General features: G+C 46.2%; 2 protein-coding genes across 3 annotated transcripts; one reads left to right on the top strand and one right to left on the bottom strand.

The window, feature by feature from the left end:
- Window positions 1–419: 419 nt before the first annotated feature.
- On the bottom strand, window positions 420–2,522 carry CCDC177 (coiled-coil domain containing 177). The gene has a single exon (XM_069465077.1). The coding sequence runs from the start codon at window positions 2,520–2,522 to the stop codon at window positions 420–422; it is 2,103 nt and encodes a 700-aa protein (XP_069321178.1).
- Window positions 2,523–30,637: 28,115 nt separating this feature from the next.
- On the top strand, window positions 30,638–119,999 carry SUSD6 (sushi domain containing 6). Of its 2 annotated transcripts, XM_069488327.1 has the most exons (7): window positions 30,638–30,855; window positions 71,657–71,861; window positions 86,037–86,105; window positions 109,247–109,444; window positions 110,500–110,638; window positions 113,733–114,160; window positions 115,994–119,999. In XM_069488327.1, exons 2-7 carry the CDS (start codon window positions 71,741–71,743, stop codon window positions 116,017–116,019), a joined length of 981 nt encoding a protein of 326 aa, XP_069344428.1. In that variant the 5' UTR covers window positions 30,638–30,855; window positions 71,657–71,740; the 3' UTR covers window positions 116,020–119,999. The 2 variants fall into 2 exon arrangements, with proteins under 2 accessions (XP_069344428.1, XP_069344437.1); XM_069488336.1 differs by lacking the exon at window positions 86,037–86,105.
- Window positions 120,000–143,024: the final 23,025 nt, after the last annotated feature.

The following is a 143,024-nucleotide window of genomic DNA, read 5'->3' on the forward strand; positions in this document are numbered from 1 at the left end:
CAGACACCGATATAAGAAAGGTGCTTGGGGTGACTGCTGCAGAAGGGGTGGGGGCAACCACTTCTGCGCTCTCTCCTAGGGGTCCCTCTCCCCAGTCTCGACCAGCCCCCTTCCCCCAGCTCCTCTCTATTCCAGCCCAAGAAACACATAAGGAAGTTTGGCAAGGGCCGGTGCAGGAGCCACCAAGGGTGGTTGTGGGCATAGATTGTGCTATGTCATCTCCAAACGAAGTTAAGTTTTTAAAAACAAAGGGGGCCTGCTGACAGGTCCCACATGTCCATCCTCTCTTTGCCTCGTTGGTCAGAAGCCTGGAGAGGGTACGGTGCTGCGCTCCAAGTGGGACTCCCATGGATGGTCAAAGTGGCCAAGGGAGGCCCCACAGAGCTGTGCGTGCCAATTTGGCAGGCAAAGAGCTGCAGTCATTTGCGGTCCAGGCTGGCGTGTAGTTGGGCCTCCCGCACCATGCGGTCGAAGGAGCGCGTGTTGGTCTCCTCCCGCACCTTTTCGCGCACATGGAAGGAGGCCCGGGCTGTGGAGCGGGCGCTCTCAAGCGCGCTGCGCCGTTCCCGCGACAGCTGCTCGCTGCGCTCCAGCTTGCGCCCGATGGCCTGGAGCAGCTCTCGCCGGCGGCAATCTTCGTCCCTCTCCACCTTCTCCTTGTTGGCGCGCTGGGCCCGCTCCTTCTCCAGCCGACTCTGGCCCACGCGCCGCGCCTTCTGCTGCACTGCCTCCTCGGCCACCTGCGCCGCGTGCTGCAGCCGTCGCTCCCCTGCCCGGGCCAGCGCCTCCAGGTGCGCCTGATGCTCCCGCTCTTTGCGCTCAGCTGCCTCCTTGGCCCGCCGCCCCTGCAGCTCCTCTCGCCGGGCCCGCTCCCGTAGCTCCCGGGTGCGCTGTTCCACCAGATGCTCATAGTTCTCTTGCGCGCGGCCCAAGCTGGCTTCCAGGGAGCTCCGCAGGCCCTCTCGCTCCTGCTGCTGCTGCCGGGCCCGGCCCTGAATCAGCGCCTCGTGGCGCGCCCGTTCGGCCCGGCTCAGCTCCCGCTTCTCCTTCTGCACTTGGCCCTCCTGCCGCAGCTTGGCGCGCGCCGCGCGCTGCGCGCGCTCCCTGCGAACCTGTTCGGCTCGCTCGCGCCCTTCCTGCAGGCCTTCCTCCCGCTGCTTCAGGTTCTGCTCCTGCTGCTGCTTGCGCAGCCGGTCCTCCCGGGCCGCGCGCTCTGCCTTCTCCCGCCGTAGCAGGCCCTGGCGCTCCGTCAGCTCCCGCCGCCGCTCCTCGCTGCGCTCGTACTGCCGCTGCCGCCGCCGCGCCACCTCGCGTTCCTCGCGGCCGCGGCGGCCCCGCCGCTCCTCCACCTGCGCAGCCCAGGCTCGGCGGCCCTGCTCCAGGGCGCGCTGCTTCTCGCGCTCCTCGCGCTCCCGCCGCTGCTCGGCGCGCACGCGCTGCTGCTCCCACTGGCCGTGGGCCGCGGCGCGCTGCTCCAGCAACAGGCGCTCCTCCTGGTGCCGCGCCAGCATGAGCGCCGCGATCTTCCGGTCGCGCTCCGGCACCCCGCGCAGGCCCCGCTCCGCACGCACTTGGCGCACGATGCGCTCCACGTGCTGAGCAGTCTGCGGCGAGTGGCTCAGGTCACCGAGGCTGAAGCTTCGGCCTGTGATCGGAACCAGGGCCAGGGCAGATGGGCGGCCCAGAGGGTTGAGGACGGAGGACGCCGACCCCGCCGGACAGCTGTTCCTGGCCGAAGCCCGCGGCGGCCAGCGAAGCTCCCGCAAGCTCTCCCCGCTGTAGGACGATGACGACGCGCCCGACTCGGAGCTGAGCGCACCCTCACGCCGGCGAGACAGCGAGTCCAGTGAGTGGCTTTTCCTGCCTGTCCGAGAACCCGCTGGCGGAGGTTGGGTCCGGGCCGGGGAGGGACTGGAGGATGCCTTGCGGGCCGCACGCGGTGCGGGCGAGGCCGGGAGGCTGGCGCTGCTGCAGCTGCTGCTGCTGCCGGCGCTTGGAGCCGAGACCGCGGCGGCCGCGTGGCCCAACGGTGTAAAAAGGCGCCGCTTCTCCTCACGCACGATGCGCTCGCGCTCGGCCCGGCACTGCTGCAGCTTGGAGCGCCGCTCCGCCTCGTATGCCTCGTACAGGCCAGTGGCCACCCGCATGGAGCGGCCTGGGGCCTCGCGCACCAGGTCGGCCAGGGCCCGTGGCAGCAGCTCCACCGGCTTGACGGCACAGCGGGCGCAGGCCTCTAGCGAGCGGGGACTGGTCAGCACGTAGCGGCTGCCCTCCGCCTCCGGGCAGTCAAAGTTGAAAAGATCGAGGTGCAGCAGTGGGGACTGCTCCCGCCGTCCGCCTTCTGTTGCACATGGGACTTCAGCCTTGCGGGGTACCGCCGCGGAGGCCGAGGCCAAGGCCGAGGCTGCTGCGGGCTGCTGGGCGTCCTGGGCTTCGGGGGGCACGGACGCTGCTGCCCCGTCCTCTCCCGAGCCAGCCGGCTCGGCTCCTGCCTTCTCCTCTTCAGACACCGGGTCCACCATGGCTGAGCCCCGTCCTTTGTTGGGATCCCTGCGGATGACAAGGCGGGACATCAAGGAATACATTTCAGAGCTGTTCCCCCCTCCTCACCCGTATTCACCCCCTCCCAACTTAATCCGCTTTCGGATTAGGCTCGGAAGCCTGGTGGAACGTAAATCATAAAACCGATGCGGGAAGACCCAGGCTGGGCGCCGGGCAGGGTGGGGGTGGGGCGGGCCCTCCTGCTCAGAGAGCAGCCTCAATCTCCCGAGCCCCGAATGCAGAGCAGAGGCCTGTGGCGAGGCTCCTCTGGGCGCCTGGCCCGCTAGATGCATCCCCTGCCTGCTGCAAGTTAAAATGAAAAGATCGAGGTGCAGGCAGCAGCCAGCGAGGGAGGCGCTGGAGGATTCCCGGGAGGATTAGCGTATTTGTTTGTAGCTTAGGCGGGCTGCTGGGATGCAGCTTTGCAGGAACAAAAAAGGAAGAGGCCTGTTCATCCCAAAGTGCATTTCTGAGAGGACCCCATTTGCTTAGGGGAGAAGTTTATGGTTGATTTCCCACTGCCATAGGAGACCCGGGCGCGGGGACCACGGGTTATGGAAGGACTGAGAGAAATCCCCAAAGGCCTTTCCGGAAGGGGTGATCAATTCTTGTCCCTGCTTTAGCCGGGGCTTGCTAGGGGCTCTGCCCGCCTCCTTCGCCCCTACCCCCCACCCCTCCACTGGGTGTTCGCAGGGGACTGAGAAGGCGCCTGGATCCTCCCAGATGCACCCGACATCCTCCAAGTCTGAATGTGCTAACGGTACCATCCACCCCAGTCTGATTCAGATGCCCAACCTCAGGTGCCCTCCGAGTTCCCCCACCGCATCCAGTGGGGTGGGCTTCTGGAGCGCAGCGAGCCGGGCCGCGCCAGTGCCCTCGGCTCCCCTGTCCAAGACCGGTTCGCTTACCCCACGTCCTGGGCTCCGGCCCCGCGCCAAGGCTTTTGTTCGCAGCTCGCTGCGGTCCCCCTGCGCTGCTTCAGTCTCCGCGCCGGCGGGGTCGGGTTACTGCCGGCTGCAGCCGCGAAAGGAGCTCCAGCTGCCGCCGCCGGGGTCTCTCCATGGGGTCCGCGAGCGGGGAACACACACCCCAGACGCGACTTACATGCAGGAGGGGGAGTGCAACAAAGTCCCCCTAAAATAACGCGGCTCTGCTCCCTTCCCTCACACTGATTCTGTAAAAAGGAAGCCGGGTTCCATCGCTGCAGCATCCATCTCCCCCTCTACAACCGCGAAGGTACCGCAGGTCTCAGACTGCCCTCGGCGCCTCCTGGTGGACAGTCCGGGGTGTTGGTTGGTTTGCTTAGAGGACGAAGGAGAAATGTTTAAAAATATATATAGATATATAATAATTATGTATATTATACTACACACACATATATATAGATATAGATATAAATAGATATATCACCAAGAAACCCTAGTTTTTCAGCACCCCAACTGGGTAGAAAAAAGGAATCGCTCAGCTTGTTTTTCAAGGGAACCTTGAGGAGCAAACAAACTTGATAGCAAATAATTGGGTAGAAATATGGTGCCTGATGCAAACTATAATTATTTTTTAAAGAAAAACTAAGAACACGCATACGGATTTGAGCAGGCAGAACGTGTGTGACTAGTGTTTAATGTAACATGTTATGACTCTGGTTTCAGATAATAAAAATTATAACCAGTTAGTGCCATTCAATGAGTGCTATTTTTGAGACATCTCCTCCCTACCTCTTTCCATGTTGAGTGGTAGTGGCCATAGGAGGCAGATGGGAGGAATACGGGAGCCGGGGGGCTTCGGGGGTGGGTGGGACATAACATTAGAGAGCACAGTGAGCTATATGTTAAATAACCTTGACATCATCAGGTAGGCTGTGGGAGAAAGTAAAGGGTTTTAATCAGGGAGGTGACATTATTTGCTTTATATTTTAGGAACATAACTCTGGTGACAGCAAGGGCTAAGAGGAGACAGGAAGCCCAGTTAGTTGGACACTGCAGTCAGCCCAGGCAGGAGGGACTGGGACAAGTGCAGGAACAAAAGTAGGAGGAATGGACCTGGTGGAGAGTGGGTATGGATTCTGGAAACAGAGTTAAAGAAGCAATACTCAAAGGGTGACTGCCTGAAGCAATGGCTTAAGGGGGGAGGCGCATATGCCACAAACAGAGTGGATCCAAGAGGGAGGATTAGCTGGAGTAGAGGGCCAGGGAAGGACAGGTTCCTTTTTAAACTATTTGAGTTTGAGGTGGAGCTGCTCAGCAGGTGGCCAATAAGTTGTGTCAGAGGTCTGGACTGGAGCTAGAACTAGAGTGTCATCACCATATACATGGTTTGTAAAACCAACAGTGTGAGTGAGCAAGCTCAGGGAGAGCGCGTGGAGAGATGAGAGAGGTTGGCAGGGCATTGATGGGGCTGCCAGGGGAAAAGGAGTCCACGAAGGGGACTGGTAAATACAGGCAGCAAAGTGTGGTCTGTGTAAGCCAACAGTGGGGCACTTCAGGAAAATGTGCCCCCAGTGTTAAAGGGCTGCAGAAGGATTTCACCTGGAGTCAAATACCCACTGAAACTGGCAGCTATCTGTCTTTGTTGACATTGGCAAAAATGGCTCAGTATTGTACTGAGGCAGATGCCAAAGTGTAGGAAGGTGCGGTGCAATGGGAGGTGAGAAAGTGAGAGTTACTGGTTCTTTTGACATTTGGGTGGTAGTGTTAAGAATTATAAGGCTGGGCACAGTGGCTCACGCCTATAATCCTAGCATTCTGGGAGGCCAAGGCAGGAGGACTGCTTGAGCTCAGGAGTTTGAGACCAGCCTGAGCAAGAGCAAGACCCTGTCTCTACTAAAAATAGAAAAATTAGCTGGGCATGGTAGAATGGGCCTGTAGTCCCAGCTTCTCAGGAGGCTGAGGCAGGAGGATCGCCTGAGTCCAAGAATTTGAGGTTTCAGTGAACTATGATGGCACCACTGCACTCTGTCTCAAAACAAACAAATAAACACAAAAGATTTGTGAAGGGTTTGGCATTTTACTCTACTTACATGCTGACAAGTTAACCTGCCACATAGATGGTGGCAGAAGACAGGAGACTCCAGGGTCAGAAACAAAGGACTTTGTGTTACTCATGGCCCAGCAGGCAGCATGAAGTCATGTTTCTTGTTGACTCCCCTTGCTCTGTAAGTCCCACGGGCCACGGAGAGGTAGGCCCAGGTAGATACTGCACATGCAGTGAGTTTATGTCACAGCTGGGTGACCCCAAACTCAGTAAATCCTAATCTTTTAAAGGGGGCTACGAGCAAACCTGCTCAACATTTGCCCTGAGGGAGGCATTACCTTTGTTATCCTGGACAATTAATAAATCTTTCCTCTGCCACCCTTGAAAAATAGTCCAGAACAAAAACCTTTGCAAGACATCCAGAAATGCCATCAAGAATTGCTCTTAATAGAGAAAAGGAGCAATTGGTCACTTGGCTAGTAAGAGGTGAGGCTGGTATTTGGACCTGGCTCTGTCTGATCCTAATGTGAATACCATGCACTGTATTTCTACACCAAGCTGAGCATCTGGGGAGATGTGGGTTTGGTTGGAGACAAGTTGGGTGGGCAACTCAATCTCTCCAAACCTTATTTTCCCCTTGTTTACATAGAATCCCATTAAATTGCCTCTCTCAAAGTAATTGTGTCTGTGAAAGAACTATGTGAGTGTTATCTTTGTCCTGTAGTTTTTGCATTTGTTAAACAAGGTTGTTGTCAGAACTAGAAAGACTATATGCAAAGTACCTAAACCAACGCACTGTCAATAAGCAATGATCAAATAGTTAGCATTTATTTTAATAAACCTTCTCTTGTAGACTTGGTCAGAATCAACATCCGTAGTATTTGCAAGTTCTTAAGAGGAAGCCCAACAAATGTTATACCCTTGATTAAGGAATGATTCTTCATCTGGGAAGGTCATGGGAGAAGAGGACTTGGTCAGGGGCCCTTGCAATAGGACACTGACCTAGCTAGCCACTTCAGCAGAGCTGGCCTGGCAATCAATGGGGTGCCATTGAATAGTCAGATATCTCTCCTTTCTCATCTTTAAGTGCCTTGGACATTTCAGGAGATGGATTTCACTTCAGGTTGGAAGTCCTAGCCTGCCAAAGATCAAGGGTGTTGAATCCAATTTCATTATGGTACCCAGTAAAGGAAGCAGCCCAATTTGGGAACACCACCTGCCCCTCAAGAATGGGATAGCAGACATAATGGTGAGAAGTGTGGGCTTAAGAGTCAGACAGACTGATGGTTCAAATTCCAGCTCTGCCAGGGTGTGTGATTTCAGGCAAGTTTCTTAATCCCTCTGAGCCTCAAATTCCAGTCTTTAAAAGAGGAAAGCACAATACGGACTGTTATTTTTATTTTTATTTTATTTTATTTTTTTGCCTTTTACAGACCCTTAGAGATGGTAATAATTTATTAAGTATACTGTTAGATAGTTTAATATGATAGCTCACTAATCTATACAAAACCCCCTACAATGTAGACATTATCATCTCCATTTAAATTCCTTTTGCTCAGCCCCCACCCCACCCCCAGCTCTGTGCACTTGTGTTGGTCCCCTTACTCTCAACATAATCCTGTTTGCATTACAGAGGTGTTTTCACTCTGTAGTTCTACATCAGGAGTTGTTGAACTATGTGATCTGTGGGCCAAATCCACTGGCTGGTTTTATAAATCAGGTTTTATTGGAACATAGTCATGCTTATGTTTTTACAAATTGCCTATACTGCTTTCATACAATAAAGGCAGGCTTGAGTAGTTTGGAGAGACTGGATGACTCACAAATCATAAACTATTTGCTATCAGACTCTTTTTTTTTTTTTTTTTTTTTGAGACAGAGTCTCACTCTGTTGCCCAGGCTAGAGTGAGTGCCGTGGCGTCAGCCTAGCTCACAGCAACCTCAAACTCCTGAGCTCAAGCGATCCTCCTGTCTCAGCCTCCCGAGTAGCTGGGACTACAGGCATGCACCACCATGCCCGGCTAATTTTTTCTATATATATTTTTAGCTGTCCATATAATTTCTTTCTATTTTTAGTAGAGGTGGGGTCTCGCTCTTGCTCAGGCTGGTCTCGAACTCCTGAGCTCAAACGATCCGCCCACCTCGGCCTCCCAGAGTGCTAGGATTACAGGCGTGAGCCACCGCGCCCGGCCTGCTATCAGACTCTTTACAGAAAAAGTTTTCCAGCTCTGTTCTAATGACTGATAACAGCTTATGCCAGTTATCAATTTATTGCCTGCCCCATAGCTCCAATTCACCCTGCAGTTCTGCTCTGGGATGATGTGCTCTAAGAATTTGCTACCTGACAATGAGCCCAATATTAAAGCTGGCCGGTAGAGGGAGCTAGAGCAACATCGCAGGAGGAAGGGGCTTCTCTTCCTGGTTCCCATCTGCTGTGCTGTTGGCCGTTTCTTGCCACTGCGTAGTTAGTGGTCCAGGAGTACAGGAACATCCTGTGGTACCCCGCTCCAGCTGCAAGCCCAGAGCAGTTCCTTGGTAACCTCGCAGCCCTGGCCCAGGCCTGGTGACCACCATCCTGTACCTTCCTGAGGTGGACACCAAATTGCTCTAGGCCTTATACCCATAGTAGTGCTCTGATTTCCTCTCGCCAGCCTCAGTTCACCTGCATCCTTCAAGATTGTTTCCTGTTTGCTCAAAACTGTGGAGCAGCTCTGCCCTGGGCAAACTTCCCTGCCACCCAGTGGGCTGCAACCATACCTTCTCCAAGGAGGTCCGAACCCCGGTCTTGAGGAAGGAGCTCCCCTTCCATGTTGTCCTTCCTCTAGTGCTCTCCTCAGCCTTAGGGGACCTTTACAGTTGTCTTTATACCTTTGTATTTACTCTGCTTTCCTACCTTAATACCTCTTTACACTAAACTTCTTCTGTTTAAATTACTGTGTGGTTTTGTCTTCTGATTGGACCCAGACCAATATATAGCTTAACATGTAACTATTCCCAATTCTTGAAACTAAAGCCTTAAGAAGAAATTTAGGACACACACCAGCAAGTAAAAAGTATATTTGTTAAAAATAAAGTGTTTTATTTCATACTTTGATGAAGTAATATATGTTCATCAAAGTAAGAAATTAGAAAATACAGGAAAAAAGGAAGGGAAAAAAAATCACCTGTAGAAAAATAATCACCCGAAGAGCACCACTGTTACATCCTGGTGTGTAGTTGGCAGGGACTTGTAGGCTGCGGGAATACATATTCATGTCCCTTTCTGCTCACAGCTGCTTAGGGTCGAGTACATGGTAGCCCTCCTGCTGAATGCTACTCTGCCCACTGTATGTACATTGAAACCACCTTGTCCAAATACCTTGAGCCATTAAGCCGCTTTGGTGAATCTCCAGAGTTAAGCATCTTAAGCAGGTGATGCTCATGTTTGAGAATTGTCCTGTGCGACAGACGAGACCAACCTGCACTAAACTGTGGATGTGTGTCAGCAAGGAAATCTGGAGGAAATTTTACAATTAATCCGATGGGGTTTGCTCTCACTTCTAGAAGAGCTGAGCCTCATTCCATCCACCGCCCTGTTGTATAATACTCCAGAAGTGTCCTCCTTCCTGAGTATGACTGGGCACCCCTGTCCCATGGGCATGTCCTCTGTGAAATGTTTGTGTGTCTGCTCCAGGGAGTGGGTTGGTGCTCAGGAGCTAGGCCTGTTTCCCATCTCTCTGCATCTCTTGTTGGGTCGTCTGCCTCTGGCATAAGCCACCTGCCTGCTCAAGGCCTTTAGGCCCCTTCCATTTAAAGGGATACTCTGAAGTTACAGCCACAGTTCTCCACAGGCCTCTCCCTCAACTCCCCACTGCCAATGCATGCACATGTGTACACACACACACACACACACACGCTCCTTTTTTCCTTAATGGACAATCCTAACTTCAAACATTGTGCATCATTGCCTTCCATGATGCCTTAGCCAGCCATCTCGATGTTTATATTTGGAGATTTAGAGATGAGTCATATTCCATTTCTGGAAATGGCAGCCTTTTTGTATGTGTCTCTTGGGGATCAGGCTCCTTTTATTTTATTTATCTTTGTTTTTTAGAGACAGGGTCTCACTATGTTGCTCAGGCTGACCTTGAACACCCAGGCTCAAGTGATCCTCCTGCCTCAGCCTCCTGAGTAGCTGGGACTGCAGGCATGCACCACTGCACCCGGCCATGAGGCTCCTTTTTACCCATCCAAATGTGTCAATCACACAACAATGACAAAAAGCGAATCGAAAACTTATTATCAAAAAGCACCAAGCTTGGCTGCTTAGCTAGGAAGTCTGGGAATACCGAGAAGGGTAAGACAGGGCCCTTGCGCTGTGTGCCAATTGGAGTGACAAGACCCAAACATTCAAGAAGTTGAATAATAAACGAGTTAAATCAGTTACAAGAGTCAGCAAGCAACATAAAAGAGTGATCACAAGGTAGAATGTGATTAATGCATTACTAATGAGCAATACAGTGTTGGGTAAGTCCTTCAACCTCAGTAAGTGTGATTTCCTTTCTTGATTGTATTCATGTGCTAGGGCTTCTGTAACAAAATGCCACAGACTGGGTGGCTTAAACAATGGAAATCTATTTTCTCACAGTTCTGGAGGCTGGAAGTCCAAGATGCTGACGTCACAGGCTTGGTTTCTTCTGAGGCCTCTCTCCTTGGCTTGCATGTGGATACCTCCTCGCTGAGTCCTCACATGGTCGTCCTTCTGTCTGCATTTTCTGTGTCCTAATCTCTTATAAGGACACCAGCCACATTGGATTAGGGCCCACCCTAACGACCCCACCTTTTTTTTTTTTTCTTTTTTCTTTACAAGGGCTTTTTTGTTTGTTTGTTTGTTTGTTTTGAGATAGAGTCTTGCTCTGTCACCTGGGCTAGAGTGCCGTGGTGTCAGCCTAGCTCACAGCAACCTCAAACTCCTGGGCTCAAGCGATCCTCCTGCCTCAGCCTCCCGAGTAGCTGGGACTACAGGCATGCGCCACCACGCCCGGCTAATTTTTCTATTTTTAGTAGAGACAGGGTCTCACTCTTGCTCAGGCTGGTCATGAACTCCTGATCTCAAGCAGTCGTCCCTCCTTGGCCTCCCAGAGTGTTAGGGTTCCAGGAGTGAGCCATCTCATCTGGCCACGACCCCACCTTAACTTAATTACTTCTTTAAAGGCCCTATCTTTGGTCACATTCTGAGATACTGGAGGTTAGAGCTTCAACATGTGAACCATGTGGGGACAAAATTCAGCCCATAACATTGATGAAATGGAAATAATGATTCCTGGCTATCTTTAGTCATTCAAATATTAAATGCCTCCGTGTGCTGACCACTGGGATTTCAGTGGTAGAGCACTATCGTCATGGAGTCTATAAAGGGGGATTCGATTATAAATCATCACACAAGTTCTGGGAAGGAGAGGGACTGCTGGGAGACCATCTAATCAGGCAAAAGATGGTTAGGGCCTGAACTAAGGCAGCTGAGGTGAGGACAGAGAGCACAGAAAAAATTGAAAGACGGGCTGGGTGTAGGGGCTCACACCTGTAATCCTAGCACTTTAGGAGACCAAGGTGGGAGGATCACTTGAGCCCAGGAGTTTGAGGTTGCAGTGAGCTATGATGATGCCACTGTACTCTAGCCTGGGTGACAGAGTGAGATCCTGTCTCACAAACAAAAAACCTGTTGAATGGCCATATCCATCAGGTGTCTAACCTAATGGTTAAGAGCATGAGCTTCAGAGTGCAAAAACCTGAGTTCAAACCCCAGCTTCTCCATGTCCTGGCTGTGTGATCCTGGGAGAGTTACTCAACCTTTCTGAGCTGCCTATAAAATGTGTATAGTAATATCTCCTTTAAAAGGTTGTTGTTGAGAATTAAATCAGATTAAATTATGTTCAGCACATAGCACAGTGTACCCATGTATCTGGCACATAGTAGTGCTCAATAAATGGAAGGCCATTATTATTGTCTCTCAATTTGGATGAATGATGAACAAACACAAGCTTGCTTTTGGTTGGTTTCCTGTGTTTATAGATCATGCCTCTGACTTGGATTTCAGTTCCTTTGCTCCATTTGGAAACTTTGCCCTTTATTTATTTTATCGTTTGTTTCTGGAGATCAGAGGATTTCCCTGATGCTTAGCTCTTTGACATAACTGAATAGACGGCACGAATATTGTGTTTACTGGAGGCAAATTTTGAGAAGACAACTCAATGCTCACTCCACACTCTCACTGCTCCTCTTCTGCTCATCTGGTTATAGTTCTAGTGTTAACCCTCTAACCCAGAGGTCCCCAAACTTTTTGACACCAGGGTCCGGTTTCATGGAAGACAGTTTTTCCATGGACAGGGGGTGGGTGGGTGGCAGAGCTCAGACAGTGATGTGAGTGATGGGGAGTGGCTGTAAATACAGATGAAGCTTTGCTCTCTCTGCAGGTTCCTAAGTTTCATGGAGGACAAATCTTTCATGGGTAGGGGCTGGGGGTGGGGTGAGGGTGGGGGGGGTGCGAACAGGGTAGGGGGCAGAGCTCAGGAGGTGATGCTTGGCAGGGGGAGTTGGAGACCACAGCTCTAAACCAAGTCTGAAAACACCAAACCAAATCCTTAAAACCCAGAGGAGTATGGATACCCAAAGGACAGTTTCACAAGGGGACTTGAAGAAAGTTTCTTCCTCATTCCTGCCACAGGAATTGACTTGAACCTACAATTCTCTAAGGAGGCCATGCTGTCACATGCTTCTGTGTTTCTGCATGTGCCATTTGTGGGCAATACGTGTCCCATGCTACTTTGCCTCACTAATGCCTCCTCTGACAAAATTCAGCTCAGATGTCACCTCCTCTGTGAAGCTTTCCTTGATTGGTTTTTTAGTCTGGGTCGGGCACCTCTCCACTATGCTTCCATCTCACCCTATGCATAGCATTTAAATGGAACTACAACATTTAGTTTTAAATATTTTTTTAGACCTGTAATTCTAGCCCTCTGGGAGGCCGAGGCTGGAGGCTTGCTTGAGCTCAGGAGTTCGAGACCAGCCTGAACAAGAGCGAGACCCTGCTTCTACTAAAAATAGAAAATTAGCCAAACAACTAAAAATAGAAAAAATTAGCCAGGCATGGTGGCGCGTGCCTGTAGTCCCAGCTACTTGGGAGGCTGAGGCAGGAGGGTCGCTTGAGCCCAGGAGTTTGAGGTTGCTGTGAGCTAGGCTGATGCCACGGTACTCTAGCCCGGGCCACAGAGTGAGACTCTGTCTCAAAAAAAAAAAATAAAAAAAATAATTTAAAAAAATATTTTATTACAGAGAACTTCAAACAGAAAAAAAAAAAATCTAATAACTACCCCCATGTCAATCTTACTGAATTTTAATTTTTGATTTTCTTATCCAGTTCACCCATTAGATAATGACTTTCATGAGGAGAGGACCTGCATTTTATGACATTTTATCCCCAGCTCCCGTGTCTGACACAGATACTCAATATAAGTTTGAGAAATAAATGGAAGTATACTTGGTCCTATTTCTTTGTTCATACTCTTCTTCATTTTTCTCCTTTTTTGGGAGGTTCTCCCCATCTGTGCCTTCAGTCTTTGAGAGGCAAGCAGGGGCCAGCCCTGGGCACTCCCCCAGCACTAAGGACTAGGGGTGGCTTGCCATGACACCCTCCTCCATCAAAGCTTAGTATGTTAGAAACAGCATGGGCTTGGAACCACACACATGTATTCACGTTTCAGCTCTTTCTTTTTTTTAAAAAATGAGCACTGCAAGTTAATTTAATGTCTCTGAGCCTCATTTGCATTATCTGGAAAAACAGGAATTATATTACTTTGCTGCATGGTTGTGAGAATCAAACAAGATACCCAATTGCTGGGCGCATAGTAGGTGTGCAAAAAATGCTAATTTCCTTTCCTGTGGGTTTTATGTTGATTCTAGGGAAATGACTTCATCCCGGGGGAGGAATGGCTATTATTCATCATGCAGCTGGAACAATGACCTCATGGATCTTTGGGAAACACCAGCTTCCCCTGCCCAGGCACAGGAAATGGAATGTCAGCCTCCCTGCATACTCAAGTACCCAAGTCCTGCGTATCCAACAAGGGCAGGGCAAAATGAGAAGGGGCTGCAGTGCCCCTGCACTGTGCCCTCCCAGTTCTGTTTATCCATTCTTCCATTCATTCATTCATTCGCACAACACTCCGTATACTTGAGTGCCTACTGTGTGCAGGTGCAGGACTAGGTGCTGGGACTCCGCGGTGAGCAGACAGGCTTGGCCACTGCCCTCACAGAGTTTGCAGTGGAGTTTGTGGATGAGGGTGAGAGACAGGCGAGTCTTGCAACAGCCCTAACTGCAATTGTGGTAAGGGTTATAAATAGAATGTGTAGGCTCCGGGAAGGAATGACGGGGGAGTCTAATCTGCTCTGGGAACTGGAGGGCTTCCCTGAGGAACTGATTTTGAAGCTGAGATATGAAGGATAAATGGAAGTTAGCCAGGCCAAGTGGTTGGGGAGAAGAGAACCCTTCCGTCTTTCCACTCCCTACTTACCCTCTTTCCCCATCAACTTGTGGGGTGCCCACATAGGGCACCTCAACCCAGAGTACTTGCCTTCACTCAAGGATGCATACAGATCAACTATCTTTAGAGAACAGATTCCAGATACTGAGAATCTCAGGCACGTTCTGGCTAGTATTTTGCTGACTCTATCCTGAGCACAATCTTCTGCCCTATGGGTCCATGTTTTTTCTCTCCCTACATCACTGCACTCTTTAGCCTCTCTCCATCAGAACAACCATGCAACACCCTAAGCCCGTCCTTCTTGTTTTGGCACAGCTAGAGGCCAGGGCCCCGGGCAGCCCAGGGATCAGCAGGGGCACACAGGTATTCTATTGCTGGGTAATGGGACCCAGCCCAGCCAAGGGCAAAAAATGAACTTGATGTCAGGCCTGGGCAAGGTCAGCCAACAGATGGTCTGTGAGCCTCTAAAAGAAAAGAAGGAATCACTAAAAATGGAGCCAGGCTACTTTTGTTTTCTATTCTTGACTAGCCTGGCAGATCAGGGCAACACCGGCAATAAAAGGCAAGATCCCAGACACCTTTTGTGGAAGGGAACGAGGAGCATGCACCTGGTCAGACTATAGCCATATGGTGTCATCTCCAGTGACACTGCTGTCCTGAATGCTGTGCCGTTTGAGGGCTTTATTGACAACTTGGATGTAGAGTGATCAAAGATGACATTAAGCTGGGCAGAGAGAAAATAAAAATAATTATAGCTAGCTTTTCTATGCCATGCACTTTTCACTTTGCCACACACTTTTTACTTACTTATTTATTTATTTTTAAGAGATGGGGTGTCACTCTGTCACCCAGGCTGGAGTGCAGTGGTGTGATCATAACTCACTGCAGCATCGAACTCCTGGACTCAAGGGATCCTCCCACCTCAGCACTCCTACTTGCTGGGACTACAGGCCCATGCCATCATGCCCAGGTAATTTTTTTTCTCTTTTAGAGATGGCATCTTGCTCTGTTGCCCAGGCTGATCTTGAACTTCTGTTTGTTTGTTTGTTTGTTTGTTTTTGAGACAGAGTCTCACTCTGTTGCCCGGGCTAGAGTGAGTGCTGTGGCTTCAGCCTAGCTCACAGCAACCTCAAACTCCTGGGCTTAAGCGATCCTACTGCCTCAGCCTCCCGGGTAGCTGGGACTACAGGCACGTGCCACCATGCCCGGCTAATTTTTTCTATATATATTTTAGTTGGCCTGATCTTGAACTTCTAACCTCAAGCGATCCTCCCGCCTCAGCCTCTCAAAGTGCTGGGATTACAGGTGTGAACCACCTGGCGTGGCCACTTTTTACTTTTTATTTAATTCTCATGATGATGCTAAGAAGTGGGAACTATTACAGTCCCTAATTGACAGATGAGGAAACAGAGACTTAGAGGCGTTAAGCAACATGCCCAGTGTCACATAGCTAGTAAGCAGTGAGATGGGCTTGTAAAACCATCTAAAGCTGTCACCAGCCGGGACAAACTCCACCCACCCACCCATCCATCCATCCAGCAAATATTTACTGAGCTCCTTCCAAGTGCCAGGAAGTGTTTGGGGTAAGGCACACAAGGCCCTGTGCTCAGGGAGCTTTTCTCCTAGTGAGGAGAATGAGAACAAAGAAGTAAACAAACGAAAAAGATAAATTCACAGAAGTGCTATCACAAATGAAGTGGAGCCATAGGATAGAGCCACTTTATACTGAATGGCCAGGGAAGATGTCTCTTTGGAGGTGATATCTGTGGCAAAAAAGAGGCATGTTGGGCAGGATCTGGGGAAGGCCCTTGGGCAGGAGTGGGTTTGGCGTCTTTGAGAAACAGCATCAACTTTAATGGGTTCTAAGTGAGCTTCGAGTCTATGCTAAATTTCAAGAAGTTGATTGGGATAAATGTCAGGTCTTGTGTTTGGGCTCACAATACCACCTGCCTAAGCCCAGGACACTGTGGACTTGTCTAGACTGGGCATGCGTGAGAGAAGCTGGAGTTTCAGTTGACCTGGTAAAGTTGTCATGATCCTGAGCTGCTCTGATAAAGTAGTGTCTGGGGTGGAGAAAGTGATGGGTTCTCTCCTCTCTTTGCTGGTGAGATCCCACCTGCAGATCTGTTCATGCCTTGGGTGCTCACAACAGACAAATTAGACTGTCTCACCTGGAGAACTGCCACCAGGATGGCAAGCAGGATGGCTCAGAAAAACCACCTATTCCACATAGAGAAGATTTGGGGAGCCACAAGAGCTACCTCTGGAAAATCTAAGAGAATAAAGAAGTCAGTGGGAAGGAGTTACAAGGAATCAGACTTTCTTTCTTTCTTGTTACTCTGATAAAATATGTGCGTAAAATTTCTAAAGTAGAAAAAAAGTATTAAAAAAGGAAGAGAAGTCAGCTTGTATCCCATTATCCAGATGTAATCAATGGTAACATTTGGCATAATTTCTTCCAATACTCTTTCCAGGCTTTAAGAAAATGTAGTTAAGGCTGGGCGCGGTGGCTCACGCCTGTAATCCTAGCACTCTGGGAGGCCGAGGTGGGCGGATCGTTTGAGCTCAGGAGTTCGAGACCAGCCTGAGCAAGAGCGAGACCCCATCTCTACTAAAAATAGAAAGAAATTATATGGACAGCTAAAAATATATATAGAAAAAATTAGCCGGGCATGGTGGTGCATGCCTGTAGTCCCAGCTAGTAGGGAGGCTGAGACAGGAGGATCCCTTGAGCTCAGGAGTTTGAGGTTGCTGTGAGCTAGGCTGATGCCATGGCACTCACTCTAGCCTGTGCAACAGAGTGAGACTCTGTCTCAAAAAAAAAAAAACAAAACAAAAAAAAAAAAAAGAAAAAGAAAATGTAGTTAAATCATAGTGTGCATATGCATCATTTGGTTGATGTATATGTGCATGTGTGAATGTCTAGTGGGGCAGGGAAGGGGAGTGGTGAGAGGTGGGCTCTGAAGTGCTTGGCCTGGGCTTAAATCCTGGCTCTGCCCCTTACTACCTGTGTGGCCCTGAGCAAGGGACTCCAGCTCTCATCCCTCAGTCTCATCGTCTGAAAAGTGAGGATAATATTAGTATCTACCACAGAGTTGTTTGAGTAGTAAATAAGGTAATAGTATTTATAAATACTAAGAACTGTGCCTGAACAAACCTAAGGTACACATTTGATAAATGTTAGTAAATAAATAGCAGCACTTAAGGAGGCCAAGGTGGGAGGATGGCGGTACTTGAGGCCAGGAGCTCAAGACCAGCCTGGACAACATAGTGAGACGCTGTCTCTGCAAAAAATTAAAAAAGTTAACCAGACATGGTGGTGCTCACCTGTAATCCCAGCTACTGGAGAGGCTGAGGTGGGAGGATTACTTGAGACCAGGAGTTCGAAGCTGCAGGCTGATAATGCCACTGCACTCTAGCCTGGGTGACAGAGTAAGACCTGGTCTCCAAAATAAATAAATAAATACAATAAATAAATATCATCCTTCTTTTCACATTATATCATAAGCATTTCACAGTGACATAGAGAATTTTGTGTAAACATCTTTCTATTGTCTGAATAAAACCACATTGTATATTTTTACTATAGCTTATGTAAATATTCCCCTGATATAAGACATTGTTTATTTCTAATGTTTCACTATTTATAAATGATGATTATCTCATGCCAATCATTTGGTCTACATTTCTGTTTAGTTCATTTGGATAGAGTCACAGAAGTGAAATTACTGGGTTAAAGGATGTGAACTTTTTTTTTAAACATTTTTAAAATATTTTATTTTCAGGTAGGAAGAATATACAGATGGTAAAACATTCAAACAGTCCAGTAAGAATATCCTGCAACTCCTGTCTCCTACTTTTTCCACTCAGTGGCACCAAAAGCAGTTTCTTTTTTATGCTTTGAGAGATAATTAGTACAAACAGCAGATATATGTGTGTATAACCACATTTTTTAAAAAACAAAAAGTAATATACTATAAGCACATCTTGCACTTTTCACCTAATATATCTTAGAGACATTTCCTACCGTTATATAAAGAGCTTTCTCCTTGACTGTAATACCTGCATAGTATTTCTTGTTAAGGACAGACAATAATTTAACTGTGGATTTTAAAGATGTTTCATGCATATCAATGATTCATGTAGCAGAAGTGAGCTCTGGTTTACACCTACGCCCTATAACCTCAGCTAATTAGTGGAACCAGGATTAAAATCCAGATCAGCTCAAAGCCATGTTATCTCTGAAAAGATGAAGGAAGACTAGTTTCCAGTGGTTGTCCTTGGGTTAGGGACCAGTTGCTGGAGAAAACCCTCCGCACTGCTCCCAGAGAAGATCTGATGGACATGAGCTGGCTGGCTAGTGTTTGGAAGTCGGCCAGATAACCGTAGCCCCCCCGTAGCAGGTTCTTGTAAATGTGTGAGGATCCGGCAACGCAGAGTGGAGGGAACTGTGGCTGGATGAGAGTGGGTGTGCTCTCCCTAAACACACTCACACCTAAACACATTTATATACAGTGCCAGGCAAGTTGAGGCCTCAAGATAGCAAAGAGATCATCTGAAGAACAAATGCTTTGCATGCCTGTGGCTGGCTGGGTAGGCAGGCATGGCCCCCACTGAGCCCCAGTATCTTTTCCAAGGTCTGATTCTTGCAAATCCTTCAGGTGTGGCGTGGAGAGAAGCAGCACCTTACCACAGTGACAGTGAGAGTGGAGGCCCCCACTGAGCCTTACTACAGGGACAGAGGGTGTCTCGGTCCTATCCAGGGCTAGCTTCAGGGGCACAAGACCATATTTCCATCCAGTAATGCCAGTTTCAGAGAGAGAGAAATGAGGACTGTAGATCGTGGGTGCAAGAGCCCAGGAGGGGTCCTGGCTCCCTGGAGGTTTTGCAGAAAATGACCAATCAGAGGTGATGGACTTTCACCTAATCCTGTTCCTGAATCCAGTGAAAGAGCCAGTCCTGGCCGGGCGCGGTGGCTCATGCCTGTAATCATAGCACTCTGGGAGGCCGAGGTGGGAGGATCTCTTGAGCTCAGGAGTTTGAAACCAGCCTGAGCAAGAGTGAGACCCCTGTCTCTACTGAGAAAAAAAAAAAAAATTTTTTTTAATTGGGGAAAAAAAGAGAAAAAAGAAACAACCAGCCCTATAAGGGTTGGGACGGGGTGTGGGTGGGAGTTACCAAGAGTCTTGGCTCCGAGGGGCCCTGGGGAGACCTGGATATCAGGAGGGCTGGAGTCAGAGGGCTGAGCCTGAGTCTGGCTGTCGGAGAGTGTGTGGTGGGGGTAGCCTGAGAGATGCCAGGATGGTTTCAAAAAGTGAACACATAGTGCTTCTACAAAAGCTGCCAAGGGGCCCGGGGGAGAGAGCGAGAGGGCTCTTGGGGGCTGGGACTGAGGAGAAGAGTCTGGAGGTCCCATTGCAAGGTTCTGAGGCCACAGTAAACACAGGAAACTTGGATCCCTGAGTTTGTTAAATTTTGGGGCCTAGGGGTCATTGGACTGTTAATTATGTGGTTTTCTCTGCATAATGGCTGTGACCTTTGTCAAATTACTTCTTGGTTTTGAGCGTCTGTGTCATAATTTGTTATATAAGCCTTGTCCTCTTCTGAGGCATATTGCAGAGCAATATACTTTAGAATAATCCATGAAGCCGAGAACCCAGCAGTAATGTAGAAATAGTGTCTTTGTTAATATGATCACTTAACATTTAAATGTCCCATAACTAGATGAAAAGGTGCATTCATAGACATTCCCTAACTCCAAAAGATGAAAAGATGCATTCACAGACACCCTCCTTAACTCCAGATTCCACCACATACTGCGGAAACTGACAACTATTTCTGCCTGAGGGTTAGTATCAAAGTTGAATTTTAGATGTGTAAATCACATTTGTTGACTCCTTGGGGCTGTACAGAGCCCTGAGGTGCTGGGTGGAAGGTCTTGAGCCTGAACAAGTGTGTGCAGGCCTTCCTTTCTTCTCGTCTTTGTACCTCCTTCCTCCATTCTCAGCTCTTCCCGGCAACACGGAGATCAAAGCTGCTGCCTAGGCCACACAAAGCCATTGCTGGAAAAGCCATATGAACGCCATGGCTCTTTGCTGACTAGGGCTGGGAGTGGTGCCAGGCCAGAGATTTTGGAAGAGAAGCCTTCCAAATGCTGGATTAAGCCTCTGGAGCAGATGTTGGCTGTGGATTGACAGCATTCAGAGAGCTGGGCAGGCAGCAGGCATGGGCTGGGATTTGGATAGCTCAAAAAACCATGAACAAAGAGCCACAGACTGCACCCGGTTGAGAAAATGAGGAAGGGTCAGCTGTCAGAAGTTCCCTGGGGGAGCCCACTCAGTCCCCCAGGAGACTAGAATCACAGTGAATCATTTCAAATGTGAAAGAAAGGACACAGAACAAGTGCTCATGTAAACTCCTCCCTGATACCTCACCCACAGAGTACTCGATGGATATTCCTCCTTCTTTCAGCTCTACACTCAGCCTCCCCATTTTAAAAATGGGAACAACTTAATGCCTGAAAATTGCAAAGGAGTCAGGATTTGAGAAATGGTAGAAATAATGTAGGCACCATATCCATTAACCATGTTTTTGCACACAAAGCCCAGCTGCTATTAGCCGGGCATGGTGGCCCTGTAGTCCCAGCTACTCGGGAGGCTGAGGCAGGAGGATTGCTTGAGCCCAGGAGTTTGAGGTTGCTGTGAGCTAGGTTGAAAAAAAAAGAGGAAAAAAACACATCCCACAGTGTAGAGAAAAAAGTACTGGCTTTGGAGTCAGGCAGACCTGGGTTTGAATCCTGGCTTTGACACTTACTATTTAATAGTTGGTGACTTTGACCTAGTCACTTAATGTTTCTGAGCTCCCATTTCCTATCACTACAGTAGGGCTAATCATTCCTGCCTTACAGGGTTGCTATGAATGTGAACAAGCTCCTCGTGCACACATGTAATTTGTTAGAAGCTGCAGCCCCAGAGTCATCACGGACAATGTGTGTCTGGGGCTGGGATGTTCCTTTAGCTGAGCAAATTCTCTTTGCTGTCATCGTTCACCTTAGCTCAAGATCCCGGCTTGTTCTTGGACAGTTACTTTAGACACTGCGATGACATTCCCTGCAGGCTGTTGAAAGGCTGGAGGCTTGGATTTCATTGAAGCCTTCAAAAGGTATTTGCATTTTGAGGCCAGTTTCTCTTTGTCATGTTTTTTTCATTTATTTTTGGCTGCTGGGAGAAGGGTTTTCATCCTTCTAGTTCCCCTGAAATTAATTTTTCTCTGAAAGTATTTTTTACCACCAAAGAAGATCTGGGCCTGCCCCTGGACAATATGCAAAAGAGGGTAGGGCAGGCACTTGGGAAGGGTCAAAAGAGAAGCAGGAGGCGGGAAAAAGTTGCAGGGAAGTCAGGAAAAGGAATAGATGTACTAGCAGCAAATAGAGAAAGTGCAGGGCGTTAGTGGTGATGATAGGTGGGGGGCCTTGTGGCTGGTGGGTCACTCCCTAAGTTACTGTGGGAACCAGCAGTCCTTGTGGACAGGCTTTTGGTCACAACCCAGGGACTTGTGTCCCCTCCAGGACGCAGAGCAGGCAGTCCCCCATGAAGCTGTGCAGGGAATGCCTCTGCGTAAGTTCTAAAATTGACACCACATTTGTCCTCAGAGTCTTCCGGCTCCCCGTTCTATAGGCCCCTGCTGCCTCTGGGAGGCTGATGGCTTCTCATGGTCACTGCTGTCACTAAGCCCCATCTCACGCAATGTCTATCACTACGCAGTGCAGGGCCAGTTTCCTGGGCATGCAACCTGTGTAGTTGTACCAGATCTTGTGCTCAGAAGGACCCCGCCTTGGTTTAATGCTCTGCTGTCTCCATAATAATTTTATCTCTGAACTTGCATTTTATAAATGAAACCCAATGGCTCAATGCAGCATGGATGTGAGCAGTGATTAGGTGCCTAGTGACAGCACAGACAGGGTGGGGCAGGCATCAGGAACACAGAACAAGGGGCCTGGTGGCCCTATAAGCACATTCGTGCCTCCAACAGTCTGAAGTACCGCTGGGCCCCAAGGTGGGCAGAGCCTGAGCGCAGGCTGGTGGGAGTGACGGTGACAGCAGCAACAACCATGGGAAAGAGAAGGGACTATACAAGGCAGCAGCATGTGGACCCATGACGCGAGGACTGCTTATCTGTCCCCAGCTTCATACATAATAGCTCTTAGTAGGTCTGAGGTGGTTTGTGAACACACAAAAGTTTGAGAAGCATTTAGCTATGGGATGCAAATCCCTAATGATATGTCTCAGACATGTGGGAGGGAGCCCTATTCTGCCCCTCAGTTACCCTGAGTTAGGCCAGCCCTGCAGGGACCCTGTGGACCACGCTGTTCCTGCCACTTTCCTTTCATTTCTTGCCCATCCCCGGAGGCCCTCCCAGGCATGTGATAGGCCGGCCCAGGTGCAAGGACACTGAGCATTGTCCCACAGCTCCTCAGCCCTGGTACTCACTCAAATTTTGAACTTGTACTTCTGCCAAGGGAGTATGCAAAGAAGGAGAGCAGGCTGGTGTCAGACCTGGGAACTTTAAAGCTCTGGCCTGTCTCCCACCTGGCCCCAGGCCTCCTGGTGCAGTGGGCCTGAGGACTCTGCCACATGCCTCCCTGTACGAGGGATTGGTCCTTGGGCATGCCACTGCTTTTACAGCATGGACCTTGGAACGTGCTCTTCTGCCTGAGACTCCCTTTTTGACTTTATCTGCATTTTGCTGAGTCTTCAAGGCTCACTCATCTGCCTCTCTTGGAAGCTTTTAGTCTTCCTCAGGGTTCCATAGCTACCAGGAGACAGACCCATGATATGGCTCCAACCTCCAGGGTCAGCAAAGGCCTGGTAGGAGCAAGTAAATGAAGGTCAGGTGGGGGCTGCATTAAATGCAGGGCTCCTGACCATATGGATGCAGGCCCAGTGTTTACAAAGCAGTTTGCAATGGACCGGAGCACCCTGCACAGCAAAGAACCATCCTGTGTACCGCAGACTCTTTTATGCCCCCATGGGATTTTAATGTAGGAAAAAAATCTGTTATGATGATCAGAAATGCAACTACAAGAAGAATGTGCTTTATTTTTCAGTACTTTACTGAGAGCTCACCATTTCAGAAAATGACTGCAACATTGTTCCAGGCAATTGCATCACTAACACCACACACCTACATCTGTTTGCACTTGTAATTGCAGTGGCAGTGGCTCTAGATGCAAGCAGCCTTTTCTTTCTTCTTTATATTACAGTTAGTGCATTGCATTAATTGATTGTTTTTAGTAAGCTTTTTATTGAATAATTACATACTTCAAAAAAAGTTAACAAATCATAAGGGTGCACCTCTATGAGCTTTTGCAAAATAAACACACCTGTATAAACAGCACTTAGATCAAGAAACAGAACATTCCCCACACTCTGGAAGTCCACTCATGGTGCCTTCAAGTCATAACTCCTCCTAAAGATAACTACTATCCTGACTTCTAATAAATTAATTTTGCCTACCTTTGAACTTGATATAGTGGAATAATACATTGCATACTTGCTTTGTGTCTGGCTTCTTTCAGCCAAAATTATATTTGTCAGATTCATTCATGTTGTATGAATCAGAAGTTTGTTCATTCTTGTCACGTGGACATATCGCCACCTATTTATCCATTCTACTGTATGGGGGCAGTTGCATTGTTTCCAGTTTCTGGCTATTGTGAGTAACAGTGCTATGAACATTCTTGTGCATGTCTTTTGGTGAACATATGCACGTAGTTTTTTATTTATTGCAAATATGTGTGTGGGCAGATTATGCTATCTATGATTTTCATTTCTTGGCAGTGGGGGAGGGGTGTCATAAAATACTTGTTACCCAAAGGGGGGACAGGTTCTGAGGGAATGGTTGAGACCCTGCGGTTTGAAGCAGGTGCTTCTTTCCATTGTTTATTTGTCTGTCCATAAGGATTGTCCCTGTGCTCCTAGCTGGGAAATGCCATGGCTGTGCTCTTCGGAGGGAGAGAGTTTGAGAATCTTGCCTTAGGGCTGGAGGGCAGAAGCTTGCATTCTCAGTCCCACCACTAGAGGCCAGGCATTCACAAGGGACTGGGGACCAGCGGCCCCTCCTTCCAGGCTGGCTTCCTCTCAGGTTCCTGCCCCTTCATTTTCCTTGGTAACTGGGAATCCAACTCTATTGGGAGGAGATGAAAAAAAATAAAATAAAATAAAATAAGGCCGGGCGCGGTGGCTCACGCCTGTAATCCTAGCACTCTGGGAGGCCGAGGTGGGCGGATCGTTTGAGCTCAGGAGTTCGAGACCAGCCTGAGCAAGAGCGAGACCCCATCTCTACTAAAAATAGAAAGAAATTATATGGACAGCTAAAAATATATATAGAAAAAATTAGCCGGGCATGGTGGTGCATGCCTCTAGTCCCAGCTACTCGGGAGGCTGAGGCAGTAGGATCGCTTGAGCTCAGGAGTTTGAGGTTGCTGTGAGCTAGGCTGATGCCACGGCACTCACTCTAGCCTGGGCAACAGAGTGAGACTCTGTCTCAAAAAAAAAATAAATAAATAAAATAAAATAAAATAAAATAAAAAGAAATCTTTATGGTGCATCTTAGTGGAGGCAGATGGAACCAACACACTTTTGGGGCATTAAACATTTCTCGCCTGGCTTGTGGACCCATCTTCCCTGTTAAATGGAGAGTCTCTGGGGTCTGGCTGCCTCCTGGAGGTCCTCTATGTGCTCCTTATGCTCACTCACCTGACTCGCTCTCTTGGGAGCTTAGCTAGCTCTGGGCCACTGGGGCGATTCCTATGCGTTGACTTCTGCAGACACATGTGCTGGAAGCTTTCAGGTTCCCAGTTATAAATGTTTCACATTTCAGTTGTAAATGTTTAACAATTTGTTCTGGGGGTGGGGAGCTGATTTATAGTGTTTGCTCATTTCAGTGGTGTAAATACTTCTACCATGTCTAATTTCAAGCTATCATTGTGATGTCACTGAATGTGGAGGTGGGAAGAGATGCTAAGTAGCACGCTATTATATAGTATTTCCACTACACAGATATAAGAGATGTAAATAAACTTGAAAGCAAAGAGTACAAGGTAGTCAAATAATTAGAAAGTGGTAAGTTTTGAGTATTTATTACTTTAAAATTATAATTTATTTAATTTTACATATGTAATTTAATTTTCAGTAAAGGCTGTATTTAATTACCGGCTCACAAAAATCTTGGAAATCTTACAACTGGTTCTTGGGAGAGAGTATGAGCAGGCTTCAGCACACCACTGCAGGTAACCTGCTCTGGTCTCCTTTTAGAAATCACGTTTGCTTTTTATAGTGCTAATCAGAGTTGCATTCCCTACCTAAGGAGCAGGCAGGCCTGGCCCTGCTACTTGGTAACTGTGGCTTTGGCCTTATATTTAAACTTTCTTTATCTCAGTTTCTTCATCTGCAAATGGAGATAATAGTATTAATACCTATTTATAGGTTACTGCAAGGATTAAATGAAATCATATATATACAACCATTAGCACAGTGCCTGGCAGACAGTACATACTTAACAAATTGGAGCTTTTTTGTGTGTGTGGGTGTTGATTAACATGGCTAGGGGTGAAGCTGCACCTTGGGTTCCACCACGTGCAGCTTCAAAATACTCTGAGTTGTGGCCAGAGTGTCCCATTCCTGGCCAGCCAACAGGTCCTGGAGCCCAGAGCCCTGCTGAGGCAGGGGGTCTGCCAGAGCTTCACAGCCCTGAGCCTGCCTCCCCAGGCAATCTGAAAGAGGGGCACCTCCATTCTTCCATCCACTGGCAGTTCAGAGCTAGCAGGGCCAATCATATAGCCCTCTCTTTTCACCATTAAATCACCTGAAAATGATCCATCAGGGCAGCCCTGAGGAAGAAAGTCCCGGAGGGAAAGCAGGGTCAAAGGACGGGAGCAGTGGAGGAGGGGATTGCGGGCTGGCTGACTAGAAAGGCCTCAGGCCAGGGGTTGTCTCCAGGCCCCTCCCCATTCCCTGCTGATTCCCTCCCAGTCACTGCCCAGCCCTTGGGCAAAGGGCAGGGAGGAGTGGCAGGTCATCAGCTGGCTGGCACCCGTGTGCAGGAGGGATCTGGAATTCATCCTTCTTCCACTGGGGTTACCATCTGGGGATACAGCATGCAGACACTCCCTTTCTACCTTGGCTTTTCCTTGTGTGAAAAATGGGGCCAATGCTTTTAACCAGCTTACTTGGTCTAGGTCAGGGACAGAGATGCTGGCAAGGACTATTCAGTGCTTCAGAAAAGCAGGAGGGGCTGGGTTGGCCTCTTACATATAGTTGCTGACTAGGAAACCTCAAGTGCCTATTTTCATTCTTTCTTTTTTTTTTTTTTTGTAATTTTGTAATCACAAGAACATCAAGTAAAGGTGCATATTTTCTAGGGCTGGGATCAGGATTGGGGTAAGCAGGGAGCCATAGTTGCTGCTCTGGGTAGCCTGGGTCTGAGCTCTGAGCTCTGACCTCTACAAAGACCCCTCTGACCAGTAACCAACAAGGGATTAGGCCACCAAACCTGGCTCCCACAGGTTCCTATTAATAACAAGCTCCAAGGAATGGTGCCCTGGATGATGGTGCAGGCTCACATATCCAGAAAACCACCTGAGCTCAGGATCTTCTTCCTCCAGGGTGGGAGCTGCCCCTCAACTCCTTCTGGCCTGGCCCCGTCCGCCAGCCTTCCCATCTGGGACTCTGACTTTCTGGGGTGGGTGACCTGAATACTTACACTTCCTCGGCAGTCAACCGGGTTTACTTTCATGGGGCTTTGAAAGCTGCCCAAGGAATCTTGAATTGAAACATGAAACCTGTGCTAATCCTGTATGAGATCAGACAAGCCAGTTATCTCACAATGCCTCAACTTCCTTATAGGCAAAACAGGAGATAATACTGTTTCTTCATTTTATGGGGATCTTGTGAGGATAAAATAAGCTGATATACAAAAAAGCACTTTAAAAAAGATCAAGAGATATATAAGCACAATTGGGGACATTACTTACTATTTTTATTGGGAGTAGGAGGAGTCTCATGATTTCTTTGGAAAAGTGTGACCTTTGGAACAGACAAACAGGAATGAATTCTGGTTTTGCAACATACCTACTTTGTGGTTTTGATAAGTCACAAAAATCTCTCTGAGCCTCATGTGTAAAATGGTGTCAGTGATACTTGACTTGAAGGATTGTTGCCAAAATTAGAGGTTACATGTATAAAGAAGTCCCTACCAAGTACCTGGCACACAGTAGGTGCTCTCTATATGGTAGCTATCATTACTGCTATTATATGTAATAACCATAGCAACAGAGATAACATGTGCTTATTCTGAACCTTTTCTTTCACTTTGAGAGAGTCAAACTCCTCTGTCCTGCCAGTAAGTGATAAAGGCATAGGCTCCTTGTTAGATTCCTGGGAGGAGAAGGAGTGGCATGTCTCCTGACTTTCACTACAGGAGTACCTAACTCATTCTGGCTTGCCCAGAACTGCCTTAGTCTTAGCACTGAAAGTCTCAGTGCCAGGAACTCCCTGGTCCCAGGCAAACTGGGATGGTTGGCTATTCCACTCACCACCAACTGGTACCAATCTAATCCCTAGGCCAGTTTCCCCGTGGCTAGATTAAGAGTATTAAGGTGTGTGCTAGAAATTTGGAAGGACCCAGGAATATTAGCTGAAAGAGCCATCTTAAGTCCTTTTAGACTAAGGCAGGGTCTGAATACATAAGTGAAAATTTAAAAAATTAGCTCTGGTCTTAAAATTCATTATGTTAGGTATAAGAAAAAGAAATCAATTATGAAGGCCACATATTGTATGGTTCCATTTATGAAGTGTTCAGAAGAAGCAAATCTATAGAAACTGAAAGTAGATTATTGGTTGCCTAGGGTGGGAGGAGATAGGGAAGGTTGTGGGGAGGGAGGAGATGGGGAGTGACTGCTAATGGGTACAGAGTTTCTTTTTGGGATCTTGAAGATGTTCTAAAATTGATTTTGGTGATGGCTATACAACTCTGTAAGTATACTAAAAACCATTGAATTGTACACTTTAGATGCATAATTGCACACTTTATTTTTTAGAGACGGGGTCTCACTATATTGCCCATGCTGGAGTGCCGTGGCTATTCACGGCCATGATCATTGCATACTGCAGCCTTGAACTCCTGGGCTCAAGCAATCCTCCTGTCTCAGCCTCCCAAGTCTCTGGGACTACAGGTGTGTGCCACCAAGGCTGGCTAAATTATTCTTAATCTTCATCTTGAAAAATCTTCAGTGGCATAAAAATAATATTTCCCCTAGGCCAGGAAGTACCATCCCCATTTCGCAGGCAAGAAGAGCAAGGCCCAGAAGCAGAATGTAACAGGGGCTTTTGCTCAGCTCTATAGAGGAAGCCAGTGGAACGTCAGGGAGGAGGGGAGGAGGGGAAAGGAAAGGCTGGTGAGCCAGCATTTCCAAAAGAGACTCATCCTTACCTTGGCAATACAAAGCAGGAGGAAATGAATGCTATACTGAGGCTTACGCAAAGTGCAACAGAAGGGCAGGAAGAGAAGTTTTGGGAAGTTGTGAAGGCCTTCCAGGTAGAGGAAACAGCATGGGCACAGTGGGATGGGACTGAGCTATGATAGTTGTGGCTTGTTAGAGACAAGCAGGTGGATTGGGGAGGCTGGAGTGTGGGGTGTGAGGAGGACTGGAGAGGATTTGGGCCAGATTGTGGAGAGCACTGGACACAGTCCTTGCTCACGAGTTTGATTTCTTTCTGTGGACGCTGGGGGCCTGCAGAGGAGTTTTAGGTAGTGATTCACAGATCTGCATAGGGTCTCAGAAGCGATTTTTCAAAGTGAGAGGTGGCAAGTCTTACATGAAGTTACTAAGCCTGCTAGTGGCCAGCTGGGGCTCCGCTGCCTGGAGCTCAGTTGCCTTGGCGGAAGATCTGACCTGCACCATCCGTGCTTGCTTTCTTCCCTTTTCTCTCTTTTTTTCTCCTTCTTTCCATTTATCTTCTCCAATTCTTCCTCCACTCTTTTCCCTTGCTCCACTCCTTCCCCCTTGTCCCCTTCCTGAGCCTTGGGTCTGCCTGGGGTGTTCACACAGGTTTTGCTGAGCTCTGCTGCAGACCCAGGCAGTTCTGATGTTTGCTTTTCTTGCTTTTCAGTGTAGCCCCAATAGAGGGAGGGAAATGGGCAGAAAGCTTCTCCTCCATCTTCTCCAGTGAGTCTGGGCCCAAGAAGGCAGGGCAGAAGGCAGGGCAAGGATAGGCTTATTGAAAAGGTAGCAACAAGCCACAGCTGCTGTGGAGCCCAGAGGGGAGGAGTTCTCTTGGGGAAGAGGGTGTGTGCATGGGGGAGGGGCACTCTGGCCTGTTTAGAGCTACTTGGAGGACATACCCTGTTAATTCACAGCACTGTTCCTGAAAGCTTGCCTACTAGAACTAGGCCTGATGAGAGGCCCTGAGGGGGCGCATACAAAGAGCATCTAGAAGAGGCTTGCCTGACCCAAGCTGCAGCCAAGATAGAAGTCTGTGGGTCAAACAAAACGTGGATTCTGCCAGATTCTCAAGTAGGAGGGCCTCAATATTAATTAAGCACCTCTGAGACAGGCACAAAGGCCCTGGGGCACAAAGATAAAAAGCCACAGTCCATGCTGGCTTTCTCCCCTTTCCTTTCTTTATCCCTCCTTTTCTCCATTTGCCACCTGCCTTGGAAGCCTTGGAAACACAAACCGAGGACCTATCTGCTAGGGCCACAGTGAGAGGTCACCAGTAAGTGATGTAGCCATACAGTGCAGACTGCTCACATAGTGTATGCTGGCACACAGCCTCAGGAGGCAAAGCTCAGGAAGGGGAAACAAAGGAGGGTGGGAGGTTTCTAGCTCTGCCGGTCCTTGCCTTGAACACCATTTTTCTCAACATTGAGATCCGTCCTGGACTTAGAGAATGCTTAAGGATCACTTCGGAATGCTTATTAAAACATTATAGATTCCCTGTCTGACCCTAGCTTTAGTGAATCAGAATGGCCGTAAGTGGGGAGCCCCAAATATGCATTTCACACCCACCCGCTCCCTGGGGCAATTTTAAGGTTAGCAGGCTGCAAACCATAGTTTGAGGAGTACTGCTTAATAGGGAGATAATAACCCGCTTCCGAGATAGGTCAGGCGAGCGATTCAAGATCTAACGAGGCAACATGCGTCAAAGAGCCTGTAAACGAGAGCAATTCGATTCTTTGCAAATAATAGTAATCGAATAATCCAAATAATCATAGTAGTAAAGGAACTGGAGAGCGCACCGGAAACTCGGCGCACTGCGAGCGAGCCGGTGCCACCACCCCGTCCACTCCAGCGCAGTCGGCGCGACTGTCCCTTTAAGGCCGCCCCCGACTGCGCTCTCGCCTCCCGCGGGCGAACTGCCCGGCCAGCGGCGCGTGCGTACGGAGCTTCCCGGAGGGGCGGTCGCGGCGGCGCGACGCCGGCGCTTGTTGCGTGCGCGCCTGGCTCCGCCCCTTCCCCGCCCCTTCCCCTCCGCGGGGCCTCCCCCGCCCGCGCCGTACAGCTGGGCCAGTGACGCGGGCGCCGCCGCCGCCGCCGCCGCCGCCGCAGCAGCGTTCCATTCTCCGAAGCCGGCGACCGCCTCGCCGCCTCCCTCTGTCCCTCCCGCTTCCTCCTCCTGCAGCGCCGGCAGCGCGAGCCAGACAAGGGCACAAGGGGCCTCGCCTAGACCCGAAAGGGCTGCGGGCGCGCGCAGGCGGCGGAGCGGATCCGGCGGCGTGGAAGCTGCGAGCGCCCCCCTCCCGGAGGTCTCCGCCTGCTCCCCGGGTGAGTTGTCACGGCGGCCGGGGGACAATCGGGCCGGCATTGTGTCAGTTGCGCGTCCGGCGGCTGTCAGGGGCGCGGGGCGAATGTGCACCACCGGGGAGGGACGCTGGCCGGAACCTGGGCCGGCTCCGGCTGCTCCTCGCGCTTCTCTGCGCCGGCCCGCTGTCACCCGGCCTCGAGCGGCGCAGCCGGGAGCCCCGCGCTGGCGTGGCCCTGCCCCGCAGAACTGCTGGGCGGCGGTGTGGGCTGTGCCCCGGCCGGGGAGGACCGGACGGCTGGTTTGTGTCCGGGAACTTGGTGACCCGCAGTCCGGGGCGCGCTGTCCTACGTCACTGCCAAGGCTGCGGGGAGAGCCAGACACTTTGCGGGGTCGGTGCAGAGGAGGTAGGCAGAGGCCCTCTTTTTTCTGGTTATTCTCTCCAGCCGAGTAAAGCTGCAGGTCTTGCGCTGGGGCAGGGCTGGCTTAGCAGCGGTGGATTTCCTGAGGAAATCTTGGAGCCCTCGTGTGTGCGTGCTTGTGTGTGCACGGGAGCTTTCTGGAGCCCCCTCGCCTGCTCTGCTCTTTAATCTCAACAACTTTTCTTGTTAACTGGGCTGAAACTCACCGAAATCGCTTCTTTTTAAAAAAGTGTAATAGACTTTCTTTTTTACGTCTTGTTTTTAGAGCCTCCAAATATTAGTGTGGGTTTGACTCTTCCTGCAGCTGAAGTGGAATAAGTTACCTGTAGCGAGTTTGGGGCGGGAGTCGGGGGGGGGGCGGCGGGGGAGGGGAAGATGGTTATGAAGACAGCAAGACCCAGGAGAAAAAAGGCGTCAAAATTAAATCTTTGTCTGGTTGGGGGGAAGTTCGGGTCTGGACAAAGAGGCCTAATGCTGTTGATCCCACAGAATTTTTACTCGGTGGCAGGCGACATGCTGGGCTTTGTTACTCTTGCTAACAGGGGTTGTGTGTACTCTGTACGGAGGTGCAGTAAGATTACCCAGTTCAGTTAGACCGTAGGTATTTACTCCCTTTCCAGATCTACACAGGATTGTGTCTTTCCACCCTTCACAGTGGCTAATTCATTTCTTGCTGTTTTCATTCCTCTGGTGTAAAAAATGCGTATGAATGATGCATGCACACACCTTTTCTGTTTTGGGAATTCCACACCCAAATTGTCACCATCTAGTGGAGGCTAGTAGAGACATGTGCATGGCACTGAATTCTGAGTTTTCTGAGCTTTGCCTTTTTAGCTAAATGCCTATTCAACCAGAAATGAAAATGTTCAGAGTTTGCGGGCTATGTATGCACCTCAGTAAAGCAGGTATTTAATAAAGCAACAACAATAGCAATAATATGGAAGAGTTCTTGAGGACTTATTGTGTGCCAAGCTTTGTGCTAAGAGCTTTCTTCTTCTTCTTTTTTTTTTTTTTTTTGTTTGGGAGAGAGGATCTCACTCTGTCACCCCTGGTAGAGTACAGTGGCATCATCCTAGCTCACTTCAACCTCAAACTCCTGGGTTCAAGTGATCCTCCTCTCTCAGCCTCTGGAGTAGCTGGGACTACAGGTGTGCACCACCATGCCCAGCTAATTTTTTCGATTGTAGAGATGGGGTCTCGCTCTTGCTCAGGCTTGTCTCAAACTCCTGACCTCAAGCAATCCTCCCGCCTTGGCCTCCCAAAGTGCTAAGTTACAGGCGTGAGCCACTGGGCCTGGCTGCTTTCTTGATTTCATTTAATAACAGCCTTTTGAGGTAGACATTGTTACTGTCTTCATTTTTCTAGTTGAGACCAAAGCCAGACAAGTTGAATAACTTGCCCATGTCACAAAAGTAGTTCATGGTGGAGCCCATATTCTGAACTACTAGATTATATTGCTAGTTTCTAGTTTGTTTACCTTTCGGTAAAATTGAAACTGGAGTCTTCCTTTTTTTTTTTTTTTGAAACCAGAGTCTCATTATGTCACCCAGGCTAGAGTGCTGTGGCATCAGCCCAGCTTACAGCAACCTCAAACTCCTGGGCTGAAGCCATCCTCCTGCCTCAGCCTCCTGAGTAGCTGGAACTGCAGGCAAGTGCCACCACTCTTGGGTAATTTTTTCTACTTTAGGAGAGATGGGGTCTTGCTCTTGCTCAGGCTGGTCTCAGACTCCTGACCTCAAGCAATCCTCCTGCCTCTGCCTCCCAGAGTATTAGGATTACAGGTGTGGGCCTGGCTGAAAGTGGAGTCTTTCTAGAACCTTCTCAAAGCACTACTTCTTCAGGCTGTTTCTTAGACCATGAGCATTCCTAACTCTTTCTCCCAGGTTCACACTTATGGTATGTTTGTATAACATTTGTTTATTTCATTCAGTATTCACAAGTATTTAAGTGATTTGAATGTATACCAGGCACTGTGCTAGATATTGGGGACACTGCAATGAATAGGACAGAATCCAGCCATGCTTTCATGGAGCTCACAGTCTTTAAGACAGTTTATTTTGTTATTTTTTTTTAGCTTCCATTTTTTAGCTTTCCAGTTTATTAGCTTCCATTAATGGTCATTTGCTGCTTAAGGACCTTTTGCCCCATAAATTAAACAGAGAGCAGTATTATTTTGAGGCCAGATAGATAGGACTTCCTGTCTACAGTAATTTTTTTGGATACTTCGGTAGAAATGGCAGATGAAACAAATCTTCACCTACAACGAGACAAAGACAGGTCCCAGGGTGCTCAGTGGGAGTGAACTCACTGTCAAATGGCAGAGTTTAACTTCTTGGCTGAGGCCTGCCTTCTCAAAGCCTAGACTTTGGTTAGATAGAAGAGAGAGAAAGGTGGAATGAGGTGTTACAGATGCAGGCTGGCAGATGAAGAGACCTTAGCACTTTGGTTTCCTGGCCATTCTCTGGGGTGTGGTGATTGAACTTGTGCTCTTATGTAATGATGCACCTTCTGGTAGGGGAGTTCCTCCTTTGCTGTTGCTGGGGTAGCAATTCTTACAGCAACGCTCCCCCTACACACACATACACACACACCTCCACACCCACACCCACACGCACATGCACACGCACATGCACGAATGCACGCACACATGCACACACCCCCCAAAGGCAATAATTTACCTGGATTCTTAAAAGTAAGAACTTTCAAGATTGTTGCTACTGAGCATTGTTTCACTCCCTCTATGGTTGTCCATCTCCCATAAAAACTTGCCGTTTGCTTCACATCTTGTGCTCTTTTTCGATATCCCTTAGCTCTTCAGACAACCAGGTTACTACTGTTATCCTCCCTCCTAACAGCATCTTTAAAAAAAATAGTGAGGTGCATAATCTTCCTGATTTCAGTACCAAACAAATGAACTGGAGAGAATGATGCAGAACCACTTGCCGCAAAGAGGGAAAGCCAGAGAGCACATGTGCTTGTCTTTCCCTTCAAGTTCCCCATTGACCAAGGGACAATTCACAAGTGGTGGTGACAGGGCCCACCTGGAGGCCTGACTGTCAGCAGATCCGCTGGACCCAGGTTGTGTAATTGCCGTACAGGAAGCATTTTATTGAGCGCCTGAATTGACATGCGATCTCCTAGGAGAAGTTGACAAGCAGGATTCAGTTTCCCTCTTTTATCTGCCTGGATTCTGGGGAAGTCTTGTTTAGGGGGCATTCCATCAAGCAGTAGGAGAAAGATGAGAAGTAGCAGATAGAGGAAGGAGCGAGCCCTGTGTCTTGTCTTTTTTCTTTTTTTAACTTTGAGAGCAAACATTGCTTTTATTTATTTTTTTTTATTTTTTTCGGTTTTTTCTAGGAATTACCACCCAACATTGCTTTGTTTTAGACTTGAGTGTTGAGGATTAGGACATTTAGGTTAAGAGTGGTAAGCACTGGGGCAAATGCATATGTGATGATAGAGACCCTTTGCCCTGGTCTTCAAGATGGTTTCAATCTAGGGGTCACCCACCTATTCCACTGTAGTGAAATTTCATTTAGTGGAATGATTTTTAAAAATTAATGTTCTTAGGTTATGTTGCCACATTGCAGGGACCTTGGAAACTAGAGCAGTGAGAAATACTCCCTGTAAAGGGGGAAGGCAATTTCCACGTTGATGAGAGTGAAGGCTGCAGCTGAGGGTGGGGCTGGAGGCTTTGTGAGGGGTGTTTGAAGCTGTGGATCTCAGACCTTAGCAGCAGTCAGGTGAGCCTGGGGTGACTGCCCTTGAGCATCAAGATTGTTCACCCTGACCCTGGCTCAGATTCAAGGCAACAGCTGTTCTTCCCTTGGATGTTCCCCAGATAAAAACTTGCCTTTTGCTTTAGATCTTGTGCTCTTTTTCCATATCCTTAGTTTTTCAGACAACTAGGTTACTACTGGTATCATAGTTAACACTCATGGTAAGTTCTTGAGTGTCTGTGTAAAAATCTTTCATCTGAAAAAGTAGAAGTGCTGGGGCAAGAGGCACCTCTACAAGGCTTAGGTTTCAAGCGGCAGAGCCTGTGAGATAACCTGTGTTCTTTCTGCTGCTTGTGCTCACGTTGTCTGTGATGGTGTCCTCTTTCTTTCTCTTTTAGTTTTTTGGCCTAGAAACCAGCAGGGTTCCTCCATTTGTTCTCTCATCCTCTGGTTCTTACCTGAGTGTGGAAGTCTCCACTCTGCTGGTAGACCTCGCAGTGGTGCTGAGCTGGGTCACTTCGGCCGTGAAAGGCCAGCTGTGCTGTCGGGGCTGGGGGACAGTTGTGTCTCTGTGAAGGTACTGGGTACAGCGTCAGCAGGAAGTGCAGCAACTGCAGTGAGAACTAAAATGGGTTTCACCGACTCTGGTGTTGCCTGTGATGTATTCTCCCTCACTGGCTCTTCCATCTCAAAAAAGGAAAATAGCCACCCTTGAAACATCTGAAGGCCGCATGCCAAGAATTCATGCAGTACTCCTGAAACAGGATATTACTGAAGCATTTTTCTCAAGCAGAAACAGATGTAGTTCCCTGTTACTGTTGCCAGTGTTAGTAGAGCCTTAAAATTACCTGATAGCAGTGTGCCCTTAAATGTACTCTCCCCTCCCACACACATACACAAGTGTTTTATTTTATTTTTTGGCAGATCCTTGTTGCTTGATTTGGGGGGGAAGTTAGTCTGGGATTCCTGATGACAGTAATAGGTTCTCAGTGGGCTAGCAGACGGCAGAGGTGGTGACTGACAATTTTTTATTACTGAGAAGAGGATCTTGTATGATGAAAAATTAAATTATTCAGGATTCTTTTCTCCTGTATTTGGAGATTGGAAACAAAACCTCAGAGAAGAGACAAGAATAGGGAATCTTTCCCAGCCTCTCCTTTCTTACCGCCCTTTCTTGAGGAGAGGGAATGTCTAATCTTTCCACATCCGATCTATTGCCAGCAGTGACTTGCCTTCACCCACAGAAATTTAAGATTAGTGTGTGGAATTGCCCTTTATGTAGGCTGTCCTTGCAGAAATTTTCTTTAGCTAGACTAGGCTTCGACTTCTGACAAAGCCAGTAAAATGAAACTGGCTTCTGGGAATGGGATAGGAGCCTGTTTATCCAATTTTTCCTTCTTTGGTTCTCAATTGATCTCAAACTGAGTGGGCAGAAGTTTGAAAAAGGTAACTTGAAAAAGAGAACAAGGTGGTTTTACTTATTTTCATTTTAAATTTTAGTAGTCTATGCAAACTATTTTCAAGAAGACTGAGTTTTTTTATTGTCCATACACTGGGACAAGATTACAGAAAGCTTGGAAAATAGAGGGGAAAAAAAATCATCATGATTCTACCACTCTAACACAACCTTACTTTCTGTATATTCTGTTTTGTTTTTATATTTAATTGATAATCCTATATATTCAATTTTATTTATTTTTACATAGTATTATATCATGAACACTTTCCTATGATGACACATGCCCTTTATGATTATTTTTAATGGCTCTATAATATTCCATCTAATAGATGAGTTGTGATTTAAATATCTTACCTTATATATCTAGATTATTTCTATATTCTTCTATATTCAGGGAGTTTTTTTGGGGGGATGGCATTTTATTTTGTCATATTATAAGTATATTTTAAAGAAACAGGTTTGTTGAGATCTAATTTACATATCATAAAATTCACCCACTTAAAGTATAGTTCAATGATTTTTAGTGTTTTTACCGAGTTGTACAAACAGCACTGTAATCTAATTTTAGAACATTTTCATCACCCCACAAAGAAACACAAACATGTGGTATAGGGAATATGCTCTTTGTCCAACAAGCTAGACAAAACCCACACCCAGCTAATTTTTTCTATTTTTAGTAGAGACGGGGTCTCGCTCCTACTCAGGCTGGTCTTGAACTCCTGACCTCAAGTGATCCTCCTGCCTTAGCCTCCCAGAGTGTTAGGATTATAGGTGTGAGCCACTGAGCCCAGCCATATTTTTACTTTGAAGGTAACATTCTACTTGGTTATGCAGTTTGTTTGAGGAAGAGCAGTGTTATAGCAAAATCTCTTGGTCCTACTGTGTGGTATTGCAGATATTGCCCTAAATCAAGAAAAGATGCTAACAACAACAAAAAAGAATCCTGTGTTTAAGTTTAAACTCTGCAGTAGCATTGCTTCCAAATCTTTGGTGCAGAACTTTAAACATTGGTGAGAGGTGGGTTTTTTTTTTTTTTTTTTTTTGAGATAGAGTCTTGCTCTGTTACCCGGGCTAGAGTGAGTGCCATGGCGTCAGCCTAGCTCACAGCAACCTCAAACTCCTGGGCTTCAGCGATCCTCCTGCCTGAGCCTCCCGAGTAGCTGGGACTACAGGCATGCGCCACCATGCCCAGCTTTTCTATTTATATTTTAGTTGGCCAGATAATTTCTTTCTATTTTTAGTAGAGACGGGGCGGGGGGGGGGGGTGTCTCGCTCTTGCTCAGGCTGGTCTCTTGCTCAGGCTGGTCTTGAACTCCTGACCTTGAGCGATCCACCCGCTTCGGCCTCCCAGAGTGCTAGGATTACAGGTGGTGAGAGTTGACAGTTGCAATAGTGCCTAAATTCAGTGCACGTGTACTGCTGCTTTAAAAAAATAAAGAGGATTTTCAACGTGAAAGAATCAGTTTGAAATTGCATCGTTGTGTTTTATAGAGAGAGCTTTACCATGAGCCCTACAGAGCCTTCCTTATCAAATATAAATTATAGTTCTCAGAAGGTTTTCCTTTTCTTGTTAAAAAATTCCATCCCAGGGCTGGGCGTGGTGGCTCACGCCTGTAATCCTAGCACTCTGGGAGGCTAGGCGGATGGATAGTTCGAGGTCAGGAGTTCGAGACCAGCCTGAGCAAGAGCGAGACCCTGTCTCTACTAAAAATAGAAAGAAATTATCTGGCCAACTAAAATATATATAGGAAAAAATTAGCCGGGCGTGGTGGAGCATGCCTGTAGTCCCAGCTACCCGGGAGGCTAAGGCAGTAGGATCGCTTAAGCCCAGGAGTTTAAGGTTGTTGTGAGCTAGGCTGACGCCACGGCACTCACTCTAGCCCGGGCAGAGTGAGACTCTGTCTCAAAAAAAAAAAAAAATTCCATCACAGGATTCTGTGCACCTGCTCAGGGGCTTCTGCTAGGCTGGGAAGTGGAATGCATTCTGGATAGAGAGCCAGCCAGCAAGGTAGGGAGGAGGGAGAGGGGCTGTGAGTATGTAGGTCTGAGAAAGAGTGCTCTTTAGAGCAGCTCCCACTGGGCTTTTACAGGTGGACCTAGGGATACACTTGAGGTTAAAAATACAGATCATGCCAAACACAAAAAGAGCAGATGGTGCTGCCCGGAGTGTCATTTCCTCTACAGGATCTGTCCCTGGGTGATTTTACATTATGCCAACCAAATTAATGAAATAATGCAACAGAATGTCTCGTTTTGCACTTGCCCTAATGCAAACTGCAGGTTGAGTATTCCTAATCTGAAAATCCGAATTGCAAAATGCTCCAGAATCTGAAACTTTTTGAGAACCCACATGATGCTGCAAGTAGAAAATTCCACATTTGACCTCATGTGATGGGTTACGGTTATTTCATGTACAAAACCATTATAAATATTTTATAAAATTACCTTCAGGCTATGTGTTTAGATTTGGTGTCATCCCCAAAATACCTTGTTAGGTATATGTAAATATTCCAAAATCCTAAAAATTACAAAATCTGAAACACTTCTTGTCCCAAGCATTTTGGATAAGGGATACTCAACTTGTACTAGTATTCGTGATCAATAGCTGTTCTTGCTTTCCCTGCTCCTAGATACCTATTAAAAGGTCTTGAAAGTGGGTAGGTGCCAGCCACCTAATTGCTTAACAGTGTCAAGATGGTTCTACCCCAGAGAAACATGTGATATAGGGCATATACCCCTTGTCCAACAAGATAGACAAAAACCAGCAACTTGAATTATCTTCTCTGGGTTCCTGTATCTGGAGCCAAGCCCCAGGATCAGTCTTTCCAGAAAGTTCCTTCCTCTGTGTGTGTGTGTTTGTGTGTGTGAATGCAGCCATAACTTCCTTGCCACAATTCACTGCCAATTTTGGGATTTGGGGTAGGCCCTTTGTGTTAATGTACATTCTATTCCCAAGTCCTAGAGTTTCAAAAGGCTGAGTGAGGTGAGACAAGCTCTTATCTGCAGATTCAAATTCTTGATTGTAGCTATCTATATGCTACCAAAACTCCTTGCTCAATGAGCCAAGTATGTGAAGAGAGACTATGTAGGCTCATGAAATGTTAGGGTTGGGAGAGGTGGGACTTTATTCTACCTTCTCATTTTATAGGAAGGAGAAATGGGAAATGGATGCTCAGAGCTGACTTTACTCAGTGGTGAAGGAGCCAGCAGAGAAGCCAGGGCTCCCGATTCCTAGTGCTTTTTCTACCTCCGTGTGATCACCTCCTTGTTTCTTCGCTTCCTCTGGGCCTGTCCCAGGAATGGGAATTGGGAGTCCATCAGGGTGTGTGGTTCATTTTGTTTGGAGCAAACACAAGTCCCTTTTGTGATTGTGATTTTGAGTCTAATAGTGAAATTACAAAGGGGAATGAGTCTTCAAGTCCAGTTCTTTTAAAATGGATATAGTTGTGCTTAGGCTGGGCCTGCTTAACTGTTTTATTTCTATGCTGTGTGCTTTTGCCATTCAAAAGCACCACTTGACCCCAGGCCAGTGGGATGTGTTCTCTGTCATATTTCCCCTTGGGCCTCCCTTGCCCAGGTGGAACAGTGGCAGGTGCTGTTGGCATCCTAGATAGAGTAGAATTGTCTAAAGATTGGGAACGTGCTGTCTGGGAGAGCTGATCCTGCCCTGTCCGCACCCCATCTCCCAGCCCATGAGCAGACCAAAACCTTCACAGTTGTGGTTCTGACTTCCTCAGACTTATTTTATGTGGAATCAGCCGCCCACCCAAATGCAGGGTGAACACACATCTCTAACTGTGTGTGTCTAACCAGCCAGGAAGGAAACAGGTCATATATGCTGGCTTTCCCCATCCCTGAACGCCAGTGAGCAGAGTTTTGTTTTCACTGGGTGCTGCTGTTTCAGTTGGCATGTTCAAGGCATTGCTAGAGAATTACCGAATGGTGTGTTGGCTGGTCCACACCTTTATCAATCCTTGATTTCCCATCCGCCTCCAGGTAGAAACTCTGAGTTGGGAAGGCCATCTGCCTCCTTGTTTCAGTCTTGTGGGGATTTTGCGTGTCACACAGCAGGACAGCAAGAAAAACAGGCTCTGCATTTCATAAGAGTTCATTGATCCATCTTTTTTCCCCCTTTACATGCACCCTCAAGTCGTAATAATTTGTGAGCTGATAATCTGGTTGGGCTATGATGTCAGGCTGGTGGGAGGCTGGGAGATGGTTGCTGCAGAAACCAAAAGGAAGTAAATCTAGTGGTTTGGCAAGTAACCAGTGAAATGCCTGTTCTAGGTGCTAGGTGTACAGTGTTAAACAAAGAACAAAATAGACACAGTATTGCCCACACGCAGTTTGTGATTTTGGGGGAATACACATGAGTTATTTAATTTGAGAGCAGTATTGGAGGAATCTGTTGTGTACAGTAGATGTATATAGCTTGACTGCTTTGGCTTCATCAGTGACTTCTGTGCTTCAAACCAATAGTCATCCTGGAAGGGAGAACTTGAAAAGAATCCTTTGAGAGTTCCCTCTGGCTTCCCTAGCAAGAAAGTAAATTGTCTCTCTCTGCAGTGAACTAGGTCTGGGAGTTTGGTGTGAAGATTCCTGTTTTCTGTCTTTACTTAACCAATTAGTTTTTAATCTGGGAATGTTTTCAGACCCTGAAATATCATTTTTTTAATTAAGAGAGAAAAGAAGGTATAGGTTCAACTGTGAGAAACTGGGAGAAGGGGAATGGACAGGATCAGTGGGTTGAATTCCTTCAGGAATCTTTTTTTCCTCTCCTATCTCTCCCCTAAGCCTCAATTTTAGATAGAAATGTTGATTTGCAAGCTTTCTCTTCCTGATATATCTGTGGCTTTGTAACTTGCTGTGCTGACATTGGAAGTTCCCTGAGGTCAGTGACTGTCTCATCACTTCTTTGTACCCGCTCCTGGATTAATGGGTTGATTAATAAGTGATTGACTAGGTGTAGAGGATTAAAACAACAAGTGTAGGAGGGCAAGGCAGCTTTGAGGCCGGGAGCCTTGATGACAAGGAATGAAAGTGGTATTGTTGATGACATTCTCAAAATGGAGACATTTGGAGGGAGGTCTGGTTTGAGTGAAAAACAAATATAAACAAGGTGATAAAAAGCTGTTAGCATTCACCAAATTCACCCTGACTGATGGCAGGTCAAGAAGACAGCTCAGAAACCATGGCAGTGGGAGGTGAAGGAGAGAAGGGCTATTGGTGGTGTCCAAAATGTCCTAGCAAGGCCAACCAAAAACAAACTACAGGACCCCTTATGATGGGTGAAGACCTTTATTTCTAGAATTCTGTTTTCTTTTAAAAGCCTCAGGAGGCATCATTCACTCCCTAAAACCAACTTACACATTTGTCTCTGCAGTTCGGAGAAATATATTTAGTATCTAATGTGAATTGGGTTGCAGGCAAAGAAATAGTTAATATAGAATGACTTGTTTCTCTTTGTTCTCCAGAATTGAGCTCTTTTGGGGCAGTTCTATTGCTTCTAGAATTATATAATTGTGTGGGTCATCTCATTTGAAGGTCTGTGCATGCTTTTCTAAAAGCATTTCTTTGAAAGAAAGGCTGTTCTGTACAAATGCTGACATGCTTTTCTTCAGATATGTGTGAGCAACAGTAGAATGAACGGATTTCAGAGCCTTTGGTGTTAGAATAACTTTCTGTGAATAGTGAAGATGTTAGTAGGGTAATGTTAAGGCAACAAGGTGGGGTATTTTTCAAATAACGCATCTGAATTTATTCATTAATTGAACAAGTATTGGATGTTCTTTCCCATATAGTAATTATCTCCCCGCAGGAATTCTTTGCAGCACATAGTTTAACAATTATGCATTTTTTGTTTTGCTCTCCAGTGTTTTGGTTGGTCTTTTCTCCTCACAGATTTTAATTCCCTTGAGGATGTTTTAAGTTTCCTCTGTGTTTACTATGCAGGCTGGATATCCATATTAACAGCAATAAAGATTTTCTCACTCTACAAAGTGCTTTTATATACAACTTCTCATATAATATTGTAAGGAAGACTTTAGGTCCATTTTACACATGAGAGAGAGAAAGCCTTTGGCAAGCCGTGTGTGTTTTGCATTGACTGTGCTTGTATAGTAGGGGTGCTGAGTCAGCTGGGGCTCAAATGAGTTCATGCTGAGAAATGGGAAACCTTCTGGGATTGCAGACTTGATAAATTTTAGCTTAACAGCAATATAATAGCAATAGCCCCTTTTCTGTTCCCCCACCCCCATTTCAGGACAGGAACCTTCAAGGTGTTTTATGAACCTTCAGTATGTTTTTATGTACTGATGGGACTAAAAGGTGAATGAGTTACATACAGTTATGCGCCACATAATGACATTTCAGTCAATGATGAACTGCATATATGACGGTGGTCCCATAAGATTTTAATGGAACCAAAAAATTCCTGTCGCCTAGTGATGACGTCATGGCCATGGTAACTGCATAGCACAATACATAACTTACGTGTTTGTGGTGATGCTGGTGTAAACAAACCTGCGCTACCAGTCATATAAAAGTCTAGCATATACAATTATGTATAGTACATAGTACTTAATAATATAATAAAGGACCATGTTACTGGTTTATGTATTTACTATATTTTTTATTGTTAGAGTGTACTCCTACTTATAAAAAAAAGTTAACTGTAAAATGGCCTCAGGCAGGTCCTTCAGAAGGTGTTCCAGAAGAAGACATTGTTACCATAGGAGATGACAGCTCCATGTGTGGTTTTGCCCCTGAAGACCTACCAGTGGGACAAGATATGGAGGTGGAAGACAGGGATATTGATCATCCTGACCCTATTTAGGCCTAGGCTAATACGTGTGCTTGTGTCTTAGTGCTTAACAAAAACATTTAAAAAGTAAAGGAAATAAAAATAAAATAAAAATAGAAAAAAGCTTATAGATTAAGGATATAAAGAAAAAATATTTTTATAGCTGTACAATGTAGGTTTTAAGCTAAGTGTTATTACAAAAGAGTCACAAAATTTAAAAAATCAAAACATTTATAATGTAAAAATGTTACAGTAACTAATTTATTATTGAAGAAAAATTTTTAAATAAATTTAGTGTAGCCTAAGTGTACAGTGTTTATAAAGTCTTCAGTAGTGTACATTAATGTCCTAGGCCTTCACATTCACTCACCACTTGCTCACTAACTCACCCAGAAGCAACTTCCTATACTGCAGGCTCTATTCACAGTGGGTGCCCTATGCAGGTGTACCATTTTTTATCTTTAATACTGTATTTTTATTGTACTTTTTGTATGTTTAGGTATACAAGTACTTACCATTGTGTTACAGGTGTCTACAGTATTCAGTACAGTAACATACAGTATCATGTTGTACAGGTTTGTAGCCTAGGTTATGCCATATAGCCAAGGTGTGCAGTAGGCTGTGCCATCTAGGTTTGTCTAAGTACACTCTGTGATGTTCACATGACATTGCCTAATGACACATTTCTCAGAAAGTATCCCCGTCGTTAAGTGAAGCATGACTTAATTTGAAAGGGCAGCCCTTGTCTCAAAACCAAGGAAAAAAAGCATTCCCATGCAGTACAAGGGGTTTTGATTTTTATTTTTTGGAGGAGAGGGAAGGCCAAAACCATGGTATCTAGAAATCCATGAAGTTGACAGGTTATTAGAGGGTCCAAGTGAGAGTAAGCCGGAGCAGAAATTCTGAATTGCTTGGGTGCTAAGGACTCTGTGAGGGGGATTTTGAGCAACTCTGCAAGCTCACCTTGTATCAGGCATTGCTGGAATTTTTGTTCTAACTGTCCTGCAGGAGTGTTCTGACTCTAGGCAGCAGTGGCAGATCCAGGGTCCCCCTAATATGCCCCCCACACTGCTGCCAAAGGGGACTGCCTTCACCTCAGAACTTTTGAGGGCTCCCAAAGGAGCTTCCTTTTGCTGCTGACATGCGGAGCCCAGCATGTTCTGTAGGTGAGGCTCCTCTTCCCCATAGTCCTGCCCATGTTTTCGGCTGAAGATGAGCCTGTGTGGGCAGTGAGGAGGTAGAGATGAAGGTCTTGCCTTCTCCACAATAGCTTAGATTTCGAGGAATTCGGTTCTGATGCTCTTGGGGCAGGGGTGTGCTTGGACAGCCCTGTCTGTTTTTCTCCCATTTGGTTGAGAGAGTGGAGGAGTAAGACTGGCTTTGGGCCAGGCAGTTTCCCCTTTTCTGTGATGAATGAAAATAGACTTTTTTTTTTTTTTTTTTTTTTAGACAATTGTTTTAAGAAGTGGGTTTTTAATGGGAGGCAGTGTAAGGTCTAGGGCTTTGGAATCAGTGACTCTTCTGTCTCAGCTCTGCCACTTATCAGCTATATGACCTTGAGCAAATTTAATCTGTTTGATCCTCAGTTTTATAATTTGTAAAGTGGAAATGATGTTGACACTACCTGTCTCTAGAAGGGATAGCTACCAAAATATTAATGATTACCTGGTATGGGGAATTCTGGGTGATGAAAGGTAAAGGGAACTATAACTTCTTAATCATGCTTTTTGTGTTATTTGAATTTTTCACTGTTGGCATCTATAATTTGAATAATGTATTAAAGTTACATTTAAAAATACCCCCTTATAGAATTGTTGTGAAAATCAAATGAGATATTTAAAACAGTAGGTACAAAGCCAGGAGATGACACGCACCTGTAATCCCAGTTACTTGGGAGGCCGAGGCAGGAGGATCAAGACCAGCCTGGACAACATAGCAAGACCCTGTCTCCAAAACAAACAATAGGTATAGTGGCTGACAACTAAAAGATATTTAAATGGCAGTTTGTGGAAGAAGTATGAAATAATAGCTGACCCTTGTTTTTGTAGTGTTAGATTTTCCACTAGCTGGGTTCTGTGGCTTATGCCTGTAATCCCAGTTACTTGGGAGGCCGAGGCAGAAGGATCGCTTGAGCCTAGGAGTTCTAGACCAGCCTGGGCAACATAGAAAGACTCTATCTTTTAATTAAAAAAAAAAGAAGAAGAAGAAAGCCTTCATGGTTGTGTTAGGGTGTTTGGATTCAGGGTGCTTTCTTTCTTTCTTTCTTTCTTTCTTTCTTTATTTATTTTTTTGGTTGAGACAGAGTCTCACTTTGTTGCCCAGGCTAGAGTGAGTGCCGTGGCGTCAGCCCAGCTCACAGCAACCTCAGACTCCTCGGCTTAAGCGATCCTACTGCCTCAGCCTCCCGAGTAGCTGGGACTACAGGCATGCGCCACTATGCCCGGCTAATTTTTTCTATATAGATTTTTAGTTGTCCATATAATGTCGTTCTATTTTTAGTAGAGACGGGGTCTCGCTCAGGCTGGTCTCGAACTCCTGACCTCGAGCAATCCACCCGCCTCGGCCTCCCAGAGTGCTAGGATTACAGGCGTGAGCCACCGCGCCCGGCCGGTATTTATTTATTTTTTGAGGCAGAGTCTCGCTCTGTTGCCCGGACTAGAGTACTGTGGCGTCAGCCTAGCTCACAGAAACTTCAAACTCTTGAGTAGCTGGGACTACAGGGACCCACCACCACTCCTGGCTAATTCTTTCTAATTTTAGTAGAGACAGAGTCTCACTCAGGCTGGTCTGGAACTCCTGAGCTTAATGATCCTCCCACCTCGGCCTCCCAGAGTGCTAGGATTACAGGCATGAGCCACTGCAGTACGTTATTTTTTTAAAAAAGGATTTTCATCTGACTGTGTGGCTCTGGGTACGTCTCTTAACTTTGTTATGCTGCAGATCCTTCAACTGAAGATGGGGGTTAACAGTAGTATCTACTCCATGTGGGGGGTTTTGAGGATTAAATGAGATGAGACATGTCAAGTGGCTAACCTGGTATCTGGCACTTAGTAAGTGCTCAGTAATATTAGTTATTATCAGCTGTTATCCTCACAACTATGCTTGAAGAGAGATGGGACTGGCACCCACTTTAATGTGACGGAGAGCGAGGCACAGAGTAGGTAGGAGATGACTTGTCTTAGGGGCAGGTGTTAGGTTAGCAGCAGAAATGGGACTGACGCCGGCATGGTCTCCTTCATGGTTCACTGCTTGCCCTGTCAGAGTGGGTGGCAGCAAACCGCGGAGGAGGCCTCACGGGTACGTGAACAGGAAGCATTGGCTGGGCTGCAGATGTGAAACCAGCAGAGCACCGCCTGTCTGGACAGAGGGTTGGTTTGTTTGGTGGGGTGGAGTGAATGGGAGAAGCCAGCTTAGGACCACATCCTTTCCCCACTCTCCAGGGTAGATGGACCACATGCAGAGTGACCAAGGGGAGGGGCTTGTTTCCTCTCCCAACTCTTTCACATCCTTCTGGTCTTGGTAAGTGGCACACTCCCTACCACTCCTACGCTTGTTGTGAGCTTAGTTTACCAAACTCTGTCAGGTCCGGAAAATTCAGGTCTGGCCTTCTCTGTGACCCTGTCTCTGCTAGTGGAGTCCACACCCACAGCCACATCGCCCGAGTCTGCTTATTGCCTTCCGCTTTCATCCTGGAAGGCCTGCACCAGGACGGGCTCAGTTTCTCTAGGGCAGCTGTCCCTAGCCTTTTTGGCACCAGGGACCGTTTTCATGGAAGACAAGTTTTCCATGGATGGGGGGGTGGTTTGGGGATGATTCAAGTGCATTACGTTTATTGTGTACTTTATTTCTATTATCATTACACTGTAATATAATATATAATGAAATAATTATACAACTCACCATAGGTTTGGTGGCCCCCTTGCTCTAGGGGAAAACCTCTCTCTCCACACCACTTTGGTGTTGCCCATAAGGTTCTACCTGCTCCCAAAACTATCTGCCTGTTTGTGGGACTGAATGGTTGAGTTGAAGCCAGTCTTGGTGGGAAATAGGTTTTGAGCTTTGCTGTGGGTTTCTGTTCTGTATATTCACAATTTGAGAGGAAAAAACTCTGAGTGATTTCTGCCAAGTACTGTTTCCAGAGAGCAAGAGATTCTCCACCCCAATCTCAGTCCTGGGGCCAGAGTTGATTAAGCCCCCAGCTTTCCACCTTGGCTTTTTACAATATACTTCTCACCATTGCCCTTTCTGTTCTCTCCTTATCAGACATTCCCACATTTGCCCTGTTCCCTTCCGGCTTCACAGGGGTCATGAAATACTTACCAGCTGGTGAAAAATACAGACAATGCAATGTGAAATGTTTTACCAATCTGAGTTTGCATAGTGGACTGGAAGAAGGAGTGTGCATATTTGTATAGACTCTTGCAACATTTTATAGGTTTTGTGTAGTTTACATGTCTTCCAAATATATATACCCTTTTCCAAGTTTGCATTTAGTGGTGGCTGGCAAATTCTGTAGTTCATTTTTCTTTGGAATATCTCCTTGCTGTGAGTATTGGGTTCACACTTTACAATCCCCCATCAAGATCTGAAAATTATGAGGCAGCCTACCTTTGAGGCACCTACTTTTTCTTAGTACCAACTGAGTCACTGCACCTCTTAGGAGGAGTCTGCTTTGATTCCTGTTGGCTTGGCAACAAGAAGATCCTAGGAGGCTACAGACCTCGGGGTCATTAACTAATTGCAAAATAAGAATCTTCAGTGGAGGAACCCCCCTCCCACTTCCTTGGTGAAAGCCCCTCTAAAACACAAGTTATTCAGGACCTTTATCATGTTTCTCTAGTATTTATCTGGATTTTGAAGATAGTCTTGCTTAAATTAATTCTGGTTTTAAGAGTGATGAATGAAAGTTTTAGAGGAAGTACTTAGAAGCAAGCTCTGGGTTCATTTCAGGCCTAATCACGAATTTGCAGGAGCAGCTTCAGGACACCAGGGAGAGAGCCATGGCACTCTGCCTTGGAGCTGTCATCTAGCATGCCACCTTTTGGGGACCATACAGTAGGTAGTCCCTGGCCTGTGTAACGTTGTGCCTGGGCCTTATTGGAAATGAACCAGATGGTATTTCTAGTGAATCTGGCAGATGTTCTTGCTGTCAGAGTTAATTAAAAATTTTTTATGTGTAAATGTGGATTTATGAGATTCTTCCTTTTGGGTTTTAGTCTCATGTGAAGCTGCTCCTACCTTAGAGAGCCTTTATTTGTTCCTTGCTTCTGCCTGACGTGACTCTTAACTCCATGTCGTCCCCCGCCCTCCGATTACTTTTTCTCATCAAATGGGTCATTTGTGGTGGGGAGGTACGAAAGTGACCAGTCCTCTCTAGTGTAATTTGAAGGTTGCCATGTGCCTGCTACAGAGATATCATTGGTGATCAAAGTGTTCATCATTTGAGTCATTCTTTTGGGTTAAGACATTTGTATTTAGCAGGTACGATGTCTAGAAAGAGTGACTATATCAGAGTAGCCCAGAAAATAAGAAAAATATTTTGGGGAGTGGAACAAGGCAGGAAGTATTGAGTGCCAGGCACTGTGCTAGGTGCTTTACCTAGGTGGGCTTATCTTGACTGTATAGATCAGGAAATCAAGCTCTCAAATGTTAAGTACTGTAATTTACTGTGTTGGAGCTGGAGCCAAAGTTGGAGTGATCCCGAAGCCTGTGATCTTTTCATGGCAGGTAAAGTGCATGTGGACTAGAAGGTTGGGCCAGGGGTTGAGGTGGTGAGGGAGCAGAGGACAAGTGCCTGGAGAGTGGAGGGTAGGGCCAGGTGCGAGCTGCAGTGAGGGACACAAGGGAGTGGATGGTCCTGGGGAGGAGTGTGGAAACGAGAGGACGGTGAGCAAAAAACCAAGCCGCAGTGGAAAAAGAGAGATTGGGGTGTCTCTTGGAGGGGGCATAATGTTGGATGCTGGTGACTCTTCCCTGAGGGGCCAGAGGGGCCTGGAAGACCAGATTGCCTTTGTATTTAGGTAGGTGGCAGTTGGGCCCCCACAGGAAGCCTTTTAATCCCCGGTATTTATAGACTGGCCTGTACTCTACTGAAAGGCAACTCCTATTTCAGTTAGCAAAGGCCGCATTATCTGTCTTTGAAACACCGGCTTTATGGATCCCCATTTGGCCTAGCGGGCGGGGCCGGGCAATGCCCCGTTACATTATCCTGATTCCCTGCTGCCACAGAGGTTTTTCAGGGACAGCTCTGCCATTTCCCTCTGAGTGACCTCTGGCTGACCCCTCTGCTGCAGATGCTCCTTTTCCTCTTGGGGATGAGTTGGAGCCGGGACTGGGAAAGGCAGCCCTCTTGTCTCCGTTCCAGTTGGCCAGGGGTGCCCAGCAGTGATGATTCTGGTTCGTTCCCCAGCTTCTCACCATGAGGCTGTTGCTCCATTTGCAGCATGACCAACCCTATAGTTAGTCAAATTTAACGAGGATTTAGTGAGCACCTGCTAGTGTGTGTTTGTTGGGGGTGGTATATGAAGATGATGGTGGCAGGTCTCCCACCTACTGAGGGAGACTGATGAGTAAACAGCTCCTGTGGTCACACCAGTTCCTTTTCCCTATAGCAGGAAGTGTCCATCACCTTTGAGTCTTGACTAACATAAATGGTGGTTGTGGGGATTGAATGTAGTAATAATGAATTGAGACTGTTTCAAGAAGTATAAAGCGCAAAACTTTATTCATATTACAAGGTAGGCTGATAATAAAAGCTAATAGGTATTAAATGTTTTCTGTGTTCCAGGTACTGTTCTAAGTGCTTTATATGTGTTAGCTTATTTAATCTTCACAGCAGCTTTGAAGGAGGTTGCTTATATTGTACCCATTTTACAGTTAAAAGAGGATTAAAAAAACTTGCCTAGGATGGCACCGCTGGTCAGTGGCTGAACTCTTGGCCACACACTGTGTGGCTTCTGTAAAGATCTTGTGGAAGTCAGGGAGCAGAGGTGGTCTCACCCCAAGGGCAGGCAGCAGCCAGGACTTGCCCTCAGAGACCAGAAGGGAGCAGAGAAGGGTCAGACTGGTGCCCAAGAAAGCACCAGAATTTCTGCACAACTTAATTAAATTACTGAAACCGTTTCCGAGCTAAGAGCCATCTTTCTTGGTTAGTAATACAATTGAAATAGATAATTTAAGCCAAGGAGGAAAGACAAAATTGGTGAGCTCACATATGCGGATGGATGCTTATTGACTCTGACTAAAACAGAGAGGCAAAACCTTAAAGTGACATCTTTATTCAATGTACAAACAAGTGCAAAGACCCAAGTAACATGCTTCGTGTTTGGACTCTTAAAGTGCACACATTTAAAAATAATAACTTCCTCTCTCAGCCCTTTTCCATTAAAATTTTTAAAAAATTTTTATTAAGAATATATGAATTTGAGCATTAATATTAAGTACATCCATCTTTGGCAGTTATTTTCCAGAGAAACCAAGCTCATTTCTGGAGGCAGTTATGGCCTGGTTGTTTCAGACGTAGAAGACTGGGGACAGGGATGCATGCAGATCATGGAGAAGGCAATCTCAGGTGCATGTCTGTAAAGGGAGCTCTTCGAGTTAATGTCTCTGAATTCCTGTTTCGCTGCACTCCATGCTGTCAACAGCTTTCTTAACATGAGGCACCTGTGGCCTTTGACTGAAAGTGATCGTCTGTCTCATTAGCAGTTCGGAGGAATTAACCATCATCTACTGACCTGTGTTCCCAAATCTTGCAGTGGCTTCAGAAGTCTCCTAGAATGCCCCAAGGCAGTGTCTCTCAGAGTATGCGCCAGAATCACAGGACCCATCCTAGACCTTCAAAATCAGCCCCCTCTTATCACATGTTAAACTAGGTTTCCTCTGTTCACATTCTGAAGTAGAGCAGGGAAATAAGGTCCCACCTCACCTCAAGAGGGTGTACAGCTGCAAGCAGCAGTGGGAACAATCTTCAGAGCTTTTCTTTTTCTTTTTATAATGATGACTCCTGGTCCATAATACATACAGGATAATTTTCACATTTAAAATGAATTACATTATATAACATGGAATACATGTGAACCTCTACCAAGGTTGCATGCTTTAGGATCAGACTGCTTAGTTTGAAATCTTGTCCTCATCACTTTCTATCTGTGTGACCTTGGGCAGGTTATTTAACCTCTCTGTGCCTTGGTTTCCTTGCCTAAACATGGAGATAATAATAGTACCTACGTTTTAAGATTGTTGTGAGGATCAAATCAGATATTAGATATAAAATGCTTACTTAGATCTTTGTGCTGTGAATAAGCACACAAATGCCAGTTAATAATACTGATACTATTATTGTTATCCCAAGATTTCATGTTACTGGGGTGGGGTTAGGACCATTCTGTGGGGCACAGTGTGACTGTTCTAGGGTAGCCAGAATCTGTCATAGGTGGGCTGGGTGTGGTGTCTCACGCCTGTAATCCTAGCACTCTGGGAGGTAGAGGCAGGAGGATCCCTTGAAGTCAGGAGTTCAAGAATAGCCTGAGCAAGAGTGAGACCCTGTCTCTACTAAAAATAGAAAAAATTAGCCAGTCAACTAAAAACAGAAAAAAAATTAGCGGGGTGTGGTGGGACACTTAGTAGTCCCAGCTACTCGGGAGGCTGAGGCAGGAGGATCGCTGAGCTCAGGAGTTTGAGGTTTTTGTGAGCTAGGCTGATGCTACCACACTGTAGCCGGGGCAACAGAGCGAGACTCTGTCTCAAAAAAAAAAAAAAAAAAAAATCTGTCACAGGTGGAAGGAAAATCCTTGTCTAGAAAATGGCAGAGAATCTACCAAGTTTTTTTAACCAACAACAATTTGTTCTTCATTTGGTCTGGGCACTTTTTTTCCTTATGCTTGTTTAATGGATAGGAGAGAGGGCTAAATTGCATTTTTTCTTTGTAAAGATGTATCACTCAAATTTGTTTCCCCCAGTAACTTACTCGTTTTAAAAAAGCTTTAAGAGAGTACAAGTTATACTTGTTTCTAGAAGAAAGATTAGGAAATAACAGGTTAATTGCAACCCTTACAGAGAGCACCACTGTTTGCCCTGCTCTTTTGCTACTTCTGTCTCTAGCGGTCAGGGATACCTGTGGCTGGCAGGGTGTTGGACTTCAGAGGGAGGGGCTGCATTTCCGGAGGCCAGGCTGGTTCTCCTGGGACTCTCAGGGTTGAGATTTCTCTGTCTCCTTCCTCCTCCCTCACTAAATGCAGCTGGGGAGGCTCTGCCTAGAAGAGGAAAACTCATTGTGTAAGGAGAACACTTCTCTCATGGCTTTTAAAACGTAATGCTTCCTTCCCCTTTTCTCTTCTTCCCAGAATAAGAGCTGCCAGTAAAACTTTAGTGCAGGACTATTGAGCTGTGTTTAACATGTTGTGATGGGCTAAAGACATTGTCAGCTCCTCCTTTCCTTATTTTCTCATCGATCCCTCTTGCCCCACCCCTTGCAAAGGGGAATTACAGGAAATCACAACTGGCATAAAAAAAAAAAAAAAGCCTCAGGCAGATGGGAAGGATGGAATGTGTAAGCCCCATTCCCAGAAACAAGCAGGATGGCTGAACTGACTGACCTTAGCATTTGGTGTGCACTGAGCCAAAGCATCGCCTGAAGATAATGGCACCATCTGGGAATCAAAACCTGAGTCTTCTTGCTGTCCTCCAAGACTCCCCCTCCTCTCCTGACTCCTCCAGTCTAGTCCTAGTGACCAGCCCCTGCCAGTTCTTTCTCCTGCAGGTAGGTTCCTGCCTCCACCACCCGGGGCAAGACCTTGTCATCCTGCCTGGCCTTCCAGCCTGCCTTAGTCTCTTTTGCCAGGTTCATCTCCCTTGAACACGGTTCTTATCTCCAGTGAGACTATGTAAGAGAGCAAAGCTTTGTGTGCATGGGAGGCAAGACTGCCACCCCTTCCCACGGTGGGGTGCTCCTTGAGGGCCAAGGATTCTCCTCACATATAGGAGGCCATCAGTGAGTGCTTGTTGAATTGGATTAGGTCAGGTTTCCTGCTCAAGAACATTTGTTGACTCCCCACTACCTGCTGATCAAGGCTGAATTTCTCTACCTGTTTTTCATCGCTGTGCTAACTGGCCTTAAGGGCAGTTTGAATACTGACCTTACAAAGGTCATACATTCATTAAGTATGCATACTTAATGCTTTGTGGAATAACCAGAGTCTGCCCTGTGGCAGATACTAGGGACACCAGTGAGAACTGTCCCTTGCCCTGAAGGATTTCAGAATGGAATTTATTTTCTGTTCTTCTCTGATCCTTGCCGCCCCCCCCGCCCCCCGCTTGCTTACTTCAGCATTCCTGCCCCAGAAGGAATGTTCCCTCTTTCCCTTTTAAATATTCTCTTTCTGTCTCCATACTTATTCAGCCCGCAAGGCTTTCAGGGCAGATCTCCCTTCTTTTCTTTTTAAGGCCGCCTTTGATTATCTTGGTTCAGATCCATTTCTCTCTTTTTTTCTATTTTTTTTTCATTATTTTGTCCATAACTCACAAATAGCTGCTGCTTATTCTTCTTTCTTTTCTAATTACTCATACTTCACTATTTAGCATTTTATTGCACCCATGGAGAGTACCAAAATCCATATGCCTGCCTCATTGTGTGCCTTGATTTTTTGCTGTCTGGGTGTGCAGCCTCCCCACCTCCATTGAAAGCATCTGATGGATTGGAGACCGTGCCTCCGTGCATTTTGTTAAGCTGCCTATAGACTGTCCAGGGAAGGATGATACACAGGGTGGATGAAGGTGGACCATTGGAGGTAATAGGTGATCTGACCGTGCTTTGGGAGTATGGTTCCCAACAGGATTCTGGGTCACCTTGTACAGAACAGGGTCTGGAGGCTAGAGACCATCCTTTAGGACTCTGGGAACCAAGACCTGAGAGGAAAGGGAAAGAGCAGGAAGGGTCAGACTTGTCCCTCAAGAGTTCATTCCATCTTGAGAGTCTCTTGAAACCCAGGGTCATGTGGAAAATGTGCTCATCCTAGAAGCTGACAGGGTTCTTGGGGAATGGTGGTGAGGCCAGATGCTGCTGTTTGATCCAGGTTCTCTGGTGAATCACCCCAGAAGGAGGGTGTGAAAGGTGCCTGGCCACAGGGAGTGGACACTTAGGGGCAACAGTGAGCAGACTTGTGAGACTGAGGATTTATTTGTATAGATGCCTCTGGGAAGTTTGGGGATTTGAATGTATTCTGCAAATACATTTTCTTTTTGTGCCTTGTCACTGATGTGGCTTATAGGCTTACCTTACATTTTTTTCTTTGAATAATAGAATCTTGCATGAAATTAAAAGCAGTGTCCTCCACTTCTGGCTTTGGTAGAGCTTTTTTTTTTTTTTTTTTTTTTTTTTAATTTTCTACCCACTCCCCTTTGGTAGAGCTTTAAGCATCATGTTAACTTTCCTCCCATCTCCCTTTCATTTCTCAGATCCACCTAGGATTGTAAAACAGGTTGGTAACATTTGTGGCCTGGGACCAATTTCAGCCAGCTCAATTCCCTGTTACCCAGTTTAAATGTAAGGGGCACATCTAAATTTACTGGAATTCTAGGTAGGAAGTGTAGGTTGGAAAGGGAAAAAGCATGTAATTGTCGCTTACATGAAAATAAAACCAGCTTGAATTTTCTTCTCACAAACTTTCTTTAAAACACCTTTTAAGACCTTTTATTTTTGGCATATGGATTTTGGGGTGGCAGCCCTTCTACTGTTATGATGGAGGGATTTAATAAGCCAGTGGGTAATTTCCCAGAACCCTGAACCTTTGAAAAATGCTGTTGCTTTTGGAAAGTAATAAATGTAGAAGCCAGGCCACCTGTCTCAGATTTATACCCTCTTCCCATTCTATTCTCAACTAGTAAATAACATGGCCTCAGTTTGCCTAAAAAGATAGTGGCTTAAATTTGTTTAGATGTGTGTGGCAGTTTGGTAATAAAGTATAGTCCTTTGATGCTTGATGGTGATGATGGTGATGATGGTGGAGGACACTCAGTAGCAGGTGCACTGATTGCGTTGTGAGCCAGTTCTTTCTAAGGCTCCCAGGAAGAAAATTGCTAACTCACTTTATATGTGAAGGCCTTAGTGTCACGTAGAAGAGGAAGCAGCATGTGGAGAAATCATCTGCCCAAAGGTCACACTTTAGAGAGGAACTTCTGATGAGGTTGTGTGTTTTCTGTTTGGAAGAGGGTGTGTTGCTTCTTTTGAGAAGGCCTTTTACAATAGTACAATGGTTCCTCTGGAACTCAAGGCTGGATTCTTTTTCCACCCTCTTCTATATTTACAGCTGCTTTTTCCCCTAGGGGAGCATTCATCTGTTTTAAAAAGCAGAAAGAGAAAACAAGAAGTTCTCTCAAACAGTGAGGTTTGGAAATCAGAACTACATTTATTTGCCTTTCAGGAGGGCAAGTTCTAAAGGGTTGTTGTTTGGGTGGAAGAGAAGGAAGTCTGTCGTCCCCTCTGTCCTCTCCATAAATGCATAGCACACACATACAAACCCTTACCTCCACCCGGAGGTTTCTTGTGGCAGATGTGAAAGAGTTGGGACACAGGGTTCCCATTATAACCCCTTTGTTGTACTAGACCAAACATGGCTGTTCAGTCCCTGAGTAAGTCAGTTTTTCTGGCAGGCCACTTTCCTGCCCTGAATATCCATGTCTAGGGCCCTGGACTGGCATTGGCCCTCAAGGCCAGGGCCAGCCTTTGGCTATTGCACTTGAGCATACAGTCAGAGGCAGAATCTGAGGACATTTTGGACAGGAACGATTTCTGATCATTAGAATGTTTTTATCACACCCATACTTAAGGGTCTTGGAGCTGGGGGTCACCAGGCTTTAACTATGGTGCCCCGTAGCCTCTTTCTGCACAGTTTTTACCAGCAAGCTGGGTGTTGACATGCATCTTTGTTTTGTTATAAGAAGAGGAGGAATTCTGCCTTGGCAGTTAAATAACTGTGCCCTCTATTTAGATTCTATAGAGGGTTACGCTCAAAGCTAATGAGTGCTTTCTTCCACTCTGCACACACTCTGATGCGGAGTGGGCGGCAGGCTGAAGGCTGGAGGACCGTGATAGAGCAAGTGCTGTTGGAGGCAGAGATGGAGGTGACAGTGAGGGCAGCTGGGCCCTGGTGCTCCAGTGGTTTGTCCCCCTGGCTGGCGGCCCACCTCCTAAGGCTAAGCCAAGAGGAGGCCTTGAGCTTTCCTGAAATGACTGCGTCTCACTGCTCAGTTAGTGTGACCAGCCGGAGGAGGGGGTGGGCTTCCTGGGGAAGAGGGTGGGAGAGTCTTAATTAAGCCTGCCTGGTGTGGCAGTACCTCATACTCGCCTCCTGTTTCTGTATTGGCTGATAATTTCCTTCAGCTCTCAGAACAACCCTTCATTTTTGCCAACACACACACACACACACACACACACACACACACGCACACAGCGTATCTCCAGTACTGCTGGATGTGCCCTCTGCCGCCTGGGCCACTCTTGCTTTCTGTTGAGCTGCTCTGCCACGTTGGAGTTCCTGGGACTAATGATGCTGGACTTCCTAATCTGGCAGAGGCCTGGACGAGAGCCATGGCTTGGGTGCTCTGAACAGACTAGCCCAGTGGAGTACAGTACTGGGGCTGGCACTCTGTCCAGAAGGGCTCAGTCAGTGGTCAGATTGTGACTGGGAGATATTTGAGGGAACTTTGTTTGAGAACTTTGAGAGTTAGGAGACCTGGGTTCTGGTTCAGCCATTCACAAGCCCTGTGTTCCTGGATAGGTCATGATCCTTTGATAGGCCTCCATTTCCCCCTCTTAAAATGGGTAGATTGGACTTTACAAGCTGATCCCAAAGTTCCTTTAGGCAGTAATGTTTTAGAATTCCTTGACAAACCCAGGCGTCTGTTCCTGGTGTCGGTGACCATAGTTAACAAAGGCTGAGACAGAACAGCATACACTTTCTGGTTCCCTTTTGCCTCCAAGCTTTTGCCTGTGTGTTTCTCCTTGGAATGCCCCGCCTTCCCTGTTCCCACCTCTTTCTGCTTGCACCCTTGCTAAAGCCAGGTGTCAGCTAGACTGCACCCCCACACTGGTGTGCCCCTCCTCTGTGCTGCCCTAGCACCCTGTGCTTAGTACTTACCCACTATATTACTGTCTGTTTCCTTGTTCTTCCTGACCTTATCATGAGCTTCCTGAGGGCAGAGACTGTATCCCTAGTTGCTGGCACAGTGCCTGGAATGTGGTATATATACAGTCTATGTTGAACGAATAAATGATCCCTCCTAGGCCTACATGCCCTAGTACACTCCGGGAGCTGTTCTGGGACCCCCCCTCCCCCAATGCTCACTACCCCGAAGGCTCTCTCTTTCCAAGCTGTGTGAAGATGCTGGGAACCTAGCATAATGCTGAGCTATATCTAAGGTGTGTCTCATTGTGGCAAAAGGTGCCATTGCCACCCTTACCCCCAGGGCACTCTTGCTAGGTATTGCTTCTACCATGAATGGGGCTTGATTTTGCCCTGTCCCTCCCCATCTCCTGCCCTGGTGTCTTCTGCCAGCTGCCTGGGGCTGGGCCATCTGCTGCTTGTGACAGCGGGTGGGGGGAAAGGGGTGAGCGGGTGGGGGAAAGGGGTGAACGACCTGTGCAGGGGAGGGAGTGTGGGGTGAGCGGCAACCTAATCTCTTTCACTGTACTGACTGCATGGCAGAGTCGGCCCCCCTTCTCCCACATCCTGTCTTCTGTCCCAGTGCTCTGTTATGCAGATCTTGGTTTTGTTCCAGCTGCTGCCCCCCACCACTCTGCTAGGAGAACCCTTGCTGCATTTTTGTTTCCTCTGTGTGTGTGCTTTGCCGTTTGCCCCTGCCCCCAAGAATCTTTATGTAACGTAAGACAGCAGCAGCAAAAAAAGAAAAGAATCTTTAGAAATGAAACTTTGGACCTTGTTGTTTTCTGTTCAGATGCAAATGCGGAGTCTGTTCACACCAGAGTTTGGTACCTCCGGGTTTACTACCCGGTTTTCCATATCTCCTCCTAGGGAATCTTTGAACAGCAGGGGTGGGCTGAATCACTCACTGGAAAGAGCTTTAATTTAGCTTGTGTTTCAAGCCTTACCTCTTTCTCGCCTTGTGTGGACATAGGAAAGAAGAAGGTAACTTCCCTCCATCACTCTTGGTGACTCTGGGCTTGGAGGTTCTGAACTGTTTGTGTGTGTGTCTGTCTGTCTTTTAAAACTTCATTAAAAAGATTGGCCTGGGGAAGGCAGGGGGAGGCTGGTCAGGACTTTCATATTCAAACCTGAGGGCCTGGGCAGGCCTCTTAGCCGTGTCTACAGAGCTTTTTCCCAGGCCCCTCTTACTTGATCTGCTGGCTTCTCTGAGCTGTCTTGGGTCCAGCTGGGTTTCCACAATGTAAGAACCATTGTCCTTGAGAAGGTGAGTGTGCATACTCCTTGCCCTTTCTCTTTGGTTCACTGTAAATAGATAAGACCAAACCTAGCATTTAAAATAGAATTATGGAGCCGGAAGAATGTCTTTTCCAACCTTCTATTTTACCAAGGAGGAAATGGGCCCAGAAAAGTTCTGTGACACGTCCAGAATCAGAGCCAGCCCCAGAGCTGGGGTAAAAGCCAGATGCCTTTGTTCCCGAGCTCCTCTCTGAGGGACTGTGAACCTGAGTTGGGGAGAGCATGAGAGGATCTCAGTGTTGGTTTGGAGACATGTGGGCCGACAAAAGGCTTTCCAGTGGTGTAGGGGAATTTTGTACCACTTGTACAACTAAGGTAGATCTACTGACATCTAGACCTCAACATTTATTCACTCAGCTCAGGATTCTCAACTGCAGCACTACTGACATTTTGGGCCAAATGATTCTTTGTTGTGGGGGGTTGTCCTGTGCATGGCAGGATGTTGTTTGTGGAAAAACTCAAACTGTGTTTTTTCCTCTGCTGTCACACCACAACAATCATCAACACAGAAGAAGACTTCTGTGACCAAATGTGGGGGTTTCTCCCCCACAAACAAGAATTCACTTCTGCAGCAGACACCAGCTGTGTGTCTTCCAATCCAGTTCTGACATTTTCTGCCCGAAGGAGATAGTGTCAGTTCCCACAGGTTCCTAAGAACCTGGGATCAGTCTGACCCTGAGACTGACCCTCCTTGCTACCAGCGGTGAGTCTAGCCCTCCGGAACTTCTGACCCGCTGGCTTCAAGTTGGGGTTCCCACGACCCCCTCTTTGGGCAATTTCCTACAGCGGCTCACAGAACTTAGGGAAACATTTACATACGTTTACTAGTTTGTTATAAGGGATATCACAAAGGATACAGATGAAGAGATGCATAGGGTGAGTATGGAGGAATGGGTGTAGAGCTTCCATGCCCTCCCTGGGTGTGCCACCCTCTAGGAACATCCGTGTGTTCAGCTATCCAGATGCCCTCCAAACCTAGTCCTTTTGGGTTTCATGGAGGCCTAAGCATGACTGATTAAACCATTGATGATCAACTTGATCTTCCACCCCCTCTTTCCTCCCCTGAGGTTGAGGGATGGGGCTGAAAGTCTCAACCCTCTAATCTTGCCTTGGTTTTTCCATTGACCAGCCCCATCCTGAAGTTATTAGTCAACATTAGCATATAAAAAAGACAGCACTTTGGAGATTCTAAGGATTTTAGGAGTATGCCAGAAAACAGGATGAAGACTAAAAACATATATTTAGAAATATATATTTATATTTTATTATATGTATTCTATTACATAATATGTATTCTGTTATATATTATGCATAATATATTATATAATATATTATATAATAATATATTATATATAATATATTCTATTGTATATAAATATATATCTCAGGTGTTTATCAACATCCCTGGCCCTACCCATGAGATACTGGTAGCTTCCCACCCCCAAGTTGTGACAACCAAAAATGTCTCCAGACATTGCCAAATCTTGCTCCCAGTTGAGAATTACTGGTTCAGGCAGAGTATTTTGGGGAGGAGAGACCCTCTTGGGCACCTCTTGCATTTTGAATGTGCGCAGGTCTCAGGGTTATAAAGGAAGCATAAAACAGATGGGGCCTCAGCTTTCTGGGGAGCTTACAGTTTAGTGGGGAGACCAGACCAACATGCATGGACTAATGAATTGCCACATTAGTGAGCCCTCCAAGATGTATAGAGCCCCAAGCCGGACTCTGAATGGGGTGCCAGCCCAGGGTGTACTTAATGAGGAAGAGATTTTGCTGCCCTGGGCTGGATTGCATAGCTAAGAACTGAGTAACTCTGACTTTTTGAGTTCTTATCATCTGCTCAAAGAGTAGTCTTCCATTCTGAAAAAAAAAAAAAAAAAAACCAAAAAAAAAACCATTTTATTGAATTTGCTGATTTTTCTAGTGTTTGTAGAGATGGGGTCTCACTATGTTGCTCAGGCTGATCTCAAACTCCTGGCCTCAAAGCGAACCTCCCACTTCAGCCTCCCAAAGTGCTAGGATTATAGGTGAGAGCCATCACGCCAGGCCAGGAAGATTCTTTTTAAACTGAAATACATTGTGGAAAAATTAGTCATTGTTAGAAATGGATAGATTGGCCACTGTGCTATCTTTTAGGGTGCTCTAAGGAGCTACTGGGAAAATTGCCTATACAGTTAAAGGTGAGGTCAGTGAAGTCAAGTTGTGCTGGCGGTGGAGGGAGGCGGCTGTTGTTCTCAGTGCTCGTGGGAGCACAGGCAGTGTGTTGTGGGTGAACGTGCCACAGTGCTAAGGGTTTAATGCAAGAAATAGGCAAGACTTAGCTATTGGGGATAGCAATATATGCCCCATTTCACTCACTGGAGGATTTACTAATTGTATCCTTGTGTTTCTGACGTAAAGGCTGAGGATATATGTGCTTTGCCAAATTTATCTCCCTTTTCTTGCTGTCCAGGCCCCTAAAAAAAAAAAGAAAGAAAAGAAAAGAAAAAAGGAGAGAGTGACTTACAGAATCAGGATTTGGAGCCAGAGAAGCTCTTCAAGTAGAGATCATTTAGCCCAATCCTGTGTTTTCAGGTAATGATGACAATAATAATGATAAATAGTGATGACTATAACAGTAACTACCATTTTTAACGACTTACTAAGTGCCAGACACTATGCTAAGTGCCTTATACACATTTCCCCATATAATACTTAAAATAACCCTATGAGATAGGTATTATTAGTGCCATTTTACAGGTAAGGGAACTGAGGTCCAGAAAATCTGGATAACTGCATGGGAATTAAGAGTGTGCTGCAGTAGCTGTTGTGTGGAGAGATGAAGCAGCTTGCTTGCTCAAGGTCACGTTTTCCAGTTAAAGATGAACACAAGAAGAATCCAAGTCTCTTGCCCTTGATTGAGCTCAGTTGAGCACATATTTTTTGTTTTGACCTGAGGATTCATTCTCTGTGGTCATTTTTGTTTCATTTCTTGCTCTCTCCTTTTAATTTTAGTGAAATTGTATGAAATAGAGGGAAGGGTGGTTTAGGGCTGGGGTTTTGGGTGAGTTTTTAAAGTTTATTTTTAAATAGGCAGCCTTCCCAGACTGACTGGGAATGTAGCAGAAGGCCTGAGAACCAGGAAGTGACACAGACCTGTTTATACCATCCCACTTGGGGGCCTTTGGAAAGTGCTCCACAGAGATGGTAAAAAGTAAACATAACTGCACCAGCCAGTTCTTTGGGGTTAGCTATTTTTGACCTAGAGGAGGTGTTTCCTGCACAGCTTTAAGTACTCTGAATACCAAAATTTAGCTCCTAAACAGCCCCTTGAATGAAGGTGTACAGACAAAATATTTGTTTGCTATTACCAGACGCCAGCATTCAGTGGTTCTAGGCAGACAAAATCATGAGATTTTCAGTCGCCTCCCCACCACCCGGCCGTTGTCTTTTTGGTGAATTGTTCTCCCATTGCTTTATCTTTCTTTGTAAGCAGCACTATGCATGCAAAACACTGTCCTCCTGGCTCACGAAATGGGTGCATGAGTTCAAGGTTCAGTTCAAAGGTTTCTCTTTTACTTCTCCCCTACTCCTATCAGAAGTCTTTATTCCTGTCTCCTCTGTGTTCTCATAGCATTTTTTTTAAAAGAACCTTCTTTTGGGCCCTAGTAACAATTTGACAGTGTTATGTGGATAAACATATAATTCCTCTCACGTAGATTGTGAATTCCTTGAGAGTAAGAACTGTGCCCCATTTCATCTCTGTGATCACCCAGGCCTTGCACAGAAGACAGCCAGTAAATATTTGCTGAATTGCAGTATAGTCACTGGAAACACAGAGCCCTAAGAAGTCAGATTTAGCAAATCAGCTTCCCGGACTCTATTTGCCAAGTGGGTATTGAAGCCTGTTCCACTTAGCTCTGATGGGAACCAAGCAAAGGGATGTGATGACACATGAGATACGTCTCTGGGGTCTAGAACCAATTACAGCCACTTCTGCCAATCATCTACCTGGCCAAAACTTCAGGATTATATATACCCTTTCCCCTCTCCTGATTTATATCTGCTGCTCCTTTGCAGAAGACACAAATTATGTCTTTTAAGTTTATCTTTTTTTCCCTTTCACTTAACAGTATTTGTTGAGCAGTTTGGGGCACAGAGATAATTGGTGGTCTGTGCCTGTGGTACATGCAGCCTGCAAAAGTTAAGTAATTGTGAATGGGCTTCAGGGAGGGGTATGATTGGCTATCTCTTTTGGGATCCAGGCAGTGATGCTAGAGGCTTAGAGGAGGCTCTGTGCCTGTGGGCTGAAGTCTGGAGAAGTTTTCCCAGAGCTAAGGGAACTAAGTTTGGAAAACAAAGAGCATGGAGCCCTTTTCAGTAGAGAAGCAGGGGGAGGAAGGACTTCTAGTCTCCTTGGATTCCGTTTTTCTGTAAAGTGGGGCAAATACCACCTATTTAATGAGGTAATAAGTTTGTATGTGTGTGTTCCCTAGGTCCCCCAGACACTAATATTATTTTAGTATATTCACAAACATAGTTGTGAACAAACATGTTCACAAACATAATTTGGGGAGGGGGGTAGTGCTAACTAGGTACCTTAAAAAATATTTTTAGAATTTGATGGGCAAGTACCTGGGAGGTTCACTTGTTTAACGTGTTGGCTGTTCTTTTGTCTAGACTAACATTGTATTTTGCGCCTAGTTTCAGGATATGTTTCCAACCAGCTGAAATGGTGCCCTCTGAGAGTCTAGTGGGGCTCAGTCACAGCCTGTCACGGCAGGAAGGGGCCTTACCCAGCACGAATTTGAGCGCGCACTGTTTCAGGCACTGTCCTAGTCTCTCAGGTTTGTCTTATTTCCACCTCACAGCAACCCAATGAGGTGGGTACCAGTTCATCCAGCTTATAGACAGAAACTGAAAATAACTTCCCCTAGAGTAGCAGTCCCCAACGTTTTTGGCACCAGGGACCAGTTTCATGGAAGACAATTTTTCCATGGACCCTGGGGAGGGGAGGATTGTGCAGTCAAACCTCTCTGCTAATGATATAGTCTGTACTTGCAGCTGCTCCCCAGCACTAGCATCACCACCTCAGCTCCACCTCAGATCATCAGGCATTAGGTTCTCATAAGGAGCACGCAACCTGGATCCCTCACATGTGCAGTTTACGTCAGGGTTCAAGCTCCTATGAGAATCTAATGGCCCTCACTGATCTGACAGGGGGTGGAGCTCAGGCAGTGATGCGCGCGATGGGGAGCAGCTGCTCCCTTGCCCACCACTCACCTCCTGCTGTGCAGCCCGGTTCCTAACAGGCCACAGACTGGTACACGTCCTTGGCCCAGGGGTTGGGGACCACAGCCCTGGAGTACCAATTAATAATATCTGCCAGAATCTTTTCACAATCCCAGGCTCCCAAAGAGATATTTAGTTGAAGTGTTTCTCATTTGACCAATGAGGAAACAGAGGCATGGGAAGTGAGTGTTTGCTCAAGGTCAGCCCATGCCCGTCAATCATTGGTGAAGCTGGGACTAGAAAAGTGGTTTTCTGCCTTCAGTTCCGGAATTTATGGCAGGTAGAGTTCCCGCTCACAGGGGCTCTACCTCCTCTCCCATTTTTCTATCCTGTCTTTTGTTCTCCTCTCTGCCCTTCTTTTTTGTGTCTTTTTCTCTCTTTCTCCCTGGGCCCCTGTAGCAGCTCTGCAGTGATCCTGTGTGGAGGCTGGGTTTTTTTTGTTAGATGTTTGTTATTTTTGGAAAGCACTTTAGGAACACTGTGTATAATGGGATGGCCCATACAAATGTGCTGATGGATTGATTAAGCTCTAAATGGGGAAGTGGACTGTTCTGGGTTTGCTGCAGTGCAGGGGGAGGTAGTCTGGGCATCAGTCTCGGAAGATGTAGGGGAAAGGGCCACTCAGGCAGAACAATGAGGATAGATTTACCATTTCTTCCAGTCAGAGCTTTTGTTGACTTAGATTTTTAGAGGAAGTACTTTTGGGCCCTCCTATTCCCTAGAAGACATTCCAGATTTCTTGGAACTGAAGGGGCCTTTGGGGATCATCCAGGTTCAGCCTGGAGCACCATGAAGACTGGCTGACTTGCCTGAGGCCAATCCACTATCTAGTGGTGGAGCTGGGAGCTAAGGCAGGACAGGTCCCGGCTACAGTCATCCTGCTGTTAGGTTCCAGAAGAGAAGCGCTGGAGACTGTTGATGAGAATCTTCAGGATAGGGTAGTGCGTATGCTAGTGTTCCTGATGTCTGAAGCTTTGGGAACAATGTGAGCGGGGGGATGTGATACCCCGAGCGTGTGGTGAGCAATTCTAGGGGAGCAAGACGAGGGCACAAGGCATATCAAAGCAATTCAGAAGGTCCTCTGAGGCTCTACAGTGGCTTAGCTGGCCTAAGAGGAAAGCTGAGGGTAATTCATGTGATTTGGAGGGGGTGAAATTTTAACCAAAGTTTGATGTTTGTGCCTTTTGGACTAGGAGCTGGAGATTAAAAGAAAATGGGTATGGCAACATTCTGGTCAGCAAGGATCTTGAAGTCCAATAGAAGAATTTGTGGCTATTGAAGTGCCCGAGTGTTAGTGGCTCGAAGGAGAGGGCAGGATAGAGAGGTCAGGACTGGAAGGATCCGTGGAGCCACAGGGGGGAAAAGCAGAAGGCATCTCTAAGTAACTTAATTTTATCTTTTGGGGGGCAGAGGGAGTAGGAGGCATTAAGATCTGATACATGTTTAGATATCTTTTGATGCTGTAGCCTGGCCATTTCTGGGTGAGTGGGAGTCCGGAGGGGAGGCACTGAAGGGAAGAGAGGTAAGGGAGGGCCTGGGTAACTTTGGCCTTGTTAGTCACGTCTCTTCCATACTCCTCTGGGGAACTTTGGACTTCAAAGTGTTGGAACTTCTTATCATTATACCCTGAAATGTAATTAGCTGGTTAAATTCTGTTCACACTTCTGGAACTGTTCTTTGTCCTCCCCCATCATGTGGCAGCATGGGGTTGGCCAATATGGTTGATCAAAGAAATAAACTCTCTTGTTCTAGATTCTCACCACTGCTGCCACCATGCCTTTCTTGATTAGTCTGAGGCAAGAAAAGGATTTATGTTGGTTTTATCTTCTCAGTTCCCTTTCCTAACTAATGGAGCCATGGTTTAGGAAATAATTTGCCCTAAAAATTACATGTAAACTGAGTTTGACTTCACCTACCCAGCACCTGAGAGCCAAGCCTACAAAGGAGAGCTCAGTAGAGTGTGGGATGATCTTACACCTCCAGCAGGACTGTGGCATTCTCAGCAGGGGTCGTGGGCTGGGGAGGGTCCTGACCTAGAGGCTGCCTAGGGAACAGGGTGCCCTGGCTGCTTCATGGCTGGCCCCACCTGCTGCTGCTGCCTTCCCAAGCCAGGAGCAATTTTTGAAAGAGACTCCAGGGTACCTTTAATCTTAGCAGGCTCTTGGGTTAACCGGGAAGCATCTAGGGCAACAAGCAAGTGAACCACGTGAACCCTGGGCTCAGGCTGCAGGTTCTTCTTAAGACCAGAAGCCTGTCTTGCTTGTCATCTTTTCCCAGATAGCCCTCTGCTGTCTCTGGCTTTTGGCGAAGACTGTGAATAGAAGCCCTGGGTCTTTCTAGTTTACTGAGCATTTCTTAGTATTTTGTCCCTTTTGAGCCTTACCGTATCCTAGTGAGATAGTCAAAGCAAGCAATAGCCCAATTTTACAAATGAGGAAACAGAGGCAGAGATGAGGTAAGTGGCTTCCCTCAGGTCAGAGCTGTGGCTTGAGGGCAGTGTTCTTCCTCATTGGAGGAACTTACGGACAGGAAATGAGTGTCATGACATCACATTCAGCAGGGTATAGTCACCCAGTTTTTGTTGTTCTGGGTTCACAGAGGTGGGAGAGGCAAGCCCCTGCCCCATGAGGCTGACAGTCTAGCTCACGGGGCCTCCTGCTACCACAAGCTGTTGGGGCAACAGCACTCGTTCCCAAGAAAGAAAATCAGGAGGGTGAATGCAGGTTTTCCATGACTCCTCCCCCTGTGTTTTGGAGGGGAAAGCTGGCCACCAGAGGAACAGATGGGTTACAAGAAGAGAAGAGTGGAAGCAGTGAAGAATTCTGTGGCTGGGAGAGAACTTAGAACCTTAGAACCTTTTTTGGATGTGGTAACGGAAGCCAGATAACTAGCTGGCTGGCGGCAGAGGCTGGGCTGGGTCTGCGGCAGGCCCTCTCTTTGTCTCACCTCTAAGTTTAGATGCCATATTCCTTGTGAGGTTGGGTAAGCGCTAGCTTTGAACATGAGGCTTGGTTCCAGGTTCCTCTTCAGTGATAATTGCTTTGAATTAGAAGTGGTCACTAACATGTTAATACTAAGGAATACTGAAGTGAAAGTTTTTGCGTCAGTATTTCTCTAGGGATAATGAATACCTAGTCGTAATTTGTTCTGAAACATTTTGCTTTTCATTTGGTATGCTAAGGTTACAATCCAAGGACAGAGTTTGTTTTATGTTCAAAATATATCATTTCTTAAAATTACTAGATTTATGGTGTGACCCTTTCTCCGCAGTAGCTGGGTTCTCCTGCTCTGGATGATGCTCTGGTTTTTTTTTGTTTTTGTGTTTTGTCTTTTTTTTTTTTTTTTTTTTGAGACAGAGTCTTGCTCTCTCACCGCAGGTGGAGTGCAGTGGCGTCATTGTAGCTCACTGTATCCTCAAACTCCTGGGCTCAACTGATCCTCCTGCTTCAGCTTTCCAAGTGGCTGGGACTGCAGGTGCATGCCACCATACCTGGCTAATTTTTCTGTTTGTAGAGACGGGGTCTCTTGCTCAGGTTGGTCTCGAGCTCCTGATTGACCTTAAGCAGTCTTCCTGCCTCAGCGTCCCAGAGTTGTTAGAATTACAAGTGTGAACCACCTCACCTGGCCTTTTTCTATTTTTGGTAGAGATGGGGTCTCCCTCTGGCTCAGGCTTGTCTCGATCTCCTGACCTCAAGTGATCTTCCCACCTTGGCCTCCCAGAGTACTAGGATTCCAGGTGTGTAAGCTGTAGCACCAGACCTTTTCTGGGGTCTTGAGGGTTAATTTTCCTCTGTATTATTATTAAAGCAACAACCCCTGGCCTAGCCTTACATGTAAACACTCCATTAACTACCCTCCATTTCTCTTTTTTCTTTGCAAAGCCCCCATTTCCATCACCCTCTCTGTACTTGATCAGGTCTTAGGCTACATGGTAGAATTGGTCTCTTGACCTTGACTCAGATAGCTGCTTAAGCAGTAAGGGAGGAGCCAGCTGTTTCTGTTAAAAAAAAAAAAAAAAATCAGGAGCTCATACATGTACATCATCTTCTACCCAGTTCCGTACTGGTTCCTCCCTACAGTATTCATGTGTTTGGCAAACATTTGCTGCCTGCCTGTCATATGCCAGGCCCCGTGCTTGCTGTTGAAGATTCCAAGTTGAGTAATTCACAGTCCCTGCCTTCAAGGAACTCTCAGCCTAGTGAGGTGGGACAGATAAACAAATAGATGTAATAACCTGTTAAAGGTACAGTCATAGCTGGGTAAGAAGGGGTCATTTCTGCTGGGGGTGGGTGTGGTATGAAGTGTCAGGAAAGAATTCCTTCAGGAGGTGACCCTTGTGCCGTGCCCTTGAAGTGACTATTGCTGGCAGCAGGAACAGTCAGGTTCTTGAGGTTTGTTTGACTGTCAGTTTGTTGAGGGAGGAGACCAGCAATCTATAGGAAGGCCTTGTTACGTTAACTTTATATTTTGTCTGAATAGGTAATGTGTGTACAAAGCACAGCACTAAAGGAGATTAAAAGCGAATATGTGCAGTGAGAAATGTTTTTCTCCTTCCCTAACTGTTAACCACTCGGTTCTTCTCCCTGAAGGCAATTGTTAGTTACCAATTTCTTGTGTATCATTCCAGAGGGGTTTTCAGTGCATATAGGTATATATGTGTGTGTATCCTTTAAAAATACATGCATATGTGCAAATGATTTTCTTCGTGAACTAATTTTAGAAGTCATTCTGTATTAGCACAGATTGAACTACCCTGTTCTTTTTAAACCACTGGTATTCTTTTGGGTGTACTATAACTTATTTCACTAGTCCCCCTTTGATGAACTTTAGGTTGCTCCAATCTTTTGCCGTTACAAACCATGCAGTGAATATCCTTCATCTATGTCATTGGAGATGTGATTTCAGCGGACAGATTCTAGAAGTTGAATTGATAGGTCAGAGAATATATGCATTTTGGGAACAGATATCATCAAGTTGCCTTCCAATGAGCTCTACTTTGATGACAAAATACTGAATGTACTTTATCACTTGGCCCCACAGTACTTCTGCTCCCCCCCGAATCCTCTAAGATCCCTGCCACAGCGATCTTCCTGAATGAATTTGGTCGTGTAACAGCCCTGTTTAGAACCCTTGCAAGCACCACATGGTTTTCAGGGTAAAGTTGAAACCCCTTGGCTTAGCCCCTGCCTCCAGCTTCCTCCAGGAGTACTGTGCTCCCGTGGTACTCTGATCCACTTGTATTTGGTACCTCCTCTTTTTCCTTATTTTTTTCCCCCCCCACTAGACACATCCTTTAGGATTCAGCTTAACATCACCTTCTCTGGGTAGTCTTTCCTGACTACCTCCACTCATGCACAGAACACCTGACCACTACATGTGGCCTCATCCATTCACTACTTAAATATTTGTTGTGCTCGTGCTGTGATGTGGCACACACAGGTATCATTCTTGCCAATCCACTGGTATTGCCTTGAGGGGATGATGACTGCCTGGTAGGGTTACCTGATGTGGCTACATATAAAACGGCAGCACCAAAGGGCCCATCGCCAACTCTGTCACTAACCAGCTGGGGGCCCTGGTCATATCCTTTAGCTTCTTTGGACCTTGGTTTGCCATCTGTCAAATGAGACTAGAGCTCAATGAACTCTAAGGTACCTGCAGCTGGGGTCTTATTAATGATTGAACAGCAACAGCAGCCAGTGTTTACTGAGGACTTACAAAGTGTCAGGCACTTTGTCTATTCTAATCCTTACATCTTTGCCCTGCAGAGACAGTATGGTTACTATCCTCATTGTACAGATGAGGAAACTGAGGCTGAGAGTTATTGTGACTTGGCCACAAGGCCATAATAGAGGAAACAGATTTGAATCTAGGCATTCTGACTTTACTGTTCTTAGCCACATAAACGTATACACATTACACACACACACACACACACGCGCACACAACAGAGTTTTCTTTTCTTTTTTTTTTTTTTTTTTGAGACAGAGTCTTGCTTTGTTGCCCGGGCTAGAGTGAGTGCCATGGCGTCAGCCTAGCTCACAGCAACCTCAAACTCCTGGGCTTAAGCGATCCTACTGCCTCAGCCTCCCGAGTAGCTGGGACTACAGGCATGCGCCACTATGCCCGGCTAATTTTTTCTATATAGATTTTTAGTTGTCCATATAATGTCGTTCTATTTTTAGTAGAGACGGGGTCTCGCTCAGGCTGGTCTCGAACTCCTGACCTCGAGCGATCCACCCGCCTCGGCCTCCCAGAGTGCTAGGATTACAGGCGTGAGCCACCACGCCCGGCCACAACAGAGTTTTGTGTACTATTTTCAGACACTCACAAGTTCTGCCCCAGACCTCTTCATGAAGCACCCGTGTTCCACAGCTTTAAAGGCTCGAATTGGAGTCTGGGTAAAGCTGGGAGCAGAAGACTGCTACGGTCCCAGTTATTAGAGGGAAGTGGGTGAGGACAAGTGGCTAGCTCTGTTCATGAGCCCCTGGCTAATGCTGATTGAAGACTCTCATAGCTGCTCTTCTTTCCAACTGAGACATTCATGTTGCTGTTTTCAGTTACCCTATTTAGGAGGGGAACATAGGCCTGAGTCAATCTTCAGACATGGATTAAAATCAGATCTGGTTGGTATCCCTGGCAGAGTCTCAGGGGCATCCTTTATTAGGGTTGTAGATGGCAGATTCCCTTATCTGTGCACATAAAGCCTTATTAATGGGGAAGGTATGTGTGTGGAATTAAAAAAAAAAGTATTATTTAGAATACCTGTTATAAACTGGAATAAATGAGTAACTGACAAATGAAATAAAATAATTGAACTAAAATATAATAGGCCCACATCATGCTGTATCGTCAACCCAGCTGCCTCCCTAAAGGCATGTAGAAAATAATCCTAAAAGTGCTGACCCCAGATTTTTTTTTTTAAGATGCTGGTTCCTACTCTTCTGAAGTCTATCTGAACCAGAGTGGGTGGTAGGGCTAATTAGCAATTACAGCCCGTCCTCCACCCCCCGTCATTGTCAGGGTCAGCCAACAGAATGTGGTCACAGGTGTGTCGGGTGAGCCTTGATTAATTGGTCCATTTTTGAGATTCAAGGCTGTCGAGTCAGATCCTCAGGGGCTCATCCAGCCTCTGGCGGTTTAGCAAGCGGGCTGAGCCCTCAGCTCCCACTGCTGCATTCCTTCTCTAGGCGGTGTATTTCCCCCTTTAAGACACGTGTTCTCCCTCTCTCTCTGTCTCTCTCTCTCTCTTTTTTTCCTTTTGGTTAGTTGAACTTGTTCTGAGCCCAAGTGGCAAAGGCAAAGCCTGACTCAGGCGTAGCAGCTCTGTGTCAACAGCCACCTTTGCTCCTCTGTGCCGGAGCCTGCTGGGCAGTTTCTGAAAGCTCTGCTGTGCCTGACGGATGTCCAGGTGAAACGTGCCCACGTGAAAGAGAGCCCGTCTCCTGGCCCTGTTGAAAAATCTGGCTCCGGGATGCTGATGGCAACTTGCTGCAGGCCCTGGCATTTCCCCAGGGAGGAGTTGAAAAGCCACTTCTGTGCTTGTCTCTCCTGGCAGCAGGGATTCAGTTGCTAGAATTCTTTCAACTTCGAATGTGATTATGGCTTTCTTACCAAAGTGACTGCTTTTAACTAACTTATGGCTAAAGTTTTCACTTTATTCATGTCTTTGTTTTCTGTTTGTTTGTTATAGGTGAATCTATCTCTGGCTGACTTCAAGATTCTTACTTCTGGATTTTTAATTTTTTCTCTTAAAAAAAACTTGGACGGATAAAAGATGTGCCATGGCAGGATAGCACCAAAGAGCACCTCAGTGTTTGGCGTGGCCTCCGTGAGACATGGAGCATTCCTTCCACTGGTGATTCTTAGCACCCTGCTTGGAGATGGACTTGCCTCCGGTAAGTCCTGACCTGCCTTCTGTGTGTGGGAGGGAGAAGACTTAATACCATGGTTTCTCTGGAAGGCTAGGATAGGGGACTCTCCTTCTGGCAGGGAGAGCAGAGCATGGAGGGCTTTTGTGCTGTGGTATCTAGAGGAGAGAGCCAGTCCTTCCAGGGCCTGATAAGCCAGCTGGAGGAGGGCTGTGTGGGAACCTGCTGGTGACAACCTGTCACCCCCTCTCTCCTACAGTAGTCATCATCAGACAGGACAGAGGTGCAGGGTTCAGAGCACGATATACAGGTAAGGGTGCAGGCTTGGGAATCAGACTACTGCATTCTGCTTGCTACAGCCCATGCCTCCTACTTGCTTGCTCTGTGACCCTGAGCAAGTCCCTTTACTGCTGTAAGCCTCAGTTTCCTCAGCTGCAGAATGGGTTACTGATGGTATTTACCTCATTAGGTAGTTGTGAAGATTGAGATAACATAGTAAGCCCTTAATGACTGTTAGCTCTTTTTTATTTGTTTCTTGTCTTTCTGTGCTTTTCCTCAGAATGAGTGCACAGTTGAGGTCTTGTAATTTAGCGACGGTAAGACCTGGTTTACTGACACTGTAAACATTGCGATCTTGGACAAGCCACTTAGCCATTCTCAAGCTCAGTTTCTCCCTCTGTCAAATGAAGGGGTTGACCTAGATAATCTTTAAGGTCACTTCTAGCTCCTTCAGTTTATGCTTTCATGATTCTGAGTGCTTTCTGATTGAACATGGCGAGCTGGTGGGGCACTGGCAGGGGCTAGAAATGCAGCACTGAGCCTTTTGGGGTTTGTACAGTCCTTTTTGTCTTCAACAATGCTCCAAAGACCCTTCCAGGTTCTCTTTGTGTGGTCCTCTTTAGGAAGGACGTGTTGGGTGTGTATAGCAGGTCTCGGGGTGGTTTGCCAGAACCTGCTTCTGGGTGTGTGAGCCCCAGTATCATCATTGAGCTCAGCCGTAATGGTGTTCCTACCAGACTTCTTTAGAAACGCATGTGACAGTTTCCTTGGACAGCGCTCCCTGGAGAGAGATCTCAGAACTAGATTCTGGGAGGGGACCTTCTTGGGAGGTGTTGGGGGAGTGGTGTACTGTGGCTGTAGAGTTCCCATAGCTCAGTGCTATCGCTTCCGTTCCCTTTCTGTCAACTCCCATCACCTACTTACCCAGCACATACAGATAATAGTGTAATCTCACTTTTCTTTTGAATTGTTGGGAGAAACAATTACTGTTTTTTTGTTCCATCATAGCTTTCCCTACCACCCACACACAGATTTCCTTTTCTTTTGCCTCTCCTTCCTCCCCCTCTGACACTTAACCCAAACCTTTCTTTAGCCATGAGGAGCCCCTGGCACAACCCAGGGGGCCATGATGTTTGGGACCCCATGGTGTGGCCATCATGGTTATATTGAAAAGAAGGAAAAGAAGACCAGTCTATGGAACTGGAGACCATTATCCTTAGTGAAGTATCTCAGCAATGGAAAAACAAACACCACATGTACTCTCTAATAATTGGGAGCTAATTGACGGGCATACACAGGGGCACAAGGAGATGTAAAGGTCATTGGAAATCAAGAAGGGGGGGGAAGGAGGGAAGGCGTAACAACCCACCTGTCAGGTACAGTGAACACTATTCGGGTGATAGGCTACACCAGTGTGAAGCAGGGCTTACTTTCGTCGGCCACTCCAAAACTGAGGAAGCCTCTAGAAGTGGTAGTTACAGAACCACAGAGCACAGAGACTCTATCTTATTCATCACTGTGTCTCTAGAGCAGAATTTGGTAAACTGTGGCCAATGGGGTTGGGCCTACCTGCTGTCTGCTTTTGTGTGGCCTTCGAGTTAGTCATCTATATTTTTAAATCATTGAAAAAACTCAGAAGAAGATGATTTCATGACATGAAAAAATTTATATGAAATTCAAATTTCAGTGTCCATAAATAATTTTGTTGGAACACAGCCATGCTCATTTATGTATATATTATCTGCGATTGCTTTTGTGCTACAGTGGCAGAGCTGAGTAGTTGTGACACAGACCATGTGGCCTGCAAAGCCTAAAATACTTGTCCCTTTATAGAAGGGATTCTTCTCCCCGCCCTACCCTCACCTCCCAGCCCAGAACAAATGGTGCTCAATAATTATGAGCATGAATGGAATGAATGTCAGAGCAGGAAGGAAGGAAGGACTGTTCAGAGCCAGGTTGGACTTGAGATTGTGCACTTGCTGCCCAGGGCCTTACAGCTAATGATAGAGCTGGGAGCTGGCCTGGTACCTGGCATAGTCCTGCAACCTGCCTCTTCCAAGGCTCCTCTGGGGAAGTTACCCTGGCATGTTGCAGAGTGGTATTAGTGGCAGAAAATCTGCCTTCAGCCTCTGAAGTCTTTAGCCTCTTTAGCTTCATTAAGCCATCCTACTTACCCTCACCCTGCCTTTTGTTGGCTCCACCCTCCTCTCATTCCCCACCCCATTTTCCTACTACCCACACCTTCCCAACTTTCCATCCAAGGCCTGAAATCAATTATCAGGTTCCAGACTGTCTGGATAAAGGGATTATTATTCTCCAATGTGGAAGAATGTGTCTGTTTGTAGTGTGGGCTCAGACCAAGATGAGAAAGTTGGCTCTGTTGTTTTCTTTTCCCTCCCCCATCTGCAAAGACCCCTCCCTTCCTTGCCACCCCAACCCCCAAGTCTTTCCTGCTCCCCATAAAGCATGTGTCCTGACAGGGAATAGGATGCAGGCAGGGGAAGGGGTTTCACCATTGCTTAGATCCAGTGCGTCAAGTTGCTGCCAATGTTTTTCCCTCTCTCTGGGATAGCTTCTGGGGGAGGGAGGTGCCCTTTCCTTGGCCTGAAACCCAGAGCACACCTGTATGGTCGTGCCTGCCATGAGCAGTGTGCCAAGCAAGCTTGCCAAGAAACCAAGACTCTCAGATACCCCAAAGCCAAGGAAAGGCAGTTCGGTTCAGGAAAAGCCCTTCTTTCCCTTCCTGCCTTTCTTACCTGTTCTTGTAGCTGCTCCTGAACACCCATTCCAGAGACATTTTAAAATGGGATACTTGTAAAATACACAGCCTTGTTATCCAGTGAGCTGTAGTAGACCCTGGATATGCACGTGTGTGCATGCACATTCATGATTCTGGAGAGAATCCCACTGGACATGGGTTAATGGGCATCCTCCAGGGCCAGTTTGTTCACATAGTCTCTGGTCATAAATACCACAGTTGTTCTCTGGTCTTGATCATAATCTCAGGTTTAGTAGAAAAGAATCACATATGAAGGGCCACTTGAATTCTACGGTAGAATTATGTCACATTTGGGGTTAAATTTCCATACTGGTTTCTCTGTTTGCAGCTCAGGATTTGCAGTTTTCAACAGAGAAGGTGTTAGAGAGGCATTAGGTCTGGCTTTCCCTTGGTCATTCCTTTAAATGGGGAGAATTATTGAAAGGTTTCCTTTTTAGGAGTGGCAAAAGGAATCGTATCTTATTCTTCACACCCAGTCACACCATGCAATGGGAAGACCAGAATTAAAAATAAAATCTGTGCACATGCTACCCAATTTGCCTTTCTTGGACCGGAGAGACATTAAGATCCCAGCCATGTAGCAGCTTCTCTCGGGTCTCACAACTCTACCTGTGATCTTAAGAAACTTGCTGTGTGACCTTAGGCGAATCACGTGACCTCTTTGTGTCTTCTATAAAACAGAAACAGTGATCCTTAAGAATATTGGGTTGGCGTTGTTGTGTAGACTAATACGAATGATTAGAGAGCATGTGGCATTTAAATGTGTGATGTAAGCCCCAAATAATAACAACAACAGAGTTGGTATGTGACCTACTGTTGAGTCATGCTGCACAGTAGACTTTATGCAGATGACATTCTGTGCTGTCATTAAAACACAGAACTGAAGGTGCAAAAGTCCCTGGTTGAGGATAAGAGATTTTGGAGCAGGTGTCAAATTTGACCAGTGAGGAGAGATTGATTATTTCAGGAATGCCGTTTGCCTTCCAGAAAGCTCATGTTTACATAGTTTGATGATCTCAACCTAACTGGCTTGCTGACTCATAAAAAGCTTTTGGTTTGAATTCTTTTCCTTTCAAGAGAAAACTCCATATTTTACTTGTTTCAGACTTTTCCTCCCACAAAATGTTGCCATGGCTTGTTAGGCCATGTTAAACTAATCACACGATCACCTAGAGCAGTTTTAAAAGAGCAGGGAAATCAGCCATCTGCATTTCTACATGACAGAGTGGGAATGCCAGGCACTTAGTTTTCATTGAAGCTGAAAAATGTTGAGAACCAGTTTCTCTGGGAGATGACATGGCTTTGGCCCTTAGCATTGCTGTGGCAGAGAGATGTTGGCAGGTGGCCTGGCTCACATCATCTCCGAAGGGACCCGAGTCAGAGATAATGTCCACTGAGCTGAGAGGAAAGGACAAATAGGAAACGATATGCATAGAGCATCATTTCTGTGCCAGGCTCTGTGTTATGCCATATTAAAGCTCTCAGAACACCTGTATGCTAGGGGGCTATGTAACCATTTTATGAAAGAGAAACTGAAGCCGAGAGAGAGGTTAGATAACTTGCTCAGAGACAGATGACCGTAAGTGGTGAAGCTGACTGGGAGTTGTGCCCAATGTGTCTGACTCTGTTGCCCATGGTCTTTGCTGGGAACCACACTACCTGTGCCCGAGTGGCAGGCTTCTCTGGGACCCATTTCTTGTGTTTCCTGATGGAAGCGCTCAGATCAGCCTTCAGAGGCTTACTGTGACAGAAGAAGGAAGACACTGTGTCCTCTCCCCATGCATGAAAAGGATACGGGAGTCATCTTTGGGTTACCACGTTTCCCTCTGTGGTTGTTTCTGTTCTCATCTACAGTGGCCCTTGGTTGTTTGGTTCCAGTTTGGGCACAAGGTTTGCCAAGGTGGTTCTATTCTTAGAAAGGAACAATAGGGACCATAACAAATTGTTTGCTAAATGAGGGTGTAGTTCCCAAAACATCCGCAGAGCATCTTCCTGTCAGCTGCTGATGAAAGTGATGTAATCTCTCCATGCTGTAATTACCTATGACTATAAAAAGACTTGGGGATTGTGGTGGGAGGCTGGATGGGTCATTATAGGGCTTGTTGAACCCTGGTGTCAAGAAAAGACATTGAGAAATCTTCCTCTGCAGACTAATTATTGTGCCATGTTTAGAACAATATAGGCACGTGATACCTACCACCCTTGTATTTTAACTTTCTGACAAAAGAAACCAGGAGTCCAGCAAGCCAAACACCTAACTGGGTCTTGATTGGGTTAAAGCCCTCATTAAACATAAATTCTGTCTGCTGAGCAATGGTGCCCCACTACCCTGGCCTAATTTGCCAGCTTAGAGATGATTATTCTTACCTGCTTGACTCTTTCTGCAAAAGGAGGTTCCAGGGTGCTAATAAAAAAAAAATTAGCGTTAGCACCTGGAGTCTTTAATGATTTTAGGTAGGTTTCCAGATGAATTCCTCCACCATCTCTTACCCACTGAGAGATCCCTTTCCTCTGCATCACTTGGGAGGGTGAGCCTGCAGAGAGAGTGAGCAGCCCTCCAGGTCCAGGTGGCCTGTGCGGGTGGTATGTGGCTGGCTGCCTGGGCTGTGACCAGATCAGGAGTAACCGTGGCCTGTGTCAGGTTTAGGTTTGAGGCCCAGAGAGATACTAGCACTATCAGAGAAGACCTTTCTGTGGTGTAGAGTGAATGAGAGGTGCCCTGGCTGTTGACTTCTTCCCAGCCCTATTCATCGACCTCGCCTTAACCCAGTTTAACTCATGAAAATCTGAATTCATTGGAAGACAAGGGGGAGATTATAACTTTTTCAAAAAAAGGATTGTCCCTAGAATTTCTCGCATGGCAGTCTCTGATCAGGTGGAATGGGATTCAGTTCTTACACACCTTAAAGTAACAGCCACAGAGATCACGAGTGTAGCTTGGTATTGTATCTAGCTGCTTTTATGCTTCAACTCTCCAGCATATTTTTTGGAGAGGCAGTGTAGTCTGATTAAATGCCTGGAGTCAGACTGTCTGGATTTGAATACTGCCTCTATTCCTTGATACCTATGTTACTCTGGATAATTCTCCTGACCTCAATGTCTGTATTTCCCCAGAATGGGGATGATAATAGTGCCTGCTTCATACTATTGTTGTGAAGATTAAGATAGCATAGGTAAGGTGCTTGGAACATTACCTGGCACACAAAGTAGTAATTCCCACATTAGAAGATGAGATTCTAGTACCTACTGATACTATTCTACACTTCTGGTTTTTGATGCCACAGCTAATTGGTTCAGACAGACTCAGGGTTGGAAGGTGCTCCTTGTTTCTTTTGGATCTGTTGGATTCTGTTTGATTCCATTCAATGCATACTGAATAGAGTTAGCTCCCTGATATTGATGAGGTTTTCCTAAGTCCCTAAATTCTCAAATACCACACGTCGGTATCCCATACATGAAGACGAGTAGAAAAGAGCAACAGTGCCCCTTTGAGATATTGATGCTGGAGGTCAGCTCAGTGGTCTCACTGTAAGCTGTTCTCTTCAGGGAGGCTGTCATGTTGGCATTTCAGATCCGATGTTCCTCAGAGCTGCTATTTGTTAGGAACTTTGGGAGTCAGTTTTTTTGGAGAAAGGGTCTCACTGTATTACCTGGGCTAGAGTGCAGCGGCGTCACCACAGCTCACTGCAACCTCCCCTCCTGGGCTCAAGTGATCCTCCTGCCTCAGCCTCCTGAGTAGCTGGGGCCAGAGGTGTGTGCAGCCATGCCTGGCTAACTTCTTTTATGATATATTTTGTAGAGACAGGGTCTCAAACTCCTGGCCTCAAGCAGTCTTCCCCCTCAGCCTTCCCAAGTGCTGGGATTACAGGCATGAGCCACTGCACTGGGCCTGGAGTCAGTTTTGAAACTTCATAATTAAATATGAGAATGACAAGGGTCATTTCTTTTAAAAATATATTTTATTTCATCAGCACAGTGATATGATTAAAGAATTGCGTTTTAAAAGATTCCAAAACACATCTGGGTGGGAGAATACAGTACTAGAATTAAAAATAAGAAGTCTCTTATCTTTTCTCCATTTGGTAGTCCTTTTGCCTCCTCGGGCTTTTCTTGCTATATTTGTCAACATTTCTTCTTCTAAGAGCCTTTTTCTACCTAGATTCATTGGCATTCCCAGAGATGGAGATTTTTCCCTTGTTTAACTTTTTTGACTTGTTAGCTTTGCCAGTAGTCAAATCTTTTAAAGTACAATTGTTTAATCATTCAAATTCTGGGAAGTATTGCAGGGAAGATAAACAGATTCTCTTCAGAATTTCGTCTTTGAAAAGCTTTTTTTTTTTTTCAAATTCACAGAGTATTTTAGGCATTTCAATGGGAGGAGGGACACAGAATGTGGTTCAGGAAGTTATGGCCACGTACAAGCAGGGTTATAAAATAATTCAGCTTTATCCTTTGTTATTCTAAGTAACAAGTGACACTTTATGAAATACAAAGGGCCTGATCACTTCTTCACATGTCAATAGACTCCTGTCACTTTGGGAACGGGCAGGACCTGTGTGTTTATTGTCACTGTCTGAGTTCTGACAGTTTGGCCTTGTGGACTCTGGCCATGGTAGGAGGAACAAGAGAATGTCATTGGGTTTGTTGCGTACTCTGGATGAGGACTGAGTGGGTGAGGATCAGCCTGTCAGTGTTTGCTGGGCACTGGTCTAGGCACAGAGACGCTTGGAGGCAGAGAGGAAAAAAGCCTTGGATCTCTCTTCTTGCCAGTTGCTTTCATTACAATCCAGAGGCTGGATTGCAGAGGACCCAGTGATGTCCTGAGCCAGTGCAGGCCCACTGAACCTCCTTGGTAACCAGGCATGGTTATCAGAATTGCTAATTAGGTGCCCATGGAGCTAGCTGGGGACTTCAGTGGGCTGTGTGTCCTCTGCTTATACTCCTCACAGGGTAGACCCTCTCAGTCTCGGAGTTTTAAAATCTTCTTTTTTTTTTTTTTTTTTGAGACAGAGTCTCACTCTGTTGCCCAGGCTAGAGTGAGTGCCGTGGCGTCAGCCTAGCTCACAGCAACCTCAAACTCCTGAGCTCAAGCGATCCTCCTGTCTCAGCCTCCCGCGTAGCTGGGACTACAGGCATGTGCCACCATGCCCGGCTAATTTTTTCTATATATATTTTTAGCTGTCCATATAATTTCTTTCTATTTTTAGAGATGGGGTCTCGCTCTTGCTCAGGCTGGTCTCAAACTCCTGAGCTCAAATGATCCGCCCACCTCGGCCTCCCAGAGTGCTGGGATTACAGGCGTGAGCCACCGCGCCCGGCCTGTTTTAAAATCTTCTATACACAGTGTCCCTCGATCTTAGTTCTTGCTCTTTGCTCTTGGTTCTGTGTGTGTTTGCACATAAGCTTATTGAAGGCAGGGACAAAATCCGTTATATGTTGCTCATTTGCTCTAACCAGGCCAATGATCATCCCAGGTAGACCTAACAAACATCCTGTGGAAGGTGCTTCATGGGTGGGGCCGCCCCACTAGAGGAGTATGCAGAATCATGGCTTGTCCTTCACATGAGGAAAGCAGGACCAAGTCTAGGACCCTGTGAGCAGCAGCAGTCTATGGGGCCGTCCGCTGCTTTATGGTTTCCCGACGCATTCTGTCCTGTCCCTTAAGGGTTGCAGGTGGTGGGGCTGTCGTGCGGGGAAATGAGAGGGCCGGGCAGGCTGCCTAGAAAGAGTGCATTGTATTTAACTTGCACTGTTCACTTAATAATTTATCATGAATATTTCCCATATTATTTCATATCATTGTACAAGAAATAATGTATACATTATGAGGACATACTGTATCTAACAAGATATACTGTTAGACTCTTTGATTCTGTAAAATTAAATAAAAAAAAAAAATTCACCTTAAAAAAAAAAAAAAAAAAGAGTGCATTGTAGAGTGTGCTACCTTGTACCCTGGGTGGGGATTTGGACCCAGAATGGGTCCTTCTAGGTAATGAGGAGGGACCACTGGGGAGTGCAGATACGGTGGAAGAATGTATGTGAAAACCATGCTAGCTCTAAACATAGCCTGACATATTAGAGAGGAGCTGGAGAAGTGCAACTTGGGTGGGTTTGGCTTCTCTTCCCTACCCATTGCCTTTACAGCCACAGCTTCCTTTACCTGTTTCTAAAGATCAGGTTTAAGGGACTGCTTATTCCCCTTTCCCTGAACATTAGCACCTTCAAGCCTGTTCTCACCCTTTCTTGTGGCTAGAATCCCACTTCTTCATTTTCCCTCCCATGCTTGTTTTTATCCTTCAAGGTCCAGCTTAGAGTCGCCTCCTTTGTGGGACATCACCCATCCCCTTACCACTGGAATTATTAAGGTTTGGAGGAAGGAGAGTAGGAGGCCTTGTGTGTATTTCTTGAGTGAAATTAACAAGAGCTCCTAATCTCAGTCCTTCTTCTTTGGAGGATGTCAGAGATGTTTCCTAGGAGCAGGGTTACAATTCCTAGAATCTCAACTGTCTTTGATTTGAAGGAATTGGATAGCTTGTGAAGACTTCTAGAAATTGCAACTTTGGGGAACTCAAATCCTTTGGTCTGCGGATGATGGTAGATAACCGTGTAGACTTGTGCCAAACCCTGGTGACCCAGGGCTCCCAGGGTTGCTGTGGGACAAATTGGGTTTGGTATTTTCATGATCAGCATTAACTCCTTTAAGAAGTACGTGTAGACATGAGGTTGGCAGGGAGGACAGCAGGAGGTGTGTAATGCCTTGGAAGGCTTTCTGGGGACCAGGTACTGGGCTGGATCTTGATGGATGTTAATGACATGTATGTAGCCTGTGAGAGGAGGGCAGCGGCAGCCAGGAATTGTGCTCTGCACCAGAGGAGTGCAGAGCTTATGGTTTAGCACTCTAATTTATTCCTCAAGTACTTGTTGAGCTCCTGCTGAGTGCCAAGACTGTGCCAGCTACCGAAAATAGAACAATGTCACGTGATGCATGCTGTGATCAGGGAAATCATTGCACTACACTGGAATGCTAGTGGGCGGGGCTCCTGACCCAGTTTGGGATGGTCACAGTAGGCTTTTCTGGGGGGAAAGCCTGTTCAGGTCCCCACTGTGACCTGAACAAGCTCTCCTGGAGTATCCTAAGCATCAAAGGGTTAAAGAAGAATAAATACTAGTTAATGAATCAAGGGGTTGAGTGAGTCTAAACAGGGTTGGAGGAGGATGTTAATTTTAGGAACAAGTTGTGGGACAAGATCAGAGATGAGCAGAATGGCTCCTGTTTGCCCAGGTGACAGGAAGTGATAGGCTAGGAAAGGTTGCCCTTCCAGCCTGCCCAAGGGGAGGGTCACTCAGGACAGGCCTCCGAGTCCACGCTTCTATCCCCTAATCATCGGCCCCAGCTCCACCAACCCATGGGAGGCGTGTCTGACAAGGGCTCCCTGTTTCAGCAAGTCTTACACTCTGTGCAGGGTCCCATGTGTGTTTTAGCTGGCGTCACGAATTCCATGGGGAGGCTGGAGGGTGCGGGAGGTCCTTTATTGATGGGGGAAGGGAGAAGAGTGGAGGAGCAGCTGGCATCTGGGCGGATGTATTGCAGGATTCATCATCTTGCACTGTGCCGGGGTAATTGGAGAAGTTGGGGTGAGGACTGTCTGTGATTTGATGTGTTCGGAGGTGCAGAGAACTGTTGTGACTTCCAGCAGTCACAACAGTTCAGGTTTCTTTAGAGTGGCTTTCAGCAAAGGAACCTTTTCTTTGTACTCTTATTCTCAGTACCTTGTTAGGCAGTTTAGAGTCTTTGCGGTTCACCTGGCCCTTCCCTCTGGCATTCAGAAAATCTGTCACCAGTAGTGGCAGACTCTGGCTTTGCAGGAACAGTTAAGATTGTGTTTAATAGGATTAAGTGAGATAATATATGTAAAAGTGCTATGTAAATAATAAAAGTCTATTCCAATGCAAGGGATTATTATAGTGCTGTTTTTTTCAGCCAGTATCTCTTTTCTGAATTGCTCAAAGCACCTGGTTAACACTAACTGATTAATCCACCATATACCACACTCTGAGAACCACCAGTTTACACTTAGGCTGAACAAACCTTCCTAACCCTTTTCAGAGCAGATTTTGGTAAGGTGGGGACGGAGAAGTGGAGAGATCTTGAACCCACTGGGAAGAGAGGTAGCTCAGAAATAGGATGCTACAGGTGGACCATCCTAATATTAAAACTGAGGAAAGGTTAAATAATTAAGGGAGGATGTTGGCAGGTCTATCTCTTATCTTCTCCAGGCTGGTCCCGTCCTTGCAGACTACTCTACAGAGAGAGAAGCCAGACCTGGTGAGCCCCTTCGTTTCTTACTCTGTCCTCTTAGGCTGCAGTGAGCTCTAAAAGTCTGCATTTTTGGAAGCCTTTCCTCAGCGTGGGCTCTATGGTGTGAAGAACAGGACCCTGAGAGGGGGTCCTGGGTATCCGCCTCTAATGAGCGGTAACTGGAGGCACCTCACGTTGCTCAAGGGTGACGTGAGCTTGGACTGGCTCTCCAGTGCCCTTTGAGCTCTATACTCTGGTTCTTTAATGCTTTACCTTGACAGCTTCCTCCCCAGGGTCAGGAACTTGTTGCTTGTTACTTGTTCTTATTTTTTCTGTGTGTGAGACCTTCTGTTGATCAGAATCCCATCCAGAGACTGGCTTGCCAAAAGCGAAACTAGAATCAAGTTTGGGAATCGGAGAGAATAACTTTTCTTTTTGGAGTCTTTGGCATCTGCAGCTGTGCTGCTTCTGTAACACCTGCCTCCATGGAGGAATGACTGCGCATCCCTGTCACGTCTGATCCTTTTCTCCAGACATCTCACTCCACCGCCAGGCTTCACGGGCTGTGTGATCAGTTCTAATTCCCAGGGCGCTCAGGATTGTGGTTCGGCATTCTCACTGCCGGGCTGGCACAGTGCTTGGCTCTTGGTTGGCCTCTGTACTCGTTTATTGGGTGGATGGAATAGGGGGTTGCATCTAAGTACCTCCTCTTTTCTTCAGTTTCTCCCTTCTTAACTTGGTACAGTTGTCTTCCTTTGCCCTCCCCTTCCATCCGTCCTCCCTCTTCTTCCTCTGTACTCATTTTTACTCAGCACTTTGGCAGAGCTGACCTTGTGTCTTAAGTGTTGGGGTGTGCTAGGGTTGGGGTACACATGAGGTGATTCTAAAAGACCCTACTTAACCATCTGGGTGAGGGGTACCTCCAGAACACCCCTGTCTTCTTCCAACCCCTGTCTTTCTTCTGCCCACTTTGTCTAGGGTAGCTGTGAATGTTTTCACTGTCCTAGGGGAGTTTGCTGCTCTTCAGATCGAATTTGACCCCATTTTCAGCCTTTATTTCCCGCTGGAGCCTAACAGTGTTTGTATTGGCAAGCTAAAGGACTCCTGGCTCGGAGAGAATTAGCATGGCCTGCCTCCGAAACATTATCTGGCCCTGTCTTTCCAGCCTCTGTCTGAAGGGCAAAAGGAAGATTTCCTAGCCTTGCTTAATTGTCACTTAGCCCCTCTGATCTAGCCCAGGCAGCTTACCGGCAGCCCAAGCACTGACTTGCCCGAGGTCTCTGTTGAAACAGTGACAGATTGAGGTTGATTTAATTCATTTTAAGTAAAATCACCAGCCTTTTGATGATTGCATTAATTTCCTCCCTTCTGAACACCCTCCTGTTAGCAGTAATTGGAAACCCTGACTCTATGTTTCTCATTTCCCCTCACCACTCTGCTTTAATCTGAGACAGCTGGATACTGCACTCGGCCTTTTCATTTACTGGAAGAACGTTTTGAAGATGATTGTAATGACTGGCTTTGACAGTATTTCCAGAAGCTGAAACTGTTGCTGTGCTTCAGTTCACACCCACCTGTGGGCCTCAGTTTTGCTCACCTGGCTCTTATAAAACTCTGCTTAGTGCTTGCTGGGCAGGTGGAAAAGGGTCCCCATGAGAATGCTCTCTTGTCCCAGGCAGTATACGCGTGCAAGCTTTTCATTACTCATTGTCATCACTCAACATTGACAGACTGCCTGTGTGTCAGACACTGCTCTAGCTACTGAGTGTGTCCCCAGCACCTCCTTCCTGGCCTTGGTGGAAATGCAGAGGCCTAAGTAGGTGAGTGTCCGGCAGGGTGGTTGCTATACACAGACCTTGCGAACTGTAGTTTCTGGAGTTTTCTTTCTCTGTGGGTCTTTATGGTTGTAACTACTGTTTTTGTGCTCTTCCTTTCTTGGCGCTAAAGAGGAATAAATAATAGGAACCACCTCTTGATGTCAGAGAAATCAAGGTAGCAATAGCTGTAACAGTTAAGCACTATTGGCAGTTGACAAGATGTAAGGCACTTTCTTGTATATCTTGTCATATTGTTGTCTACACAATAAACCAATCAAAGCCAGTAAAGGATAAAGCTGAGATTCAAACCGAGTCCCCATTGCAAATCAAATATTTTTTATACTACACAGTTTTGTTTGTTTGATGGTTTTGTTTTCTCTTTAACAGTGACTTCTCATGCCTTTGTCTTTAGTATTAATTCAACGAACTAAGTGTTAAGAACCTGTTATGTATGTACTGGGTCCTCTCAGGAAGTCAGGGCCTCACAGTCTAATTGGGGGAAAAGATAAGACAGAGTATATCTTAGTTCTCCTCCGTGATTCAGCTACTGAATGCTGCTAAAAAGAAGAGAATTAACCTTGACATCTGTCTAGAAAGGCTACTGGAAGAGCTGAGACTTAAATTGGGCCCAGTGGGAAGGCAGGATTCAAACTAGGGAAAAGCTGGGAAGTGGAGTTTGGGTTTGTATTTGACTGCCTCAAACTCTGGGATGCAGAAAAGGTGGTGAGATTTGGCACCTTCATCAGACTTAGACAATCAACATCCAGTGGGGTGATGCTTCCCCAGCTTTATTGTGCTTTTAAAATCAGATTTCTGTACCCTATGTTCACAAAGACTCAATTTAGTAGATCTAGGGCACTGCTCAGAAATCTGCATTCTTTAAAAGTTTTTTAAATAATGTGAAACAGTCTCCCAGCCCCTCAGTTCTCCCTGAAAAGAAGAATCCAAGGGTATAGATTTCATTTGTTCCTTTCCAGGGGCAGAAACTGTTTGTTCAACCAGCTGCCCCCATCGTTGTGTTGCAGGTGGTGAAGTGGCCCACACTTTGAGAAACACTGTAATCCAAGGACATTCTGCTGCCCTCCCTGCTGCAGGTTAGGAATCAAGGATCTGGGTTTTGACAGGGTCCCACTCTTGAGGACTAAGAACGTTCGGGGTGGAACCAAGGAGGAATGGGAGGAGTGGATAATAAATGACGTAAGTTAAGTTAACCTGGACAGCAGCGGAGTCTGTCTGTCTGCCATCCTGACTTAAAGGCAGGTGGGGGTGGCCATTGAGGCTGAGCACGTTTAAAACAAAGCTCTGTGTCTACTCAGAGTTACTCATGTCACTTTGGCTGTTAAGAGTATTTTTAAAGATCCGTTTGGTAGCTTAGCTTTTAGATGACTGTGCTTTGGGGGTAGGAGCAGGATCAGTTAGTGGGTGGGTGTGTAGAAACAGGTCTGCCAGAAGATTTAGCAGTCTCGGTGAATCTTATGATTTCTGCCTGTATTTTGGGACCAAATGGGACCTAAGTTGGTGTGAAGATTAGAAAACAGTTACCAGGTTACCAAATACCCAGTTAAAAATGATATGGCTTAGTTCGGGGGCATTGTAAAAATACTGTAGGTGGAAAGAATTAACACATAATGTGTGGTGTTCCAGGTAATACCCACTTTTAAATGTTACCTCATTTTCAGTTTTTTATGAAAATTTTAAAACATTAAAAAATGCAGAGACTAATATAATCCTACCTGGATTACTTGCCACCCAGATTCATATTAATATTTTGCCATATTTGCTTCAGGTCTCTTCCTCCAGAGGTAACAAGTATCCTAAGTTGATGGGTATCCTTCCAACCACGTTTCTGTGTTTTTATATACTTAGACATGTATCCCTAAGCAATATAGAATATTGTCTTATGTGTTTTAAAATGTATATAACCTTCCATAGCTTCCTTTTTTCACTCAACATTGCTTTTGAGATTTAGCCACGTTAATACATTTGTTTTACCCACACCATAATATTCCATTGTGATAATACAATATTATAATTGTGTTTATAATTGTAAATTACAATTTACAGTTTTAAAATTTATAATTAATTACAATAATATCATAATATAATTGTATTAATAATAAAAGATTTATAACCAGTTTCTTACTGATGGATCTGTGGGCGACTCCAGTTTTTCACTGTTACAAACAGCACTGCAGGGAACATCCTCGTATTACTACATGTGTCCTGAGCATGTATACAGAATTTCTCTGGCAGTGGAGTTGCTGGATTGTTGGAAATGCATAACTCCAACTTTCTACAGATTGCCAAATAGCTCTCCTAAGTAGTTATGCCAATTTATACCACTATAATATATAATAAATTCTTATTTCTCTGCATGCTTTACAACAGCTGGTATTGTTAGGTATTAATTTTTGCCAGTCTGGTGGACATGACATGGAATCTCCTTGTGGGTTTAATTTTGTATTTTCTTGATTATCTTATCCCAATTTATAGATTACTTAAACTTTGCCTATAGCAATGGTTCCCAAGGGTCTCTGAGATCCTTTTAGGGGATTGAAATGATTGAAACTATTTTCATATTAGTAGTAAGATGCTATTTGCCTTTTTTGCACTCTCTCTTTCACAGATGGATAGTTGAGTTTACAGAGGATATATGGCATGTGTTGTCATGATCACTAATGTTAATATTAATGGCTTGTTTTTTAAATAAATTTATAAATATTTAAAATTTTTGGCTTTATTTTCAAACATTATGATATTGATAGATGTAACACACAGACAAAAGCTCTTCGAGGGTCCTCAATAATTTTTAATAGTGTAAAGAGTTTGAGAACCACTGCTGCTTTACAGTGTCAATTTTATTAATATTTTTTCCTTTCTGGAATGTGTTTTGTCTTAAGAAATTCTTTCCTGGCCGGGCGAGGTGGCTCATGCCTGTAATCCTAGCACTCTGGGAGGCCGAGGCGGGTGGATCGCTCGAGGTCAGGAGTTCGAGACCAGCCTGAGTGAGACCCCCGTCTCTACTAAAAATAGAAAGAAATTATCTGGCCAACTAAAAATATATATAGAAAAAAATTAGCCAGGCATGGTGGTGCATGCGTGTAGTCCCAGCTACTTGGGAGGCTGAGGCAGTAGGATCGCTTGAGCCCAGGAGTTTGAGGTTGCTGTGAGCTAGGCTGACACCACAGCACTCACTCTAGCCTGGGCAACAAAGTGAGACTCTGTCTTTAAAAAAAAAAAAGAAAGAAAGAAAGAAAGAAATTCTTTCCTATGCAAATTTCAGTGCACTGGCTCATGCCTGTAATCCCTGCACTTTGGGAGGCCAAGGTGGGCAGATCACTTGAGCCCAGGAGTTTGAGACCAGCTTGGGCAACATAGCAAGACCCTATCTCTACAAAAATTTTAAAAATTAGCCACATATGATGGTGCCCATCTGTAGTCCTAGCTACTCAGGAGGCTGAGACAGGATCACTTAAGCCTGGAAATTTGAGATTGCAGTGAGCTATGATCATGCCACTGCACTCCAGCCTTGGCACAGAGTAAGACCCTGTCTCTTAAAGAAAAAAAAAAAGATGGGCTGTTATACTTTCTTGTAGAAGTTTTGGAATATAATTTTATGGGTGGCATCTGCCATTTCCCAGGCCTTTCAGCCATTAGGAATAGATTTTAATTTTACACCTTCTCAAAAATACTTATACATTGTATAGCCTAAATAGAACATTTCCTCTGTCTATCCTTATAATAGAATTGGGGGCGGGGGAAAGGTGAGGGGAGGGGAGGGTAGCCACCTTCTTCAGATCCCAATTGGGGCACCAGTGCTTTTACTCCTGGTTGTGTCTGTGCAGGGGTAGGTGGGTGGGCAGGCAGCCAGCTGGTTAGCTGCAGTGAAGGGTATAAACAGTGGCCCCTCCAAGAAAAAAATAACACTGTTGACATCCAGGGCCCCATCATCTCTCACCAGACTCTTACTGGCTTTCCTGTCTCCAATGTCTTCCTCACCTCTTTCCCCACAAATCTGTCTTCCATCCTGCTGTCAGAGTAACTCTCAAAATCTCATACTTGGCATGATGCTACTCCTCTGCTTAAAACAAAAGGGAACAAATTCAGGGCTCCCTATAAGACTTATGGTAAAGTCCATACTCCTTAGCAGCATAACCCTCATCTGTGCTTTCAGCTTTCTCTCCACCTGCTTCCCTGTCCAGTCCTCTGTCCTAGACTCTCACCAGGCATCGTGTTATTCCCCTAGTATGCCATGATATGTGCCCCAGAGCTTTGCTTATGCTGTTCCCTTCAACTCAAATGTTGTTCCCCATTTGTCTGCTGGGAGAGATCCTTTTTGTCTCCCACACCCCAAAAACTTAGCAAGTATAAATTCTAAGAGGATGATTCCTTTAGTCTCCACTACCTCAGCGTTTTCAATTAAAATGAACATTCAGTTTCTGTTAGTCTTTGTTTCACTTGTGGCTTTGTAAGGGGAAGGGTGGTACATCTCCACTCCTTCCCCACAAGTTCCTTCCCCATAAATTCTATTTACAGGGCTAGACCCTGTCATTTTGCAGCCTAGTTCTTTAGCAGCTGCAAAAAAGGGGATTTCTTTTTTGTGGTTAAGAGCTGATGTAGACACCCTAATAACTTGTCTTCCAGTGTATCTTGCCTGCAGGGAGGGAATGCTCTGAGCACAGACTGATAGAATCCCCAGTCCCTCCCCTTCCCCACCACCGATTCACTTATTGCTCATTTTGGAAAATAATAAATTGACATCTGGCATATTTAAAAAGTGGCACATGAGTTGCATGTCTGCATCAGTGCTGCTTGCAGAAAGGCCCTGCTCAGGGAAATAATTCTGGGTGGTGTTCTGTTTTTCCCATTTAGCCACAACAAGCCGCCTTCCTCCCATTCGGCAGCCTAGAAAAATAAAACTTTATAAACCCGGGAAATCTGTTAGACATGCAAATTAGGCAGATTAACTTTTATTCTGTGAAAGAGCTTTATAGCAGGAATCCACATGGATATGGAGAAAGAGGGCCTCTTCTGTTTGAAAGAGTGCAGGCCTGAGTGGCCGAGGTGGGCCAGAGAAGGGGAGGGCCCTGCAGGAGACTCCAGCAGGACACTGATTGCAAGAACCTTTTTCACTTCACTGTTGCATCTGAAAGAGCTGACTTGCTTTGGCAGCTTGTTTATGGCCCTTTCATTAGTTCTTGAGAATGGTTACTATAAAGGTGGAGAAAGTAAGACAGTAAAATGGGGGGAAAGTTGTTATTTCCTTGGCTCACCAGGGCAAAGCTAGGATTGGACCTGTTGCAGGCTGCCTTCCAGCCGGTGCAAACGGCCAGGTGGATTTGAATTCTCAAGTTCACGAGATGGGCTTATGACAAAGAAGTGGAGTCTAAACACTCAAAAATGCTGTGTTACTGTGTTCAATAAACACTGTTAAATGTTATTGAGACATTAGGTTTTCATAAGGACATGCGCCTGAGAAGTTTCCTTTGTGGGTGATAATTTTCTTTCTAACCTTACCTGAAGAGTACCTGTTGCTGTATTTGATTGGTAGTAGTTTTTTTTTTTTTTTTTTCCTTTTTTTAAAGAGACAGTCTCTGTCACCCAGGCTGGAATGCAGTGATGATTAATATTAGTTTTAAGGCCGGGCGCGGTGGCTCACACCTGTAATCCTAGTACTCTGGGAGGCCGAGGCGGGCGGATTGTTTGAGCTCAGGAGTTCGAGACCAGCCTGAGCAAAAGCGAGACCCCGTCTCTACTAAAAATAGAAAGAAATTAGCTGGACAACTAAAAATATATAGAAAAAATTAGCTGGGCATGGTGGCACATGCCTGTAGTCCCAGCTGCTCAGGAGGCTGAGGCAGGAGGATCGCTTGAGCCCAGGAGTTTGAGGTTGCTGTGAGCTAGGCTGACGCCATGGCACTCACTCTAGCCTGGGCAACAGAGCGAGACTCTGTCTCAAAAAAAAAAAAAAAAAAAAAGGTCAAGTATATAAAATAATATAAAATTAACCCTCCCAATTTTATTTTAAATGAGAGTATGTTTATTACAAAAGGATTTTTACCATCCACCAAAGGAGTCACTGTTCAATTGTTTTTAAATAGCAAGTGCTCTATAATATGATTGCATTTACATTCAACTTTTTTAGGATCATGTCTGTTGTTTAAGGCAGGTATGAGAGAAAGTAGTGTAGTGGACTCCCAGTGGCACCTTGGGCAGTAGCAGCAGTAGCAGATGAAGCATTTGGTTGGGCCTGGAACTCTGAAAACTATGCTGATTTCCACATCTGGCCGTAAGGAGTTGCCTGCCTTTTTCCTCCACAGCCCTGTCTCTCCTGTTCCCTGCAAAACAGGCTTTGCCAAGGATGAAGAGCCTGGATGTCATATCGTTTCTCTCTGCCCTGGCGGGGAAGCTGTTCTGTTTGTTTTCCAAGAAGCCTTTTTTGCACTTGGGAATTTTTTCTTTCCTCTTATGGGAAGTTGCTTCATTATTTCTCAAAAATATACTGTACCTGTTGTTTAAACAGGGTGTCCTTGAAGAGCTTTGGAGCCTGAAGGGGGGTGGTGGGGGTGTTGTGAAAGCCTTTGTTCCATGCTTTGATGCGAGCTGGAATGCTGGCTGACTGCAGGCAGAAGTCTCAGAGTTTGCCAGGACTGGGTCAGGAGTGGGGTATGGGGGAGGGGAGATACCCTGCGAAGCAAGATCTGGGGTCTTTTTAAGCATTAGTTTGGTTTGTCCATGTTGTGAGACATATCAGCCCTTCCAGACACAGGCTTCATCAGGTATTTGTCCAGTGCCTTAAATTTGCCCAGGATAGTAAAGGTGAGTACTCTGCCCTTTGGAGGAGCTCATGGTACACTGGAGAGGCAGGACCAACTTAATTTAGAAACGGTGAACAAAATGTAAAGACATGGATGCTTTAGTTCAAAGAGGAAGGAAATTTCCTGTGGAAGAGAGCACTGAGATCAGGTGTTGCATTCTGGATTGGGTTTGAGTTGATGGAGGAAAAAGTAGAGGATATTGAGGGAGAGGGAAAGGAAGAGGAGCTGAGAAGAGCCAGAGGGTTGAGCTGAGGCCATGGTCATGGGTGAGTGAGGCCAGTGCGGCGTCCTGGTGGGACTTGACATTGGAAAAATGGAAGAATGGAACAAGCCAAAGTGTGGAGAGACCTGCGTATCCAGCAGAAATATTTAGATTTGTAGGAAGAAATTGGCAGCCTTTGGAAGATTCTGAAAAGAAAGTGTCATAAGGAAATCTTCTTGGGGGAAGACTAGCCTGTGAGGGTGAATTGGAGTATGCATCCAGGTGGGCAGCAGGAGGGAACCCCGACTCTGTCCACAGTTTTTGGAAGGGAGGCATGCTGTTAGGTGAGGAATGGCTGGGCAGAAGGCTGCTGCTTTTGCCTTGGGTGAGCGTGGCCCCACAGTGAAGCCAATGGCCCTGTGCAGCTCCCCCTGGCAGGGCACAGCAGCTGGGACCATCAGGTTGTTGCTGGCTGAGTGGGGTCAGCTCTTCGGCACCACCCTGAGTAAAGCTTTGACAAGGCCCTGCTTCAAGTTGAGGCGATATCCCCTGGTGGACCCAGTGGGGTAAAGCACAGTGTGCAGCAGGTTTCCAGCCCCCACTGGTCATTTTGGAATGAGATTGGCCAGGCATTACTGCGCAGGTCATGGTGACAGCAGTCACCGCATGCCTGATCAGTGGTAGAAGAGTGCTGTTTCCTCCAGCCCTTACCAGTATTGGGCATTATGTCCTTCCTCTGTGCCCTATAGCCCTTTAAAAATTTTAAATAATAAATTTAGTTATAAGTAAAAATTTTTGATTATAAATAAAATCAGAGGATCATTCAAAAAGTGTTCTTTTTAACAGAGAATGTATCTAGCAGTTGCTGTTCGTAAAAAATGGAAATTGGGAAAATATTTTCTTGAGAGGTTGTATCAGTGGGAACACATAAGCATAAACATGTTATACTTATCTCAGGGTCTATTAATTTATAGTAGAAGTGGGGAGAGTAAATTATTGCCAAGGGGAGGTACTGCCCAGTTCTGTTAACAGTCAGAAAATGAATGACTATTTCAGTTTCAGCTGCTGTCCCTGGGTTGGGCCTGCCACTCTCAGCCACCACTGCCTCCCAACTCCCAAGTACCCTGGCCCAGACCCATGGTGTGGCCTGTGGAAATGTTGTGTCTATAGCCCTGGGAATTGAGTGGTTCCTCTCTGGGGCCTGTTGCCAGCCTAGGGTGCAGGCCATGCCAAGGCTCCGCTGCCAGCCTTGACTCCCTCCACCCAGGGGTTTGGGGCCCTTCTAGCAGAAGAGGTGCCAAGAAGGGACACTTAGCTTGGACCCTGAGTCTTCAACTTTCATCTCAAGTTACTGCCCTTGAAGACCAGTACTTTGTCCCCCTTTTCTTGAAAGCCTTGAGACTCCATACTCTGCATCAAACTGCTGGTAGACTGCTAAAAGCATTCTGAGTTATCACTTTGACACAGCTGAGTAACAGAGTGCCCCTAAAACAGGCTTGACTTTCAGTGGCTCTGCCCACATGTGCAGCAAGTCACAGTGGAAGTTTTCACATTTATTTTTCTCTTCTGAGATGGGATGATCGAGGGGACTCTGGAAGAGTTGGGGGAGAAAGCAGCAGTCCCCAAGTTCAAAACCAGTTGTACTGCAGCTTCTGTGCCCTTTTGGAGTGGGTGGTTTTGTTTTTGCAGGGGTAGGTCTGCAAGTACAAATGGACTAGCCCTAGAGGACATTACCCACTTGCAGGAGTACAGAGGATGTGAGGCATATTGATTCTGTTTTCCGTAGGCCAAGTTATTGCTGGTTGGTTGGGGAAGGAAGTATTGTGCTGCTAATGTTATTCCGCTGCAAGGTCTGGCTGGAGGCATCTGTGAGACTCTTTAGGGCCCTGATTGCACATTTGACAAGTCTTTTCCATCAACAAGGCATAGAGGCTGGGGAAACCCAGGATGAGCTGTCATTCTGAGTAACAGGCTTGTGCAGGTGCCGACTAGCTTCGCTTCCCTTGGTGCGGTGCAAACCTCTGCACTCTGGATGCAGTCCTGGTCTCTTTGTAAAATGCAGGTGTGTGTTTGTTGCTGAGTGCCAAAGATCCTTGGTCCTTATTTGTATGTGAGCCTACCTCGATTTTCTCTGGATTTGCCAGATGATTCTGGGCCTTTGAGGCTAGGGGAGTAAGGGGGCAAGGAGTCTAAATTTGATAACCAGTGCAACTCTGAACAGTCTACTTTTAAACGCTTGTCTTAGCAACAGCCTGTGCTCTGGTACCTTGTAAATTGACACCCCAACCCTCTTTTTGTAGTGAATTTGGACTTTTGTGCAGCAGCTGAGAAAGAACTTCTTACATTGCGTGGTATGGCTGCCTGCCAGCCAGCGGCACGCTCTGAGCGGCTTTGCGGGCTCCATCTGTGCAGCTGTGTGTGCTGGAGCAGCAACTGGAATTATTGGACCTTTATTTTGTAAGGAGTTGAAAATGGAAAAATGAAATTGGTGATGGTAATTATAATAAGGGTAGGCCTTCTAAAGTTGATAAATTGAAAGAGTCTGAAATTCAGTGAGTGTTCCAGAAGTGGGGAATCTTTAGTATCAGTTGGACATTCACTGTCTATCAGTCAACAGCCCTGTTCATTTGTAAAGAGAAAAAACACAGCTGAAGAATAATGTCCAAAATGCCTGGATTATATTGTCCGAGGTTGTGTCTAAAGGGCAGAATATAATTAGGCATTTTATAATCTTGTTTGGTTTTCTAAGAACATGACCTTCTTATAATATGTAAACCTGTTGTGTGACTTTGAGGGGCCTTTTCAGGGAAGTGGAGGGACCACCTGCAACAGGTGCTGGTGTGACTAAGAATCATGCAAAAACACAGCGCTCTTTTTAAGTGTGAAAGGCCCTTCCAGAACTGTGGGAGTCTGTTGTCTGGAACACATTCCATGTTGACCTAGTCTCTCCATGTATTAATGCCTTTACCCCTGTATTGTACTCATTTTATATGCTAATTTCTCTCATCTTTATTCCATTTACATACATTTAACCTATGATTTTAAGCTATCAGATGGGCTTTAATTTAAAAGCCTGGTCTGCTCAAACATTGCTAGTCTTCTCCAACTGATAAAGCCCCAAGTTTGGGGAGTTTAAGAAAAAAACAACCAGCTCCTAGATTGAACTTTGTCTTATTCTCTCTCTAGTCTTAGTCCCTAACTGTGGGTATAGAGTTGTTAGGTATGTGCTTTAAACAACAAAGTGTTAAAGAATAACTAACCAACATTCCACACCAGGGTACTAGTACAATGGAAAAAAGAAAAATCTCTCTAATTACAGCAGTATTACGGGCTTCTCCCATGGCTGGCTGGCCACGGCATGGAGTTGATAAGCATACAGTGTCTTTCATACTTGCTGTTACAACATGTTAATTAAGAGAATTCAGCTGTGGCACCAGCTGGGGATGTCTGGCTTTGTGGAAGATTGCAATTAGATGCTTTATTTTCTATTTTTTTCCCCCTTTCAACTTTGGTGGAATGCCTTTGAGTAGGGGCTTTTAGTCTCAGCAATATAAATACTTTAATGTGTCTAATTATGTAATCATACAGTTATACTCCTCTGTGTACACACACGTTGTTTTATGGATTTTTATTCCCCTTTCTAATACATGAAATATCTAGCCTGCTTTTTGGTTGGTGTGGAGCCAGTCTCCTCCCTGCATTGGGCAGGAAGAAGAGAAGGACCAGAGGCATTTAGTGATTTTCCTCTGATTATGATCTTTCTTCTGTTCCTCCTCCAACCCCTTCTTGACCTTCCTATGGGCATGTTCTTTATCTCCCAAATAATTAGCATCTTAACAAAGTCAAGGTAATTTAAATAAAGTTGGGTTCTATAATACTCTATCTTTCCATTAATTTGCAAATGTGGTCTTTCAAAGTGTGTAGTGTTATTTTTCCTAGTCATCTGTTCTGGGCAGGCACAGGGCATGAGCCTGGACGTGAGAGCTCACGCTTGCAGGCACAAAGGGACCCTTTGATTTCTGGCATTCAGCTTGTGCATAGAGGACCTGTGACCCCAGCTGTTAGAACCAGGACCTGGGAGCAGCTGCTTTCTGGGATCCAGTCCTCCAGGGATCGGCCATCTGCTGCCATGTGAGAGAACCCTGGGAAAGAAACTGACCACAAGACATCTTTGTATTCCTTTTCTCTGCCCCAGCCCCTCCAGTTCTTTCCTGTCCCCTCTCACCTACGCATACTTGAGAAGCATGATGAATCTTCACTGGAAAAAACTCAACATGGTTTTCCTTGTTCTTCCCCTTTCCCCATTCCACCTCCCTAGCACATCCAGCTCACTGGGAAATAGTTTCCAGGGGAGTCAGGCAGATTTATGTGGCTGGCTTCTTCAGCAGGATTAGTACTATAGAGCAGGCTTTCATTTTATTATGAATCACATGGCCTTGCATTTTAGAACTGGAAGGGTCCTTAAAAATCTCACCTCATGGGAGAGGAACCTAAGATTTCATGTTCTTTAAGCCTTGCATTTCTTCCCTGTTCTGGCACCAGCCTGATTTTATAAAAATCTTCAGCTATCCTCCTGCTAAACCTGGGAATAGTTGCTACTTCCCATACGCATACCACTTCTTCTTGCTTCTCTGCCTTTGTTTGTCTTCCTATCTCCCCCAGCATGTTCTTCCCACAGTGGTCCTTTATCCTGTGTTCACAGTCCTACTTCCCCTAAAGTTGGAGCTATAATAGCATTTCTTCTTCCTTCTCTGGTCTCTTCCTCATTGGATTACTCCTTCTTCGGAACGTCCTATAGCCCATGTTGATTTCTAATGTCTGTCTATTATGGTCAATTATTAGACAGTGAGCTCCCAGAGAGTAGGGCCGATGTCTTCATCTTCCCACCTGCCTTCCTCTGTTGCTTGCCACAGTGCTTTGGTCCTTAGTAAAAACTTGTTAAAAGAATGAATGGATAAATGTAATAGTTACATGGACTCTAGGAGATAAACAAAGTAGATATTACTATAATTTTAATCTGGTTGGGGCTTCTTATCTTTATTCCCAAAGACCTTAAAGTCTTCTCAGGACAGATCATGTGAATTATTTGCTTTTGAATTTGTAGCACCAACTTGACACATAGTAGCTGCTCAATAGATATTTGTTGAATTAATGAAGGAATTCCTGTTAGGAAAGTGAAACCCAGAGAGAATGAGAATCAACACTTGTAAATGTTTTTTTACTCTCTTCTGGGTGAAAGTATTAAACCTGTTATTTGGAGAACAAGAGATTAAAGGGTATTTTGTGTGTACTGAGATGTGGCATTTGGACATAGTTATCTACTGACATGCAAAGTGGGTGAGGCTGCACCAGGCCATGTCTTCTGACCAGGAATCTTGGACCTGGTCAGAAGTGGCTTGCCAGAGTCAAGGGTCCAAAGAGCAAGACAGGCCATGGCTAGGTGACAGGTGATAGATAAGACATCTACCTTATCAGGCTGATAGAGAAGATCAAGGAACCTGGGCAGTGTGCTAGAGCCAGACTGATGAATACATAGGCTAAAATCTCAGGCAAGTCCTAGACCTTGAGGGCCAGGTACCCACTCTACATTGGACTTCACAGCCAGTTTGAATGGATTCCTGTCATTTTTAAAGATCCTTAAAGAATCATAAGTGTGGCTTCCTCGGAGAGAAACACGTGGGAAGGACTCACAGGGAAAGCATGTGGGTGGGAGGAGCAGAGGGACCTGCCAGGAGCACTGTGTGCTGAGCAGCCCCTCGATTCACCTCCATGGCCTCATCTGATCCAGACCTTTAGAGAGACCTAGAAGTTGTGTGTGTTTGTGTGTTTGTTAATTGTTTATCAAGAGAAACTATTCCTCAGTCCATGTATTCATAGCTCAGGAACACAGGGCAGTGACAAGCTTCAGTGTAAATCAACCCAAAGAAACTCTTTATATTCCAAAATCACTTTGCATTCTGAAAGATAACAGCCTTCCTCATCTCCTTAAAATCTTTCATAGAATCATAATTTCTATAGAAATCTACATATGCTTTCTTTCTTGGTTCAGCCACAGCAAACTTACAGAAAGTTGGAACCCCCAGGGATACAACAAATGCTCTAACAATATGCAATAGCAGACACCTGGCCGGGAGGCCATACATCTGAGGTTTCATCAAAGCACTGGAAGCCATGGTAGTTACTGTCCTTGATGGGCATGCCAACCTGGGGCCTTAGAGACCAGCAGACCTCCGGCTGTTGTGGCTTGGGTAGGGTAGGAAGCTGTGGGGGTGTGGAGGAAGGCTGCAGGAAGCCCGCCCCTTCCCTCCTGCAACAGGCTTGGTGACCCTCCTCCAGCTTCCCAACTCTAATCTCCCCAGGAGTTGAAAGTAGTGATACAACAAAAGAAACACCTGGGGGATTTGACTCCTCACTGTCCAGAGTCAACTGGTGAAAGTTCCCCTCAGGGGAAGGGCAAAGGATACTAAGAGGGCAGGACAAACTGCTTTTCCTGTCTGAGAGAAGGTGGTTTAACATTTTGTAGTTTAATATTAAACGTTAAAGCAGAGAATCTCATCTCCCACAAGACAGCGGAGGGAAAATATCCAGATAGTGGACTTTGTAACTTTCAGCCTCATCTGCCTGTGCCTGTGTACATTGAGCACAGTGTTCCTTATATTTATTGGTTCGGAGGTGATAAAGACCACATGCATAACCCTGGCAGCTTCATCCAACCCCCTTCCCCCCACCACCAACTCTTTGTCGTCCCTTTGATGTTTGTAGTCCCTGTTTCATGGTAGGGCCAGGCTTGACCACAGAATGTACAGGGCTCACTTTGTGGCATGCCTTAGACCCAGGCACATCTCTTTCTTCAGAAAAGACCATTCACAGCTCCACCCCTCAACTACTAGTGAGTGTTTTTCAAAGATCCGTGATGTTTTGCTGGTTTTAGGCCATTGCCTCAGTGGATTTCTGCCACCATCCATAACTAGAGTTCACTGAGTGTTTCCTTTCATTCTTTGCAGTTGTCTAGGCTTCCATGAGCAGCAGTGACCTGGCGAGTACTGCAAGAAGCAACACACGGCCTGACCCACTGTTCGGTGGTACATGGCAGAGGCTGTTTATCTGGGGTTTTGGCAGAGATGCCCCAGTGGCCATGAATGCTCTGGGCAGCTGGCAGAAAGATAGCCCCTAATTTAGGTCACATTCCCATTCTGCATTTAGTGACAGTCTTCCTTTCACATATCCCTCTTAGAAGACTTGTGTTCTCAGCTGAAAATGCCCACATATCTTCTCCCACTTGCCGCTTTGGTATCTGTGATCCTTAAATAGCTCTATTGTTTGTAGTGCACAGAGATTAGTGAAGGAAACTATCTGTCTTGCCTTTCCCCTCCACTTCTCTGGAAAAATGTGGCCCCACTTAAGATATGAACTGAATCCTCTGGGCACAACTAAACTCACCAGTCCATATTCTTCTCCAGACAGGAATTACGGCAGCTTTTGTCCATATGTACCGCACCCCCGTGTTATTCTTTGTAGGTCTTGGAGTAAATTTTTGCGGTGGTGTCTGTAACCGAGGAGTTTCCTATAGTAGGGAGAAAGGAAAGGCCAGAATTTGCATCTAGACTCTAATACTTAGTAGCTATGTGACCTCAGGCCGTGACTAAATTTTTCAGAGCCCCAGTTTCTTCATCTGAACAAATTGAGTATTATACTACCTTCCTCGTAGAGTGGGAGAATTAAATAGGATAATAACTGTAGAGCACCAGTGTGGTGCCTGGTGACACATGTTAATTCTCTCCCTCATTTCTACCCTTTTAGGCAATAGAGAGCATTACATTTGTTTTAAATTTTAATTTGCTTTTCTTGAAGTCCTACTGTGTGTACCTGGCACTGGACTTGGCATTAGGAGTTACCATTAGATGGTAGAATTGGAAGCGAAACCACAGCTTTGACCTTTGTACCCAAGAGTACAACCCTGTTTTCGGCTCTGGGCCAGCCTCCTAAGTTAATTATCACCTGCCTGTCAGCTACCTGTCTGAGGCTGGATGGGGCCTCAAGCAGCCGACTGGGCCCTTCCTCCAGGGGACCAGCCTGCCTCCTGTAGGTGGGAAGTTCTGAGGGGGGAGAGTGAACACATGTGTAGCTTAGGTAGATAATAGGGGAAAAGAGCTGAGACCAAGAAGTAGCAATTGCTAATGAAGAAAATATAAGTGTCTTCTGCTTTCTCTTAACCCTTTAACTACCATTTCAAGGGAAACATAATAACATTTGTTAATACACATGGAATAGCCTGGTTCCCTAGCTCTGCTATCATCCCACCGTCCTGGGGGTGGGAGACAGCTGTGGGCTTTGCACTGTTCTTCACTATACTGGAGTTGGGTGGCATTGGACACTGAGTGGCCCAGGCCTGGACCTGGAGCAGCAGGGTGGCAGGATGAAGGAGAGTGGTCCTCCTGCCTGCCCTTCCTTTTACCAATCATAACAGGGGAGGGGCAGCAGCCCCAGCTGGCAGCCTGTTCCCCACGTCCCTGAGCCGAGAGGTGAAAGGGTAACAGGCCATATGGAGGCCATTTGGCAGCCAAGAGCAGCCTGGGCTGAGAAGGGAAGTGGGAAAGGGGGCTGGCTTATTACTGAGCAAAGCAAGGTCCCCCAAATGCTCATCCTGCCATATTTTATGCCTGCCCCCTCTCCACATATCCAGAAATTTCTGAAACAATCCTTTTTCTTTTCTTTGCCAAAGCCTTTGCCCATTCCAAAAAATCAGAGATAAGGGTTTAGTTCACTATGTGAAAATAAATGTATACATCTATCAGTGCCTGATATGTGCCAGGCATGTCACAAGACACTTTCAAGTATGCAGTTTTATTAGTTCTCTCAAAAACCCCATGGAGCTGGGTATTGGCTACTAAGGAGTGAGGCTCAGAGGAGTAAGGGCAGTTGATAAGGCTGCAGAGAGGACCCCTGGGTCAAGCCCAGATTCATCTGTCTGACCCCACATGGCTCTGCTCCTGTTAGGTAGGCAGTATATTTTCACGGTAGATACCAATTTAGAGAACATCAAATGTACCCTGGAGAAGGATTCTCTTTGTTGTTATCTGTCATGGACTCATTTCAAATCAGAAACCATTGGGGTCCATTGCAGTTAAAAACAAGACAGTATCTTGAAATGTCACATCAGGGTTTCACTAAGCATCTACTGTCTGCAAGATTCCTTGCCAAGTGCTAGGGACAAAAATATGAGAACAAATCCCTGCCCTATAGCTTGGGTGGGTGGGGAAATGAGGGAAGGACCGACCTGTGAGAAAGTAATGACAGAAGATGACAATGTGGTGATGGTTTACAGGAGGAGTGACGAAGATGTTATGGGAACACAGGGAACACAGAGTAGGAATAATACAACTCTTCTCTAATTGAACACCCAGTGTGTGACAGACCCAGTACCAGGTGCCTGTGAGGTAAATACCTTTGTATCTCCATGTTACAAACAAGGAAACTGAGGAATAGGAAGATCTACCAGAGACTACACAGTGGGTAACTGTTAGAGCAGCACGCAGCCCAGGTAGTCTCATTCTAGGCCCAGGCTGGTAAGCTCTCCCCTGTGCTGCTCTTTGATTCTCTCTGGCGAGTTCTGGGAAGGTTTCCGGAACCTTGGAACCTTGGAACCTTGGAGATGGTGGGGTTCCAGCTGACTGCGTGTGCTTTCAGGTCAGGGTTGCCAGGCCAAGGAGAGAAGCAGTACTTGTTCCTGAATGACTAAGGACTTTGGTGGCTGCTTCCAGGTGACAGTTTTCATGTTTAGGGCAGGTACAATAAAGAAAGTGCTCCTCCCTCTTGTTGACTCAGAGGCCCCTGGCTGGCATTCCCCTTCTCCTGTGAGGTGGAGGGAGTGAGGGGCCCAGGCCTTAAACAAAATGGACAGGCTCTGAGGCCAGGCCCCCCTGTCAGTTGTTGATCTTCCAGAGCAGGGCTCAGGCTGGGCCTCTCTTAGGAAGATGCAGTGGGGGCCGAGGGGAGCCATACGGGCAGCCTAAGCTGTGGGTGGTTTTTCCCTGAGTTCGCCACCCCAGCTCTTGCGCCACACTCTGAGAGAGGCTTGAGCTACCACAGGCAGGCCCTCCCCCAGTGAGAGGGAAGTTCTCATGAGAAAGGGATCCTGACTGGACAATGGGCTTCCTGTCTGACTGCTGGGAAGGTTTGTCTCACAGGAGAGGAAAGTTGCAAGTGGCATGAGAAAACGTCTCGCTTCCCTCTCACTGCAGCCTATTTCAGACTTTTGACTATTTGAGTTGGGGCTCAGGAAGGCAGAAGGCTGGGCAGAGCCGTGGACAGAAGCAGCCCTGGGTTATTTCCTAAGTAACTGGACTCCTACCTGTTTTCCTGCTCCTGCCACAAGCCTGAGGCAGGAATCTGCCCCAGTGCAGGAGCTTCTGCGTGGACCCCCCGCTTCGTACCCTGTGCTCAATGCAAAACCACAATGGCTGCAGGACTTCTATGAAGAAACCTCGGAGAGGTGGTGAGGCCTGCCAACTTTAGACAGATCTGCCAGCGGTCTGCACGTGGACGTTGGTCTGGTTCAGTGTGTTTATGTATTGAAACTGAGGCCCAAACAGACCAGTGCCCATAGGCAGGCAGTACCCAGATTGTCGTTGTCACTGGACTCTCTTCTCTCTGGCTCCCTTGGCAGGTTATGGATGTGGGAGGAGAAGCCAGGCTCTGAGACCCTCTGCTACTGCCCAGTGCTGTGGAGCGGGAAGCCAGCCTTCCTGGCTTCCAATCCTGACTGCCCCACTTTGCTGCTGGGTGACCTTTAGCAAGTATCTTAACCTCTCACTCACTTTGCTCATCTGTATGATGTAATAGTACATTTCTAGAGGGTTTTGTGAAGCTTAAATGAAGTTACTTTTTGACCATAATCGGATGTGATCATTTTTTCTTCCTCTTTGTATTCATCTAGAATGATCTAATTCCAACTTGCCTGGGAGGCTTTTTGAGGAGAATCACCTCCTCTTTGAGCAAGACTGTTTACACTGGGGTACGACTTTTCCTTTCACATACTGTATGGACAAAGTAGCTAGATGTCTCCAAAGCTCCAGGCTGAGCAAATCAAATGGGGGGACGAGCCACAAAACAGTACTTGGCACATTTTCCTGATGTCCTGCACTCCTTAGCAGGCCGGACTTTACTCAGCGGCCAAGCCTGCAACTTAGGAGCCAAGGTGCCTGCTGAATCTCGCTCTGCCATTTACACATTTTTGGCTTGGAGCAGATCACTCAACTAGCTAAGCCTCATTGTCTTTATCTGCAAAATGGAGAAAATATAGTACCTGCTTCATGTAAGGAGAATTCAGAAGCGTGCTTGGCACAGGCATTATGCTGTTTGCAATAATCACTGTTTTCCTTGTCTTATATCCAAAACTGTGCATTGGAACCTTTGTTCTCTGCATTCACCTTGCTTTTTCTCTGGCTCTCTTTGCTCGACAAACCATTGAGGGCTAGAAATAGAAATTGGACCTTCATATATAAGAAAGGGTTTTGAGAACAAGTACATAAATAGTGCTTTTCTAAATAACTAAGGGACCCTCAGTGCTAAATGCTATCTTCTTTGCACATCTTCTCTTTAACCTCACATTCTTGCCCCATGGCGTGATTCTAAACCTGTTCCACTGCCTTCGGGTCCCCAGACCTGTCCTCTGATTCCTGGCCAGGGTCTCCTTCACTGAGACTCTGCTGTCCACTCCAGGAGCCACTACTGGCTACCCCCATGCAGTGACTGAGAACTTGAAATGTAGTTAGTCTTACCTGAGATGTGCTGAAGGTGTACAGACTTACTATGAAAAAAAGAATATAAAATATCTCAGTAAATTTTATATTGATTACATGTTGAGCTACAAACAATAAGATATTTTGCTTATATTGGGTTAAATTAAATATATTAAATTAATTTCACCTGTTTCCTTTTACCTTTCTAATGTGGCTACCTACTAGAAAATCTAAAATTACATCTGTGGTCACGTTATATTTCTATAGGACAGCACTGTGCTAGGTTTGGGATTTCAGTCCACTCCTTCCTCCCCTCCTCAGTTTTTGCTCCTGTTTCTCTTCTTTGCCCCAGGCTCTCACCCTCCCCTGGTGCCAGATGAGTAGGGTCATCTCTGGCCAGAAGGACACCCAGGCTATTAGAAAAGCTCACATTTGAGCAGCTTGTGTCATATTTCACATTTACTGCATTGATTTATGTTAGAGTTGGCCATGTGCAATATCTGTGTCTTCTAGATTGTAAGCTTTTGGAGGGCATGGTTCTGTCACATTTTCCTTTATGACCTTCCTAGAGCTATTGTGTGGAGAGGCCCCACTCTAAGTGTTTGATGGAATTACAACCAAATAGGGACATTTGTAGTGCTATCCAGCTGTGTTTTTGATGAGTACAGATGCAGAGTTAGTGCCTTGGGTTTGGGGGAACCTCTTTCTTCTCCCTTGAATTCCCAGGAAATCTCTCTGGTCATCCTTTCTTTCAACACCTTCATTAAGCACCTATTTCTCTGTCTCCCCTTGTGTCCTAAATGCTACTGTGCCAATATTTTAGTCTAACACTACATTATTTCAAACCTGTGAGTGAACATTGACATCCTTGAAATCCCCAGTTAGTGTGTTGTGGAATGTAGTGTTTTCTTGATAACCGTCTGTCAGCCAGAAACCTCTTTTGTTGAGTCTCTTAAAAATGTACTGGATGTTCAAATGTCTGCTTCTCCTACTCTAATCCCTTGGAGGCTCCAGGCGTGCTTGCCTCCCTGATCTTCATGTGCCGTACTCCGCATGCTTTGTTTTGAAGGGGCTCAAGTATGTGTTCATTTTGTTAAACTGAATGCTTTGACCCCCAGGGCCTTTGGTGCTTGTTTTGCTTTGCTCTTATGGAATGTTATAAAAGTTTGTTTTGTTTTAATTCACCACTTCCTCCTGAAAGGCAGGTCCCCAAAACAACAAAAGCAGAACACCTGTAGAAGGGCTGATGTGGGTTTCTGCTGAGGGTGTCAGCTGAAGTCACTGAGGTGGAAGTATCATTTTGCTTCTCCACATCTGCATCCTCACCCCCCCAGCTGGTCGGGTTGGCTTCACCGGATGCCCACTGGGGGCCTAAGTGGCTGTGGCAGAAAATGGAAAGTGGAGAGGAAGCTAAGGAGAAGTAATTGATTTTTTTTTTTCTGTAAAATTGGCTTTCTCTCTCTCTCTCTCTCTCTCTCTTTCAAATTATGTAGCATTGCCAAATCATATGAGTTTATTGTCTTCTTCTTCTTTTTTTTTTTTTTTTTTTTTTTTTTTTGAGTTTATTGTCTTCTTGGGATTAAGAATGGAGCTTGAAATTCCCTCTGCGGACCTGGAGTTGTCAGAAAGCAAGCCTGATGCGCAGATTAAGACAGCCTCTTGCTTAGGATGGCAGCTTCCAGAAGCCCCTGGGTGATTTATTTGCTGCACGGGTTTTGTTCTTCCTTGATGTTCTTCCCAGGAATCACCAAGAAGGTCTTCTTCAACATCTGCCCTTGGCCAGGACTCTCCCACTCTGCTCTTGGGCATGAGGGCCACGTTTTTTTCATGTATTCTCAGTGTCTTAAGATGACTTTGCTTTTTTTGTTTGTTTGTTTTTTACCCTTTCTTCTAAGGCCTCCTCGTTTCGTTCCTTAAACCTGGAACAGCATCTTATGATGTTTAATGTGATGTACTCTATCTTATTTCTTTCATGTGACCTTCATAGATAAACAGAAAAAGAACTTTTATACTGAGACTGCTATAGTGTTGACATAATCCTAAGGGGTCTCTCCTCCTCTGTTAAATCAAATTCAGCTCCTATTGTAATGCTGACCTTCTCAAGAACCTTTAGTGGCTCTCCCTTTCCTTTGAATGGTAATATAAATATCTCCTGTTGTAGTCAAGACCCTCTGCAAGATGGTTTCATCCCTCTTTACATTTTTAAGTTTTTTGGACTTTTGTAATTCAACCCAGCAAAACTGGGCTGCTTGATGTTCTCTAGGCTTAACCTACATTTTCCCACTTCAGTGCATTTGCTTCAGACTACCACCTCCCTGCCTGGTGAAGGAAAGCCCGTCGGAAATGCTGTTTCCTCTGAGAGCTCTTCCTGGTCTCCCCCTCACAAGATGTGATCTCTTCTGCTTTGAGCTTCCTCTCTTCTGGCATGAATCACATTCTTTGACATGTATTAGAACAAATCTGTGTATAGAATATTTTTAGAAGAATACAGAAAAAACTGGTGCAATGCCTTTGGAGAGAAGATCTAAGTAATGAGGGGACAGGAGAGGGGCTTACTTTTCACTGTACACCCTTCTTTTTGAATTTGTATACCATGTATATATATTGAGATATATATACACACACACACCATGTATATATATATTGATATATATATAACATGTGTATATGTATCCCATGAGTTTGTTTTTTTCTGTAAAACAAACTATAAAACGTTATAAGAAAATATTAGAGTATGTTTATGTTGACAGTCTCAGAATAGAGAAAAATGTCCTTTAAACAAACTCAGAACCCAGAAGCCATAAAGAAAACGAGTTTTGGCCGGGCGCGGTGGCTCACGCCTGTAATCCTAGCACTCTGAGAGGCCGAGGCGGGTGGATCGTTAAAGGTCAGGAGTTCGAGACCAGCCTGAGCAAGAGCAAGACCCCGTCTCTACTAAAAATAGAAAGAAATTATCTGGCCAACTAAAATACATATAGAAACAAATTAGCCGGGCATGGTAGCGCATGCCTGTAGTCCCAGCTACTCTGGAGGCCGAGGCAGTAGGATCCCTTAAGCCCAGGAGTTTGAGGTTGCTGTGAGCTATGCTAACGCCACGGCACTCACTCTAGCCCGGGCAACAAAGTGAGACTGTCTCAAAAAAAAAGAAAACGAGTTTTAAAAATATGTGTACACTTAATTGTCATATCCCTATTTGGCTACAAGTACCTGAAGTACTTATCTTTTTATCCTTTTTCAGGGCATAGCACAATGACCCCTACACAGTAATCAATAAATATTAGTTGAGTTGAAATTAAATTGAATTGCAAGTTGCTTCTTTGTCAGCCTCACTTTTTTTTACTTAAGAAATGAGTGCTAGGTGACCTCCAGGGTCCCCCTCAAAGATTCTGTGACGATGGGGGCTTTATGGGCAGAAATAACCAGCAAAGTAGGAGTGGCTGTAGAGTCAGCAGCTCTCCCCTGAGACTGTCTTTCCCAGCACATTGGACTCGTGTGGGTCCTGCCTGCTTTCAGGAGCTGCCCTGGGGTGCTCAGCATTAATTATGCCGAGGAAATGAACCAGTTAGACACAGTCCAAGGACAGCCAGGGAGCAGGGGAGATCTGTGGCAGGCTTGCTGCCGTGAACAAAAGAGGGAAAATGTGAAGGGTAAAGCAGTTTGCTGAGGTTTCTCTGGGAATCCGGCCGGCCGGCTTTCTGAACCACTTGGCCCAAGTGTGAAGAGCACCAGGAGTATTTGTGTCTGTCTCCCTCCTGTTCTAGACCTTGCTGGGCGGGGGGAGAGTCGAGAAGATATGTCCTTAGACGGGACTGATGGGGCTTATTTGCGTTTCTCCTAGTTTCAGAGAAGCTGCCAGACTTCTCTGGATCCCATGGCACCTACCCAGCTTTGTTTTGCTTTGTTAATAGCTTTTTAAAAATGGAGTCTTCCCGCTCCCCCACCCCCCAATTGATCAGCAGCCTGACAGCAGAGAGCCATCATCTCTTTTTGACTTGGTACCCACCCGCAGCCTGGCTGGCAGTCAGCGTGCTTAATGGTCACGTGCAGACTGGAGGAAGGTGGCATCCGTGAGAGGCTGTGAGAGCACGTCTGCGTGGTAGTGCGGGTGGGCAGTGTTGTGGATGGGAGCGCACCTTATCTGGGATAGCCAAGGCACTGCAGCGTGACTCCCAGTCACTCCAGGCCTGTTAGAGGAAGTGAGAAAAACAGAGTGACGGTTCTTATTCTCATACAGATGTCCTTGTGATATTCAGGGTGGGGGCAGGGTATGTGTCAGCAAAATCAAACTTCCTTTGGAAAACGTTTGGTCTTTCTTGCATTCATGGGTGCCTGGCCATCCTGCCAGCATGTTTTCTTCTCCCCCAGCCCAGCCTTCCAAACAGTGATTCCTTAGCACCCCCACTGCACCCCTCCTATTTCGGCTGGGAATACCCAGCAGTCCACTGCATGCGGGCCTCAATTCCGCAGTGTCTGTCCAGAGTGGAGTCAGAGGCTGCCCTCCTCCTCCTGAGGGCTGCTCAGCCCTTCCAGTTCCCCTGACTTGCCATTACCGCAACTCGCCGGGGTTCCCACCACGCCACTTGTCAACTCCTAACTGAATGTTCGAAAGGAGAGAAGGGCAGGAAACCTTGATACACACATACCCCTTTAAAGGCCATGCAGCTCGTAGGCTAGGAGCAGCGTCTGCTGGCGGGAAGAATGCAGATTTAGAGTCAGAAGTCTTGACTCTGATCCCAGGCCTGCCATCTGCCCTGCCTTAAGCTTGGCTAAAAGTCACTTAAGTTTTGTGGGCCTCGGTGTCCTCATCTTCCAAGAGGAGAAATATAATTACTCACAGAGTTGTCAGGACAAGTGAATAAGATAGGAGGTGAAGGTGCTTTTAAAATTAGATAGTCTACCTGAATGAAAACGTGGGATTTGCTCTGGGACAGAGGCAAGTGATGCCAGTGACTACTACAGTCAGAGAATGAAAGATGCACAGGGGGCTTGGGAAGCCTCCCAAGAAATCCATCAGAAATCCCCTCTGGGGCCAAGAGTGCACATTTTTATTATACTATGGAGCCCTTTCTGACATTGATGTGCAAACAGGTTTAACAGTATTTTACCTCCTTTTACTCTGATTCATTGTGTGTGTTAGTAGGTTTTATTAAAACCATATTGTGTCTAGATCTCTGTAGGTTCAAGACTTTGTAAGAGTCTGCCGTTCAGTTATGGATGCAGTTTTCTTAAGGCACAGTGGGGAGGGAGAGGGGAAATGTTGCAAAGCAACCAGACTTCCCCTGTTGCCCTGTACTTCCCTCTCTGCCAGGGGCACCCTGAATTTCCAGGGTTTGGTCAGCTGCCTTCTCAAGGGGATGACTCTTTGCTCCTCGTGTGTTTCCTGTTAAGGCGGTTAGCACTGCCTCATGGAAAGGCGACGCCTGCTGGAAAACCTCACTGCTGTACCACTCCTCTTTCTCTCTGTGTCTTTGCAGTGTGCCCCCTGCCACCAGAGCCAGAAAATGGTGGCTACATCTGCCACCCCCGGCCCTGCAGAGACCCCCTGACAGCGGGCAGCGTCATCGAATACCTGTGTGCTGAAGGCTACATGTTGAAGGGCGATTACAAATACCTGACGTGTAAGAATGGCGAGTGGAAACCGGCCATGGAGATTAGCTGCCATCTCAACGAAGGTCAGTCTGGCGGATGAGAAGGGGACGCTGCTGGGGTTCTGCTCTCTTTGAACTCCAGGGAAGTGGTGCTGCTTCCTCCGGAGCACCCTTTGCTGCAGTGCAGCGTGGCCCCATTTGATGCCCTGCATCCTCCCTTCTTTGGGATTTCATCTCTCTGTGGAAGACATTTGGGGTTGCTGGTGCATGTCCCATTGCATTTCACTGAGCCACCGAGGGACTCAGTGGCTTTACTGAGGCATCTGCCCTGCTATGTAAAGCCCCTTTGATGTTCAGGATCTCTTGTTTGCCTGGCCAAATCTTGGTAACCTTTGACTGTGTTTTTTTTAACACAATGAGCACAATGCTAACACCTTCTCTGGTGTCTCTTTCATTTTATTTGTCCTTGAATGGAAATGGACTGTTTTGTTATGGAGCTATAAGTCCAGCTGGACAGAAGACCTCTCACCCCTCCTGCCTCCTCCTGTCTTGCATGACAGGAAAATCCAGCTGCCTGCAGGAAAGTGTGTGTCATGTGGCCATCTTTGTGCTTCACACTCAGGCTTCCAGACCAGAACATGTTTAACCTGTGACATGCCAGAGAAGAGTGGGAACTAAACTTAGATTTACAAATAAAGCTGTGGGACCTTCGGATAGGGACTTAGTCTAGCCCAGTTCTTATAAATTATCCTGCCACATCGGGAAAACATGAGTGGGACTTAAGATGGTGGAATGATGTGCCCATTTATATGATTGCTGTTTACCAACCTGCTATTGAGAATAGGCTCAAAGTGGTTTATAAAGGTAAACTTTCTAGGGTTAAGTGAGTATAGATATCAGACGGACCTCAAAGTCCTGGAGTGAAGGGAACTTTTTATTCAGGAAACAGGAGAGAGCAATGGTCCCTCTCCAGGAGCACCATGTATACGTAGATTATTCTACACTGTCATTCCTGAAATGACCCTGACCATAGGGTATCTCTGTATGGCATCGCTCAGGGTGTTTGAAAGGATCCGCTGTGGGCCCATGTTTTGTGTGTCTGGGTGCAAAACCCCTCTGATGATGGCTTGTTTTTATAGAGAAGGATACCCACACATCACTCGGGGTCTCCACGCTGTCTATAGTGGCTTCCACTGCCAGCTCCGTAGCATTCATTCTCCTCCTCGTGGTGCTGTTTGTGTTACTGCAGCCAAAGCTGAAGTCTTTCCATCATAGCAGGTGAGTCCAATGCAGTGCTCCTGTGCAGCTGGCCTCTGACTGGCAGGGGGTTGCTGGTGATCTGCCAGCCTCTGCTGGTCTGTGTGTGCCCAGGGAATGGGGAGGGCCCTGCCATGTGTTAAATTCCTGGATGTGCCTGGCACTGTGCTTGTTGCTTTGCATACATTATCTTAATTCTCATAAGAACACTGCAGATGAGGAAACTGAGGCTTGGAGAAGTTAAGTAATTCACTCAAGGTCATATTGCTAAATGATAGCAGAGCTGAGATTAGAACTTAAATCTGTTCAATTCGAAAGCCATGTCAGTTCCCTTACATTAGTGGTTCTCAAAGTGTGGTTCCAGCAGCATCAACATCCTGGAACTTGTTAGGAATGTGTATCTTCAGGCCCTGTCCCAGACCAGCTGAGTGAGAAGCTCAGGGGCTGAGGCCCAGTGAGGGGGGCTTAACAAGCCCTCCAGATCATGATTCTGATGCTTGCTTGTTTGTCAGCCACTGCCCTGTACTCTTGGTTCCCAGTCCTGGCCACACATAGTAGGGGGTTAAAAACAAACACCTTAGGGGGTTAAAAACAAATACCAACACCTGGGCCTCCATCCCCCACACACTGAATCCTGGACATTCTGTTTTTATAAAAAGCTTCTGAGGTGGTTCTGATGTGCAGCTAGGCTTGAGAACCACTGCCGTACACTGATGAGAAACAGAGAAAGTGGATTTTCTTGGCTGCCTTTTTCCAGTATAGTGCATTAGCCATAAATCATCCTGAACTGGGGAGGGGAGTATAGCAGGGTCCCCAGTGGTGCTGGCCCCAAGTGGATTCCCAGTGATGGACTTCTCTCCCGGGCTGTCACGGCTTCTGTAGTTTCCTGGCTCTTCTGGCAGTTCCCATTCCCTCTTGAGTACATCTTTTATATTCATTCACAGCCCCTCATCAGTCACTGTCGTAACTCACAGGCATGAAGGGCCAAACTGAACGACATTCAGTAAAATGCTCCAGGCTTGGAATTGACCGATAAGGACCAGGCTAAATTTAATTTCTGTATACTGTGTGATTTTTTTTTTTCTTCTTCCTTTTGTTCTGTTTTTGGGAAGGGGTAGGAGTTATTTTTAAAGGTTGTTAATTAATAGAATAAAGAGAATTTGAAGGAGACTGTTTACTTGACATAATCAGCTATTTCTCCATAAAGTCAAAATGATCTATTTTGATAGATATATTAGATGAAATATGGAATATTTCAATCCCCAATATGGAGTATTGGGGATTTTTTCTCCCTCTGTAATTAACTATTATAGTAAGTTTGTTAAAAGTAACTGGCTGATTTTGCCTAACGTGAGTAGAGGGGAGATTTAGAACCCACTTAAATTACTACTTTCTAAACAAAAAAATCTATTTTGAATAGCAAAAGTTAAGCACATGCCAGTGTATACACTGCTTTCTATGCCACCTTGCCATCAGTTTTCCTTCCTTCCAAAAATCTCTGGGCACTTTTAAGGGGCCACTTTTCTCCTCACAGTGAGCACATCATTTGAATTACCACAGATTTTTATCTCCCAGTCCAGCTAAAGAAATTGAGATCTACTAACAACAATCTAGCAACAATATAAATGGTTGAGACCGTGTGTATTTGCTGATGTGATGAGCCGAAAGGACGCAACATCACCTGTGTAATGTTCTTGGCAAAAATTGGTCTGAATCCAATCCTGAGGAAAACAATTAGACAAATCTAGATTGTGGGACATTCTATGAGACAACTAGCCTGGACTGTTCACCCAATATCATAAAGAAAAACTATAGTAGACAGTTACAGATTAAAGCAGGTGAAAGAGGCAGAACAACTGAATGCCATGCATAATCCTTAATTGGGTCCTGCATGAAAGCAAAGACGATTGCAGCTGAAATGAGTATATTTTTGGATGGTTAGGAAAATTTGTGTATTATGCCAGTGTTAAATTCCTGGGGTGTGATAATGTTGTAGTTATATCTGGGAGGAGGTTCTTACGTGGTGCATGCTAAATAACGTCTTCACCTTACTTGTCTATGTTTATAACAAAAGGTATCTGCATGAATAAATCTCACACATACAATGTTGAGTAAAAGAAGCCAGAGATGCACGAACATATACATTCACAAATGTATTGTGTATCTCATTCGTATAAAATTTTAAAATATGCAGAGCTAAACTACAGTGTTGAAGGATTCATGTTTAGGTAGTAAAACTATTAAAGTAAAAAGCAAAGAAGTGATTTCCATGAAAGTCAGGGTAGCGGTTCCTTTTTGTGGGGAGGAAATGAGAGTGATTGGGACACTACAAGGGGGTCTAGGGTATGAATAGTATTCTATTTCTTGACCTAGGTAGGAGTTTTATACCAGTCTTACCTTTAGAATAAGTCAGTGAATTGTATGTAGATTTTTCTGTGTGTTCTTTTTTGTATTTTTGTTATAATTCACATATGATTTTTTTTAAGTTTACAAAGTTTAAAAAAGAAAGTCAAGCAATGTGGCTGAGTTGGAAATATGCAATTCATCTGATTCCCAGTCCAGTATCCCATTTTAAGACCATATTGCTCCCCCCTATCTTTTTTTTTAAACAGCTTTATGGAGGTATAATTCATATACCACACAATGTATGCATTTAATGTGTACAGTGAAATGTGTTCTTAGTATATTCATAGATATATGCCACCGTCATTCTCTGCCTTTATCTTAGTTGTGCTGAATGCATGGCTTTATTTCCAGATCTCTGGGCTCCTAGTTTTTGCATAGGACCAGAGGGCCAAGTGCCTGTGTACCCAGAGATTAAAAACACTGTCTCTGGAAGGAGATGGAACTGGAATCAAATCATAGCTCCATCCCTTACTGTGTGACTGTGGGCAAGTTACTTAACTTCTCTGAGCCTCATCTGCATTCTTGGTGAATCCTTACCTGAAAGGGCTCAGGTGAGGATCCAGTGTGATAAAGTGTTTAAAGTACTTAGCGCTGTGCCTGACACATAGTAAGTACTCAAAAATGGTGGCTGTTTTTGATATTATTATGGTATTTGTTTATCTTTATGTTTATTCTAATTCTTCCTTTGCCTTTTCCTCCTCCAATCCAGGCGTGACCAGGGAGTGTCTGGGGACCAGGTCTCCATCATGGTGGATGGAGTCCAGGTCGCACTGCCGTCGTACGAGGAGGCTGTGTATGGCAGTTCCGGTCACTGTGTGCCGCCCGCTGACCCCAGAGTGCAGATCGTGCTGTCGGAAGGGTCTGGGCCCAGTGGGAGGAGTGTGCCGAGGGAGCAGCAGCTACAGGACCAGGGAGCCTGCTCCTCTGCAGGTGGAGAGGATGAGGCCCCAGGCCAGTCTGGACTGTGTGAAGCCTGGGGCTCTCGAGGCTCGGAGACTGTGATGGTGCATCAGGCAACCACTTCCTCCTGGGTGGCCGGCTCAGGGAACAGCCGACTGGCACACAAAGACACTGCAGATTCAGAGAATAGTGACATACAAAGCCTTTTATCCCTCACTTCAGAGGAGTACACAGATGGTAGGTGGTCTGACCTGAACTTGAATTGTTAGCTGCATGAGGTCCTTGCTGGGAGGGAGGAAGTACTGAGCCTCTCTAATAATTGGTGTATTTTCAGCGAAGAAAGATAATACCTGGGGTATTAGCCTATAAACTGGGATTTTACCCTCCTAGTACCAGGTAGGGCTTTGGGCTCTCTATAGAGAGACTTTTCACTGTTGTCTATGAATTCTTATAGTTTGGAGTCTCTCATGGTCACAGGGCTGTACTAAATCAAAAGGTAGACAGCTAGTTGAAGGTGGGGGTGGGGTCTGTCCTCTTGTTATAATTTTTATGTTCCTGAAAGGTCAGGAATACCAAAGAGGCATGGGGTTGTATTACAGAGAAACAAGAGCCTGTCTCTCTCCTAGAGCAGACAGCTGCTTCATTCTAAACAGAAATATGCCAGGTGCTGTGCTAGTTTTCTTGCACTGTCTCAGTTAAACCTCACAATACTCCTGAGATATAGGTATTCATTACTATCCCCATTTTATAGATGAGGGAACTGGGGCTCAGAGGAGGTACGTAACTTGGCCCATTGGTAAATTGCTGAGCTGGGATTTGAAACCAGATGAGTCTGGCTCCAAAATCTGCTTCCTTCCAGGTGATTCCAGCGTATTTGTGGCAAACAAGCCATAGAATGAAATGACTGCCTTCTGGTGTTTCTGTCTTTCCTGGAGCCCAATTTAACCTTGGGCTTGAGTCTGTCACTTTAAAAAAATATCTTTAAGTGACATCCCAGTGTAACTCAGGATACAAACTAAACCTATATGTCCCTTTCTGTAGTGAGGACTTCTATAATCATAAATTTTCCTGAAAAGAGCCTTGGAGAAAACTGTATGCTTCCTGGGTATCCTGGGCATGGTGAATGCCTAAGGTTTAGAATATCTGAAAGCAAACAGCCTGTGTTTGTGGTGCTTCCTAGTTATCAGCAGCTTGCTGCCTTTTTTCTTGGTTGTCTAGCGAGCTTGAATGTGGAAGCCAGTGACCCGTGGATAGTCAGCCACACATATTGTGAGACATGTCTTAAGTGCACATTGCAGCCCTTATCCTCCCAAGAAGCAAAGATGGGGCCCTGTTCTTCCTTCTCTTCCTCGATGCCTCGCTTTGCTCTATGTACTGAACAAGCATTTTTGAGAGCCCATCTAGTGCCTGGATTAGGTTTTAGGGTTGATACAGAGAAATACGAAACACGCTCCCTGCCTTTGTGGAGTGTCAGTCATTTGGGAAGATAGTGGGACCTATACCTGAGAAATAATGGTACCAAGAATTGTAGGATCTATGTCAGAATGAGGAGTTCAGAAAACAAGACGCAGGTCAGTGAGTTCACTGCAGGCCATATCTGAGCTGTTTGGGACTGATAATACATACCGTAGGAAGTCAGGAGCTTGAGGTCCGTTAACATATGAGGAAACTGAAACCCAAAGAGGGGAAGTGATTTATCGGAGGCCCCACAACCAGCAGACGGCTTTAGGAGGTAGTGAGACTTAAGCAGCGCCCTGTAGCCTCAGAGCGCGGGATTAGGAGAGAAAGGGGAGTGACTAGACCAGCAGAGCTAAGGCAGAAGAGGGTTCATGGTGGTGGTTTGAAAACCAGACTGAACGTCCAGATTTTATCACACAGGCAGTGGGAGAGATAGCCAAAAAGGCCTACAAAATAGGCAGGGAATTTTTGCCTACTTAGAAATGTATGAGGGGACATTTTATTTCTTTAGATTAGGGGCTGTGTGTGGGCGCCCCTACAAGGGTATCAGGAACAATATGGAGAGACCCACATGGGGTAACCACTGTGCTTTCCTTCCCTGTCTTCCTGCAGATATTCCACTGTTGAAAGAAGCATGAGGGCTGCAGCCGGCCTCTCCTCTCCGTGAGGGTCCTCTGCCCTTCTCCCTCTCCCTGTGGGTTTGAGCACCCTGTACTCTCCAGCCACCCTGCCTGGGTACCTGAGCTGCCACCTGTGTATCTGTGTATCTCTGAGGGCCTGCAGGCCTACCTCGTTGGACACTCAAGGAAGATTCTCGCCATCTGCCTGCTGGACAGCTGGAGGAGCTGGCTCTTTGCCTGGCCCAGCCTTCCCATCTGTCGGGGACATATTTGAATGTGCTGGATCGAGCCCTCCCTTCCCCTAGCCCCTGGGTCCCCTCCAGCCAGCTCTTTGGTGGCAGCCCAATGGCTTGCGTGGGCTGATGCTGCCATGTTTACTTGTGCCTTCCCCTCCCTGCCCAGTTTTCCCTGTCGTGTTCCTGTCCACAAGCCTCTGTGGCGGCACTGCTGCCCCTGCCACACAGGGGCCCGGCCTGGGTCTGGCCTGTTTCCTTTGAGGGCTGTCACTGCTGCCATTTGCAGGAGCAGATCCACGCGTGAAAGCTCTTGAGTCAGGATTGGCTGTCATTGGGGCGAGAGTGTGGGTCCCTGGGCTTGGCCCGGTTGACACCAGTGAGTGGCACGTTCCCTTGGCTGAGGATAGAGGATTTGGAAAATTATGCCAAAGCTGCCCTAGCACCTGGCTGCCTGGCTCAGAGGTGCAGGCTCCTGGCCCTGTTGAGTTGAGAGTCTCCAGGAAGCATCCAGAAGATCCTGAGGGAGGGAAGGCAGGTGGCTGATAATGATTGTCTTCCTAATATGCAAGTTCTCACTTCCTACTTCCAGCATGGCCTTCCTGGCCTTGGTTTTTTTCTGTTTCCCTGGAGCAGTAAGGGGAAGTTTCATGCTGCCTCCTGGGTTTTGTCCCAGACAGCTCTGGCTTCCTTGCTGCTCACAGGGGCCCGGGGCAGGAGAGTTGCTGTGATGCCATGGAGTGCCCATCTGGTCACTGGCAGTCTGGGCAACTTGCCCCTTTCTGGGTTTGTGGTGATGGAGGGGAGGCTGAGAGGCACAGACCAAGTCCCCCGGCGGCTGCAGGCAGCTCCAGCCCGGTCCTGAGGATCCTCCCCACCACGGTCACGTGCCTTAGTTACTGTGCCCAGAAAGTGGCCGTTGCTTGCTGCACTGCTGCTTTTCCTACTTTTCTGCCCTTCTCTGCCACCCCTCTGCATGTCTCAGCTGACAGGCGACTCCTCCTCTTCCCTGGCACCCTGGGGGAAGGGCTGAGAAACAGTCCACGTGCACCTCTGACCTTCCTGGCCTGAGGTGGGGGGAGGGGCGCGGAGCAGCCTGGGGTGCAGGGCCCTTGGAGGAGGAGCCCTGGTGATGAGGGGGTGCTCCCGCTTAGCCACGTGTCGAGTGCCAGCAAGCCCGGGTGCACCATCTCCACCAGGCTACTATCTTCAAAAGATAGATGTGGCATTAAGGAATGTTTTTTTTTTTTTTTTTTCCCCCTGAAGCACTGGGGCTGGGAAACTTCCAAACTGACTCTGTGCATGTCTGCTCCTCCCCCGAGCCTCTATGCTTAGGGTGGTAAAAATAATAAAAAGCTCAGTGTATTTTCGGTCCCTCACCGAGCAGGGTTAGCTCCAGGCGTGGGTGGCTGGAAGGTGAGGGAACAGCATCCTCCCAGCCGCTGCCCTCACCTCCTGCCTCCGCTGTCACACACGCACTTTACCGCCTGGTCGTCCCCTGGCCTCTTGCCACACGTAGTCTTCCTCCTTCCTCTCAGGGTACGGGCAGTGCCTGCTGTGCCTGTCGGCCATCCCCCGCCCCCAGGAGCCCTCGTCTGCTGTGCCCAAAGCCTAGGCAAGCATGGTTAGGTAGGGAACAGGTTGGAGAAGGTGCTGGAACCAGAAGGGAGATGAGACTGGTTAGGGAGGTGGGTCCCTAATGGTCCTACTCACCTTGCCACATGGGCTCGCCCTCTCCCATAGTGGTGGCCTTGTCTTCCTCCAAAAAAGAAGGCAGGGGCAGATGGGGTGAGGGGAAAGAATCTACAGTCTCACTGCTGAGCCTTCAGCTTCGATCTTCTTCCAAAACCTGAATTCTATTCTAGTATATTTTTAAAAATGAAAGATCTTACCCTTTTCTACCTTGCTACTCTGGGCTTGTCCCCCTAAGAGATTGCACTTTCTGTTTTGGGTTTATTCAGCCAAGCTGGTGACCAGCTTGGCCTTTGGTAAAATGGAAAGCCTGCCTTCTCCCAAAGCCTCCATCTCTGGGAATCACAAGCCCAGGCTTGCCCACTTGGTAGGAGAGTAAGAAATCAGAACAATGGGAGCCTTAGGTTCCCTCCCTCCCTCCTTGTCACTGGCTTTCATGAGGCCCACTTCCCGGAGGCTCCTGGGCCTGTGGGTGCGGGAGCTAATTCTTGGGTTGCTGCTGAAGTCTGTGACAGCTTCTTCCCCCAGTTATTTCTCTTTTCCCCGAAGCAATTTCTTAACTCTCAGCCATGTGCTGCTGTTTCTAGGGCTTCTGGGCTTTGTCCCTTGCAGAGGGATTAGAGACTCCACAGCTGCCTCGAGGTGGGGGCCTGGCAGAGAGACCAGGGCTGGTGTCAGATGGTAGGCTGTTAGCAGGGGGGCTGCTGGAGGAGCCCGGAAAAAGTGGGGAGAAACTGTGGCCACAGCCCTGCTTTCCCAGGATCACTCTGGGGGAGTCTAGCAGAAGGCTGGTCCAGAAGAAGGGTCAGCACCAAAGGACTTTGAAAAGGGTGGTGGTTTTGGGTTTTTTTTTTTTTTTTGCACATTTGAGCTGACTCAATGCAGGTTTTATATCCTGGTGACTTGCAGTCACATTCTAGTGACTTTCAAGGGCCAGAATATGGTGAAAATCACTTAAAATTTCCGTCCCCTCCATGCCTTAGGTTAGCATGTTGGCTCCATCTGTCGCCATTTCTGTGCTTTGTGTGCTGTGTTCCCATTTCACTGGCTGTAACTGTGAAGTGGGCTAGTCCTGGCCACTTTGGTTTTATAAGGCATTTCCATGTACATTCTACAAGCACTCCATTTGCAAATAGAACTTAAACTAACATTGTCTTCCCCGTTCATCTTGCCCTCCTCCTCCCACCCCCAGCTTTAAAGCTCTGTGCAGAAGCCTGAAGGCGAGACAGACAAAGGTATACTTTTCCTGCTTCATTGGTGGTGGCACGGGGCGGATCCCTTCCCTCCTGGTCCCAGCTGAGCTCTCACACCTCTTGCTTCCCACGTAACACTGTTGCCTCCGTTTCCGGGGAACATCCTCACGTAGAGAATGGAATATGCTGCAAACATTTCTACATCCTTACTTTTTTTTTCCTCCTTCCTCTTCAAAGAGAAAAAGGCCTAGAAGGGAAGTGGCATGCAGGCCTCACAGCTTAATTCCAGATGTGCTTGCCAAGGACAGTGAGGCTGGGATCGTCTCTCATGGGGCCTGCTGGGTCTCCTGATTCTTAGCATAGGGACAGTCATTACTGGTGCCCCAAGGAGGGGCTTGGAGAGTATTTTGCTTGGCAGATGTTTGGTCTGAGTGGTGCATTTGCTGGTTCTCTGGAGAGGGAAAGGTGGCAGGCCCAGCTTTGCTGGGAAGCGATTCTTAATTTCCAGTTGAAAACCTAATAGAATTTTGAACAAAAACCCCAAGGTTGAGCGCTCTGCCAAGCAGCAGAGCTAGCTGGAGAGGACACAGGGGCAGAGCACTCGGATTGCCAAGCAGGGAGGAGAGATGGACGCAGGTTGCGTGACAGCCCCTGCACCCTGCCCGGGCTTCTTCAGGTTACTGCGCCACTATGGAATCCTTTGTAGAATGGTACACATATAATGGATTAAAACAACACATGAGTAATTGACCCTGTGCAGGATGTCACTCAATCAGTTTGGATTTGCTTTATTTTATTTCATATATATATTTTTTGGTATCCTGTACATTGCAGTGGGTGTGAAGATAGTATTTTAATATTTGTACAAAGTTTAATTTAATTTTAATTGTTCTATGTATATAACTGCATTTCTAAATAATAATTAAAAAACATTCTTACGAAGACAGTTGTTGCAGATATGATCCTTCCAGAAGGTTTTTTGCAGAAACCCTAGATGGAAAAGAATGTACGTGGGTGGGAACTCCTGGTGGGTGAGACACTAACTGTGGTGGGCGGTGCCTGGCAAGACATGGGGGGAGACTGACAGGGAGGGGCCTGTGGTACGAGAAAGAAGGACCACAAACAGAGGTGGAAATCATTGCCTCTGCTGTTCGAGCGCTCTCAGTGTGCAAACCACTGTGCTCAAGCTGGGACTCAGCAGTGAGCAGGATGTGTGGTTTGGACCTGCATGGAATTTTGAAGGCAGACCGGCAGAAGTGTGCAGTAATTGTTAGGATCAGGGATGCATAAGGTCTGATGGGGGTGGTCAGAGAATGTCTCTTGGATGAAAAGGCACTGAAGTTGAGATGGGAAGGCCAGTACAGCGAGGCCAAGGGGCGGGACACTACCTGTGCAGAGAGCACATTGTGTTTAAGAAACAAGAAGGGTCTGGTGTCGCTGCAGAGCAAGGCTGAGGGAGGAGTGGCTCAGGATGAGCCATGGGAGGTGGGCAGGGACCAGACTGTGGTGGCCCTCACCAGCCACACTGACAAGTTTGCACTTCATCCTAAGGGCAATAGGAAGCACCTTAACAACTTTAAGTACCAGAGGGACTTAGTAAGATCCGCATTTTCTTTTTTGGGGAGCTCTCCATCTGCTTATGAAGAATCTGCTTATCTTTGGGAGATAAAACATACTATACCTGAAAACCATGTAAGAAGCCACTGGTCTTGTCTGAGACAGTGATGGTTTCCACCAGGGTGACGGCAGCAGGGATGGAGAGAAGTTGGTGGATTCAAGAGACATTATATTAAGAAGGTGGAATCAACAGGGCTTGGTGGCTGGCTGGATGTGGGGAAGAAAAAGGCGTCAAGACTACCCAGTCTCTGGCTCCAGCAGCTGGAGGAGTAGCAACACCTTTCTTTGAGATGGGGAAGTGGTGGGCTCAGTTTGGCACATGCTGAGTTGGAGGTGTCTGACGTCCACGTGGAGATGTCCACCAGGCAGGTGGGTATTGACACCTAGAGCCCAGGAGAGAGACCTAGCAGACACCGAGCAGATGAGAACTTGTTTGAGGGAGAAGAGAAGGGAGAGGTGTCTGGAAGCCAAAAGAAGGTGGGAAGGACAAACGCTGCTAAGGAGGTTTAAGCCATTTAACCCATTGGGTTTAGACATATTCAGCAGAGTGGTGGGAACATTCCAGATTGGAGAGGCTTGAAGCAGAGTTGAGGAAGCTGAGCCAGGAAAAAAGGGAGGAAAGAAAGAAGGGGTTGAAAGAGGGCTGCTTATTATTCTTAATGGGGAGGTTTGAACACATCTAAATGCCAGTGTCCATGGGAGAAGTTAGAAATGGGGTGGTGGTGACTGGGGACAGGATCCTTCTCCCTCCAAGACAGGACTCTGGAGCCAGACTGCCCAGCTTTGTTTACAAGCTGCAGGGTCTTGGGCAAGTCATTTGACTTCTAGGCCTCAGTATGCTCATTTGTAAAATGGAGGTGACAGTACCTTACAATGTGCCACACTCTGTTCTGAGTGACGTGATTCAGTCCTCACTACAGCGGGGGCCTGTGCTCAGGGTGGAGGTTGAAGATGAAAAGCAGAGTATGTGCAGCAGAGGTAGCTGTCAGGCGGCAGAGACCAGCAGCAAGCGAGCAGCTGAGCTTGTTAAGGGCGTGAGACAGGTATGTACAGGGCACTCTTAAGCTTGCCTCGGGGTAACGGTCAGGATGCGTTTCTCTAAAGAGAAAACATTTCTCAGGAGACAAAAATTTAGGGCCATCTGTGTCAACCACCCAGCCACCCAGTCCTACCCTCGTAGCACCAGTCCCTCGTGGAATCCTACAAACATCACTGCTGTTACTTGGGAGGGCGGTGAAGGGAAGAGGCCTACCATTTACTGAGCACTTTACCAACTTTTAAAAGAATAATGGCAACAATAGCTGGTACTGATTAAGGACTTACTGTGTACCAGGCCTGGCTCTAAGCCCTTTGTGTGCATAAACTCATGGAATCCACAAAGCAACTCTGCAAGTTAGAGGCTTTTATTGCCAGTAGTGCCACCACACGACACATATAATGCAACGGAGGAATAAAGAGGCAAAATAACTTGTCCTAGGTGCAGCCAGGATTCAATTCAAACACGGGCCGTTCTGCTGGGGTGACCCTTTTCCATGACATTCCTGCCCCATCTGACACGGCCTGCCTCAAGGCCCTCCTCACAAGGCCGTCAGGCACCTGCCTTCTGCCTTTCAGAGTGTGTTCTAACCGTGGAGCTTCAGGTAGAGAAAAAGCACTAATTTCAGGGCAGGGAAATGGCATACTTTTCATAGGATAGTAAATTACCCTTATCTCAAAGAATGGGACATGCCCAGCGGGTGTTAGGGGCGGAGGCATTTAAGCTATGCAGAGCACGATAAGAAGCAAGTTCACAAAGACTGCTTACTTCGGCGATAAGTCTTCACTGTCACTGGAGGACAGGTGCAGACACATGTCCCATCAGGTAAGGAATGCTGGGCCCCAGTGCAGGCTGCAGAGAGCCTAGGGAAGGGAGACACACCAACATGGGGTCAACCGAGGCTTGCTGCCTCTTGCCGCCTTTGTCTCGATGACAGGCGAAGAGGGACAAAGGTAGCAAAGCCCATAAAACCTGCAGAGCTGCTGGGGAAAAGGGCCGCCTTTGAAGTGGTTGCCTCAGGTGTGAACTGTGGGTGGGCGGAGAGAAGAGAAACTTCCTGCCCTGCTGCAGAACCCGCCTCCCAGTTTGGAAAGTTGAGACTGCTAGACAACAACAAAAATGGTGACAATCTCTCAATTGGGTCTTTCTCAGACTACTTAAAAAATATATTTAAATGCACAAAAATAATGCCTATTCGTTTCAGGTAATCTAGAAAGAAAAGTCACCCATATACCACCACCTACTGATAATGTCATGTATACTTTCAGTCTTTCTTGTATGCCCATGTATATTTTCCTCTTACAAAAGATCACTTTTAATAGTATTTTATGTGGTTTTTTTTTTAAACTTCACAATCTTTTGCAATCTCAAAACATTCATTTACGTCATTTTTAACGGCTGCATAGTTTTCTATCACATTGGTAATATGGACTTTTAGGTTGCCAAAAATTTTTAATTCTTCTGACCAGTGCTTTGAGAGAGCATTCTTAATTATTTCCTTAGGATAAAGTGCTAGAAATGAAGCTGCTGGGTCAAAGGAAATGCACATTTTAATGGCTTTTGATATGTCTCAAATTGCCCACCAAGAAAGTGACTCCAAATTATACTCTTTGGAGAGCATTAGTTTTCCCACAATCTCACCAGCTCTGGGAATTGTCATTTAAAAAATATGCCAGTTGAAAGAAAATAGTATTTTAATTCACATTTGTTTTATTATTCCTGAAGTTGAGTTTTTAAGTACAGTTTGCTCCCTCTTTGTGATGGAGGCATCTTGAAAATCATGAAGTCCGAGTTTGAGATGAAAAGTCAGAACAATGATTCCTTCTCCAAATTCAAAATACAGACACACACAACATACAACCTGCAAGCTATAATATCAAGAATAAGGAAGCCGTTACCCCTGGGACTTAAGACAGGATTACTCATCACTAACAAAGTTTTCCCAATAGGTTTTCATTCCTGGTTAATGAAGGGAAAACATGTTTTTGGACTTGGATGTTTAAGAAAGCTTTTGATACTGTCCTAGAAATTTTCTTGGGAAAATTAGCTGAGGTTGACTTGGATTTACAAAATAAGAGGACTTGGTCACCAAAGCTCACGTGAGTGTGTGTGGGTGGCATGGGGGTGCTTAGAAGGGAACAACAGCAAAGGGAAGTTCAAACCTGGGCAGAAAGCCACTGCGCCGCCAGTGCGGTTAGGGAACTTGAACAGAGCTCGCAGGAGTAGCCTGCGGATTCTATTCCTGGAGAGGGCAGGCGTCTTGGAGCAAGCGGGAAGAGAGAAAGGATGTGGTAATGGCTCCCAAAATACCAGGGGTTTCAGGAAGAAGGAAGTGAGGTCTGAGTTCCAATAAGGGAAGCAATCTGCTTGCCTGCACAGGTGATGGCAGCGACAGGCAGCGCAGGCCGTGCAGTGGGCAGGAGCAGTGAGGAGGGCGGAGCATGGGAGAAGAGGTGAGGATGCAGTCAGGGAAGCCTAAACACAGCTGGCGGCCTGCCCGGGCTCACACTGATGACAGCCAGGTCTACCGAGTGCCTGCTTATGTACCAGGCGCCCTTCTAGGTGCTCGGCCTGCAGTGGCTCCTCCCGGCCTGGCAGCCACACAGAGGCTGGGCATTGTGATGAACCTTGACTTTGCAGATGAACAAACAGACTCAAAATAGTGAAGTGGAACTTTGTCATAAGGTCACATGGCTCTGAAATGATGGAAATTCAGATTCAAACATGACTGTCTCACAACCCATTGCCTGAATGTCTGCCTCAATGCACATTGCCCACAAACATTCAGGCTGCTTTATGTTGCAAGAACAGAAAACCCGACTGGCTGAAACCACAACACCCAGCTGACCTGACATTTAGCACGCCTCTTCCAGGCTAAATTCTGTCAAGCCCTGGCTTGAATGACTTCATTTTCTTCCTCAGAAACTCTTCATGCATGTTTATTGTTTAGAGCAAGAAAGAAAATAGACCCAAACCCTCAGTGGTCATTTGTTTCAAATGCCCAGTTTTACAGATGAGGGTGCTGACGTGCATGGCAGTATACGGATTTGTTCAAGGCCACTGGCCAGCTGGTGGCGGAGCAGGGCTGAAATTCTGGGCCCCTTTTCTGGGCCCAGTGGGTGTCTCTGTCCCACCACCGTCAGCAAGTCCACTCTCCTTTGCTTGGCTTCTGAGCCCTGCTCCACTCTATTCTCCACCCCAACTGCCCTCTACTTCCCCGTTGCCCGCTGCTCCTTGCTCCAGAGGATGCTGGCATTGCTGGTTCTTCATTGTGGCTCCCTGGCCCCAAATGCTGCTCCTGGAGAGATTGGAAGGAAGAGTGACACCCAAGGACGAACCTCCTCAGGCAGTCTAAGCATCTGGGGAAGTTGCAAGAGGCCCTTACCAAAAATTCAAATCGTCTCTCTAACACTGGGAAGCTCTTCACTTCAGTCCTGGTTCAGGAGGCAAGAAGAGCCCCCGTGTGAATAGCGGGTGCTTCCCAGAGTTCAAGACCTGGGGCAATGCTCACTTTCTGCTTCCTGTCTCTCCTCTCTGGGCTGAGGCTGTGGCCCATCTGCAGCCTGGACTGGGGAGACAAGGTGCTGAGGGAGGCAGGGGTCTGCCGGGCTGTGCCTCATTTATCACCGGCTTCTATCCCCCTGAGTGGCAGGCAGCCTCTTTCCCCTGCATTGCAAGTGGCAGATTCTTCTGCTCCAAGATGGCAGGAGCGGAGGGAGCTCAGAGGGAAGGGTGGGCAGAGGCAATGCTGGAGAACGCCCCACTTTGGGAGTGGCAAGGCCCCTCTGAAAGAGATAAGTCCTTTGCTTCCTCAGGCCTTGGAATGAGAAGAAGGGGCCACAGGGAAATTCTGAACGACCAGTCCATGGCAGGAGCTGGCTGCTCTGCCTTCCCTGCAATGGCCCAGGGTGGGGAAATGGCTCTGCCCCAACCCTGCCCGCTCAGTTGTCCAAGAAGCAAAGCTTCACATGGTGTGGGGTCTTAGGGTCTATGTTCAGAGTGAAAGATGGCAGGGACAAAGGAAGTTGTACCCCAATAGGGACACTGGTCTGGGGAGGAGTGTGGTATAGGGGTGTGAGGTGGCACAGGGCATCTGCCACATAACTCCCCTTTCCCTGACCTTACTGGATGTTTGCTGAGCACCTAGTAGGTTCCCAGGACTGGGTGAAGTGCTGTAAAGATATCATTTTATTCAGGCCCCATGCAGTGGCCCACGCCTGTAATCCTAGCACTTTGGGAGGCCAAGGCAGGAGGATTGCTTGAGGCCAGGAGTTCAAGACCAGCCTAAACAAGAGTGAGACCCCCATCTCTACAAAAAAATAGAAAAATCTGCCGGGTGTGGTGGTGCACACCTGTAGTCCCAGCTACTCAAGAGCCTGAGGCAGGTGGATCGCTTGAGCCCAGGAGTCTGAGGTTACAATGAGCTATGATGATGCCACTGCACTCTGGCTGGATTGACAAAGCGAGAATCTGTCCAAAAAATAAAAGATATTATTTTATTCAATCAACTCAGCCATTGTTGCAAAGCAGACATCATTACCCCTATTTTACAGGTGAAGAAAGTAAGGCTCAGAGAGATTCAAGTACAGCCAAGGCCACACAGATAATGAATAATCGGCTGAGCTGGGATTTAAATTCCGGTGTGCCTCCCCTGAATTCTTCACCCTACACTCCTCACTGGTTCACCTCTTCTACTCCCCTGCTTTTCTCCCTGGGTTCCTGGTCCCTGTTTCCTGGATACATCTTTCCCAGCACCCGACCACATACCACCTTCTATCCTGCCCAAGAATCCCTCTCAGGAAAGCCCAAAGCCAGGACACCAAGCCATTTAGAAAAATGCAGTCCCAGATGCTGTGCTGTGTCAGCAGTCAGGGTGAGTTCTGCATCCCTGGAAAGGTCAGGCAAAGCCACAAGACCAAGGCAGCTCCTGTCCACTTTCTGGGCCTTGCTTGTGAAAGGTGAGGGGTTGTACAAGAGGATGCTCTGAGTTCTCAGGTCTTCCCACTTCCCGTTGGGAACTAGAGCTGGGGGAACTTGCCAGGCTTTTCTGTTTCAGCTACTAAAATGGGAATTTCATCTGCTATGAACCTTGGGCAAGACATGACACATTCTCAAGTTGGGCCTGGGCCCCTCCTCCAAGCTGCCTGGTGGTAGAAGAGCGTCACAGGGCTTGGGGACCATGCCATCCCACACCCAAGAGGTGAACAGCTGTTTGGCATTTCAGATTTCCTATGATGCTCCAGTGCCCCCATAAAAGGAACTTTCACAACCTAGGAATGTCCTGAGCAGCCTGTCTGGGACAGCTTAAACTGTTCGGAGCCTGGGGTAGCAGATGACTCTATGATTCTCACTGAAGAGGGTTTGGCAATTGTGGACTTCCCCAAAGCAGAGCTTCCCTAGGGGCGCGAGTAGCCCAGCCTCCAGCAAAGGCAACCTGCTGCGAATCAAGCCAGGGCCGGGGCTGAACGTCTGAAGGGACAGGGTGCACGAAGGAAGGCCTTGGGTTCCCCACAAACACACCACGCATGGGGGCTGCTGTGCCTCCTGGGGTCAGTCTCTGGAGGCCCTTTAACAGCCAGGCTCCAAGACTTTCAGGGACTTGGTGCTGTGGCCTCTTACATTCCTGGGACCAAGAGTCATCATATTCCTGGAAAACACAAAGCACTTAGGCCCTCAGGGGTCATCTCCGACACAGTAATCAACAAATGTGTAATTAACAAACGGGCCTGGAGCACCCACTGTGTGCCACACTCTGTAGGAGGCACTAGGAATAGGGAGGAGAACAAGACCCACATGGCCCCTGCCTGTGAGAACAGGGCTGGGGTCAGGAAGAGCTGCCTTGAGGGAGTGGTGGCTGAGACTTTAAAATGCGTGTTAGCTAGGCAAGGAGGGTTCCAAATAAAAGTTACAGCATGTCAGAAACCCTGAAATAGAACGGGGCATGTGGCCGGAAGGGAGAGTGGGGTGAGATGCGGCTGGAGGAGCAGGCAGAGACTCGAGGGTCATGATAAACAGGGGTTGCGCAGGAGCGATGGGAAGCAATTGGATTTCAGCAGGGGAGGGGAGACGTCCCCTGTGTCTGCAAATGTCCCTGTTACTGTGCTGAAAATGGACGGTGGCGGGGGGGGGGGTGCAAGTGCGGGTGCAGAGCGACGAGTTAGCACCACGGCTTGAGTGCTCTCCTGTCCCAGGGCCACTCACGGTGCAGGCCTTGGCGCCGCGCGTCTGGTGGGACCCCGGGGCTCTGCATTTCTAACAAACTCCCAGGTAATGCGAGGCTGCTGGTGCACAGACCAGGTGCGCCACGGAGATGGCCGGGACCAATGAGGGGCAGGGAGAGGGGCAGAAGTGGGGGGCAAACCCCAGATGCCACACTGGCCATAGGAGCAGAGAGAGACGGTATCAAAAAATGACCGGCAGTTTTGGGGAGGGTTCTCAGAGATGAAGACTGGAGAAGGAGCTGATGGGTTGAGCATTCAGACCTGGAGGTTGTTAGCAGTTGGGGATGCCTGTGACAACCAGAGGGAGATGTCAAGTTAGGAGTTGAAAATAGAGTCCAGGAAAAGGAGTGGCCCCACTCGCTCGGTCTTCCCTTGCACTGCCATGCCCTCCGCCAGGCAGCCGTCCTCGCCCAGGAAGCCCCAGCCTCGGCTCGGCCGGGAGACGTGGCACATCAGCCGGCGCAGGCCTGGTGCTCCCCTGCCCGAGGCGCGCCCGCCTCCCCCGCCAGCCCCCGGCTTCTCCCGCGGGGCAGCGCAGCGCAGGCCGCCGAGGGCGCCGGGCTGGCGGGCACCTGGCAGCGGAGACCGTCGGTTACCTCTCTGACCCGACAAAAACCCCTTCCTCTGGGAAGAACTTAAAGAATTGGACGTCTGATCTTCATCTTGGATTTGGGATCGCGGCCGCGGGCGCTACAACCCACGAGGACTCGGTCCCCTCCGCAGCCTTGGGCTGCGCAGCCCGGCTGGTCGGCCCGCGGGCGCCATCTGGTGTCGGCCGAGGGGGCGGCGGGGCCGGGAAGCGGCCGGGAGCGGAAAGCAGAGCAGGGGCCTGCCTGGGGGGCCCGGGGTGGGGCTGGGCAGGTGACCTGGGAGTCCGAGCAATGGACGGCTACTTGGGTTCTCGATGCGTTTCCTCGGGCTGCCTTAACAAATTACCACGACCGGGTGGCTTAAAGCAACAGAAATTTATTTTCTCAAAATTCTGAAGGATAGAAGTCCGAAATCAAGGTGTCTCAGGGCCACTTTCCCTCTGAAGTCTCTGGCGGAGAATCTTCCCTTGCTTCCTTGCCGGTGACTGCCGGCAATCCTTGTCGTTGGTTTGCTTATAGATGCATCACTCCAATCTCTGCCTCTGTCTTCACAGGGCATGTTCCCCTGTATGTCCAGGCCCAAATTTCCCTCTTCCTGTAAGGACACCAGCCATTGGATGAGAGCCCACCCAGTCCGGTGCGACCTCCTCTTAATTACACCTGCAAAGACCCTATTTCCAAATAAAGTCACACTCACAGGTACTGGCGGTTAAGACTCGAATATATCTTTTGCGGGGGACACAGTTCAACCCATCACAGACTCCTTTGTTTCGGCAAATATCACCTGAGCATCTGCAAAGTGCCAGGCGGTGCTGGGGGCGGGGCGCAGGGAGCCGCTCTGTCGTTGAGGCTCTGTAATAGTGTTGTCACTGGCCTGTGGCCCCCTCGTGCACCCTTGACTCCTAGCGCCCAGCAGGGCCGGCCCAGAGACTCCGTATTTCATTGAACTGGGAAAGAAGAGCTGCAGGAACGCTGGGGAGGCAGGCGACACGGGGATGGCAGGAGTTTCACAGAGCAAGGGACGTTTGAGCTGGGTCTTGCATCGATTGTAGTTTGCCAGGCAGAAGAGGCGGGCCGGGGAGAGGCCGTCTAGGCAGAGCTGGCGGCGTGGACAACCGCCCGGAAGTGTCAGTGGGGGGCGTGAGGGTTAGGTGTGGTCCGAAGGAGGGCGGAGGAGCGGGGACACTGCCCAGTAACCCAGACCTGGAGACTGCGGCTCTGTGGTGAAGGGCACTGAGGGCATTCTCATGGCTTGACATGTCTTGTAGGTGGGCACCCTGGAAGGTATTCCCAGGGGAGGAGGCAGCCTAACAGGCAGAGACCCATGAAACAGGGGTCCGCAGAGGGCCCCGCCTCCTGGAGGAAAATTCAATCACAGAGCGGCCCCCATTTGTTGACAGCACCTAGTCCAGCATTAAACCATGTTGCCTCCAAACTCCCCCCCAAACACGTCACACGAGCCTGATTTCTCTCCTGAGCCTCTCTGGCACCCTGACTGACATGCGCAGTCTCCCTCACGGCAGGAAGTGCCGAGAAGCCCCTTCTGTGTGCCTGCAGGTGGAGTCTTGGGCCCTGGGCATCAACATAGTTAAGGAAGTTTCTTCTAATGCCTAGTTCTGAGCATTATTAATAATTAATGTGTTTAATTTTATCAAATACCTTTTCTGCATCTATTAAGATGACATTTTTCTTTAATATGTTAGTATAATGTATTATTTTACATATCGATAGAGTTTATTGCTACCAAACTATTTTTTTTTCGAGACAGAGTCTAGCTCTGTCACCCTGGCTAGAGTGCCGTGACATCAGCCTAGCTCACAGCAACCTCTAACTCCTGGGCTCAAGTGATCCTCCTGCCTCAGCCTCTGGAGTAGCTGGGACTGCAGGTATGTGCCGCCTTGCTTGGCTCATTGTGTTTTTAATTTATAACTCTCTAGTGACTGAGGATGCTGAACCACTTTTCATGTGCTTATTTGCCATCCATTTGTCTTCTTTGATGAAGTGTTTATTAAAATATTTTGCCCATTGAAAAAACTGGGATGTTTGTTTTCTTATTATTGAGTTTTGAGAGTTCTTTTCCATTCTGGATACAAGTTCTTTGTCAGATATGTATTTTGCAAATATATTCTCCTTGTTTTTATTTATTAATTTTTTAAATTAACAAGTAAAAATTGTACATAATTATAGTGCACAACATGATGTTTTGATATATGTATACATTGTGCAATGGCTAAATCGAGCTATTTAACATATGGATTACCTCACATACTTATCTTTTTTTTTTGTGGTAAGAACATTTAAAATCTACTCTCTTAGCAATTTTTAAATATACAATATATTGTTATTAACTGTAGTCACCATGGTGTAGAATAGGGCACTTTTTTCACAGTGTCTTTCAAAGAGCAGAAGTTTTTGATTTAGATGAAGTTCATCAGTTTTTTTTTGTTAGCTTTTTCAAATACCTAGTTTTGGAGTTTGTTGATCCCTCCCTTTCTATTGTTTTCGTTATCTTCTATTTTATTAATTTACTGTTTCATTTAAAATTTCCTTTTTCTATAGTTCTCTTTGGCTTCATGAGTTGAGCACTGCTTGTTTATTTCACTTGTTTTTCAATAAATGCATTCCAGGCTGCAAATTTTCCTCTAAATATCACTTTGGCTACAACCCCAAAAGATTTGATTAGTAGCACTTCCAATTTTCAGTTTTAAATAAGTGTCATTTCTCCTTTAACCATGAGTTATTTGGGAGTACATTTTTATGTTTTCAAGTATGGATTAAAATACTTTGTTTTAATTGTTGGTTTTTAATGTAATTGCATTGGGTTTAGTAGAGACAGTGATTAGTATAACACAGATTATTTGAAATATGTAGAAATTTCCTTTGGGATTTTATAGCTGGTCAATATTTGTAATGTTCCTTTCACATTTGAAGTAATGTATGGTCTCTGCTTTTTTTGTGCAAAGTTCTATGTTCACAAAAATATTAATACTTAGGATAGTGCCTGCCATATAAGTTCTTCATAACTTTTACTAATAGTATTACTATCTTTTCTTTTATAATTTTTTTCTGTATGATCTATCCATCTGTGATAGAGACTGTTAGAATCCCCCTATATGTTTAGAAATTTGTCCATTCTTTCTTATAATTATGTCAGTTTTTGGTTTATACAACTTGAGACCATTTTATTAATTATCTATTGCAGTATAACAAATTACACCCCTTAAACGTAATGACTTAAAACAACAATAAACGTCTATTATCTCCCAGTTTCTATGAGTCTGGGGTTCAGAAATGGCTTAGCTTGGTGGTTTGGGATGTTCCCTGAGGCTGCAGTTGTCAGCTGGGGGTGCACTCCTCCAAAGGGTTGCCTGGGGCTGGAGGATCTGCTTCCAGGCTCACTCACCTGGTTGGCAGGTTGGTGCTGACTGGCAGGAGGCATCAGTTTCTCCCTAGCTGCTTGAACGTCCACATTACATAGCAGCTGACTTTCCCCAGAGCAAGTGATTTAAGAATGTGTAAGTCAGAAGTGGCAATGTCTTTTATGATGCAGCCTTGGAAGCCACATACCATCACTTTTCCACATTCTGTTGATTAGAAGTGAGTCACTAAGCTCAGCCCACAGTCAAGGGAGGGGAGTTAGGCTCCACCTTTTGAAGTGAGGAGGGTTAAAGAATTCGTGTGCATATTTTAAAACTACTCACTTATGTTATTAAATCTATCCAGATTTATAATTGTTATAGTTTCTTGATGGGCTATTTCTTTATTATGTAATCTTCCTCTTCATTCCCTATTAATTTTTTTAATGCTACACTGTAGTTTATTTATTTGACTATGTAATGTGCTAATCTAGCTTTTTATCCCTTTATTTTCAAACTTTCTTTTTTTTTTTTTTTTGAGACAGAGTCTCACTCTGTTGCCCAGGCTAGAGTGAGTGCCGTGGCGTCAGCCTAGCTCACAGCAACCTCAAACTCCTGAGCTCAAGCGATCCTACTGTCTCAGCCTCCCGAGTAGCTGGGACTACAGGCATGCACCACCATGCCCGGCTAATTTTTTCTATATATATTTTTAGCTGTCCATATAATTTCTTTCTATTTTTAGTAGAGGTGGGGTCTCGCTCTTGCTCAGGCTGGTCTCAAACTCCTGAGCTCAAACAATCCGCCCACCTCGGCCTCCCAGAGTGCTAGGATTACAGGCATGAGCCACCGCGCCCGGCCTATTTTCAAACTTTCATTGAGGTTTTGTTGTAGGCCTCTCTCACAAGTAACATTTTATTGGATTTATAGGACTTTAATCTGATCTGATAAATTCTGTCCTTTAATATCTGAGTTTGAATATGTTTATCTTTTGTATGGTTATGAATACATACACTGGACTTATTTCTACCATCTCATTCTGTATGATCTCTTTATTGTTCTTCTCTTTTACTCTTTCTTATCTTCTTTTTCTTTCGAGACAGGGTCTTGCTCTGTTGCTCAGGCTGGAGTGCAGTGGCATCATCATAGCTCACTGCAGCCTCCAACTCCTGGGCTCAAGCCATCTTCCTGCCTCAGCCTCCCAAGTAGCTGGGACTATAGGTGTGCACCACCACACCTGGCTAATTAAAAAAAATGTCTTGAGGAGGGAGGGGCAAAGAAAAAAAAATGTCTTTTTGTAGAGATGGGGTCCCACTATGTTGCCCAGACTGATCTCAAACTCCTGGGCTCAAGCGATCCTTCCACCTCGGCCTCCCAAAGTGCTGAGATTATAGGCATGAGCCGCAATGCCTGGCCTCTTACCTTCTTTTGGATTGAAATGCTATCAATTTTCTAATATCTCTATTTTTTTATTGGCTGGAAGTCATAAGATTGTATTTCCATTCTCTTAGAGGTCAACGTTGGGGCTCAGAAACCAGTACCCCCAAATATGGTGCTTTGACATGCTGAACTAAAGAAGCAGCCTCAAGGTCTCTCTGACCTTCCCCCGACTCCTGTCTCTCCATCTGATTTTCCCAAAGCACAGGATGAGGCTGTTCTCTGAAGTTCCCTTATCCACCTAGAAACCAGACCCCCAAATAGGAGCACTTCCCCTCCTTCCCTCCCTGAAATCTCATTAACTATCTAAACTTCTCTATCTCAGAAAATAGGACTGAGGAATGCAATCAACCCTGGATGGACTTTTTGACAAGATAATGTTTGCCTCTTGTGTGCATTCAAAGTCCAAAGAGAATCATTTACAAGTTAATTTCTGTTTCCCAGGTCCATTCATTTATTCCTACACTCCCCATTTCCCTCTCCCCAATGAAGAAGGTATTTAAGCATCAACCATCTGGCCCTTTTCTTCAGTTTTTATATTTTGTATGACTCCTGTGCACATGTGTACACATAATAAATTTCTTGTGCTTTTGTCTTGTTAACCTATCTTTGGTAGGAATGTCAGCTGTGACTCTATGATGAGGAGGAAAGAGATCATGCCCTTTCTACCCTTACATTAACTGACTTAAAAAAAAAAAATTGAAGTTTCTGGTCACGGTGGCTCATGTCTGTAATCCTAGCACTCTGGGAGGCTGAGGTGGGAAAATGGCTTGAATTTAGGAGTTCCAGGCCAGCCTGAGCAAGAGCGAGACCCTGTCTCTACTAAAAATGGAAAAAATTATCTGGGCAGGGTGGCGCACACCTGTACTCTCAGTTTCTTGGGAGGCTGAGGCAGGAGGATTGCTTGAGCCCAGGAGTTTGAGGTTGCTGTGAGCTAGACCGATGCTATAGCACTCTAGCTGGGGTGACAGAGTGAGACTCTGTCTCAAAAAAAAAAAAAATTTTTTTTTGAAGTTATTCATTATTTCCCTTTCTCCCAAATTTTACAGATCTTTACCTGTTAGTCCTGAGATTTTTAAGAAACTCTATTGTTGTTAAAAATTTCTAATTGTATTGCCTTATAATCAAACAATATAGTCTGAATAATAAGGATCCTTTGGAATTTGTAGAGGCTTCCTTTATAGATTATTATATTGTTTTAAATATTGCATATCCCAAAAAGAATGTGAATTCCCCCCCCAGGTATAGTGCGCTATACACAGCTAATAGCTCAGTCTTATTAATTACATTGCTCTGATCTTTAACATCTCTGACCATACAATGTGGTAATGTTTCAAACACAGTTTTTTTTTTTTTGTTTTTTTTTTTTTTGAGACAGAGTCTCATACTGTTGCCCAGGCTAGATTGCCATGGCGTCAGCCTAGCTCACAACAACCTCCAACTCCTGGGCTCAAGCAATCCTACTGTCTCAGCCTCCTGGGACTACTCGGGAGGGCATGCACCACCATGCTGGGCTAATTTTTCTATATATTTTTAGTAGTCGGGTTTTCTTTCCATTTTTTAGTAGAGACGGGCTCTCACTCTTGCTCAGGTGGGTCTCGAACTCCTGAGCTCAAACAATCCGTCCACCTCGCTAGGATTAGAGGCGTGAGCCACGCGCCCGGCCCCCAAACAGCGTTGTTGACTACCCTATTTCTCCCTGAAGTTTTGTCAGTTGTTGCTGCCTCATGCCCCTGCGCTATCATAAACACGTGACCCATTGATTTTTTTCAGTGCATTTATTTAATTTTCACATAAGCTCTGTTCTTACTTGCTTCATTTGGGTGGTTTGTTGCTCAGGCACATGGTCCTCTTTCAAATTAAAATAAAAATGCTGGTGAAGGTTAGAAATAGGTTTAGGTTCATAAAATGGAGGTCAGGCCCTGAAAATAGAACTGATAATGAAGGACAGCACTTGTTTCAGGACATTTGCAGAGCTGTCTGTGACATCTGGCCTCAGCGGTCTACTCCGGAGGAGGAACCAGGGATTGTGTACAATGCAACTTTTCCACCAGGTGGCGCACTAAGCACGCGGTACGGGGTCAGTCCACCCCCGCCTCCTTGGGCAAGACGATGATTCCAGTCACAAATATAAGGAACAGGGGATTTTCAAAGAAAGATGAGAGTTCCATATCCAATAATTTCTTTGTATGTGTATCCGGGCCAATATCTTGTAACAGTATGTGAGATCTGGACTGACTCCTTTGACTTGCCTGTTTGTACAGGGATAATGAATCCAGAGTGATGAAACACACGAATGCTTGGTTCATCCATCCACCCGTCTACCCATCCATCCGTCCATCCATCCATCCAGTGTTTACTGAGTATTACCAAGGACTTGCCAAAGTCACATTGTTAGTAGCAGAACTTAGCTGAGAACCAGATCTTTTAGAGAGAGAATGCAAAATCTTAGAATGCCTCCAGATTCTATTTGCTTTTGGAAGGGGATTTTGGCATTCATTAAGTATCAATGTGTTTAATATTTTAAAAATTCACAGCAGCCAAAACAAATAAGACAGGCATACTGTGGTGGGGCACATGGGTGGGGGTCAGGCTGGAAGCCCGTGGACCCTGCTCTTTCTCCCAGGAAGCAGCTGACAGGCAGCAAGACACAAGCAAACGCATGTAATGTGTGAAGCTTGATTGGCTCCTGGACTGGGGAGAAAGCAATTCTAGAAGGGGAAATTTGAATATGAATATGGTATGAGGTGAGATTAAAGAATAATTCTTTATTTTCTTGTGTGTGATAATGGTGCTGTGGTTATGTAGGAGAGTATCTTTATATTTGTGAGATACATGCTAAAGTGCTTAAGGTGAAATGTCATGATTATGTGACTTACTTTTAAATTGTTTAGCCAAATACACATATACACACACATACAAAATCAATAAAGCCCAATTGTTAATAACTGTTGAGTCTAAATGGAGAAAACACAGATGTTTATTGTACTATTCTTTCAACTCTTCAGTATATGGGGAGTTTTTTGTAGCTAAAAGTTTGAATGGGGACATGTAGCTCTCCAGGAGATGGACATACAGGTCCAGTTGAGACCCATGTGCTAGGTCTTTCCAGGGGTGACACTCCCTGAAGGTTAGAGAGGTGGCCCCTGACCCCCTTCCTGTGCCCAGGTCTGAGAAGCAGTGCACCTCACCAGAGTCTGGATCTGCCCACAATGCCCTGTGGGTGCTGGGTGGATAAGAGGGGAGGGCAACAGGTTACACTCAGGAGCAGTGCTGGAGGGCCCAGTCCAAAACAGCAGTCTTGGGAGTGTCTGTGACTTGCACATAGTAGATGCTCAATAAATCAATCTATTTTAATTGTCTCAACAAATGTTTATGGATTTCATCAGTTAGTTGGCTGATGAACTTTGATGACAGCAACGCTCAAAAGGACTAGGGGTGGAAACACAATTTTGACCTTCCAGAGTTGATGACTATGATATCGAACTTCCATGATTCTGATACCAGAGTGGCCAAGGCCAGCTGAAGGAATCTAAGGGAGAAACTCCTGTATCCTGGACTGCTATCAAGGGAAAACTGTCACCACCCCGAGGTTATAGACCCCGAGGAGCCTACATTATCTGGAGTTGACTAATTGGACTAAATTTTGGCAGCTCATATTGAACTGCTAGGTGAAGAATTGAGTTAACTTTAAGCATTTTCGAAATGTGTGCAGGTTTGGTGGGACGATTTCTCAATCTTTGCTGTTTGCCTAAATTTGTCTTAACACACATTCCACAGAATGAAGATTTAAGTCATAATTAGTTTCCATTTCCTTAATTAAGATGAAGTGACCATTTCTGGGAAGGTGGAAATATGTGACATTTGTATTTAATTAAGTTGAATTTAAATATCACTCCTAAGCCTCCATTATTCTCTTACTAGAGACCAAAGATTACATTTTAAAGGCTTTCAAAGATGTATTCCTTTTTTTTTTTTTTTTGGACAGAGTCTTGCTCTGTTGTCCAGGCTAGAGTGCCGTGGCGTCAGCCTAGCTCACAGCAACCTCAAACTCCCAGGCTCAAGCAATCCTTCTGCCTCAGCCTCCCGAGTAGTTGGGACTACAGGCATGTGCCACCGTGCCCGGCTAATTTTTTCTCTCTATATTTTTAGCTGTCCAGATAATTTCTTTCTATTTTTAGTAGAGACAGAGTCTCGCTCTTGCTCAGGCTGGTCTTGAACTCCTGACCTCAAGCGATCCTCCTGCCTCAGCCTCCCAGAGTGCTAGGATTACAGGCGTGAGCCACCGTGTCCGGCCTCAAAGATTTATTCCTAATATAAAAGTATTCTTTACTATCTCATCTGAACATAAAAATGTATGATGTATCAATCCCATATTCATCACTTTCAAGAGATTTTGACTTTTGTTCCAAAATTATCACTTCTGATTTATTTTTCTATAAGAAGATATCTCTGTAGGAAATTAAGAATATTAACGATGATGTAACTAGTGACGGGTAGTCCCTCGCTTATTGCCATCCTGTTAGTGAGCTAAGCGGTAATTACCAGGAGTGTAATTCCCTGACCTGGAAATGGCAGCATCCCAGGGAGCTTGTCTAAGTGTGAGGGTCTCTGGGCACCAGCCCTGCAGGTGGCTCCATAACCAGGTGCCCCTGGTTATTCTAATCCAGCCACGGCCCACTAATTTAGACCAACTTAGAACAACACTGTTTTCTAAAGAGTACTTTCTAGTTACAGCCTTTTTCAGACATTCTTAGATCGAGCCTTCAGAAGAGCTATCCCAAACCCTCTGATGCAATTACTGAAAATCCAGATTGAACTCTTTTGCAGCTACCTCAGAATGTGCTACATGTGAAATCACTAGAAAGTACAACTTCCAGTTCCACAGATTAATCACGGATCTATTTGATGACAGCTGTCAAGGATTACAAGGCATTTATAGTATAGCCTAATGAAAATAAAATGTGATGCACTTGAAAAAAAAAGCAATTAAACTGGAAATATGACTGCCTGTTTAATTATTGGTCTCCTTTACTACACAGGTGGGTTCCTTTGAGGAGCTGGTCAAGCAGTCCCTGGGGGAAGGGGCCGCGGCCAGCTGCTGATGCTGTCCTGGCAACGCCTCTCCCCCTTAGTTGCCTAGAACACCCTCCAGAACGGTGCAGGCACACCTCCCACAGACCCCACTCCGACCTGGGATGAGGAGGGCCAAACAAGGTGGGCAGGGGAGCACCAAGGACTGAGAAGTGTCTGGTATACAGTAGGCACTCAATAAATATCCTCTGGGTGGTAACCAATCGTTTGTTGAGCGCCCACTATGTGCCAGGCACTGTGTGACCGCTTTGTAGTCTTTGCATCCTCAAAACAACCTTATGGATTAGGGTTCATTATTCTGGTTTTATAGACAAAAGTGAGGAGAAAAGGATCCGAGGATGATGTGAACATTCCTCACGGAGCTGCGCAGAACGGGAAAGGGACAGAGAGAGAGGGCAAGAGTGCAGGGGAAAGGGCAGAGGGGCTGGGCGGTGAGTCAGACCAGCCTTCCCCACAGCAGAAACATGACAAGGAGGAAGAGGTGTTGAGGGTTGCCAAAGAGGAGGGAGAGAAAGATCTCTAGGTGAAAGGCTCAGGAACAGAGGATGGTGCCTTTTTCTACGCATGAGGTTTTGACCTTAGAGGGCCTAACTGGGCCTGAACCCCATGGCTGGTATAGGGCAAAGCAGGCGCCAGTCTTGAAGCTACAAGACCTGGACTGGCCCCAGGCCCCAAGCAGCTGTGTGACTTGTAAGTCACTGGGCCCCAGTGCACTGTCTGCAGGGAATTCAAAAACAATAAGAAAACTGACCAAAAGTCACTCTCCCTGTTAGTATCACCATGTGCATGCAACCCTGAATAAAGTCAGTGATAAAGTACTCCTCCAGGAAAGAATTCTGATGTCAGTCTAAGTTCTAAACAATTGCAGTTACTGTTGAGTTTTGATAAAATATAAGTAAGCTACAAACTAGCTCATTTTTATTACTTATCTCTTAATAGATATTGTATACAATATGGAAGTTGTACAGTCGACCTGGCACAAGTAGACTCAGCTACACCCGTTTGGTTCAAGGGTAAATTCGTAAGAGTTCAGAATTATTTAACTCACTGTGGTGCGGTTTGTGTCTCCAATCCTGTGATGGTCACACTCCTGCACTGAAACAGATTCCAAATCAACAACAATGGCCTGGTCATTGAAAAGTTGGAGAAAGAGAACTTGGGTTACTCCAGTTTTGCTGCTCTATGTGATAATCAGATGCTGACCCTTGTAGAGTTTACTGTTTGGGAAACATTGCATGTGTTTTGGTTTTTTTTTGTTTGTTTTTTTTGTAATGGCCATTCTAATTGGAGTAAGATGGTATCTCATTGTGGTTTTAACTTGAGTTTCTCTTATGATTAGTGATGTTGAGCATTTTTTCCTATGTTTTTTGGCCATTTGTATATGTTCTTTTGAAAAATGCCTGTTCATGTCATTTGCCCACTTATTAAGAAGTTGCTTGCTTTTTTTCTTGCTGAGTTATTTGAGTTCTTTGTAGATTCTGCATGTTAGTCCTTTGTTGGACACATAGTTTGAGAATATTTTCTTCCATTCTATGGGTTGTCTGTTTACTCTTTCAATTATTTCTTTTGCTGTGCAGAAGAATTTTAGTTTAATTAAATCTCACTTATCTATTTTTGTTTTTATTGCATTTGCTCTTGGGATCTTAGTAATAAATTCTTTCCCTGTGCCAGTGTCCAGAATAGTTTTTCCTAGGTTTTCTTCTAGAATTTTTATAGTTTCACTTCTTACATTTAAATCTTTAACCCATCTTGAGTTAATTTTTGTATATGGTGAGAGATAGGGATCCAGTTTAATTCTTCTGCATATGGCTATCCAATTTTTTCAGCACCATTTATTGAAAAGGTGTCCTTTCCCCAGTGTAAGTTCTTGTCAACTTTGTCAAAGATCTGTTGGCTATAACTATGTGACTTTATTTATGGGTTCTCTATTCTGTTCCATTGATCTATGTGCCTATTTTTAGACCAGTACCATGTTGTTTTGGTTACTATTACCTTGCAGTATAATTTGAAGTCAGGTAATGTGATGCCTTTAGTTTTGTTCTTTTGCTTAGGATTGCTTTGGCTATTTGGACTCTTTTCTGGTTCCATATGAGTTTTAGAATTGTTTTTTCTAATTCTGTGAAAAAACAATGTTGATATTTTGACAGGAATTGCATCAAATCTGTAGATTGCTTTGGGCAGTATGGTCATTTTAACGCATTGATTCTTCACATCCATGAATATGGGATATTTTTCCATTTGTTTTTGTTGTCTATGATTTCTTTCATCAGTGATTTGTAGTTCTCCTTGTAGAGATCTTTCACCTCCTTAGTTAAATGTACCCCTACGTATTTTTTGTTGTTGTTATTGCAGCTATTGTAAATGGGATTGAGTTCTTGATTTGGTTCTTAGCTTGGTCATTGTTTGTGTATAGGAATGCTATTGATTTTTGCATGTTAATTTTATAACCTGAGACTTTGATGAATTCATCTATCAAACCTAGGAGTCTTTTGGAGGAATCTTTAGGGCTTTCTAGGTATAAGATCATATCACCAGCAAACAGAGATAATTTGATGTCCTCTCTTCCAGTTTGGATGCCCTTTATTTCTTTCTCTTGCCTGATTGTTCTTGCTAGGACTTCCAGTTCTACGTTGAATGGAAGTGGCAACAGTGGGCTTCCTTATCTTGTTCCAGGTCTCAGGGAGAATGCTTTCAACTTTTCCCCATCCAGTAAGATGTTGGTTAAGGGTTTTTCATATATGCCTTTTATTATTTTGAGGTATTTTCCTTCTATACTGAGTTTTTTGTTTTTGTCTTTGGAGACAGGTCTTGCTCTGTTGCCTTGGCTAGAGTCCAGTGGTATCATTATAGCTCACCACAACCTCAAACTCTTGGGCTCAAGCAATCCTCCTGGCCTCAGCCTGCTGAGTAGCTGGGATGACAGGCAAACACCACCATGCCCAGCTAATTTTTTAAAAAAAATTTTGTAGAGATGAGATCTCACTATGTTGCTCAGGCTGGTCTCAAACTCCTGGCCTCAAACAGTCCTTCCACCTCAGCCTTCCAAAGTGCTAGGCTTACAGGCATGAGCCACTGCACCTGGCCTTTTTGCAAGTTTTTATCATGAAGTGATGCTGGATTTTATTGAATCTATTTTCTGCATCTACTTAGATGATTATATGTTTTTAATTCTGTTTATGTGGTGAATCACATTTATTGATTTGTGTATGTTGAACTATCCTTGCTTTCCTGGGCTAAAACCCACTTGATCACAGTGAATTATCTTCTTGATGTGCTGTTGGATTTGGTTTCCTAGTATTTTGTTGAGGATTTTTGCAGCTATTTTCATCAGAGATATTGGTCTGTAGTTTTCTTTTTTTGTTGCATCCTTTTCTGGCTTTGGTATCAGGGTGATATTGGCTTCATAGAATGAGTTCAAGAGGATTCCTTCCTTCTTGATCTTATGGAACAGTTTCAGTGGGATTGGCACCAGTTCTTCTTTGTATATCTGGTAGAATTTGCCTATGTATCTATCTGGTCCTGAGCTTTTTTTTTGGTTGGAAAATATTTTATTCCTGATTCAATCTCACTGCTCATTAATGGTCTATTCAGGAATTCCATTTCTTCCTGGTTCAATCTCGGGAGGTTGGTATGTTTTCAGGAATTCATCTATTTCCTCTAAGTTTTCTAGTTTGTGAACATATAGTTGTTCATAATAGTCTCTGATAATCTTTTGAATTTCTGTAATGTCTCCTTTTTTATTTCTAATTATGTTTATTTGGGCCGGGCGCGGTGGCTCACGCCTGTAATCCTAGCACTCTGGGAGGCCGAGGCGGGTGGATTGCTCAAGGTCAGGAGTTCGAGACCAGCCTGAGCGAGACCCCGTCTCTACTAAAAATAGAAACACATTATATGGACACCTAAAAATCTATATAGAAAAAATTAGCCGGGCATAGTGGCGCATGCCTGTAGTCCCAGCTACTCGGGAGGCTGAGGCAGTAGGATCGCTTGAGCCCAGGAGTTTGAGGTTGCTGTGAGCTAAGCTGACGCCACGGCACTCACTCTAGCCTGGGCAACAAAGTGAGACTCTGTCTCAACAAAAAAAAAAAAATAATTATGTTTATTTGGATCTTCTCTTTTCTTGATTAGTTTAGCTAGTGGTTTATCAATTTTGTTTATCTTTTTAAAGAACCAACTTTTTGTTTCATTTATCCTTTATATTGTTTTTTGGGTCTCTGTTTCATTTAGTTCTTCTCTGATCTTTGTTATTTCTTTTCTTCTGTTATTTTAAACCTGTGGGTTTGGTTTATTCTTCTTTTTCTAGTTCCTTGAGGTGTGATGTCAGGCTGTTAATTTGTGATCTTTCTACTTTTTTGATGTAGGCACTTACTGCTATAAACTTCCCTCTAGTGCTGTTTTTTTCTATATCCCACAAGTTTTGGCATGTTGTGTTTTCATTTTCATTCATTTCAAAAAATTTTGAAATTTCTGTCTTTATTTGTTTCTTGACCCAGTGATCATTCAGGAGCATGTTGTTTAAGTTCCATGTGTTTGCATAGTTTCTGAAGTTCCTCTTTG

This window comes from Eulemur rufifrons, chromosome 2, assembly GCF_041146395.1.
Source record: "Eulemur rufifrons isolate Redbay chromosome 2, OSU_ERuf_1, whole genome shotgun sequence".
Classification (NCBI taxonomy): Eukaryota; Metazoa; Chordata; class Mammalia; order Primates; family Lemuridae; genus Eulemur; species Eulemur rufifrons.

What these genes read in the sequence shown, in the direction of transcription:
- CCDC177 (XM_069465077.1), bottom strand. Translation starts at nt 2,522, where the DNA reads ATGGTGGACCCGGTGTCTGAAGAGGAGAAGGCAGGAGCCGAGCCGGCT.
- SUSD6 (XM_069488327.1), top strand. Translation starts at nt 71,741, where the DNA reads ATGTGCCATGGCAGGATAGCACCAAAGAGCACCTCAGTGTTTGGCGTG. An exon ending in TGGAGATGGACTTGCCTCCG is followed by an intron (nt 71,862 to 86,036) that starts GTAAGTCCTGAC and finishes GTTGTGTTGCAG; the next exon opens with GTGGTGAAGTGGCCCACACT. An exon ending in TAGCTGCCATCTCAACGAAG is followed by an intron (nt 109,445 to 110,499) that starts GTCAGTCTGGCG and finishes TTGTTTTTATAG; the next exon opens with AGAAGGATACCCACACATCA.